Source organism: Nymphalis io, chromosome 15 (assembly GCF_905147045.1).
Source record: "Nymphalis io chromosome 15, ilAglIoxx1.1, whole genome shotgun sequence".
Taxonomy (NCBI): Eukaryota; Metazoa; Arthropoda; class Insecta; order Lepidoptera; family Nymphalidae; genus Nymphalis; species Nymphalis io.
The window spans coordinates 6,080,585-6,224,763 of NC_065902.1; the positions used below are offsets into that span (position 1 = coordinate 6,080,585).

The 144,179-nt window shown below is 32.5% G+C and overlaps 6 protein-coding genes and 1 long non-coding RNA gene across 10 annotated transcripts; 2 read left to right on the top strand and 5 right to left on the bottom strand.

Moving 5' to 3' along the window:
• Positions 1-611: 611 nt before the first annotated feature.
• On the bottom strand, positions 612-4,823 carry LOC126774027 (coiled-coil-helix-coiled-coil-helix domain-containing protein 10, mitochondrial-like). Its single transcript, XM_050495325.1, has 4 exons — positions 4,726-4,823; positions 1,320-1,455; positions 767-983; positions 612-684 (listed from the first exon to the last, which is right to left on the bottom strand). The coding sequence occupies exons 1-4, from the start codon at positions 4,749-4,751 to the stop codon at positions 674-676; spliced, it is 390 nt and encodes a 129-aa protein (XP_050351282.1). The 5' UTR covers positions 4,752-4,823; the 3' UTR covers positions 612-673.
• Positions 2,351-4,472, bottom strand: LOC126774026 (coiled-coil-helix-coiled-coil-helix domain-containing protein 10, mitochondrial). The gene is made up of 3 exons (XM_050495324.1): positions 4,291-4,472; positions 4,074-4,212; positions 2,351-2,935 (listed from the first exon to the last, which is right to left on the bottom strand). Exons 1-3 carry the CDS (start codon positions 4,338-4,340, stop codon positions 2,696-2,698), a joined length of 429 nt encoding a protein of 142 aa, XP_050351281.1. The 5' UTR covers positions 4,341-4,472; the 3' UTR covers positions 2,351-2,695.
• A 501-nt stretch (positions 4,824-5,324) lies between the features above and the next one.
• On the top strand, positions 5,325-75,619 carry LOC126774001 (transducin beta-like protein 2). 2 transcript variants are annotated; one of them, XM_050495286.1, is made up of 6 exons: positions 5,325-5,637; positions 9,191-9,388; positions 43,059-43,282; positions 60,083-60,455; positions 66,081-66,266; positions 74,239-75,619. In XM_050495286.1, exons 1-6 carry the CDS (start codon positions 5,487-5,489, stop codon positions 74,451-74,453), a joined length of 1,347 nt encoding a protein of 448 aa, XP_050351243.1. In that variant the 5' UTR covers positions 5,325-5,486; the 3' UTR covers positions 74,454-75,619. The 2 variants fall into 2 exon arrangements, with proteins under 2 accessions (XP_050351243.1, XP_050351242.1); XM_050495285.1 differs by lacking the exons at positions 43,059-43,282; positions 60,083-60,455; positions 66,081-66,266; positions 74,239-75,619 and adding an exon at positions 34,460-35,793 and having other exon boundaries at positions 5,351-5,637.
• Positions 59,891-60,360, bottom strand: LOC126774034 (uncharacterized). The gene is made up of 2 exons (XR_007669783.1): positions 60,212-60,360; positions 59,891-60,141 (listed from the first exon to the last, which is right to left on the bottom strand). It is a non-coding gene; the product is annotated as an uncharacterized LOC126774034 (long non-coding RNA).
• Positions 75,620-79,285: 3,666 nt separating the features above from the next.
• Positions 79,286-87,505, bottom strand: LOC126773991 (tripartite motif-containing protein 2-like). Of its 2 annotated transcripts, none has more exons than XM_050495272.1 (12): positions 87,122-87,505; positions 85,255-85,364; positions 83,915-84,552; positions 83,598-83,838; positions 83,280-83,442; positions 82,950-83,126; positions 82,408-82,511; positions 81,885-81,970; positions 81,332-81,490; positions 81,114-81,246; positions 80,773-81,026; positions 79,286-80,696 (listed from the first exon to the last, which is right to left on the bottom strand). In XM_050495272.1, the coding sequence occupies exons 2-11, from the start codon at positions 85,343-85,345 to the stop codon at positions 80,776-80,778; spliced, it is 2,043 nt and encodes a 680-aa protein (XP_050351229.1). In that variant the 5' UTR covers positions 85,346-85,364; positions 87,122-87,505; the 3' UTR covers positions 79,286-80,696; positions 80,773-80,775. The 2 variants fall into 2 exon arrangements, with proteins under 2 accessions (XP_050351229.1, XP_050351228.1); XM_050495271.1 differs by having other exon boundaries at positions 87,040-87,505.
• Positions 87,506-87,890: 385 nt separating this feature from the next.
• On the top strand, positions 87,891-93,347 carry LOC126774003 (cytochrome P450 CYP12A2-like). Its single transcript, XM_050495290.1, has 9 exons — positions 87,891-88,047; positions 90,765-90,868; positions 90,946-91,082; positions 91,143-91,255; positions 91,595-91,711; positions 91,796-92,074; positions 92,412-92,571; positions 92,686-92,898; positions 92,981-93,347. The coding sequence occupies exons 1-9, from the start codon at positions 88,001-88,003 to the stop codon at positions 93,305-93,307; spliced, it is 1,497 nt and encodes a 498-aa protein (XP_050351247.1). The 5' UTR covers positions 87,891-88,000; the 3' UTR covers positions 93,308-93,347.
• Positions 93,348-93,410: 63 nt separating this feature from the next.
• On the bottom strand, positions 93,411-95,923 carry LOC126774013 (methyltransferase-like protein). Of its 2 annotated transcripts, none has more exons than XM_050495306.1 (4): positions 95,780-95,923; positions 95,260-95,412; positions 94,380-94,799; positions 93,411-93,726 (listed from the first exon to the last, which is right to left on the bottom strand). In XM_050495306.1, exons 1-4 carry the CDS (start codon positions 95,851-95,853, stop codon positions 93,411-93,413), a joined length of 963 nt encoding a protein of 320 aa, XP_050351263.1. In that variant the 5' UTR covers positions 95,854-95,923. The 2 variants fall into 2 exon arrangements, with proteins under 2 accessions (XP_050351263.1, XP_050351262.1); XM_050495305.1 differs by having other exon boundaries at positions 95,626-95,861.
• Between the last annotated feature and the right edge of the window lie 48,256 nt (positions 95,924-144,179).

The following is a 144,179-nucleotide window of genomic DNA, read 5'->3' on the forward strand; positions in this document are numbered from 1 at the left end:
ACTTACCATCAGGTGGCCCATATGCTCGTCCGCCTTCCTATTCTATAAAAAAAAAAAAAAACTACAACTGCTAGGCTAAAGCCTGCGCTTCTTTTGAAAGTAGCTTGCGAGCTTATTCCTTCAAGTTTTTCCAATTCCTGTTGGTGGTTTATACAACACACATGTGGCAGATTTTAATACTTGTCGCCGACTAAGATAATTGTAAATACAACAACATAAGATTTGTGTCTTAAGACGCATTCAGTGGCATGCAGTTTTCAAAATCGAAATTTAACAAAATCATACACGCCTCCGAATTGCGGTAACCAAAGATGACGTCACACGTTTAAGTACTGGATTAAATGTTTTAGCAGTTTGTTGTTGCAGTCTTATTTGTCTGAGTATGTTTGAAGGTGGCTAGACTCTACATGTATAAATAGTTTCGTCCGCGCGTGAGGAGGGGGACAGGTGTTAGGTCCTCTACTCCCTTTTCTGTACCCCTGACAACGCGTATGCAATTTTCATGGTGATCGGTTGATTATTTAAGTTGTGAAAGCGTAAAAAACTCCCTTTCGTTTTTTATAACGTACATTAGTTGGGACAATGAAATGTATTATTAATAAAACGCCACATTTTATGTCACTTTGTTTATTGTCAGATAAACTTAATTGGGTGGATTTATATTACGGATGCCTCAAGGTAAACCTTAAATGATAATAATTTATGATTAAAAAAAATATTATTAGTCTAAAGAATAAAATATTTAATCTAATCGTAAGCTACTAACGATTTCTGCGTTTGCATTCTCTGAGAGCCTCATTAAAAGCTTCGCACTCTTGTAAATTGTCACGGCTTGAAGCACACTGCAAGAATTGGGCTATTTCATATGCACATGGTCCGCTAGGCTCTGTACCCAGTTGGTAATTACTTGGTAAGGAACGTTCGACCTCTTCTCGTCGACGACCGGTAAATAAGCTCGAAATAGCTTCTCCTGCTAAGTGTCCCTAAAATCGTAAGATAAAATAAGTTTAAGGCCTGTCGGAGTGGATCACCGGTTATCCAAATAGTCTACCACCAAATATTAATACGTTTTATTGCTGTGACCCGATGTTAAAGAAGGGTTAGCGTACTGTTATTACAGGAACAAAAATGAGTGTAACTTGTAAGAAATGGTTTATATACAACAAATGGTTAATAACAAACTGGGCAAACGAGACTATTTGGTCGCCAAGGTAAAAATATTAAAAAAAAACAGTCTTCTGATATTGGTTGAAACGATTCACGTGCCAAAAAAACAATTATGTATTATATTTATTAAATTTAAATATAAAAGTAGTAACCATGGTGGTGCCGACAGTGACGCCACCTGCCACGGCTGCTGCATCTCTAAAGACCGACCGACGTGGCGTTGGCGTTACAAATACTCTAGGAGGATGCGCTGGCGCATGTTGTTCTGCTCTAGAGTACCTAGAGCGACTGAACAAACGATTAAAATATTAATGCAAATACATAAGTTTATAATTGACGTAATTGTTTTACAATTCATATTGATATGTTTTTATTACTGACATTTTAGTAATTTAACGTCACTAAAGTAGGCAAACGAGTGAGACTTAATTAGAATTCAATAAAATTATATAAGAAAACTACAAGGCAAAAAAATATAACTTTTAGCCATGAAGTCATATCCTATACAGAGATTAAATTTTTGCGTTTCCCTAAGACAGATTTAGCGCGAAGATACAATTTCACGCTAATACTGCCAATATGGAGTATATTGGCAGTATTAGCGTACTTCGCAGAGTTGTATGCCTTTTTAAATGTGCTGGTAGTTAAATCACGAGACTTCTTTGCGTCAGCCAAGGCGTAACGCCGTTATGCAGAAGCGATCAAATCAAAGGTGAGAATGGCAGCTGATGGGCACTGCAGAGTACGAAACTGTTCAGCACAACGAACACGTTAATCCCGCGCTGATTTATTAGGTAGCAGAAAAAAATTAATTATATAATGCAAAAATAAGGCGAAGGTTTCTTTTGGTTTTGTATTATTTAATAAGCTGATGTCAAAAAAACTTGTGATAGATATTTTAGGAACAAAAACCATATATTTACGTAAACAAACTTAATATAAACTTCGCTCATTAAAATTACTTCTAATTGTTTTTTAAAATTTGAATTAAGAGGAATTGCTATATATGTTAATTAACATATATATTATTTAAGAGTTTTTTGATGAGCATTATTACTGAATAGTCACTTTACATATATTAGGAATTTATAATGTACACTTGTAAAGACGACGTATTTGTTTATAGGGAATGCATATATTTTATATAAAATTATTACATTTCAAAAAATGAAAATAAAACGAATTATGGTTTCTACTCTATTTTATTTATAATTTAAAAGTAAGTAACAATATTAAAATAATAAATGGGATACTCCTTGATCTACATTGTCAATTTAATAAAAATATAATAACTAAAATTTAGTAAAAACAATAAGAATTGTTACTCCAACAAAAATTACATATTATAATAATTACTAGGTAGGTGCCTCAAATTAATATTAAAATGGAACATCTTAAGTTTGAGGTAGACTTTAAAACAGATGTATGTTTTGACCCAGTTTTTACAAAACCAGGCAAGAGGATTATGAAAAACAAAAACCATTGTTTTTTTTTTAAGATTTTTCTATGAGGCACCTAATGCATTCAATTAAATATGATTGGTGATTTTGCATTGACGAAGAGCCTCATTGAACCCTTCACACAGGGAGAGATCATGTTGCTGCTGAGCACATTCAATGAATTGCTTTATTTCCCAAGCGCAAGGGCCCGACGGTTGCTGTTGTTGGGCATAATTAGCCTGAGCAGGTGCTGCTTGCTGCTGCTGTGCTGGCTCACTGCTGCTACCTCCGCTAAACATACCAGTTATAGCACTACCAGCTACGTGACCCTGAAAGTTAAACAATTAGGTAGTAAGTTTAAGCTGCCTGGAAATAAAAACATGCAACCAATCAAAAATTTCAGTTGCAACCTGGAGTCTGGAAGTGTGTCCCATAACTCAGAAAGCACTAAGAGCCCTGCACGGCTGCATATATCCTGCACAGTTGGTTAGTCTCACTTAAGATTGGCCGTTGTGGCCAAAATCGGTCAAGAGGGCATCATATGTATACATTTATATCCAAATGAGTCTGTTCCAGATTATGGGCCTGAGTCATGGTTTCTTTGCAAATTATCACATCAATTAGTGTAAGAAGAATAAACCAACAATGACAGTGTTACTTTAATATTTTATATGTTTATACTTAATAGTGATTTCTATATGAGTACTTTAAAAAATACCAAAGACTATGTTTAACAAACGCTTTGGTGATACCAAAGCGGTTGTTAAAAATAGTCAATTGCCAACTATAACTAACAAGAAAATGTTTACCTTATTTAAACATAAGGAAATCTATACAAAATTAATCAGCATTTTTTAAATTTAGAAAGTTTAGTTGATCATGTTTATTAATATTGATTTTAAAGTTTAACTTAATAAAAAACATTTATAATAAACATTTATTAACTAAAATAATACATATTGAAATTGAAGCTTTTTTTTTCATTTAATTGTTCTCATAATAATAAGACATCATTCATATTCATAATTTACATTTATAAGCTATAAAAAAACTACATTCAAAAATGTTCTAATTGTTATAATTGAAAGTTTATTTCCCGTAATAAAAACTCATCTCAATAATGATGCTTCAAAGTTTCGACATCAATGTAAAACAAAAGCTAAAGCTTGTTTCTTTTGTTAGGTACTAGTAAATATTTACGATTGAGAACGCAATCCAATAAATATGATAAATAAATAACAAAAAATTACGCAAATCATGTTTACATGCAGTAATGCCAATGTCAAAATGACATCAAAACACGTGCCTACTATTGGAATATCGCCAAATAAAGAATAATAGTAAATTCATATATAGGCATTCCTGGAAATTGTCACCATATATTGCGCAATAACTACGCGTTAAATATGACTCCAATATGAATAATAAATAAAAATCGTAGAAGGGATTACATAACACAGTACGTACCACTGCAGATCCTACAGCAACACCTCCAGCAGTGGCTGCCATTTGGCTAAACATAGAAGGCTGCTGAGGCTGAGCCATAGCTGGAGCTGGTGTTGATGGAGGAGCATGAGCTGGTACACGGCTTGGTGGTGGCGCAGCTCTGAAAAAATATTAGAGGTTATATCACACAATTGTTTAATTATAAAAATAATACTATTAACCTTTAACAAATATTTACCTTCGCTGTGGCGCCGGCGGTGGGCTTGCAGAACGTCCTCGACGAGGCATTTTTAAATAATAATCACTTTAAACAATTACAATTTTTTTGTAAATTAGAACGTTGTCGATATCTCGAACTTCCACTGATAACTGAATCTTTTTTATGACAGTGACAGATTATCAATAAGAATGACTTCGCTATAGAGTTCTAGAAACTATAGAATGTTTAAATTTAGAATCGTCGATCTTTGTCACTTTCTTATAAAAGTGTAAGGGACAGCAAATATTTGTTCCAAGCTTACCAACACCGAAAGCTTAAAATAATTGAATGTGATCTATTCTATAATTAATAAGGTTTATAATGTCTTTGTCTTAATTATATATAAAATTCTTAAATACAATTTTTTGAGCTAAATATAATTTAAATATATTACTTTATATGCAATTTAATTACCTGCTGTTTTTACTGCGACCGGGCATGCTTATATATTTATTACTAATTTAATTTAAATTCATGTTGGATTTTGCAACTTTTGTCACTAAAGGTGTAATTTGTCAAGTAAATTTATTTAAAAAAAAACATTGGTCAGCCAGCATATATGTATTTAAATATTATTTAAAATATAACCGTATAGATGTTTAAATATCTTCAGTATAGAGGCTTAAACAAATATCTTACTATCTAGTGTAGCTAAATCAAAAATACATTTAATGTATATAAAAAATAAAGAAACTCCAAAACTCATTCTGTTCTTAGAATATTTTTTACATTATATCAGAAAGGCGCAAATTTGTTATTAATACATTTATTGCATAGTTTTTACTTAACATAATAATTAACAATAATCTAAAGACCAAATTTGGATTTCATCATTAATGTTATGGTTATTAATATAATAAAGCTAACCAAAATTATCAGTTACTGTTGTATTTTAATTTAAGTTTTTTTCATTTTTAGTATGCGTAAACCCAACCGCAGTGAATTTAAGGTTGGCGCGAGTTTGTTGCACGCTAGTGACACTTGCGTAAGAAGCATGGTATTATTTTCATTCAATCAAATCAATTCAGTCATCCGGTTCACTCTTCACTCTATTCAGTCATCTGTCAAGACAGTTCACGAATCACGTTCAGTTAATTTCCTACCGCGTGACTACTACCGTCTCTATTTGAAATTTTAGAATTATCGGCATATTTCAATATATTTTTTCAGTGAAAATGGGATTTATGGAAGCCGGTCAAAATATGAATGTATTTATTTTGGCTGGAATTACTGTTGTCTTGTGTGTAATTTTACACTTTATTTACAAGACCATCTTCGGCAATACGAGGAGTGAAGTACAAAATCATGAAGCGGAGAACGTAAAAGGTAGAATAAAAATATTCTTTCAACTTTTAAAATGTAATAAATAGTGTTTATATTTTCTAACAAATAACCACTAGTAGGATGTGTTTATCGTTTTATAAAACACGAGGAATTTAGCCGCAAAAAACTATGAGCTCGTGTGGAACTAGCGGTTAAGTTCACGCGTGATACTGTTACAATAATTCCGCTTTCAAAAATGATTCATGTTTTATTTTACAAATATTATTATATTATAATTTAAGTTAGCCTTTACTGCTAGGACTATAAAACAATATATTTTGAATGGGCAACATATTATTTTTAAAATTATTTATCTAGCATTATATCAGTATTATGTTGAATAAATGTAAAAGTTCTCAATGTAGGATAACGTCTAATATTATAATACAAGTTATTCTGTCGAATATTTATGTAATTTTTAAAATAAACATACACTCATAATGTTAACAAAGTTGCATTATTGAGTTTATATCAATGACAAAAAACAACTGCACAAATAGTGTATTAATGGCATATATAAGTAATAAAACAAACCAAATAATATAAATACAAATAGAAGTTCAGTTGAGCATTGTGAGAAATGCATAAAGTGCATTAAACTTAATAAGTGGTTGTAGTTAACATATATTAAATTTTATTCATTAAATAAAATATTACCTGTGTATTAAAAGATAAGATTTTATCTAATTTTATTTAATAATTATTCTTTTCATTCTTCTAGTTCAGCTACCATCACTACATCTTTTTCAGATTGATTCTAAATTTAAAATTTTTTTAAAAATTAGAATGTAATTTAAAATGCATGAACAAAGTGCTAATTCTACTTAATTATAGACTTAGATTAAAGTATTTATTAAATAAGTTTTTGTTTAAAAAACTGTTTACATAAGTAGTTGTGTGCAAAAATATTTAGAAGTTAAAATTTAAATAAAAAAAAACAACTACAGTGTAAGTTTTTAATGACAAATAGATTTTATTTAAATATCATTTGTTCAGATCATATATAACATTTTATTTCTAAAATTGTTATATGCTATGTGCTTCCATGGCATATAAACCATATATTTTATCTTAGTAATTTCTAAGAAAAATAAATAAAAAAACACACTTAAATTTAAGCAAATTAACAGAAATTACAATTACCAATTTTAATTATAAATATGACTAGTGTATAAGTATATAATAATAATACATAAATATATAAAAATAAGATTCCAATTGGATTATATTATAATAAGTTCGGGTGAAATAATTGGACTGTAAAGGAGTATGATTAAAGTGATATAAATTTTTATTAATATTTTAATAAAATTTTACTCTATCTTATTTCATCACAGATATTAACTCATAATATAAATATATATATCTTAAAAAAAATGTGTCAAGAAATTATAATTATAGACATTTTCAATGAACTGCTTTAAATATTTTTTAATATAATAAATATATATCGTAACTTGCATACAAATAGTATGATCGATCATGTTACTGCGCGTCAAGCGATATCTTCGAGCATGCTCCGTTAGTAGGGATCTTTCCGCGCAAATACAATGTTCGCTCGCTACAAGCACGCCATTTCTGCATTGCATTCTGTGACGTCTATTTTCCTCCTTTTGTTCCCGTCAAATGATATAGGTAATACTTTTGCTAGCGCCGTTTATTGTTGTGATTATAAATCGAACTAAGAACTAATATTATTTAAGCTAGGTGTGTCCATTATCAAAATAAAAACACGACTTGTCAGATTTTTTTTTTATAAAATTAGTAATTATAACAAAAAGAAGAATCACTCCGGATAGTACTTTAGAGATTTCTCTACAAATCAAAAATGATAGCTGACATTAAATATCAAAAACGAACCGGCAGATAAGTTAACGGTAGTGAAGTGAAAGTAAATTTGAAACAGTCGACAGCGCCGCTAAACCACAAACATAACAGTGAAACGGAGAGAGGCATTTTTCTTTTTAGCACTTTTATAAGATAACTACATATGTACAAAACTAGTTTTGTGTTAGGAGAGAGGGGGGGGGGTCTTGATAGAAATATACAAAATATCCTTTCTTGGGGTTACAGCTTGCTTCATAACAAAACTCATCAAAATCTATCGTTGGCTTAGCCGTGAAAGCGTGAACAACTGACAAGTACTAGTATAGAAATTCGTCTCCCTATTCATGCAGTCTTGGCAGAGTGGTCGTGGTCATGGATCGTCTAATAGGTTAGTTGCGATTTTTGGGAAACGGCTAGTAGCTTTTTCCATCTCTATAGTACAGAAATACTTTAGAATAAATAAAGTAGACCGTATCTTTAAACTATAATCGTAAATATCAATTGGCAATTATTAAATGTGCATGACAATAATTAATGTTAGAAAGTTTTTTACCAAGCATGATTTTCCATTATCGAACTTCATTTCAATCATAATTACGGTCCTGATTTTACTCGAATAGCGGACGGTAATATTTTAAATCGAACCGCAAAATTCGCCATTTCAAATTGTGTGGACCACTAACATAATTTTTTATAAGGTGTAATTCAAAACAAGACTGTATTGAATTAATACACAATGTTCTGTTTTTGTTCGACTTTATTACATGAATGAAATACAAAACTATAACAAAGAACTTACAATAATTGTGTAGCAAAATAAGAGGCTTATGGCTAAATAGCTGTATCTACCAGAAAATTTCAAAACGCAGTCGGGGTACAGATATCAACTGATGAATATATACGAAGTTGTGTTTAATTTAATACTCTTTTCTTTCGTTCTGTCATCATTGATTTGACAGTCGAAAGAAGAAGACACCGACTTTTGCTCTAACGCAATTTGGCTTAAATCCCTCATGTAACGCATGTGGGACTCAATGACACCCAGAATACCAATAAACTCAGCGGTTCTTCGTGTCTTGTTGGGCTCCTCGGTATCGCTTGTGGCACCCCAAACTAATAATATTAATATTATACATTAAATAAGGATTATGTCATATACAAGTTAATAATCTTAAGTACGAATAATTACGCGGGATATCAAAATAATTAATAACTACGGAACTCTGGTCACCTGATCGTTGTTCTTTGAATAGTTTCAGTTGCTGGAAAAGTTGAAAGGCTTTACAATGAATATAATACCTTTACAAAGTATGGACGGTACGATAATTATAGTGATAAAAACATCTGTCTGTGAAAAGTCAGAATGATAAATCACGCAACGAACACTTATGTATTGTATATGTGCATTATGAATAACAATTGTAATATACCAGTAATAATCACGTAATGTAATAAACATTACGTTAGTCTTGTTATCAATTTAACGTAAAACTAATTACGCCTTAAAGGAAACGTATTTATGATATGTGAATAAATTTATGTATGAATATACGCTATTTTAAATTTTAATGCAATCTATTATTTTGACAAGTATTTAATGACTTGTTAAATTCTTTTAATTGCGAATGATTAATCAGATGATTAATTCGATTAACGATCGTTAATTATAATTTATAATCATAATCATAGACGTTTCAATATTTTACGAAAATATTATTATTAATTACAGAAGCTTCGACTGAGACAACACAAGATTCCGCCGTAACCGAATCCCGTGCCGGTGGGAAGAATAAGAAACGTTCACAATGGAAAGGGAAGACTGATTTCAGCCATCCTTGGCTACTTAAGAATCTCAAAGGGCACCCTGGAACTGTTCTTCTTATGGATTTCTCTGCAAATGGAAAGTTCATGGCCGCTACATGTGATGGTAAGTTACAAAATATTTAACACATACAAACACGGTGGCGGTCACTAACTCATCAATACTCGTAGTAGCGTAACGATGGCCCTTCAAACAGGAGGTAACTAACTCTTCGATGTAATATTTTATCTTAACTTCCGCGAACGTTCTGTGCGATTAGATACTCTCAAACAAATCTCTCGTTACATTTATTTGAACATTGATAATTATGAGTTTGTTTAACGGGCCAACGTAAGCGCGATACTTTCAGATAATAGGAAAAAAATAATTTTTATATTACATAGTAATTATTATTTCCTTCTGAACTTAGTGACAATTATCACAAGAAATTTGATTTAAGCGAACGTAACGCGATAGGAAGTTACTAAGGTAACCATTGTTGAGGTAATAAAATCAGATATCATTAGATAATAAGACGGTTGATCGAACGCTTTCCGATAGTCGGCGATACGCTTGACTTGTGTTGCCCTGGTGTATGTTACGTTAACTAACTTCCTACCGCTGAGCGAATCTGAATAAATAGAAAACTGTTTTAAACTATAATGTTAAGTTATGCAAAAAATTAAATTACAAAATCGCTATTAATATTGTTATTATATAAGGACTTAAGTTTTTCATTAAGCGCTTATTGCTGTATCGATAATATGATATATCAATATTTAAAGGAAAGTAACTTTTGACGAGCGGTAAGCGCTTAACGAACACTTTCTCGTGCAGTTGTCGACTTGAGCTTTTATGTTTACTTCAAGAGAGACTATCTAGATTCGATAATAATCTATAAGAAAAATAATTACGATAACTTCACGGGAAAGTGATCACTATTAACCTAACAGTCAGCTTGTTAATGTTATTCAGTTACTGTTGTGTGTAGTTTAGAGGTCCCTCGGTCGTCATTCAAAGACCAATGGCTTGACATATTTCTTAGTATTCAAACAATAAACAAATAATTCGAGTTTTAAGTAATAAAAAGCGACAGGAAATATTTCTTGTAATAAAATAAAAACGTTATGATTTTTACGATCACATTTAATAAATTTATAAAAAAAAACAACCATTTAAAGCGATATTCAATTGTCAGTTTAAGGAATACCATAAAGTCCTATCAGTTTCTGGTTACAAAAACAATATTCAAAATGCAAATATTTTTGAGTTAATCTAATTGCAACCAAAAATGAATTGCATGTATCTCTTTAATAAACATAAATCATTAATATGAAAGACAAAATTTATGAAATTCGTATTAACCCATATAGGGTTAATACGAAAGTTATTTTTTTTAATATTTAAGGACATTCAACATAACTTATTATATATATATGTTATTATATTTGGAAACAAAATAACTCTTCAAACAAGTATATAGACTGCATAATTTATATACTAATGCGACATATTAAGTGAGGCAAAAAATAATAAAACTTCGTCAAGTTTATTCACCTCACTCTTGAGTGCAAACGTTTTTTTTTTCTTAAATGTTTGAATACGATACGACTCTTAAGTCTGTCGTCGCACATTGATCCTAATCTATACGATATGCAACCTCCTACGTCATATTTATTTGTATTATTTATCACTAGTCCATCATTCATCATGTTTATTCAGGATGGGAGCTGATTTTTGCTTTTCCAATCCTTTTCCGTACTCTTCTTCATAAAGTGAATCCATAATTTTCAGTTTGCCTCTTGCCTTGTATTAGTATAACGGACTGTTAGCAATCATAAAATCTTAATGCAAATAATTATGTGTAAAATTTAAATAATATGTGTTCGTATCACGCGTACACAATAAGTTGTCGTCTATCGAGATGAATCTAATGAACAACTGTACCGTTACCCGTGTGAGCTCATCGCTCTTAGACTGGAAATTTGAGTAGGTATTTCGTGAATAAATTTGTTTTAATATAAATCTATACATAAAAATATAATTCATGACGCTTCCTATGTTCTATTTTAAACTATTATTATCAGAAAAAGTACGTAGTTTTTATTGCATTCAATTCGTATATAGATTTGTAGATTATCTCTGTAACCTACTGGGGTGACAAATGGCAATTTAGTACTAAAACAAAGAAACACTTTGAAATATTACAAATACCCCCGTTTTTATTGATCGTTGATGGTTGTTTTACATTTTATTATTTGTTAAAAGCTCAAAGTAAAAATAAGCAAGAAAACTTTAAAATTTAATACTTAAACTTAACGGGAATTTAAATTTTAAGACCACAGTTTTAATATAATAAGCCGATAAAAGCCGTTGAATCAGTCATTGTAATCAACTATGTCAACTAAATTAATTTAGTGTTACTAAGATATTTGCTAAATTTTTAACACCGTAAAGAAAGAGAAACCAATATTTTTAACATTTATACTTCTGTCAATTTAGTTTAAATTTCGAGACTGACAGAATCAGTACCAAACCTTCTAAGATAATGTCCGCACAACAATGAATTATAACGTTTTGTTCTGTTAATATAATTACATTAGTGAAATTTAGAACAAATTCATGTGGTCGTGAAATATGATGTTCCCGCTCTAGTTGCGTTGCAGCTGTGACGTATACTGATAATCCTCAAACCGGAATGATCGCCGTGATACCATGGGGTCGCTCACCTCGCCCAAACGTCTGCGACCCTGTTCCAACGCTGGCCGCTTTAGCAATAAAACTAGGTCGAAATTGAATACATCATTAAACATCAAGTTGTATATAATTTTTCAGAGAATTTATAACTAATAATAATTGATGTATAATGTGTTTTATATTTGAAAAAAATAACGAGGTCCTGGGTTAAAGACCGAATAAATACTTTTCGCTTATTAGTACCGTTACATGGATTACGATTATCGACATTTAAGGAATGTCGGTGTGATTTTATTCAAACGCTATATTTGCAATTCAAATATGTGTGAATGAGAGTTCAATATAAAATTGCGGGCTTGTTAAATTTACATATTGTCTTTTATCGATAAAGCAATATTTTGTTGAAATCATGTAGTCGTTAAGGTATAAAGTGTTGATATGGTTGGCCGGAGTCGAGGACGCTTGCCCTAGGTCTCGTCACGGTCACGATGCGTCACGCCTCATCGCGTCGTGCTGTATGTTCGTGGTGATGGTACTCGTGACTCGTAGACTTACTGCAATTTAACGAGCTGTGGTACCATCAACGAGTACTAAACACGATTGTATTATATAATATAATATTATTAATATCATTGCAATAATTATATGGATCCTAACAAAGAGCTTACAACCAGAGATTTGAGATTTAGGTAATAAAATAAATGAGTGAACAAATTCTGGAATTTGTATATCCACTCTTATAGGAGGATAATTTCAAACGCTCCAACGCACCCTGCGTTGGAGCAACTTTAAAAAATATAGCTAATTATCTTCAACAATTGAGAAAGCAGCTATGGCATATATATCGATTATAAATAATAAAAACAGTCTAGTTTTTATTATTTATTATCGAGGAATAATATGTATCAAAATATTGTCTAGATTACACATTTGCAAATTGCAAGTTATAAAATGTTTACTGTGATACGACTTACTAATTGATTATTTGAATATATCACAGAAGCTTAATGTAAATAAAATCATCGTTGGATCTTTTCCGCAAATGCAGGATGTCATAAAATGTTCAAATCATGATCAGATTTTCAATGAAGACGTCGGACGTCTGGTGTTATTATTGTAATGTGACATACGAACAGATAAAAGATAACTTAATAAGAAATCAGATATAAATACGCCATAATCACATTAACATTTGTACAAATATAGTTTTAAGACAATCGTTGACATCGAGTCTGTTGATAAATACTTAGTCATATTACTTTATTTACACATTTGTCGGAAAACCTTCTTTTGTTAGTGAATTTTGTTTCCTGTAACGAGGGATTGATATTATTTCAATTGACTCGGGAATCTTTCCGGTGTCTGACATTATTTTTGTAACAGGAAAGGTGATTCATTATATGAATCAGCCAATATCCGGAACGCAATATTAAACAGGCATTTATCCGAATTCCTATCTTGTATGACGTAGGAAGGCACTTTAAAAAAAAAATAAGGACAATTGGAATTACTGGAAAACATGTACCTATGTATAATATTAATATTATTTTATTTACAATTTGACTTAGAATACCGACTAAATACTAGTCTAACACGGATATCTGTTTATAAATATTTCTGTTAAAACAATACTTGTCTCATTCTTACAATTGCAAAACCATAAGAGTAAACAGCATCGCCAAATGTTATTTACTTACCCCAAAATAACATTTATATTTACTGATTGCTCTGCTTTGAACTAGTGTGAAATTAGATAACGACAGAGTTATGAAGGCATTTTTATAAATTTATATACTCTGAAGTAAATCTAATAATTCATTAATTAATTGTAACTTTGCTATGGTTTCTAATATTTACATTTAAAAAAAGAGGACAAACATGTGCATGGTGATAATTTGATTATCTAATCTTATTAACTATTTCAAGTACTCTTTGCAACTTAAAAGCTCTTGAAAATTTATTTAGTTTGGATAGTGCAGCTTTGATATTGATTACAAGCAGTAATATTAATTTATTGGTATTAATAATTAGGAATATTTATTTAAATATTTCTTAATTTTTCATATTAATTCTAGTACAGATAATAATTATTTACGTATTTTGTATTTGAAAAGCGTTTCAGATAGTATAACCCGAATAGCTAGAGGTTGTTTTAATGTTCGCTACTAACATGGAAAGCCGGTCATCGAAGAATACAATAGCTCATTAAATGATCTAGTATTCGAGCGACCCTGTTGTCGAGACACGCAAAAGTAGCATCGCTAAGCATACAAAGCAATACTTACCTACTACAATTGCTTTGTAAATTATAAAGATTTTGTATTGAGGTAACAGTTGATATCGCTTACATTATGTCTTCACATAAAATCTTGAAGGGTATTTTATATAACCTCAATAAGTTTTATGTTATTTTGATATGAATTTTACAATAATTTTAGACTTAATAAAATAATAGCAGCGTAGCAACAGGTCACGTTTTGTATATTGTTCTTTAATAGTTTACGAACACAATCGGTGCTTATTAGACTCTTTAAGTACGGATATGATTGTAACTCTCCAGTATTCAATGTATTTCAGGTAATTTAGTTTATTTTGTGAAGGAAAATTTTGTTGCCTTTACGGAACTTATATGCATGATATAAAAGTGAGATCGTGTTGGAATGATTTTTGTAATGAAAGTTCTTTTTTATATACAAATTGTTTAGTATATTAATAAGTGACTTAATCGTTTGAATCATTACTGGTCAAACCTGGACAAGTACTACAGTTTTCATGTACTTAAATCTGATACTTGGCTATCAAGGAAAATATGTGTCCCATGAAATTTTGTGTGGTGGAATAGGCTCCTTCATCAAGAGGAGAGCAGGCCTTTGCCTAACAGTATTTATTTATGTAACAAGTTGCTATTTTACGTACTTTATGTAGTAAAAAGGCAAATTAGACTTAGTAAGTGTAATTTACTATATTCCGCTTTTGTTGTGTAATTGATAAATTTTAAAATTTGAAGGACTTCATTAAATACGTTCAAGCATGTGGGTTTATGTCGTATTGCAAAAAAAAAAACTTAGCATAATATGGCAATTCTATCGCGCCCATTAGAAGTCATATGAATTATGCAACGATTATTACAACAGGAAGTATTGATATAAATGATATTGATATTCATTCATTTTATCTAAAATTATGAATCTTGAACGTTATCGATGTAGTAATGTTTCGTCACGTGATAACGAAATACTTGGGAATAACACGCACGAAGGTGTGACTAAATAATGTATAGTAATGTAATTACAAACTGCTTATCATGAATACGTTTGTACTTTCACGATTCGGTAAATGATTAAATTGTTTATAGACGGTTCGTAGTATAGTTATTAGTTTCATACTTTGTTCTTTATCATTGATTTGTGGAAATAATCGTTTCAATAAGATTATGTCATCATTTTTAATTATTATGTTTTTTATAATTAATTGTCACCGGTGTAATAGTTTATTTAATAATTCTATGTGATGACATGGTAAAAAGGAAACCGTATAAGCTACGAGGAAATTTCCGCATTCGCTAGGCGGAAATTAAAAAATATAGTTAAAGATTAATTTAAAAATGTGACATTGGTCCTGTTTCACGAAATAATCGATTCCTATTTACGTATTCTCTTCTAAACAGTAAAATTCGTCAAGTCGTTCGAGCATGATAAGGTGACGAAACGACGAAATACTTTCGCATTTCAAATATAATAAATACCATGCCAACCATTACTCGACTGTTAACTTCAACTTTACTATCTACTACAATACAAGAATAAAATTATGATTTCGATACCTATGTTAGATTTGACTGAAATCATATTATAATTATTTTTCCTGTTGAACATTATGTAAAGTTGTAAATACAATTTTTGCATTGAATTAATTTAAAAATTATCATGTAACTGAATTACATGATAATTGTTTACCTATATATTTAAGTTTATATAACTATTTACTCACGTCTGTGTTTTGTTTGAACATTGAATGTTTGTTGGTAATATCGCCATTATTTGTACTCATATTAAATATTATGTATTATTTTAAAATCTACATATAATTACAGTAATTAAATCTCAATGTACTAAAGATTATTTATGTAAAAAATTGAAGACTGCAAGAGACGATTCTTTATTTAATTAAATATACAAGTAGTACACGGTAATCATGTTGATTATATCGTTTACGAATTAGTAAAAAACCTTCAAGTCTTCTATGTCAGTATCGAGATTATGTATGGAAGATTCTCAGATGGAATTACAAATTATATAATGTTTGTTATATAATTTACATGTCGTATCCTTCACATATCGTTTACTTTTTATCAGAATCGTATTGATCTATAAATTAATAAGTTGACATTGATAAAATGTAATAATTTTTTATACATTCGGACAGGAACGGAAATTTAAAATTATATCATTCAATAGTTTATTAGGTCGTAGGGTAGATCGCCAGTTGCTCTTTAGCGGTAGAATATCTTATGAACTTACAATGCCAATGTCTATGGGCGTTGGTGACCACTTACCATCATGTGGCCCATATTCTCGTCCACCTTCCTATTCTATAAAAAAATAGTAAGCCAGTTTAATTACCAGTACAAGGGACATCACATCTTCGTTCCCAAGGTTGGCGGGGCATTGGCGATGTAAGGAATGATTAATATTTCTTACATCGCTAATGTTTATGGGCGATGGCGACGTTTGCCTGTCCGCCTACCTTTAACATAAAAAATAAACTTTTTCATAGATGTACCTACGCAAATAATGGTTGTCTTTCGTCGAAAATAAGAGGCAAATATTACGTAATATCTCTGTCCTGATGTCCTGACTCTGTACGGGTGAAACGCAAATATAGTTATACAATCCCTTTAAAGTTGAAATATCCTATGTTAATTTTTAATTCAATTTGACCTATAGATTCGGAGATTTCGTGAAGAGTCGTCATTGCGAGGTATATGGTCATAGTAATTATGATTATTAAGGTCAATGTCGCGTGTCACTTTCTGACATTTTTGACTTTCTGACGACCGTTTTCTGCGGTGAGTTTCGAGTTTGTTCTTTCAGAATAATCCTACAGAGCAGAGAAATGTGTGCTTAACTGAACACTCGATAAACAACTTTTATAAGTTAAGCCCGTAGTGCTTAATGCCGAATTAATGTTATTATAAAAATATTCGAAATACATTAAAATTAATTTTAAATATCACATACAAATTAAATTTTTGACATCAACATTTTCATGATTAATTTTGGGTATATAATGAATTAATTTTGGGTATTAGAACGCACTGGTGGATTGATTATAATAAAACAAGCATAACGTGGTTATAACGTGGTTATAGCTGTAGTAACTTACATAATATGCCGTAGGTCAAGATATGCCTTTATCTTGAAAATGTGAAAGGTTAACAAAAGAAAACAAACAGATGTAGGTATATATTTTACACCAAGTTAAGCATTTTGTTAGTTAAGTTTTGTCACTTCGAGAGAACACCTCTGGGTATAGCATTAAACATACCTTGTATTATTGGGTTACAAGCCAAAACAATTTCAGACACATGTATCGAAATATTGTTAATATTTCTTACAATTCGAATATTTATAGGCAGTGGAACCACTTAACATCAGGTAACCCACTTGCGTGTCTGCCTACCCAATACAATAAAAATAAATTTTAAAATTCAGAATAATTCGCAGAAATTTACAGTAAGAAACGGTTTACACATCATACAATATCATTGTCTGGGCGAGATACCTACTTGCTAACAGGTAGCCAAGGAGGTTGGTAAAATAAAAAAGGTAGGAAAAGAATCTCAACACAATCACGGGTACAGATTTAGCTACATTAAAATGATTCACACTTATACGCGTCATGAACTTGTGATCAGTATATTTGGCAATTATATACCGTTGGCTAGCTAAATTATGTAGGTTTAATTCGCGTATATCATTTTGGTGGATACAATAATCATGCAAATGAAGACAGTAACGTATAGTTGGTCACATCGACTACTAAAACCTCACGATTACCACGAAACTGTCTAAGAAGTATAGATATTATTAAAATACCAATAAATTTAAAGCATAATATATGTATGAAGTTTCTCCTATTAAGCTGTAACTTCAACTTGACGGTACAGTAGTTACCGTAAACGATCCCGTGACGTTCCACGTTGACGGGGACGGTACGTAAGATTTGTTTTAATGGATACTTTGCCTATCGGCCACACAGGCGCTGACATAAAGAAGTATTTTCTAGCAATAAAATTACAGAACTTCAACACCATATACTCGACCGATCGTCGAAAAATTGATTGATATACAGAAATTAATGCCAACTATATGTACATAGTATAAAAAAAATATAGTTTTTACTTATAAAAATAACTGCCAAAAATTCCATTGTATATAACAATAGAGTATGAAATAATTATAATGTATATCTGTATCAGATCTAGTGTGTTCGTATGAGATCAGCGATGACGCAGGCTTCTTTAAGGTCAACGTCATCATATTGTAACTTATAATAATATCTTGGTATCATTAAAAAAAACAAAACTGTGGTATTTTTTTTTAAAGAATAAATGCGTTTTATAGCTGGACGACATTACAATATTTTTTAAGTGCAGTGTGATAGTCCAGCGCCATATATTCGCATAAGTGTAAACACGTTGAGGTAATAAGAATGGTCTCTAATAAATAAATAAATAATAAAGCACGGATGAGCAAATAGAAAACCTGACGGTCAGTGGTAACATCTACTGTTATTGTCAGAAGTAGTAATAATAATAATGTCCTCCAGAGCGATTTCAGTCTAGGCGGCCAATTTCAAGAGAGGTTAGCTAACTACGCAGGAGATATTATAGTGCACAAGTGTGTGCACAAACACAGGTGCACTCTCTATTCCCTAACTTTCATAATCCGATGGGACGGCAATCCGATACGACGGCAATCCGATACGACGGCAATCCGATACGACTGGACAGAGTTCAGGCGCAGGACCAACGGCTTTATGTGCTTTCCGAGGCACGGGAGTGTACATACTTCATCTTCCAGACTCCTGGCTGCTACTGAGAATTTTCTGACCAAATAAATCCAATAACTTTTTATTGGTCCGACCGGGGAATTAAACCAGGACCTCCGCGTCTGCGACCTTACATCAAGCCACTAAACCAACGAGGCAGAAGTAGTAGTATAGCGTTCTATACTACGTGACTGTTTTTGTGTTTTTTTCCGTTTATATCATTTACCCAAATAGAATTATGGCTTAGTTGTATGTACAACAATCGACGAGTAATGCCCGTTTCTTATATTTAACGAATTATAGCGCATCAATAAACGATTGTTTTTTGTTACGAGCCACTAAAGTCGTTCCTACAAGTTGATACGCCACATACATGCGTCTTTAAAATGTATTAAACATTTCATATGAAGGCTTTTGTATTACATCTCGTAGATAATTCTTTTCGTAAGTAAAACGGATTGTTTCTTGAATATACTAACAATCCTATCAAGCCCTACAACAAGTTACAAAGCCTTAAATCCAGTTACGATCACCTATCACCAGTTATGTGTATCATTAGCTAATGTTATTCAGTGTCTCGTCATGTCTGGCGTCGGATTAACAATTATAACAATGACAGTAGTACGTATAAGAGAACGCGTCAATGAGATCAGCGATGACGGCGCCAGCATCTTAAGGTCATCGTGCTGGCTAGAGTTTCTCGTGTGTTATATATTCTTATATGTTTTATTTTTAAACTTGCTCCATCTTAAAACATTTTCGTTTCGTTGCACCTTCCATTATTTATTCAATACCTTTTGTTTCATTTTTCTTCATTATATTTAATATATTACAGCCGAATATAATATTGTATACATTTAAATAGGTAGGTAAATGTTATTTAAATAATGCAATTGTTTAATTTATTAAGAATTTTCAAAATATTTCACTTAAATTTAAATATTAAATTGATTCAAATTGTATATAAATAATGTATATATCTAATTGAAATCAAATGATAAGGAAATAGTCCCCATCGGAATCTTCATTTGTATGTATTGACTGGCGGATTGTGACCTTCCATTGTTTACTCTGTAAATAGGCGTGTTAAATTGTTAACACATTGATACGCTAATTTGGCGCGCACGGCTGCTATTTCCGCGCCTACGTTAGAAAATCGAAAGGGATAGGAGATATTCCCAAAATTGTTAACTTCGCGGATATTTAATTAAACTTCGATTAAAAACTTACGAAACAGTTATCAAATACTTGTTCATGTAAAGTCGGAACGACATATTTATTATAGACACAAATGAAGGATTGAAGTTACTGCACAAAGTATTATTTGTGTCCAAACTTCAAAAGACGCCGTAATTTGCTGGTGGTAGAGCTTTCTGCAAGCTCGTCTGGGTAGGTACCACCCACTCATCGGATATTCTACCGCAAAACATTAGTACTTGGTATTGTTGTGTTCCGGTTTGATGGGTGAGTGAGCCAGCGTAATTACAGACACAAGGGACATAATATCTTAGTTCCCAAGGTTGGTGGCGCATTGGTGATGTAAACGATGGTTAACATTTCTTACAATGCCAATTTCTATGGGCGTTGGTGACCACTTACCATCAGGTGGCCTATATGATCGCCCGCCTTCCTAATTACCTATAATACCCTATAAAAAAATTAATTACATGTATATTTCATAGATTAAGGTTGTAATGTCGCTAATGTCCGAATGAATTAAGATAAAAAAAAAACGTGCCAAATTATTGCGTATTATTTACTAGCGTTACATGTATTTCAATGGCGTCGTTCGCCTTAATAAGATCCGAACTGCCAGCACTTACCAGGAACGAATGTTATTACTATACAGCTTGTATTGTCCCATCGATAAAAGTGTAAGCACACCGTCAAAACTATGTGAGTATGTTTAAATATTTTTGTTTATGAAATTATATATGTTTATGATTCTGTTTGTCTCATGATATAATCCAGTCGTCGGATAGAGTGATATAATGTATGCGCCGGGCGCCCCGGACTACTTTCTCTCGAATTCGGCCGCGAAAGTTGTCTCGTTACACACTTTCTACAGTTCAGTGCATTTACGACGCTCAGATGTTCGCTTATTGTTTTCTACCAAATTTATATCTGATAATGATATTAATATGTTAGTTAAAAAATCTATTCAGTAGTAATTATCGAAAGCCAGATTTTATTTGTAACAAATAACCTTATCATTCTGATATGATATATTTTTTATCAAAATTCTCGCTAATTCTTACACTAGCGATAATTTACTTGCACTTCTTGGAGATGATTTAGTTATATATGAGGTTGTTTTCAATAGTTTTATTACCATAAAAATATAAAGTTTTTCGATGCAATTGTTCAAATATTATTTATATATTTAAAAATAATTCATGTTTCGTAACGTAAACGTAACGATTTTTATTTGATTGTGAATTATAAAAGTAAATATATATATAAAGCAATTATATTGATGTATAAGCAGGATACTTTATCGCATTTTGTTCAACAATGCATTTATCATTATTACTGTTATTTATGAACCATTTAAACCATTTATTTTGCTACACACATACATTACATAGATTATACAGAAGAAAAATAATTAAATTTAAAGAATACAGTGTAGGTAGCAAGGGGTTCATCTCAGTATAAGCTGTGCTAATGCACAGCACTGATTTTCAGATGGCCCCTGACTATTGGGTAAACATAAACAAATGCGCGCACACGAAAATAAATAAATGAAATTATAAGAACAAAAAACTAAAACTAAAAAGCCCTTATCCTTGAGAAAAAAAAACATATTACACAAAAAGAAAAACATCACAAGGAACGTAGACATAAGATAGACAGACAGACAGACAGACTTTATTAACTATTTTTATAAACAAACGATTCTGAATATAACGAAGATTCGTTATATTTGTTTTAGCTGTTGCGTTCATTTGTGTTCCATTATCAAACATAGGACAATATTACACAACAGTTTTTTTATTCTTAGCTGATTATATCAACGTTTGATTGCGTTAGAACTTGGAAGGAAAAATTGACGAGACGTGAGAGCTTTTATTTATTTGTTAAAATAAGATAAAAATATTTTTCTGCAAAAATATACGTAAGTATACGAGATTATGTTGACGATAAAAATAATGGTACTGTTGATGTTCCTTGATTTTCATGCAAAATTACTAAAGGTTCATAGGAAATATATAATATAAAAATATAGAATATATATAAAAATTGTCAGGCAGGACTTTGTTGTTATAAGAATAATGGCTTTATATATTTTGTAAGGTTTTAATTGTACCTTTGTAATAAAAATATATATAAAATGAATGAGTCGTATATACCACAAACCTAACCACAGTGGGATACGATACTCAGTTCGAGTTCAGAATATACATATAGTATACCAGCTGTGCTCGCGAGTTCACCCGCGAGGAATCAGTTCGACACTATTAGAGTACATAGATACATAAAACAGCTCGGTAGCGTTTTTTTCTTCCTAGCTTTATAAATATATATTAGTGGTAACTATTTCAGTCTGAAATCTTGCTCTACTGAAAAACTATGTAACTCCTGGATGAAATAGCTTTCTGATGATGAAATAATAAAATCAGTTCAATAGTTCATTGATAGCAAACAAACAAATCTGTCTTCTTATATAGTATAGACTAGTACAGATTTATGAAAATGGAACATGACAAGCTAAGATAATAATACGCGAAACATATATCTAAATACTACAATAGACGATGTAATCTTTATAGTCTATTAATACAACGATAAGAGAGGTAAGTCCTATTTGTCGACTCGAACATTTGTGTCTGTTATTTAATTGCTATTGAATAATCCTGCTAATATCCTTTCTACGTTAAGTTGTTTGGAAAGCTCGGTGAAATGCGTAATCCGAGTGTAAACCGAACGGGTCGGACCACTTTCACTCTTGAAACGTTGACTTTTAGCCAACAAATTCAATTATTTATCAACCGATCCTTGCGTTTCTATTAATTTGTAAACAACGATTAACTTTAGCAACACAAAGTACAACCGTATTGTATTGCTGCCGCAACTGCTGGTTTGAAACTGTAGTTATAATTCATCTCGTGCTCGGTGTTGAAGGAAAACATCGGGAAGAACCTTGTATGTGTCGGATGAAAATCTTAAACATGTGTAGCCACCAAATTGAATTAGAGTAGCTTGGTTCAGTAAGGTGTGGACCTTTTTAAATAAGAGAGGAGGCCGGAGCCGAAGGAGTGGTACATTTACAGCTTTTAAACTTTACTTTAACCTTAATATTATAATGTCGCCTCCTGGTGGTGAAGGTAAACATCGTGATGTGACCCACATGAGTTGAATTATATTTAGCTGGCCAAAGCCAATTAGAGCAGCATGGTGGTATCTCCAATGCATTTTGTTAGTAATAATATAACTGAACGTATGTATAACGATCAATGATCTCGAAACTTTGATTTGTTTGGAAATTTAAAAATATTATTTTTATCACATTGCGTTATTACACTATCGATATCAGTAGATATAAATTATTTGCTAAATACTTTTAGTAAATCGCAAAAAAATAGTCAAATTTAAAATTTCATATTATAAATCGTACAACATTGTCATTGAGCAATATTGATTAGATTTATTTATTCAATATGATTTCCCCGAAGCCTGTATTTGTTACAACTAATAATTAAATTATAATAATATTTGTTTATCAATATTTATATACCAATTATAAATTTATCAATTTTGTGTTTGACAAATAATAACAGAAGCGTAAGTGAAATCATATCCAATTCTTTAATAACATCGAATTACACTTAACCATGTAAGGCGATTTACAAATGACTAATCAAGCTACTTATAAATATACAAACACGTGGTGTTAAAACGCATGCTGTCCGACCACGTGGTCAGCGTGTTTTGTTTTGTATCACGCTTCGTTTTGTTAGGAGTGACGTTTTATCAAGCCACACTACCCAGCCAAACATACGTCGTAACGATATTTATAATTGTCTCGAATAACATTTTTATAAATACATAAATGCATTACATTTTCTATATTTATGTTTTTATTAAGAAGGAAATTAAATGTTTTCAATTTCATTCGGTAAATAAGTGTCAATGACCGGATAGAATATTGAAGGAATTAATTAAGAAAAATTGTGTCATATAGCTACAAATTTAAATTGTTTTAATTATGATATACTGAATGAAACCATGATTTTATCATTTATTTTTATTTAATATTGTCGTACATATTTTAAAAACAATGGTATTGCGAATGAATAGTAGTGCCATCTAGTAGGATTTAAGTGAACGCAAGCTAGCTTTGTCAAGTGTTCAATGCATAATGATACAGATGGCGCTACGTTGTACATCTCTTATTGCAGTCGGACAGTGTTGGACGAATTGTTAAAATAAAATTAATTGTTATTAATATAGATAAACCATTAGAGAATATAGATGATTAAAGAATAAAGTGATTTAAAAAAAATGAAAATATAACACTGATACATAGATTACATTTTTGTTCTCATAACTGGTTCATGAAAAAAAAAATTGTCATATAATCAATTCCGCAACCATAGAAAAAACACACATAAAAATAAATTGTGAAGATTTAAAAAAAACGACGATTACAGTCAAGGGCGCGTAAGAATCAGGAAAAGAGTAAACGTCGAGGTCTTTTCTGTCCAAACAGACGCAGCGTCACCCTGCACGGAAGATGCGATTATCGCAACCTCGCTTTCCGTCTAGAATATTCTGTAATTCTGTTTTAATATCGGACCTTCGTGTCACTTTTCAATTAGATATGCCAGACATACACGCGACATTATTATGTAGTTATATTACAATTTCAACACCTGGGGGAATACGATTTAAAATATGACAATAAACATGTCATATCAACATATTTATTCTTATATTTAATTGTAAGTAAATAAACTTACAATTAAATATGAATAAATAATAGGTAATATGATAAAGTACAGGTTATTTAAGATTTTCGATTCGTTATTTCAATAGTCTATGAAAACATATATGTATCTGTTTATGTAATATAACAAATATGTATTTGTTTACACTATATAATTTGCTACATATAAACAAAAATATTATATACAAGTCGTTAAATTTACTTTCTACGCCGCCGTCCGCGCCCGCGTCGTGCCGTAATGTTACTTTCACATTGCGAAATATTCCATAACGAGAAGCGATTTAAATAATAAAAATAATATTGGCGCCAAATCAAAACATCTTTACGACGTAAAGATTTTTGTTTTTTAATTTGTGTTATTGTTTTCGAAAATTAACTTTTGTTCATTTTTTTTAAATATTGTTTTCTTATAATATATTTAATCATCAAACCGTATGACGACTGTTTTATTTATTATTGTTTATTATGATCATCGACTGCTTGGACCGTCAAAAATACACATGACAAACGAACATCTTGTATTATTTTACTATTTAAATACACGCTTATTAACAATGGTGGTGGTTGTTTGTAAATAATATTGTATTAACATTTATGTAATTATTATTATTTTATATTTTTTATATGTGAAATTCGATTTGGCTTGTGTATTCATAGAGCGAGACGACTGAGTTTTGAATTCAATCAATTATTTTGTTTTTAAATTATTGTAGCGCGTAGATATAGACAAAGGACTTGTGAACCATTTAAAACTCCCTTCGCGGTGTCATTTAAAAAATCCGTTTAAAAATCTATTTATTTCAATGTCATTGTCGAACTAAAAAATAGGCTTTTTGCGGTCTCTACGCGTGACCTTACTTAAGTAAATAGAATACGTTCACCGTTTGTTTACATAAAATAATTTACTTACAGTACAGTAACAGCCTGTTAATGTCCCACTACTGGGCTAAGGCCTCCTCTCCCTTTTGAGGAGAAGGTTTGGAGCTTATTCCACCACGCTGCTCCAATGCGGGTTGGTAGAATACACACGTGGCAGAATTTCAATGAAATTAGAGACATGCAGGTTTTCTCACGATGTTTTCCTTCACCGTTAAGCACGAGATGAATTATAAACACAAATTAAGCACATGAAAAATCAGTGGTGCTTGCCCGGGTTTGAACCCACGATCATCGGTAAAGATTCACGCGTTCTTACCACTAGGCCATCTCGGCTAAATTTACTTAAACACGACAATTATTATTTAACTTACGTATTAAATTTAAGTTACCTTATTTTTTGGCATAAAATATTCGAAATAAAAACGCTTTGATATGATATAAACTCTGTCAGTTTGAGATACATAATTATTTATATTATTTAATTAATAACAATTATATAAAATCAAGATTCACCTTTTAGTTAGTTTGATTTCTCTTAAGTCGGAAGTTTCCTATTACACGTTATTAACACAATCTTGTTCATCGCTTACAATTATTATGTCAAGTATATTTTTAATTTTAAAATTTAATTTATAACGTACTGAAAGAATGCAAAAAAAAATTGAAACGTGAAAGTTATTGAATTTGGTTGTTTGTTACTCAATCACTCTCGAAGAACTGGGTCGACAAATGCATTCTTTATGTTCGTATCTTTAGCCGGTTTGTCTTGGTTTAAAGGCTTTGTGCAAGCTCGTCTGGGTAGGTACCACCCACTGATTAGATATTCTACCGCAAAACAGCAGTACTTGGTATTGTTGTGTTCCGGTTTGAAGGGTGAGTGAGCCAGTGTAATTAATTACAAGCACATGGGACATAACATCTTAGTTACTAAGGTTGGTGGCGCATTGGCGATGTAAGCGATGGTTAACATTTCCTACAATGCCAATGGCTATGGGGATTGGAGACCACTTACCATTAAGTGGCCCATATGCTCGTCCGCCTACCCATACTATAAAAAAATCTTTGGTCAAAACAATTTGATACTATTTGGATTATAATAAATTTGATTATGCCGTAAAAGAAGAAGGATATATTTTTAAATGGTGCTATTTATTTAAGCGCGCGGGTAACTGCTATTGCAAAAAATGTTGACCGAACTGTTACATTTTAAACAGTTTAATGTGACACTTATGCAGATAATGACTATTCGCGCCCATTGTTGTGTCAATCTAATTAAATGATTAGACCTTTGTTTAATTTGCCTTTGCACACCGTTATATCCGCATAGCGTCATTAATTGTTAATCCACCGGAAGCCTAAAACAGTGAAAATCATAACTTTCGACTGTTTAACCCAAATCTTATGACACATAATACCTTATAATTATGACTAATTAAAATATTGAGTCATGAGTAATTTGAGATGCGAGAGTCTTTGTGACCAACGTAACAAAGCCAGATATTACTGATTATTAACAATTATCATTAAATATATATAATAATTGTATAATATGACTGGAGAAGTCTTCATGATTTTTTTTTTGGACATAGTTTAAACAATGTAATAGATAGATTTTAGTGGAATCCGAATCCAGGTTTGGAACACTAGTTTTGTTTTTTTTTATATATATTTCCGGGAGGGCAAATGACTACTCCACCTGATGGTAAGTCCAAACGCGACGACGTTTTGGGTAATATTGGATTTGTTGAATTAAAACTGTATTCCTATAAGTACGGTACTAAGTAATATTTTTTTTAAATAATTTTATTATATATCAAGTATTTAATTTTAATATTATTATAATTCCGCAGCTACAATGAATTATTTTCTGTGATTGTTTTCGTAGCTACCAATAAAAAATATATAGGTACCTAAATTGTAACAATTGAAACAAGAACTTTACTAAACTTCTTATTAAAATTAGCTTAAATTTTTTGTATAACAAAATAAGAATGCAATTGATTGTATTTTAATTTTTTTTTCTGCTATTATAATAGAAAGTCGAAGGTTACCATCTAAGAGAACAATCATATCAGTTACCCTTTAAAATTTCTAAACAGTTTATCATTCGAAATCCAAAGTTAAAAAAAAGCTCACAAAAAAAATCTACTAGTGAAGCTTGGAAATAATCATTGAGTAACGTAATCCTAAAAATAAGAAAATGTTCGCCACAGAGCCAATTATTGCAAATCTAATATACAAAGCCGTAGATGCCATATCCACGAAGACGGAATAATAGCGTTTAACGCGATCAAAATTGAACGAAACAGCTATTTATTACATAAAATGATATTTTAGATAATAATTATCACATGTATCAGAATAGTAAATATTATTCTCTTTAAAGAAGCATTAACGTATTCTCATGCATAGATACTTATATAATAAATGTTTTTAAATTTAGTACTTTAAGTAATAAATGCGTAACAATAATTGCTTCACTCTGATAATTACTACATGCAAACGTTTTTGTATGTTTATATTTAGACACCGATAATCGTAATAGCTTACACGTTTACGTTACGTTTATGAAGCTTGTTACTCGTTTTTTTTTTCTACAAACGAATCTGGGACAGGCTCCTTACGAATGATAAAACCGACTTACATAGTCATATTCCAGTACAATTTCTGAACAGATATCGTTCGAGAATTTCTCAGATCATATTTCACTCCTTCGTTATAAATTGCAAGTATTCGCATTTTGTGTCAATAATACGAAATTGTGTTAGTACGAATGTGATTGCTACACACATTCAAAGAGAATTTATGTAGTTAAACTGCAGGTTTTCCTGCAAGACCTTCAGCCTTTTACATGAATGACTATTGCTTAACGTACATACAAACACCGCAACCCAGTGTTTCCGATTAGAAACTGGCGACTTAAACGGTTAAGCAACAGCGCCGTTTGACGTCGCCTTCTATTCATATACAAGCCATTCTTACGAATACGTTATACGGTGTACATATTGTTAGGCGACAAACAGTTCAAGGCTTACAAAATATGTAAATTCACAACCAAACAGTAAAACTCAAGAGTTAACCAATGTTTGTAAAGTTTACATATATAAGTGTTTATTTTAATGAATCAAAAATATTGCATATTTGTTATAAAATCAGTAATTTAATTATATTTCCAATGTTAAGACATTTATAAGCGTTGATGTCTGATGAAATTCCTCGTATTTTCCTTACAACGCAGACGTAACTTGGTTTTATCTCACGATGAGTGCCCTGGTAACGGCAAATCATCCTCATGCCCTTCAAAGTACCTACGTCAATTTTTTCAAATATTTTACCGCTTACATTGATTTAATTTCATTAGCAATTGTTATTCAATAATATTATATTATATTATATATATTAGTCACAAATTACTCAGTTCATATAAAATAATAATGTTCCATAAGTTTATTTTGTTGTGTAAAAAAACCATAATAAATATATTGAAATAGATCTAGCAGGTGGTATTGAACTCTATGATGAATTAGCTCATAGAACTTTACATACATACATATAACAACAATATTGTCAGCCGGTATCGGGGCCAATGACCGACATGCTAGCGTTAAATGGTTACTTCAGTAGTCTAAAATCACCGGTCGTATACCACTGATATACATTATATGAGTTCCGTTATTTCAAGAGAGCGATATAATGCGTGACAATGTCGGACTAAATGATACTATGACTGGGTACATATTCAATACTCAGACGAACGTGTCACGCGGTGTTTTAGTAAGATTCGCGGAACGGCAGAGGAAGTTTCGCGTAATATTCACGGAAAATGTTGATACGATCATCTAGACACATAGACGCTATCAAGGCACATAATCGCTAAAAAGTGTACTTAATAAATGTGAAAAGAATATGATTAACTAGGATTTTAAATAGAGGTCGCTGTTTTTTTATTACTACGTCTTGTTTTATGAAAAATCATTGCAATTAATATATCAGCCAGATAGCATTTATTTTCGTTTGTTTTGCATATCGGATGTTATTTTATGAACAACATAACGTCTAGAGATGCAATGACGTTCTTGCAACTTGGCGACCTGCCGAGATCGGGGAATACGTTGCGATTCGGACAATCCATTCTAGTTGGTGGCTTTGTTCCTTTCCTTTGCTAATCACCTCTATTTTTAAAATCTTTCATAACGTGACATAAGTATTGGCTGATTCAACAATTTTCATGGACATTTGTGCCAGTAACTGATGTATTATATTTTGTAATAATTAAATTTAATTACCACTATATTATAGCATAAAGTTTAATATACATAACCGTATTATATTGATAACTGCACATGAAAAATTTCCGGGTAAATAAAAAATAATAAAAACGACTAACTTTTTGAACTCACGCAATCATGTTATGATAAGAGAAAAATTATAAACATTAAAAGTAGAATTTCTCATCGGTCAAAGTTACGGAGATTCATATGTAGGTAAAACAGTTTCTTACTGCGTAGTATTTAAAAGATAAGCGGTCAATGCAGGCAACGATATCTCGCCATTGCAAATGGGTCTGTCTGGCATTTAGTATCTACAAGCCGGTGATGTTTCATTGACTATGTGACGAATGTCTTGATCGAAGAATTGAAGTTATACTCACGTTTACAAACAAAGGCTACACATGACTCATACAGTCCGAATTGCAAATTGATTTGTTTTTAAAATAATATAATTATGCCGTGTGAACATCGCTCCTGTACTATTTGTTGCTATTTTTAATTTATCGCTCTAAAAATAAATGCAATGTAAATGTAAATTAAAAAATAATTCACATATCAAAAGATATGTTTTTTATCGATTTCAAAATGTCATTACTAATCTAAGTGTATTTTACAACGCTAGCAAAGACATGACCGACTTTGGTTTGATAAGGAAGTCGATCTAACTCGGCGATATAGAGTATATCGTATACATTATAATGCGCCCTATTGTGTTTCCTTATCAGAACAATGTAAATATATAATGTATGTTACATAAATATAAAACTATAAACTTCTCTGTAACTTCCTCAGATTGACAAAGAACGTTTAGTGCTTATTCGGGTCTCGTAGGCTTCGTAGAGTTCAGACATGCGGAGTTCAGTCGTGTGAACGTGCGGCGAAAACGTTATTTATCCGGTTGTTTGTAACTCGCTTTACCTACTAAGTCAGATTTATGATTTACCTTTACCATATTTTTTTATTATACCTTATTACATGACATTTATTATATATTCATTACATATTATTACAGCGTAGCTCGCCCCGAAATTAAACTTTAGTACTAATTGATATATATATTTTTTTAATTTGTAGACTAATTTTATTTAGACGTAAATATTTGATAAACATTCATAACCAAACAAACTTTCCCATTTATAGTATGGATTAGTAAGATATTGTGTTATTTTACACATAGATTGATTCTTATCACATTTAGCAATTTTATAGTATTTAAACAAATAGGGCATTGATATTAATTTTGAAATTGCAAGCGACAATTATATTAATCAAATTATTATTATATTAATCAAATTTAATCGGTTCTACGTATTTATTATTTGTTAAGCAACAAAGCATCAAAACTATGTGGCTGTGGCCCATCCGATATAAAATTATTAATACCAATCCGTTTGTTATTTTATTTTTTAATTAATAAATTATATAATTAGCACATCCGTTTTCCCTCAGTATTTTTTTATTAATCTTAACAGTCAATACGTTGAAACATTATAACCTATAATGTAAAAACCTATAGACAATCAATTTTACATAATTTTATATTTTTTATATAAAACTTATTTAACCCTCGCCGATCGTTCCAATACAAGATATTGGTTAGCAATACCGTTGTTAGTCATTTCACTGCTTCGAAATAATGTGGGAGACTTAATCGTCATAGCAACGAGTGTTCCTTGACCTACTTGGTGTCGCGAAACATGATGCTGGTCAGTTTTGCGACTGGGCCAATGATGGTCAACTTTCACCAAAAATTATCAAAATTATAAACACTAAACTGGAAATTATCAATTGTGAACTGAGTAACGTGACCTTTGATATTGAATTATTTCAATCAAACGCAGTTATAATATACAAAGTAGGCGCATGTATGTTGTATGCATTTTAAATTAATAATCAGATTTTTATGAATCAATATAAATAACATATATCCGATTTCCGCTTTGTTTTTAATATTGTTGATTTCCATCGTTCCGGTATTACTATTTGCTAGCCGTGGCCTACTGACCGCGTTTGTGTGAACATCTGAGTTCGTTTTTTTATTTATACAGCGAAATTATTTACGACTTATTTATATTTTTTATTTTGTTAATTATCATTACGTAGAAACCAAACGAGTATTAATTTGTTAATATGATTTGATTTTAATGATTAATTTGCTAATGGTTAAGGAATAAAGTCTCGTCGTTTACAAATGAATATTCATTAGTCATAGTAATCAGCTTTGTTTTATACATAATTACTCATAAATCGTATGGGCCCTTATTAAAAACTGTTGATGACTCAGAGTTAAAATAGTTAATAATAATTAACGTATATTTTACCAACAGGAAATTTGTATTCAGAAAACGAAATATATTATAGCTATGCGTTAATTAGATTTATTTGAAATTTTGAAATACTTAACACTTAATGATTAAGAATTCAGTTATACTGAAATGAAATGAGTAGAATTCAATTTAATATTTTAACTTGATGGATGGAAATGCGGGTGGCATTAATATTCGCGATTTGTCAGTTTATTAAAAATAATTGTTGATGAAAAGTAGCATAAACAAAAAATAAACAAATACTTCAGCGAAAACACATCAAAGTTTTATTTTTGTTTATCACATACGCGCGGGAAGTAAACGTCAACATTACGTTGACCGAATATATTATCTCATTTTAAGATGAACCGTGTAACAAAATACATTAAAATTAATTTCTTTTGGTCGTGACATTTTAGTTTTTAGTTCGCATTCTTAAGCAAATAAAGAAGATTTTTTAAAGATTTATGTCGTCTAGATAGGCGATTGGCCCCACCATGTCATGTATAGGATACCGTTCGGCGACTCGATGCGTGCTCTGACATCGATTCGAAGGTTATCGCCGGAGTCACCGACCAGCGCCGCGCCTACACGCGCTTCTGTATACAAACAATCACCTCACACATGCACGCGCCGTTGATGAAGCGAATTGGACGCTACGTGCCGACACGGGGCAACTCTCATTGACTGTATCTTGACGAATACACACTGCGAATCTGATTTAGCGTGTAACTTACCTACGAAACACGGTTCATTGAACACTTGACTTGCACATAATTGAATAAAATCCTTGGCTGGCGTTCGATGAACTCGAAAAAGGGACTCATACGAGATCGTTTGCCTTCCTATAGCCTCGTTGGTATTTAACGGATGTAACACTAGATAATTAAATATATCGGTGTTTATCACTTCATGACTGCACTAATTACTTTTACCAAGTAAACAAATATTTTTCGTTATGATTTTCAACAATAAAAATATATTTATCTTACACCATTATCAACATTTACTAAGAATAAATCATTAGAGTTTTGTAGTCATTAACTTTTAAATAATTCAAGGTATTTCGCATTATGGCTAAATTTGGTTATATTCATCAGTTTCTACGAAACCTTTTTGAGCCTTGATTTTCGATAAGTCTTCCTTTGTTAATGCAATAAATGCTGCAGTTTCAACATAATTTCTTATTTAGACATATTTTCAAAAGCGGGTGCTTTGTCTTTCCTTAAACAATACTTCGGTAAAATGTTGATAGTCCGAAATCGTTCAGTAAAATATTTTTATGGTTCAGAGCAACGTCCGTCCTTTTGTCCAATGTCGGCCAACGAACAAGAAAGGAGTAGCTATTTATATATTTAAAGAAAAATATTATTTCCTTGGCGACTTAATGAAAATAAATATGTTTATTACGCTTATTACAAATATATTTATTTATGTACCATAGAGACTTTACTATTAGTAGTGTTCCGAATTATTAAAACTATAAAAATTCTGATGTGTGTTTCCATACGATGATATTATTTGCTTACTCATCTCATTTTATAACATTATTACAAGGCTCTAGGTCAAGGTAAATAAATACTAGTAATATGTATTTATTCAATATTATTATGCTCAGAAAACCAACAACATATATATTTTACGATACAAATAATTTTGTAATACGTATTATCTCGATAAGCTTTCAAATCTGCAGAAACGAGGTATATTATATTTAACAATAAGGTATTAAGTTATCGCATTCTAGCTAATTGCTTATACTTACTTATCTTTTCACATTAAGTAATGTTTTATTATTGTTTAGAAAAATGAGAATAGGCCGGCCGGTCGATTAGCATGTCCCGTTAACTAACGAGCTCTACCTGCGTGACGTATAAAACGTGGGTTGCCCCACCAGAGCTCCATTACTATAGCGCCCGTGCGCGCGATAGGACGTATTTACCGATTCCGCTTCCGCGCTCGTTTTCTCGACTCTATGTGTACACAAGCCGATCAAGAAACATGCAATTTTGTACTCATTGGTACGATTGGTTTTATCAAGAGACCAACGAGACGATGGATCCTGCCAGCGCTGCAGCACATCGGCGCAGTCCGCGTGATCGACGCCGCCCCCCGTCCGCGCCGCCGACGCCGTCGACGCCGCAAAGGATCTCCACCGAAGAACTAGCAGAAGCTCTCCGCCCACATCTGCTCTCACATAAGCGGATGTGGGCTCTGGGCTATCCTCTGGAAATAGAGCCCATCTCCTGTAAAGCTGTGGTGTACATAAATCCACCGCCTCGACCTAAGCCTATACAATTTACTACTTTTGATGTCAACGCACCGGAGTTTATACCCGGTGGCTCTCAATATGACAGTGGACGTGGATCATGGGGATCGACCCCTCGTTCTGAAAGTGACGAAGAAGCGGATGCAGTGGAACATTTGTGTGTGCGTTGTGATAAACTGTTTCGTATGACTCGCGAAGGTGAATATGTTGTCGAAGAATCTTGTGGATATCACTGGGGTCGCGTCAGTGTAGACGCTCGGCATACATGCTGTAACGCGCCGTTGGGTTCCAAGGGTTGCAGCACGTCTCGATTTCACGTGTGGAGTGGTACTAAGCCTGGTATGAATGGACCCCTCGAAGGATATGTGCGTGCTCGGTCACCTCGCGGTGGCGTGTACGCTGTTGACACGGAAATGTGTTATACAACTGCAGGACTCGAATTGGCTAGTGTAGCAATAATAGCAGCTGACGGACGACTTGTATACAGATCGCTAGTGAAACCTAGTTCACCTGTTGTCGACCACAACACCCGCTTCTCAGGCATCAGGCCGCGCGACTTGGCGCGCGCGACTAAGACGCTAAGAGATGTACAGAATGATATATTAGGATTTGTTGGAAGCGATACGATTTTGGTTGGCCATGCATTAGATAACGACTTAAGAGCATTGAAATTATTGCATAGTGCAGTGGTGGACACTTGTGCAATGTATCCCCATTCACGAGGTTTCCCTTTAAGACGATCTTTACGTGCTCTCTCTGAAGAACTGCTTGGACGAAGTGTACAGCGAAGCAGCTCGGGCCATTCGCCGTTGGAGGACGCTCGCGCAGCAATGGACCTGGTTCTGCTCAAAGTCAATGAAGAACGCGCACAACGAAATCGTGTTTTAAATCAGTTGCCAATTTTGCAACCTTACGATCCCTTAATTTATTCCCTAAATTTCGAGTCATGAATGTTATACGAAATGTTCTATGAAAATATACTGTCAATTTGTTTGTTATATGGACGACTCTCAAGTAATTCAACCTATTACGTTGACGGAGCGCGCGTACTGTGTATGTGCCTTCGAATTGCGAAATGGCAATAAACGTAATATTTTTTTACTATATTCTGTCGTTTTCTTTATCCCTAAAATAGTATAACAACCTACTAAAAAATCTATGACACGAGAGTTTTTAAATGAAATAAATGAGGAGTTCATGTTATTTGTTTGCAACGGTAAAATACTAAAGAAAGTATGTCATGATTAATGCAAACCTCATACGAGTTTATGTCTCAGTCATATGATAGAACACTTTCACTGCGCTGGATTTCACTGCTACATAACTAGCGATTGTTAACGTTTATCGTTTGCAGCGTAGGGTAAGTGGGATTGACAATTATTAATTTAACATTCATTGCTTATAGATTAATATCCTATATAGAGAAAAAATATCGATACGAAATTAATCAAAGAACAAAAAACAACAACAATTATATGTAAATAGGTATTTCTAAGCAAATAACGTAATAATCCGCAGCATTAAAGTGCCTACTATTAAATGTCTGGGTCAAAAAGTAGTAGAGGAAAATGGCGTCACGTAATATAATTTAAGATTACGTATATAAACATCGTTATCAATATCACGACTTTAAGAATTCTATTATTAATCATATGTTCGATCTTTACCTTGCCAAGTGACTAAGCGCTCATTTCATTGAAACAGTATTATTTTTTTATATTCTCATCTGAGTCAGCTAAATGGTTTGTGGCTTTTAAGTAGGACGTCTCAGTCGACCGTTCATCCTCGTATAATATTACAAGTAATTTCGTCACATCGCTCAGTTACACTTTAAATAACCGCACATAACGAATACAATGTTAGATTTTAAGGCAACTCTTGTGTAATTATACAATATTAACGAACGACGCGTATACGAACGAGCAGACTTATATAATCCGCTTACATAAACTAATGATGAAATGTAAATAGATGAGCAAACCTAATGACTTCTATACGCTCCCATTTATTATCATATCAGTCCTTTTAATTATAATAAAAAAATCTTAATGATCAAGGGCAGAATCATTATTTTATAGAAACCCAATTTACAATATGAATGGATTGATATTTAAAGAACCACCTCAAAGAGAGTATTGCCCTTGCGACCGGACGTCTTTAAGCGTATCTTGTTTACGTTTCGTGTGTCCAAAATAGTTTGTTTTATCTTCTTTGTGCTCAATTTTCTATGATAATGAGATTTAGCACAGGGTAATGATGTCTAACAAACGTAATCATATATATCATTAACAATAATCATTGAGGGCGAATTATTTGTGTATTTCCTCGATAGATAACGCATTATGGCTTTGGTAACTATTACTGAAGAATTCTCATTCATATTACTAATCGACACGAATAAATTTTCGTTATAAATAATAATAATAATATCCTGGAACATTTTTCACACGGCCATCTGATCCCAAATTAAGCTTGTGCTATGGAAACCAGACAACTGATATACTACATATACTACTTTTCCTTTGTAAATACATACTTATATAGATAATTACACCCAGACTCAGGACAAACAGACATGTTCATGCACACAAATGGCTGTCCTGGGTGGGAATCGAACCCACAACCTTTAATTTCAATTCAATAAATGATTATATATTTCTGATTATCTCATTAAATTTAAAGAATTCCACGAGTCCTATGATGTATATAAACAAGAATGATTCCAATATCAAATATCGTAATTGTTAGTCATTCATATTTCTAAGAAAGAGAATGCTACTATGCTGCTGTCACGTCACCGGTTGCAGTACACCGAATGTCCAACATTAAAGTAAGTATCAAGTGCCTAGGTTACAACTACGAGTGGCATCAATGCATACTATTATGTTACGAGGTTTTCAATGTACATACATTAATATGTATGTACATTGATGTTATTATATAACATCTTATGTTAAATTATCATTAATAATTATTCATAATTTAAGCTTAGGTCGACGATTCAGTATTAAAAGACATGTTTAATATAAATGTTTATTCACAGTTTACTTATTATTATTAGTAGCGAGTGGTTGAAATGTGTTTTTTTTTTGTCTAAATTAAACTTTTCTACTTTTCAAATAAGGTAAATTAAATTTCCCTCTTTTTATAATCAAAAATATAAAGACAACGAAATAAAAATATGTTTTAAAAGAATACATTAAAAAAATGTAAACCACATTTTACGAAAAAAAAAAATACGTTGAATTAAAAAAACAATAACAAGGCTTTCGACAACTTTTGAGTTTCTCAACATATTATTGTTATTTCAGCTTAATATGGCTTGTCGTTGAATTGTTAACACTAAGAGGCGATTTGACCATGGCGCTTGCACAGCTCGCCTCCGCGTCGATACTCTTTCACAATAACTTGCACAAAGTAAGGTTCCGTTTCGTCATCGCACTTCGACACGCCCACGATCCCCACCAAGACACCATGACACGATATCGCACATAAAGTTTACCCACATGAGTGTACTCTGTGATGCTGAAAATCGAATCTTCAGAATTGACATAGACTTCAGAAATGACAAAAATCAACGTAATCTTTATGATATGTTGATACATTTAAAAAAAAGAGCTATGTGTAACAATGTATCATTCATTTGCATTAATTTTTAAGTCTTTACTACTTGCATTTATGTTTTATATAAACAAATTTAGGTAGTTTTAGCTAAGGCTCATCTACAATACGAAGAGACCTTGAATTCGTTACAAGCGTTTCTGACATGGACGAGTTTTTGTTGTGGGTTGTGTTTTTAAAATCGGCAGTCTTTCTGTGTGAATTGACTTTGGCAATGATTTAAACATTGTAATATGTATCCGAGTAACGAATCAATCGATGGTCGATGAGGCTTTGTTGCTATATACTTACGTGGCACTTCCTAGTACCCTTGAAAAGGTCAATGAACTAAATGAATTAAATGCGCAGCTCTACTCATATTTAGCCATATATTATGAATATTTGGTATGAAAAAAAAAGACAGGAATCGTTATATCTAAAATAACTGTAATTTTTTGTTATTCGAATTAGAAGTTCGAACGCTTGTCGCAACTGGGTCAAACTCTCCAATAGTGTCGCTTTCTGAATATAAAGATACGTTTATATATATGCGTATATATTTACTGACCTATTAAACTAGTATAATTATATTATTTAAAACAAATAATACATGTACACAATTATAAATCAATAATTGGTATTGTAAACTGTTAGACGTTATATCAATCAATGTTAATTAATAATTAATTGGGATCAGAAAAGTTTTTGTATCTTTAAAAATGCAAATTATTATCGAATTAATAATTGTATGTATGTATAATTCCAACCGGTGCCTCGTCTGAACCATGACCATGAATTTTTTATTCATGTTGGATAATAACGAACTTTTTGTGCGTTTAGTGTAAATAAAAACTATCATAATCTTCGTTGTGGACTCAAATTAACTGATTACATTTATGTAGCTAAGTAATAAGGCTGATTTAAATGCCACTTTCTAATAGAACGTCGACGATCATTTTGTTTACTTTTTTAAAAACTACAGCTTGACTTGACTATTTGATTTTTAAATGAAACCGTTTATAGCTCATGTAGTAGAATGCCTTCGTCGTTTAAATTTATAAATAATTACTTGTATTAAGCCGAAATCGCTAATAGATTTTTAATTAATCGTAGATTTTAGTAAAAATAAATAATGGTATATTAATTAGTTGTATATTTTATTTTACGTGATATCCATTATTTTAAAAGTATTTTCTAATATATGTCAGTTGTATTGACCTAAAAAAATAAAATCATTGTATTAGAATACATTACAATGGTAAAAATTATTTGTATTCGCATTATCCGAGCTCTTTTAAATGCATAAAACGTTACGTCATATCTCACCCTTGGGCCTTGATCTGTGCCTTGATAAAACAAATGCATACATGTTAAGTTAACTGAAAAAAGTTTTTATTGTAATTATTTATATTTATATTATGTTGTTTTATATTTCGATATAATTCAAAATGGAATAATAAAGTTTTAATCTTAATTTATGTATCGTTCTTCGCGTTCGAGACGTAGAGCGCGTATTTTTCTGTAAGTTCCGTATTTTTTATGTCTATGTATTCGGATCCCGGTTATCTCTATATCAATTGTCATAACGATAGGTTAAGTAGTTTAGGCCGTGATAAGATAATAAATAGACATTTATTTTCGCATTTATAATTTAGTAAATGTGACTGATTTAGTTAGTCTTGGAGCTAACGTAGGTATATGCCCGTAGATCCGGAGGTCTTAGGCTCAAACTCTGGGTGAGCCAATAAAAAGTTATTGTTTTATTCTGTCGAAAAAAAATCTCCCTTTTAGCCCCAAATGTGGACTTTAGCAATGATCACACTCCCTTGTCTATGAAAATATGTAAAGATGTTCTTTGAACTATCTCCGTTCGTGTGGGATTACCCTCCCATCGGATTATCAGAGTGAGAGAATAGATATTGTATTTATGTGTGTGTGCACTGTAATATGCCCTGCGCAGTATTTTTAGAGATCATTGTCATCATATCAAACTGCCAATGATAAATATATCAAATCGTAAAATGTTACGGACATTATTTTCCTCTTTACTATCCTTAACCTAATCTAACAATTATAACTAATATTTTATAAATGAAATATTTTTCGTTTGTATTTATTACGAAAATGATAAAATTATACAATTAATATAATCTATATAATATATTATCAATATTATATAATACAAAATCAAATATAATAATCTACCATCAAGCTTATTTTTGCTTCATTTCGAAATTTCCATAGGTTGATATTTATATGTTGTAGGTATACTGTGTAATCAATTGTTTTACATCCAAACTTTGGTAGAATAATGTATTTCACCACACGACAGTTATAAGATGTTTTCTCTTAAAATAAAACATACTATTTGCACATCAAAATATGCACGAAAATAAGTTAAAATCCGATTGAAACTATTAAGTTATATATAGATAACAGATCTATATGTAACAAATATTTGTTGATTGTATATGTTTTGTTTTTTTTTAAAACATTTTTTATAGCTTAATATTATTATTGCTTTAGTTTTTTATACATGTACAAGGTGTAAAACCTACCGTCATCGTATTGGACTATATGGTCTATAAAGCCACCAAAGACAAGTGTCTCCGACAATCAATTGATTCAGTTTAAATCTTCTGTAAAGGCCATGTTTTTTTTTAAATGACGTAGACATAACATGGGCGTTAATTTGTGTATGTATGGGCGTAATAACAAATCAAATAAAATAAAAATTGTTTTATTTAAATAGACATTTACTAGTACTTATAAATCGTCAAGCGCTAGCATTGGTAATGTGGGCTCTACCAGCCCTGGATTTATTCCTAGACTTACAAGGTAGGCATAGTAAGTTTAAAAATTTTACATGTCTAATGGAAAATCATTAACTTTTAGTTTCATAACTGTAACTATCTAGATGAGATATATTAATTTTTCGTTTTCCTTATATAGAAATTGCTGTTTGGTAAAGTTATTTTGATCAGTGATCGGTATTAACAATAATTATATCCTGGGACATTTTTCACACACGGCTATCTGACCCAAATTAAGCTTATACAAAGCTTGTGCTATGGAAACCGGACAACTGATATACTACATATACTATTTTTTTTTTGGAAATACATACTTATATAGATAATTACACCCAGACTCAGGACAAACAGACATGTTCATGCACACAAATGTCTGTCCCGGGTGGCAATCGAACCCACAACCTTCAGCGTGAAAGGCAAGTATCTACCAACCACGCCAACCGGCTCGTCATATTAAAAATATATAGAAGACAATGTAAGTTGTCTGAGTGAGGTTAGCAAGGGCAGAGTTTGTTGTTCATTCACTGAAATATTTATTAAAAATAAATTAGTGTAAATGGATTGCATTTGTACTCGTGATTAGTTAACGGGAACTGTTAGCGATAATTAATTAATTGGTAATATTAATTAAGTGGCTCGTTAGTTGTTTCACTAAATTCCTTCGAAATAATTGCTAATCAACTTAATTACATTATTCCTTTGTCGTTGGTTATTTTGGAAAATAAATTTAAACAAATCGGACAATATTTTCCCTTGTATAATTTCGTGACATTGATAAATATCACTAGAATGCTATATGATTTATCAACAAGTGAAAATGAAATTGATATGCGACCAACGTCGTAAGATTTATATATTATCACAATTATGAATTCTAGACGGTTTTGAAGTGAACCGGTTCATCAATGCATACGAAATTCCCTTGACTCTAGTTCAAGCGATAACTTAATCGCGGGCACGCATGACGTACTATATTAATAATATGGATTACGATTTCCAGTAGTTGGCATTACACGCTCTATCGGTGAGTTACCGTCACTGGTCCACGACTTTACGTTTAAGCGCGTTTGAAATTGCGCTCATAACAGCCTGAAATCCAAAGGCCTTGATACAGTGACTCAGTTTCGATATCTCAGTGCTCTGATGACCTTTTACCGGTTCCCGCATTGCTGAACGCTTACCTAGATTTCTCAGTCTATACTTGCACATTGCCTAAAACAAGCATATCGGGTCTTAAGACATTTAAGTAAAATTTTTTTTGTTTCTCCGAAAATAATGATAATATTCTAAAGATTTTTATGACACTACCTATCTTTAAAGATTTCAAAAGTATTAGGACCATTGCAGTATTGATAATATTCAAAAGATTTCAGAGAAGAGGTAAAATCGAAACAAAAGACGGATATTGTTAGGTCTATACAATAGTGAAGCATTTTAAGTTTGAAACAATTGTTTGCTAAAGCCATATAATATATTTCGGCTCGTACTTTTTTACAATTACAAATACATTTGTATTTTGTTGCACCGTTTTACATTATTGTTATGGGTTATAAATTAGTGCCATCAATGTGTGGGCGACAGGTCTCTGCATACGATATCGCGTGAGTCAAAATGAGGTTGGCAATGAAACGACTAACAGTCATGGCCAGCGATGCCATGGCATTGGGAAACCAACATGAAAAGCTTGTGTATTTCACCTTCTGACGTGTGACTTCCGAGTGGCGTCACACAAATATCTTAATATTATTGTATGTTATAGGGAAAATACTCAATGCCCTTCGAGGAAAATATTACTCGGAAGTAAAATTATATTTCTTAATTTAATCAATAAACACATTAGGGACGATACAAGTTAAACCATATAAATAAAAGGCCTTATTATATTAGAGTAGTCGTTAAATTTAAAAAGATATTTAATACGATGCTCACATTTAGTAACAATAAATTTTGCCCACCAGATGGCTCTGTGATCGTATGGGACATCCGCGATCTGAACGTGAAGGAGCACAAGACGTTGAGGGTGAACATCGACTTCGATTACGCATCTCATATAGCCTGGAGTCCAGATTCCAAGGCCTTCGTCGTTCACACCGTGCGGGATAATAACATCGTTGTGTACAAGATTGAGAAGAAAAAAGACGGAACCATAGGATCCGCGACGCCTGTTATTACATTCGATAAGGTAAATAGTTTTATTCTTATAAATCTTCAAAGAAGGAGCAATTTAAATAAAATTATTCATTGATTTGTGAAACACAATTCGTCCGTCGCACGCACAAAATAAACAAAAAAACGATGTGCTGTGTGATACAACATTGCAGGGATATACAACAACTAATTTTGAAATCTTTTTCAGCTAAAAAAGTATAACAAAAATCTATTTAGTTATGGACACCAATAGTTATATTACATATATACTACAATTTTAGATATCGTCCTAATAGACATTTCTGTAACATAATTAAATAAATTAAACTTAAATATTTATTATCTTCACCCGGATCTGTTCCCGTATTGTAACGATATTATTTCATGTAAAGGTCCTTTATCAACGATTTGAGCTATAAAACATTATTGAAGCTTTTAGAAGTTTTGATTTTTTCCAAAAAAACGCGCTGTGGGAAGTACATTTTGCCTTTCTGACCTTTGAATTATATATAATAACTAAATATGTCAAGCGCTAAAGATAATTGATATCAACACTGTAATAGAAAACAACTGATATGAAGTAAAAGCTCCGGTCGGAACTTTCTAGAAAATTACTTAATGAAATTGTAGAAACCGCATCGAATTATATTAATGTTCAATTTAAAAGAGTACATTGGTTTTATCGTGCCATATTGTTAAGAATTTACAATCAAATGTATTATTTCAGTACTCTCATATGGTTTAGCGACTAATTTTAAATCCATTTGTTAAAAAAGCGTTACTATACTAATTAACAGCATTAATGGAATAATTCGATCATAATGGCAAAAATAAATTCACCTAGCTAGATAATTACTAGAAGTACAGAAATAATTAGTCTTAGATTCTGAATGGCCGTAATTATAGGGAAGTTGTAATATGTTTTAAATATATAATGTTCATATACATAATGTTCTATAGAACAAGGCTTTGTTGAGTCAGATTTTCTATAAAAGGACATTAAACCTTTACACAAACAACAAATGGAAATTAGACGTTAAAACGAGGCTTCCACAGGAAAGACGATCGGATGAGCTTGTTAATTATATATTTAGTAAATATTTTCCGCCAGAATTTTTTTCGTTGCGGTCATCGGTCGTATGAAACTATTTAATATTTATTGTATGCAACTACATTTTCTTGGCATACTTTTACTTTCAGTTTCACTTTGTATAGATACGTATTTCAACGGTTGTCATCGACGACACGCAACACTTGTCCAAGATAACATTAAAGATACTTAATATTTTAATATATATATTTATAATAAATTTTGCACATAGAAATCACTATATTTTTATAGTTGTTATGTCCAATTTATTTCCTCAATTTTACACCGAAGCATAAGATTCAATTTGCATAATGATTCAAATCTTAATAAGCTTGTTGTTCATATTTAGAAGCAGATCTACGCGGAAGCTTAAAAAAAACTCAACCTGGCAATATTATTAAAATAATCGAAATTTATTTTAAAATGTATGCATATATGTTACATAAACTAAATAAATAGCATAAGAACGGAAGCATGCATACGTAATTTTATCTATGTGACGTATGAAATCATTCGTGTCTTGATATTAGAGGATAAGATCATATCAATATACTACTCGTATTGTTTTTACTTAAGCGTTTTCGTTAAGTATAACTCGGTTTATATTATACGGTTTATTGAATAACTGACATGGTCTATTACATTAGTTCACGTGTTGGTAAAAGAATCGTTTTATGGTTCGTGAGACAATTCACTTGTTACAAATCGTTCTTGTATTTATATTTTTATAACTGCTTATGCCTAAATGTTCGGCAGTTGGAAGTTTTACAATATTTCCTTTCGAAATTCAAAATTACCATACAATTACACAGATAACAATAATTTCTGTTCATTTTAATTTTATTGCGTTGTGTAAACAGAGCTCAAATGTATTCTCGTTTAAGTGTTATTGATAATGTTACCTCTCTCATTTTAGTTGGTGATGTTCACTGACCTTAAGATGGGTTGAATTTTCATATTTAATTTATAAAATTATTTACTTCTGGGTTGCATTCGTATAAATGATATAAATGGAATAATATGTAAATGCGTTTATATGTGTTAAGAGCATCGTTGGCGACGTAAAAGCAAAACAAATTAACGATCCTGCTTAATATTATCTCAATCATATAAATAGAGATTAACAAATCAAATGACAACACATTGCTACGAATTATTTTTATAACAAGGTATTAAGAAATAGTATTCTTTAAGTAATTATGATCTTATGTACTATTTAAGTGTACAAAAATATTTTTCTTTACACTGTTGATGCTATCATTGAACATACATTCGTATATTAAAAGTTAAAAAGATAAAGAATACAAATAATATTTTGAAATTGTAAATGAAATATAGCCCCAATAACACACACATAAACACACGCAGAGAGATGCTTTTTTCATTAGAACTGTAAATAAAAATCGATTCCATAGTGTATTTCCGACAATAATGATCGTTTGGCCCTGAGTCGCAAAATCGGCGTCTTTGATCGCAGTGACGTGAAATACATATTAAATATAGACTGGCTGAAAATAGGTGGGCGTCATAATGTAAACCCACGTATAGATCGTTGGCCTCAGCTGAAAAATCAGCGCAAATACCACAAGTCTCATTTATGTTAAGAACTTTGAAACTTCTACTTCTCTTTCGTCTTTTTTTATTTTAATTAATAGCAATACATAATATGCTATTTTTATTTAACAATCAAACCTATTATACCTATAATAAGAAAATAATATATTATTTTAAATAAGACGATAATATAATGAGGATAATAAATTATATATAACTTACATGTTATATTATATAAAAAAAATAGAATATAATGTACAAACCTAATAACTGGAATGCAAATTCTTGATTTACTTAGCAGTTTTCCATGTTTATGGCGTTCAAGTAGACTTACCTGGTTTTGTTATTTTAACGGAACAAAAAGGAATTTCGTTACTATCGACGTTTGTACCTGCTCTGTTAGAAATTTCTGGAAGTAGTTGTGATAATGCTAAGACAATTGACGCTAGCTTCTCGTGAATAGCGAAGGGTCCTTTTGTTGGATTATATGATTTGCAACATGCGGACCGTCTACAGAGAACTGTGTACCTGATACGTTAGAGAAAAGAATGGTGCGGGCAAGCATCTTTTGCAAGTAGTAAATTTTTACGTCTTCTATATACCAATTAATCTTGCTTAACTTTTCGTACAAAGAATCGAAATTACAATACAAAAAGTAATGATGCTAACATTCATGATAAATAATTTAAAGTTCTAATATTTAGACAAATATTTGGTTATATTCTTTGTATTTAACTATCGAGTAGATGTTGGTAGAAAGGTAAGAAACGTGTCAATCATATTATTAATATTCCTACAATAACTGAATAAATAAAGTTACTGTTACAATTAATTCGTTATTAGCTGACAATTTTACAATGTCCTTACGAACATTACCTTTACGTGAGGCAATGAAGTCAAGTTCATTAAATTTGTATTCATTGATACTAAATTACAATTCTTATCTATGGGCATTTGAAATTAATTAAAAATGTAACCTTATAGTTTTTCTTACGAATATAATGATATACCGACTTTTGTTAAAATAATTCATTTGTCATTGAGAGCGAAACCAAAAAAACGTAAGACTAAAAATAAATTCAATTGAAGTGAGCCGAGATGGTCCAGTGAAACATTTTAACCGAGGATCGCGGGTTCGAATTTGGTCAAACATCAAAGGCTTTTCAAGTGCTTAATTCGTGCTTATTATTATTAATCTCGTGATCGAATGTGAATTCTGACGCCTGTGTAGCAAGCGTGATGTCATATACTTCAAATCTTCTCCTTAGGAGAGGAGTAGACTGTGGCATTATTGGTTACTTATGAAATCAATCAAATAATGATTTCTATAGCTAACGTTTAATGACTCGTCGTCAATATCAGTACGTGTCCGTCGCAACCTTGAAAAGTCTGTCGTAACCCTAATCGCTTGTCTTTCGGAGGATTACGAAAGATGTAACAATCGCAGTGCAATTATCAGTTATTGTTATCGTTCTTGAAAGTGATAATGTAAATCTGATAATGATAAGGTTCCGGAAGGTGTGGTGCTAATGTTTGTAAATACTTAGATAAACTTTCGTGTCGTAGCCTCGTGTGGTTCCAGGAAGTCGGTAGATGAACTTCAAAGCGGCTGATGAACCCGAAATAATAAGTAATGTTCACGCTTTTATCAATCGCATGTTCTGGTATGAACAATGCTGTTTAAATACATATTGAAATGGATACAACAAAACTATCTCATCTTGTTTTAATAATGATAGATAATCATAGCACCCTTATATACATTTTATGAATAATTTTATATACTAGTGTTCGAAATTCGACCTTGAATTTGCATGTTGCAAACATATTTTTTTCTACTCTTATTTTTTTAAAATTGATAACATTAAAGCAATACAAATAGACAAACAGAGGAGAAAAGGTACTGTAATGTTTTGTCTTTGCCTATATGTATATATATATTACAAGCAACTAAAGACATAAATACAAAATATTTGAATAAATTGAAAAGTATAGACAATATTATTTGACCTATTTTAAAACTGAGCTTTGCCAATCGGTAAAATGTGAAAAAGTCAATCTTCGATAAAATACCTACATATCATGCAATGGTCACTTATATATATCTACAACTATAATTAAACTGCTCGTGGTAGGAATACATAAAAATGACTATTTTTTTTAAATTTCATGATGTAGAACCTCTTTGTTTTAACTGTTGAACCATATTCTATGGAAGAAAATGAAAACTTAAGAGCTATTGATCTGACATTGCTAGAACTTTCAGTTAATATTTCATTATTCACGTCAATTGCTGAAGAAAACCTTGAATAAAATCAATGTCAGTTATCAAAGACGTTTTTTGTGTATCTCCACTGTTATATGTTCGTATTGCTAGTATGAATAAATTTTAAATAGTTTTAAAGGCTCATTTAGCCGTTAAATTAGTCGAGACTAAATTGTTATGAGTGGTCACGGAGTAGCGTATAAGGGTCAACATACAAATTGCAATGTTGTAGATAACCGCTCGCAGACTGCACGGATGTTCTTGTTAAGGTGAGTCATTGTTGCTGTTACTATTTTCATGGTTATTACGTCCTTTGTCTTTTACAGCTGATAAACTTTGAAAATACTTATCAATTCAATGCACAATGTAACTAAGGTATATGTAACTAAGGGTTAGTTAAATTACTTTACATGGAACAGAACCATCTGTTTCGTAAACTCGAGTAATTCACATTAAACCTCGAATGGTTTTTGCTTCTATTTTGAATATTATTATTTTTAATGTTCGTATATTTTAATATAATGTTTATTTTGTACATGGATATTATACGACATCGATGCAATTGTACTTAAGTAAATAAATACTTTATTGTTCACTATTGGTAATAAAAAAACCATAAACAATTATATATGCACGTATAGCGTACTTCTTAATTTTATGTCATATATAAATACTGAAATAATACTAGTTTCGAAATTATTAGTTAAAAAATTACGTTAAATATTATGTACGCGTCGAGCTTAAAAGTCTTTAAAAGTTCAAGTGCCTTTTTATATTAAATTTTGTATCGTGGCCTTACTCGAGTAGAACAATGTAAAAGGACAATAAAATTACACTAAACAATTGAACCCGTCTCGGTATACTTATCATAATGCGCGCGGCATTGCTTTCAAGTTTTAAAAAAGAAATATTTTGCGAAATATTCATTATATTTATTTATTTCACTAAGGTAATATAATAATAAAACTAATACCCCAATAAAAACTACGACTTTGATGTCAGCAGAATATTTATTTATTCATCGTTATAATTGTATGTTGTATAAAAATGTTTACGATTATGACTTGTCGAAATTGTTAGTTTCATTTTAACTATGGACAATGGGTATAGACAATAGATATCCATCCGTCAGGTAAAAACGTGCGGAAAATTATGAGAGAAACAAAGGTCGGTACGGCCAGCTGTCTGCGCCTTCGTCATTACTACAGACGGCAGACTGGTTCTGGCCGCACTGACGTTATTTCTCTTTCTAGCGAATGGTCAGTTGGTCACGTTATGGCTTAGTCCATTGTCCAAAACCTAAATGACTCAACCTAATCGCCTTTAAAGATAGAACTTGTTAATTGAAGACGCTGACGGTTAATATTCAAAGTTCGATCACGTAACGTTTTTCAAGCTTTTACCTAACCTAATTTGTGGGTAAAATCTTGTAACAGAATCTTAAAGTACTTTCATTACATATAGTTGGACAGACAGGCAAACGGACCACCTGATAGTAAGTGGTGGCTACCACCGTAGACGTTGACACTAAGAATTATTAACGATTACTTATACCGCCAATGCAGCACGCAGTTTCCCTGTGTCTTCAGTTAAAATTTTGCACTCCTTTGTCCTAATGCTATTGACAATACTATTATTAAACGTTTCTAAACGTTTAATAATACGTCATTACTAAACGTTTATTTTTTTTATTTAAAGTATTTTTTTATATTAAATTCTTGAATTTCTCTATTGCTATGAATGCAACATTATTTTTTTCGTAACAGTTTCCAGTAGAATCGCGTTCAAATGTAATGCATGCATCTTAATCAGAACTCACTTTTGATTGGCGTAGTAAGCCTTAATAATGTTTAATTACATTGTGTTCATACGTATAGTGATAAGAGGCATTGTATTCGCAATTCGCACATAATCATTTGTATTTCCAACACTAATAACAACGACTTTTCGCATTTTGCAACAAGTTCCTTGGGTTTTTGTGTAATATTGGGTTTTTTTTTCTTTTCTTTATTTAAAATTATTTATATTTTACATCTTTTTTATGAAAAAAAAAATATATTTCTTATCTGTTATTCAACCTCATTATGTGATCTTAAACCTTATCGTTCGTTTTAATAGTTTGTAAGATCTGTGTTTCGAATAATTACATTCATGCATTATTAAAATGTTTAATATTTTGCGTTTTAATTAAGGAACTTATGATGTAAATATTATGATTATGATTGATTTTTAGTACTAAAAGTAACAGAGTTTATAATTCAAAATAAAAATGTGTACATTTTTTTACTGAATCTAGTGAATATAGAATTTATCAATATTTTATTGAGGTATCGGAAGCATTTTGTGTAAGTGTATCCGGGTAGCTACCACTCAACACTCTGCATATATTGTACATCCAAACAGCAATAATTTGTAACGCTGTGTTCCGGTTAAACGTGTAATTGTGCTTATTGCGGGCTGGTACACGTGGTAGATTTTCATCTGATACATGCAGGCTTACTCGCGATTCTTTCCTTTACCGTCGAGCACGTCATAAATTAAAAACACAAATTAAGCAGATGAAAATTCAGTTGATCTTGTCCGAGTTGGAACTCGGAATCATCGGTTAGCTTTGGGATGCACGTCTTCTAACCACTGGGTCATCATGGTTCTTTTAAAACATGAAGGATATAACAATTATAAAATTAAATTAACAGTGAATTAATTTTACAATTTTAGTTCCTTTAGTAGACAGACGGTGGTAATTTCCAATATTAAATAAAAATGCTTTAAAAAGTTTATTAGTTGGCATGAAAGCAAAATAAACGAGCTACGTGGACGTAGTTGCGTAATTGGTGCGTATCATTAACATTGTGTTGCAAAAATGTAATTACTAATTATAAAAGAGTAATAGTTTTTGTAAAGGAATCTCAAAGAACTAATTAAGTCATACTCATTTTACTTTACATTAGACTCTTACTACAATAATAATTCTTTAAAAAAATATTAAGATATAATTAACATGTTGATTTTAGTTTGTAAAGAGATATCTTGCACATATACATAAATACAAAGCCGTGAATCTTTTTAATTATCCATTCTTAAAATTAGAAATGTTAAAGCTGACTAAATAGCGATTTTTACTTTAATCCGATAACAAAGCACTACCACGCAGCTTCGCTTTTGAAGTGTGCAATAATAGTAGAGTACTTTATAGCAAATGATCTAGTGGATCTTATCTTAACACGTACTAAGTATTTCAAGTACTTATGTTTACGATTTATCTTGTGTGAGACAAAACGCATTGAGGATGTTCATTTGTTTAAGAAACTGTACCTAATATAACAGCACCAAGAGTCGAAATGGCTCAGTGGTTAGAACAGGTGAATCTTAACCGTATATTGTGGATACAAATCACATGCGTATCAACTCTTTTAGTGTAAGCTCATACACATTAATTTACACTAAAAGAGCAGGGCTGCAGTGGATAATCACAAGATTTACTTTACTCAAAATAGTAGTTTCTCGATACTCTAATCTGAATCTAAATAATATCTGGGCAAATCATTACTTAAACAATATAAAAAGCATCATTTTCCTCAATAATTTGTTTTAGAGAGGTAACTTCAATTTTATCACAGTTACATTGTTATAGGAATTGATTGCATGGTAGTATTCTGAAACCGCCTGTCGTTACGTTACCGAGCATTTGAAACAGCACACCAAAAAACGATTACGTAAGCGAAAACGTACATTTAAAATCACATTAAGTGACGGTAATAATGTTATACGGTTAAGACATAGTGTCTATGTTCGCTATTTATAAAAATCTAACTGTTCCGTGAGGTTTTTATTATTTTTCTCTTAAAGAAATATTCTCGTAAGAAATAAATATGAAAAAATATATATTGATAGGCGTCATTTCCATGTAATTTAGAATAAAAACAAGAGTAACTGCTTTATTTGTTGTTTGTTCTTAGCTCTATACAATCTACGTTCCAAACGGCTGGTTGCTTTACTTTCAATTTAATGTACACCGTAACATGCGGATTTAAAAGTACTTGTAGTTGAATAAAGTATACTTTGATTGTGAGAAAATAAATATCAACATGAAATTCCACATCTCAGCAAAGATACCGTGTCTTACGCGAAGCTCATTCGATATCGCTTCATTGCAAACTGGTGAATATGCAGATTTCGTCTTAGTGTTTCAGTTAATAAGATTATGTTCCTTGTGGCCGAAATACGGTCTGGATGACTATTATTGGTGGTAGCCGGGTTATAAGAATTTACTTTTGATCTCAGATACCATTTCGACTTCCAAGAAATAACATAAGTAGTTATTTTATATGTAGGCGGAAGGGCAAATGGGCGACCTGATGGTAAGTAGTTACCACCGGCCATAGACTTTGGCGATGTAAGGAATATTAATTGTTTCTTACATCGCCAATGCGCCACCAACTTTGGGAACTAAGATGTTATGCCCCTAGCGCTAGAATAACTGATGGGTGGGTACCCATTGGTACCCACCAGACAGGCTTGCACAAAGCCCTACTACTTAGAATCACGTGTCTCAATACCACCCATATAAATTATTTATTTTATCTTATGTTCTATAATTTATATAAATTGATTATGTTTTATGGCTTTAAATTTTTTTTATAAGAAATGAATATAACCTTTTCATAATAAATGTTTATTACTTTGATTTGTTCAGTTCCTTGTTCATAACTTTATAAAGTTTTCGGTCGCGAATGTGTAATTAAGAAGTTTAATTTAATTTCAATGTGTATAAGATAAGTCTTTAACATCTTTTATGAAGTTAAATGATGCCAAAAATTTTATTATATATTTTGAGAGAAATATATTATGATGAGTGGCGTTGCGTTATACGGATAAACTGTAGAGCTATTAAACTGTAAGAAATAAATTTGGCGCTACACGATGCTCGGCTTTATTATTATTACGCTATTTTGATGCGTCTATAAACGTCATAATTATTAGATTGAATTTTTAACTACCTCGTTGGTCTTGTGGCTCGATGTTAGGCCGCAGAGCCGGAGGTCCTGGTTTCAATTCCCAGGTCAGGCCAATAAAAAGTTTTTGGGTTTTTTTGTCAGAAAATTCTCAGTAGCAGCCCGGAGTCTGGAAGTTGGAAGTGTGTACACTCCCGTGCCTCGGAAAGCACCTAAAGCCGTTGGTACTGCGCCTGAACTCTTTCCGGTCGTGTCGGATTGCCGTCCCACCGGATTATGAGAGTTAGGGAATAGAGTGCACCTGTGTTTGCGCATACACTTGTGCACTATAATATCTCCTGCGTAGTTGGCTAATCTCTCTTGAGATTGGCCGCCGTGGCCGAAATCGGTCTGGAGGACAATATTATTATTATTATTAATTATTAGAATAGAATAGAATATGCTTTATTGTACACCAAAAGAGTTACAGAACCATTTTAAACACAAACACAAAAAAAAAATCATAATTATTATATTGTATCGCATATTATTTTTTGTTAAGTTTGTTCATAAAGGAAAGCTCGGATGATTCTAACATTGCACTGGTGTATCATGTTATCTAAGATTCTTTACCTTTTTTGCTTGTAAATTTACATGATCGTTAAGGCTATTGTTTATGTTATTATTCACAGATACATATAAGAAGTATTGTTGTCTTATCTTAAGTAATTCCAAGAAATAGGACTTACTTCGTAGTACATAATGAAGTTTTTGTTATTGTCTTTACTCAAATTTCATTTCTTGCAATTTATTATTTGTGTAGACTTTTTATTTAGGGTCAAAAAACTTTGGTAAACCCTAATATTTTTTCGAGATAAAAAGTATTCTTCTATTGTGGTACAAAAACAAAGAATAATATCTATTGTATTTAGTATTCTTAAGCGCACATCCGAACATAAGTAAAGTTTTTTTTGTTTGGAGGGCACCTTCATAGGGATTGACGTATCTGACGTCATCGCGATGCTAAACTTAAAATCTGATATGTTATGTTCCTTGTGTTTGATACATCCTTCACACCGAAATATAGCATATAACACGAAGTTCGCTTGATGTTCGAATTGTTGATGAGTGGGTGGTATCTACATACGTGCTTGTTCTACGTCCACCGCCACGTAAGTATTACATAACTGTATCAGTAATTTCCCTCCGTGCTTGTTCAATAAATTTTTATTCCATGCAAAGACAAGGACACTGCCCGATAAGAGTTCGGCCACGTAGTTTATTGATTATATATACAAACCTTATTGTTTGTATATACTTCACCTTTAACTTATTACACTTTAAAAACCCACGCAAACAGCCCTTGCCCTTATTCATAAATTATTTTTTACCGCCTTATAATTTTTATATCTGTACAAATATTACGTTTGCTGTATTACAAAACAATTGATACACACTCACTTTTAATCATATATTTTATTGCAATATGTTATTGTATACTATTGCTTAGGTCATGATCATTATGTTTATTTCTTAATAATAAAAGTGTTATGGAAAAGCTAAGTGTCATGACACAAATACCAGTTGAACTACTGCTAACTCCCTAGGTTGGCCTCAATGTTCGTATATATCTAGATAATATCTTAAACTGAAATCAATTATATTTATATATTTTTTGATGTAATATACAATTAATTAGTAAACTCTAAGCGTATTACAATGTACAAAGAATTTGTTTGTTTGTTGACTATTAAATAATAAATGATTATTGAATACGATATGAGAGACGCGATCACAAGATTTCGCTACATAGTAACACGGAGGCGCGCTACTTTCAAGATTGTCTCAGTTTAGTTCCCATTATTGTTCAAACGACACTGCTATCTTTTTTTTAAAATAAACACAATGCGTAATAAAAGTATAATGGTAAATAAATTGAACGCGATCGTAATATGTCTTTCAATTTCTAATTAATTTCTACTCAAACTCGCGATTGCTTACTTTAGATCAACAAAAACTTTTTTTTTAAAGTTATGACAAGAAATTATTGTTTGGTTTTTAAAAGAACAATTTAGTCATAGAAAGCAAAAGTGTTTATATATATATTTTTAATTGAAACAATTAGTAGAATATCAATAATATCTAAATAGAATAACAATAATAAAAAATATGCTATTAGTTTACGTCTTCCCTTGTCGTATATTATAATAGGTTTTCTATTTTGATACAATTATACATTGATTTCAATTTTTTGTAGTATAAAAACGCAACTAACAAATACGTATGTAGCAGTCATTCGCAATAACGATTTTCCAACCGAGACCATAATTCTCTAAACTATTCATATATGTTTCAAATTTATTCTCATTCATTCACTCAACTGTATTACCATTTCCGACCTATATCTTCAGCAACATCTATTTGCGTCATCCAGGTCACGACTTAGAACTTTTGCGTTGTGATAAACGCTCTAGAACATGCAACCTAAATATACAATAACAATGCGGGCAGATGTGATATTGCAATATAGACATTAATTGTAAGCCACTATTAATATCGATTTCAGTATCATACGTAATTAGGTCATAATGATACCGCTATGTTTCCCGATTACGACAGTAAATGATTAAAAAGTATTACGAATACTATACTATTCAACGAATGTTTTGAATTATATAACAGATATCGTTATATCGAATAAAAACGGTTGAAATTCAAAATGTTCTTAGTACATATTGCGTTAATAGTTTTAATGTCTTTATATAGAATAAACATTGTAGTCTACTATTGACGTTATTGTGTATGTGGTACGTGTAAGTTTTAAGTGTAATTTTGAAGTGACTTAGAAATCAAGTGTATATTGTAGTTTCAATGACAAAAAACGTTATCTACCTCCAAGGTTACTTGAATACATTAAGATCTGTACACTGAACACAAAGGAGTTACTTCCTGAAAATCTTTCCGCGTCGTCTTCAACTTTCCACCATGAAAATGAGCTTTAAACTATCTTTAGAATGATTAAATACGATTTTAGATTTTAAATTATTATGAATATGAGTCGTTTCGGTTTGCGCGTTGGTTAGATTTTGTGACAATGTGCTCGTGGAGTTATGGAGTGAAGAGTGCTGAGTGCTGACTAGCTCGTCAGACAGCCATTATGTTTGTTATCACTGATGCGACCTTCCTCTGGAACAATGGCAGTATTGTACCTACCTACCGACTACCGTACCTTGTATTGTGTAGATATACGCTCGGATCGTCGCACGCGCAGCCTCGAGTATATATTTTTAGCTGCAGGAAGGTTCGACGGTCATATTTCCTCGAGAGCGTGCCTACATAAAACATGATGCTGATTGTATATATGCATATGTATGGCTCGATCTGTTTTGTTAACGTTATATCAGCATTTATTCATATTTTCATTGTACACACTGAGTCTTAACTTACAAATTCAATGTATCGTTCTTGTTACAAAGTATACAAATAATATTAAAACAATTAAAAGAAAATGCATATTATTGACGATTCAAAGGCTAAATTTATTAATTTTTATGCAAGATGTACAAAATGTAATTGTAAATAATAATACATGTAAATATATAAAACACAAGTATAAATTCATAGGGAGAGTGAGATAAGGTGCAATAGAGATTGGCGGCGGCCGAGTTTATTTCAGGGCGACTTCATTACGATTGTTTCTGTAAAAAACACCAGTCTGTGCTCGTCAAACATATTATAATGACTGGCATTATCAAAATAAATAACAACCAGTTCGCTATGTGTTCGAATCTTAATTTGAAAATTATTACACTCATTGATGTTATTTAAAATAAATTCCTAAAAGCATAATTGTAGTGGCAATCGGCTAGTATGGCACATAAAATTAGTGAATTATATGATTGTCACAAAACGATTAAATTTTTACGCTTATTGTACTTAAATAATACTATAATGAGAGCCGAGATAGCAGTGCAAAGAACACTTGTATCTTAATACAAGAACGCGGGTCAAAACTGGGCAAGTACAGTTTTCATTTGTTAATGTGAGCTTATAATCAATCAATCAATCAATCAACAGCCAATCATTGTCCACTGCTGAACATAGGCCTCTCCCAAGGTGCGCCAAAGCTCCCTGTCCTCCGCCTTCCGCATCCAGTTGGTGCCCGCCACCTTCTTAAGGTCATCGGTCCACCTGGCTGGAGGGCGCCCTACGCTGCGCATGCCGATTCGCGGTCTCCACTCTAGGACTCGTCTGCTCCAATGGCCATCGGTCCTACGACATACGTGACCAGCCCACTGCCACTTCAGCCTGCTAATTTTGCAAGCTATGTCGGTGACTCCGGTTCTTCTCCGGATAATCTCATTTCTGATCTTATCCTTCAAAGATACTCCGAGCATAGCTCGCTCCATAGCACGCTGAGCGACTTTGAATTTGTGGACTAGTCCCGCAGTTAGTGTCCACGTTTCGGCACCGTATGTCATGGCAGGTAAGACGCATTGGTTGAAGACTTTCGTCTTCAAACATTGCGGTATAGACGACTTGAGGACTTGACGAAGGTTGCCAAATGCTGGCCATCCCAAGCGAATTCTTTGATCGGCTTTTCGAGCGCATTTTTCAGAAGAGAGGAAGCTTTAGTCCAGTTGTGGAACATTAACGGATAAATTTCTTCTAATAACATAAATAAACAAAAATAATAGTTCAAGACTTCATAATGTTTTTGTGTATATTTTTAACTTAGAATTATATTGTTTTTCTTTGCCAGCTATATGCAAAATAAATGCGAAAATTATTATGGTAAACAAGAAGAACAAACATCGCACAATCGTAGGAACGACGTGGCGAGTTTTCGAATGAATTTCAAGTTTTTACAATTCAATAAATTTGCATGTTTAGCTAAAGATATGGTTATTATTACTTTGGTATCGCATACCAATTATCCTTTGCAATACGACGGAATAAATTATTCGATCTTAGAACTTCGGTATTTTGTTTGTCCCAGAGTGCATTACCCTCTGATCTCGAAGCTAATCTAAAAGGCGGTGAGCTGGCGACATCGTCACGGCTGCGTGTTTACTTAGACAGAAACAATTCTTGACAAACGTGATATTTCCTTAGTGTAACTTATGCGTAATATGTTTTTATACGTAAGACTTATTGATATGGCCTGCGTTATTTGTCTCAAGATGTTTTGAGAGCATTTATTACGCATGCGTTAGGTGATTAAAAATAAATTATCAATAACTTATATATTCGTCATATTATGTATGTATCTCTAGCAACGCAATTTAACTACGCATAATAAAATTAAAAATTGGTGTCACAATTGAAACCTAATATTATCCAGCTGAAATTAAAGAATCGCCTCTTATTTGTAAAAAAAAAAAAAAGCCGAGATGGCCTAGTGGTAAGAACGCGTGAATCTTAACCGATGATCGTGGGTTCAAACCCGGGCAAGCACCACTGAATTTTCATGTGCTTAATTTGTGTTTATAATTCATCTCGTGCTTAACGGTGAAGGAAAACATCGTGAGGAAACCTGCATGTGTCTAATTTCATTGAAATTCTGCCACATGTGTATTCTACCAACCCGCATTGGAGCAGCGTGGTGGAATAAGCTCCAAACCTTCTCCTCAAAAGGGAGAGGAGGCCTTAGCCCAGCAGTGGGACATTAATAGGCTGTTACTCTTATTTGTACTAGTTATACTGTACAGCTTAAAATTTACGCTAGTTATTCTTTATAATAAAATAAAGAAATATTTTTGATTTAATTGGGTCAGAAGCCTTCTCGAACGTACACAGAACATCTCGCCAATCATAATCGAATGATTGGTTTAGGAATGCACAGAGAACAATCAATCCATTTAATATCTTATTTAAGTTAATCTCTTACGCTATACTTATCCAAAAGTATGACTATTAAATTATACAAAAATAATGCGTCTTATTAATTTTTTTGATGGAGAGTCAGAAATATTCTAATTACAAATAAATTCACATTTAAAGTAGTTAAGTAGAAGAAAAAAGTTTGGATGTAATTTTTTTTCAACTGATTTATTGGAACAGTAGCAAAATGCTTTTTAGAACAAATCAAGTTAATTCAATACGTAATTCATTATTTAAATTTAACCTCAAAAAGGTATTTTGAACTGCGAATTAATATTCTTTAATTAAATAATTTGAAAATTACTTTACAGCCTATACAATTAATTAATTTGTAATACAGTCTCCGACACTTTTAGTGTTTAAAACTAGCTGACGAAAGTTTGTATAAAATTTACTTCAGGCCCACGCTTACGCAACATTCGACCGATATTACTGAATTTGGGGTAAACAAAAATTAATAATTATAAAGACATAAATACATATGTAGAAGGTAATCTCTACTGAACTGACGCTAGATGTTATTCCCCTAATGTAAAGCAACGCAATAACATCGGTTATATAATATGTTATATATTGCTTCTTATTTGAACTATCTATAGCTTATATGTATTATGTAAACGGAGTCGAAGAAATGGTGAATCTTGATGACCTTGATAATAATGGCTTATTATAATATCCTATTGATTTTAAAATACCATATATATGGAGTTTTTATATTTCTTATAGAAGTCAAGTAGGTTGATACCCTTCGACAAGACGGAGTGGGTACCGCTGGTTTTTTAGTGGGTATTCCGGCGCCTTCAATGCCGGCGAGCCCCACATAACCACCCCCCCACCTCATGTGGGGGAAACGCGTAAATGCGTTTTTCCAGCGAAAAAAAAAAGAAAAAAAAAGTAGGTTGATAAATATCCGTGTTTCGGTGTCCTTAAAGTTCAATTTCTGTGTTTTTTATTTATTTCATGTTGTAACTATAACGAAAACTTTCAAATTGATAAAATGCAGTCTGTATTAGATTTTCCCAAAGCAATAGTTTTTAGTTATATCATTGCATGTTGCCATTATCCTTAATGTAATAATTCACAAAGCGTGTTTTCACTGTTTTCCAGGCTCACGTGGATGATGTAATCGGTTTCGGGATTTCCAGCAATGGTAAATTCTTGATGTCCTGTACGTCGAAAACGGACATGATTATTTGGGATCTAAAAGGACAACAACTCAACCGGCTCGATACTTACCTTATGAATACACACACAGCTAAAATATCACCATGCGGCCGTTTCGTAGTCGCTACAGGTTTTTCGCCAGACGTCAAAGTAATGGAGGTCTGTTTCACACGGACCGGCGAATTCAAACAGGTGTCAAAAGCGTACGAGCTGACGGGACACACGTCCGGTGTTTATGACGTGGCGTTCGCAGTAGATACGTCGCACATCGCGACCATATCGAAAGACGGCACGTGGAAACTCTACCACACGAGAAGTAAGTACCGCATGATTAATATATTGTTATCATTTGCACTTCACACTGCGCCATAATTAACAGACGTTTTCAAACTATGTTCTATGACGAGACTGCTACGTTGTAGATTCATTTATACACGGTTTGTTATTGTTTATAATTTTTACTATGAATGTGTTATGTTTACTCAAAAGCGCAAATGTTCCGGTATTAACTTTGAACACGTGAGTCGGCTGAAAAATAAATGAATGGTTTCAAAACATTAATATAATAAATTCCAATTATATTACGTTGTTGGTTTAAATTTTTATTCATTTATTATATATAGGGATTATTTATTTACAACAGATATATAACCATTTCCAACATCGCCAATGCACCACCAACCTTGGGAACTAAGAAGTTATGTCCGTTGTACCTGAAAATACACTGCGTCACTCACCCTTTAAACCGGAACACAACAATTTTATATATTAGTATATATAGTGTTTATTGATAGAATAACTGAGTGATGCCTACCCAGACATACAATAAGTATTCATATATTCATATCTCAAATACTAGTTATATTATTGTTATTTACGTAAACACCTCAGTTTTCAATGTACTTACTTTGTTTTTTTTTGTACATACGGGAATTATTGAATAGAAAACAAAACCGGTTATATATCTACATATGTACCTGTAGTGGACTAAAACTATATATGTAGGTATATAAGATGGTTCCGAAATAATGATTTTGGTTGTATCAGTATTACCTTTAATTCGTTCACTATAGTATATCTATATAATATCTGTAGAAATCGAGCAACAGCTGCTGAGAACAACACATACTGACTAGGGTTGCCAACCCTATTAATATGCTTTATAAATTATACCGTTGTTTTAAAATTATATTATGTAGCAACTTTTAATGATTTAAAATAAAGCTAAATTAATGATAAGTAAACAACTATGATTATAATTCATCTCGTGTTTGACGGTGAAGGAAAACATCGCGAGGAAACCTGCATGTGTCTAATTTCACTGAAATTCTGCCACATGTGTTTTCTACCAACACGCATTGGAGCAGCGTGGTGGAATAAGCTCCAAACCTTCTCCTCAAAAAGGAGAGGAGGCCTTAGCCCAGCAGTTGTTACTGTAAACAAAATTCAGAAATTTGAATAAAAAGTAGTACATTGCAAAAAAATATTCTCTATGATACCATAAAAATACTTTTTTTTACAATTTACATATATTTATTTATTATTTGCTCAATCTTTTGTAGATATGTACATAAATAAAATATGTAACGTATTAACCTGGGAGTTACATCGTTTTCTAATTATATTAGTTAGTTAGCAACCCTATACGTAACGTGCGTTAACCCGACCGTTTCCAGAAAAAAAAACTCCGTCGACGTGAACTGGTTGCATCTCTCCTCTTTAATGCCCACAGCCGTGTAATATGCCATGAAATTCCTCCGCATTGATGCCAATAATATGTGTTGTTGCATCATGCAAATTGGTTTTGCAAATAATCATTAAAATTGCGAAAATTTACCTTTCATTTCAATTTCTTTATATTACAAAATACGTCTTTAATCTATCTTTTGATGTGTGTCAAGGCTTTGTGCAAGCAAGTGAGTGATAACTACCCAGTAGTTATCACTAACTCATCAGATATTCTACCGCAAAATAGCAATACTTACTATTGTTGCGTTCCGGTTCGAAGGGTGACTAAGCCAGTGTAACTACACAACCTAAATAACATCTTAGTTCCCAAGGTTGGTGGCGCTTTGGCGATGTATGTGTTGGTTAATATTTCATCGCCAATGTATTTGGGCATTGGTGACCACTTACTATCAGGCGTACTATTTGCCCGTCCTCCTACCAATAACTAAAAAAACTTGACTTCTTTTACATCTTGAATATGTAATTATTGTATGAGATTCCTCTTTTTCTGCGGACGTTCATTTGTAACCGGTTAAATATCGTTTCCTTATTCGTATTTTTGTAATTGCATTCTGATGATTGCATCGTATGCGTTATTACTATGAAATTATAACCAAATATGAAATTAAAATATTATTGCCGTGTTTTTTTTCGTTAATTGCACATAGTGGTTTCTAAAGATCATGACCTGTGAGTAACGAGCGTCAATAAGTATACTATAAAAATAAATACTTTAAAATATTTAGTGTAGGGTAAATAAATAGTTCAAATTAAAGTATTAATTTAAAAATATCAATTTTTCCTATTTTTATTTTATATCGTACTAATAGACACAAAACTTTCATGTAATTATGAAAAATACAGCAGTTTGTTGTTCTGTATTTCGATAGATTGTGTTTATACTAAGGCTTTGGTTTTGCTTGTTCATTTTAAATAGAAAACATATTTTATTAAACTGATTCATAACGGAAAGATCGTCGTTGCTAACAGGATAATTGACGAATATTTATGTTAAATGTTTTCCATTAACTGGAAATCATTGTATTATGTGCGACGTAGTATGACGTCAGCGACGGGTCTCTCCCATTGCGAAAACGTAACAACCGTATTTATGAAATAAGAATACTTTACTTTATACTTTTTTGTACACCACTGTATCTATATCCGTACTCAGATGGGGACAGCAAACCTAACACTATCGATTTTATCGGATTATCGTCCAATAGAGAGTGCGCTTGTGTTTGCATACAATTGTGCACTTGAATCCGCGCTATTGGTAAGCGGTCACCACTGCCCATAGACATTGGCGATGTAAGAAATATGAATAGTTCATAAGGAACATCGCCAATGCGCCACCAACCTTGGGAATTAGATGTTATGTCCCTTGTGTAGTTTCACTGGCTCATTAACAGTTTAAATTATTTTATTTTTACATATTTAATGATAGATTATAAATGATTTTATAAATCAAGATAAACCTTGAAATACGGAGACAGACAGACATCGTCTTATTTTTTTACTATTTGATCTATACTCATTATAAATGTAAATATTGTAGTGCCCTTTTAAATATAAATTATAGCTGTATAATTTTTAATATATAAATAAAGTATTCTATATTTAAATAGTTAAAATTTACTTTAAAACAACATCTGTTAAAATATTTAAAAAAAATAATTAAACTTTTCGATAACGCAATAATAAACATTTAGAAACTGTTTAATTAAATTGAAATTTCTCAATTATTGTCTATACTATAAGTAGGATGTTGCTTTAAAGGATGCTCTATAGGATGTTGTTAATATAGAAATCGTTATCCAATGATATTATTTTTTAGTATTTTTAATAAAATAGACAATATTTTTTTTTATATTAAAAATAGTATATATATATATATATATATATATATATATATATATATATAAATACGACTTTAATTAGTATATTATAATGTGGCAATCTTAGTTACGTGTATATTGTTTTTACATGAAATTGATCCAGATATACAATTTTATTTATAGAACTCCAAACGTTGAAAAAAAGTCTAGTAATGTTAAAAGTAAAAATCAAAAAACGTACATGAAAATTCATTGTTGCTTTCCCGGGCTTGAACCCGCAATCCTCGGTTAAGATTTACGTGTCCAAACCACTGCGTCATTTCGACTCACTGGAATGTACTTACTTCTAATACCTTCCAATGCGGAAGGTACTAAAAGTAAATTTCTTATTAAAAAAAGTAATAAATCTACAAAATATGTATGTACTTTTCTATTTTCTTTACAATCGTCAAAAGAAGTATTTTCTCGTAAATGAAATATCTGCGCGTTTAACATCTTAACTTAGTAAAAAAAAAACCGATCTCAATATATAGTATGTACTTATTTTTCTGAAACCATTCATGCTCTTCACATTGCGTATAAGTTTCTGGCGTAGTCTCGTCAACATAAAATAGATGGAGTGCAAGAGGTACCGAATAATTGAATGAAAAAAATTAAAGAGACATTGCAGTTTTTTTTTTTTTTTTATAGAATAGGAAGGTGGACGAGCATATGGGCCACCTGATGGTAAGTGGTCACCAAACGCCCTTAGACATTGGCATTGTAAGAAATGTCAACCATCGCTTATAGCCAATGCGCCACCAACCTTGGGAACTAAGATTTTATGTCCCTTGTGCCTGTAATTACACTGGCTCACTCACCCTTCAAACCGGAACACAACAATATCAACCTGAAGTTAGTTGTTTAAATGAAAAAAACGTCTATTTAATGTTCACTACGCTCTTTTGGGGCTTACTTATACTAGTTTTATATTAATACGTCTTTTTAAAGTTAGAAAGAAATACTCGTGACCAATCTATTCAATTGTTATAAAATAAAGCGTTATATATGTATGTATACGTGTATGTTCTTTGTTTAAATAAAAAAAAAAAACAAACTTAATGGTATTAAATATCAATACAATTGTAGTTGGTAAATAATTCAGCTAATTTATTTCATACCAAGCATATACATATCGATGAAAGTGATGAAAGTTAAATTATAATCTGGGTAAATTAAAAAATAAATAAAACTTTTCCATTAAAAGAATTGCTATGAAAACAATCCCAAGAGAATCGTTGTTTGATCACGCTGTAGCACAATATACTTACTCACATATGAGGTTTCAGGATCACTTAAAATTGTAACAAATGTGACAAAGTTTATTTGAAAGTGTGCAAGTACCGTTAGAAGCGCTGTAATTGCCAACCGAAATTTTAATGACGCAAATATTCTTAGTCATCAAAATATTTATTAAATAACAAAAAAATAAACCGCTAATGTCCTACTTAGACTGGTTTAAACTGGTTTTAAGCTTAGATTATTCGTTTCAATAAATGAGTACTTACTACATGAGTCTTTAACAATTTAATCAATGCTTACGTGTAACGATGTGATTAATTCTATAATATCTACTACTTATAATAGTTTCTGCTCTCAGCTTCGCTCGCGAGTTAGGCAGGCAGGTGTTAGGCTTAAAAGAGCAGCCTATGTCCTTCCTTGAAGTTCAAGCTTGCTTCATATCAAATTTCATCAAAATCGTTTCAGTGTTGAAAGCGGAACAGATAGACATATAGTATAGATTATAAAAGTGGAGTCTTAATTCTTTAACTACTGATTTTCTTGTCGGCTTTTCTCCGTTGTATCTACATTTGGAAGCTTTACATTCAATTTAAAACTGTAACATGACGATTGAAAAGTTTTTATAACAAACGACTTATAACGAATATTTTGTATGTACAAATCTTAAGCCACGTAATCATTATATTGAAATGATTAAACAGAACCGCTGTCAATAAGAATTCCTATTACAAGATGCGTAAGGTATTTCTAACCTATGCGTGTTACGAGGTTACAAGCGTACCATTATTCCACTGTGACACAAACCTTCATAGCAGAACATGACATTATAAAGAAAAGCATCTTAGCTTAAATTATTTCCATTTGCAACCTTACTAAACATCAGATTTAAATTAAAAATAACTAGTTTGCAAAAAACGTCAAGGGCTGGCTACCATCAAATTTCCATATAAACCAAAGCAACAGCTTAGTTATTGGGAGGTATTTATTTTAAGATCCCAAGTTTTAAGGGTTAAACCCTAGGTCGGACTTAACGGTTTTTCTAAATGATTATTTAAAAAAAAATATTTATTAATTTTATTATTATATTGTTTCAGTTGAATATGCCCGCGGGGAATCCCCACATGTCCTAGAGACGGGCACATATACACAGACGGCTAATCCTCCGAAGATAGCACTCTCACCGAACGCAGAAGTACTAGCGGTCTCTTCGGACTCAAATGTCGAGTTCTACGACACTTACACCGGCAATCTCTATGACACCGTCGAGAATGTTTACACAGGTTAGTTTTCAAATTAATTATATCTAGGGAAAAAATGTACGAGATGATCCCCTTAAGAGAGAATAATCGAAGTTTATACAATATTCAAAAAAAAAAAAAATTAAACTTGTAGAGATGTAAAAACTTTTAATTATCACCAATTTATGAATTAACCTTTTATTATACTCAAAAAGGTTTATTTATTGATCTTGTGTTATTATATATCACAATGATGAAACTCCTCCCCTTTCAGCTTACGTAACTTTTGGTACCTGTTTACGTCTAGTTCCTGCAAACACTTTTGTGTTTTAGTCGATCGTCCAAGTAAACGAAATATTTAGCTATTAGTTAAGGTTCGCACTTAACCTCTACATCTTAATCTGCGATAGGACATGAATATAGTAGAATATACAATTAAAAAAAAAAAAAACAATTTATAAGTTCATGAATATTATATTCAGTTAATATCGATGTTACGTCAAGTTATTTGTTTGTTTGTTTAGAACCGTTACAATTTTCGACACAAATTCTATATCATAACAATGCGTGTTACATTAATAATACAATTGTATTCAAAATAAAACCTTTGGAAACAAATCAAACAACTACAATATTAACTTCACGATATTATTGTTTTAAAAAATAGCAAAGGAAATACATATTACTTTTATACAATAATTATTGAAGCGATCTCTTCACTTCCCGGAAGCGAATGTATTATATAGGTAATATTATATGTTACCGAATCACCCACTTGTTTATTGGATTCTCTTTTATATATTTAGACAAAGACAAAACACTTCGGTATCTTTTTACCGAATTTTCTTTTCTCTTCTTTGTCGTTGTGAATTCTCTTTTTTGTCGTGATACAATTGACGAGTTAAAACTCGCGTTATCAATAAAATCATTTTAAAATAAGAATAGAAATAATATAGTTCGAAACGTGAAAATTTATAAATGTTTTCTTTTAATTTTCAATAATGATTATCGTCTTGAATTTCGATCACCGAGCGATAACTAGTCTATAGTATGAACTAAAATAGTACGCTGTTCGTGACTCCAGAATACCAAACATATATAGTTTGATATAATATAGATTATGAAAGCTGATTTATTTGTATTAAAATTTTTGTTACAAGAACATTTATTCCTGAAAAAAGGTATGAGCATATCGCAACGTTTTACATTGATTTATCGTATCATGTAATACGACTTATAGTGTACTGTAGTGTACTTGCTTATAGTGTGCATCTGGCTTAATGAATCATCATTAAAACAAACATGACACGGAATAAGGATCTGTCTCAATAGATCCTGGATCATAGTCGTGACCCGCGCACTTGTCGACTTACATTCGTGTTTATTATCACGAAAAACTGTAACACGGAGGTGGATCATAAATATTGCATTTTTTATATATAAATGTTGACTTATTTATTAGACAGATATATTATTTCATACATAACTTGTATATAACATGTATATATATAATGACGAGCCGGTTGGCTTGGTTGGTGGATGCTTGCCTTTCACGCCGAAGGTTGTGGATTCGATTCCCACCCAGGACAGATATTTGTGTGCATGAACATGTCTGTTTGTCCTGAGTCTGGGTGTAATTATATATATATACTATATAAGTATGTATTTACAAAAGAAAATAGTATATGAAGTATATCAGTTGTCTGGTTTCCATAGTACAAGCTTTGTACAAGCTTAATTTAGGATCAGATGGCCGTGTGTGGAAAATATCCCAGGATATAGATATATATATATATCTTGTAGATGTTGTAGGTCCTATCCTAATTCAAAACTTGTCTTCCAAGTTTAAAACTACGATATGAAAATAAACGGTCTATAATTCCTAAAGCAGTGATATTTTAGGCAGATAATTAATTGCGAAATATATTGTAATTAGATGGATGGCAAAACGGAATTGTATTAATGCCTTGAAAATTATGCGTTGATATTATATTTTATTAAAATGTGAATAAATTATAATATTTTATACCTCGATTTCATAAATTACAAATAAATTGATTGAATAGTCAACATAACCTGACGTATCTGCACTATATTTATATTTCTTACGTATACATATAAACTCGTCAAGAGATTTTCGTGTAGAACTCTGTGATAATAAAGTCCATTCCATTATTCATGCAGACAATTAAAACTCATTTGTTAATACGTTTTAAATATAATACACTAATAAATGATTTATAAATTTTTAAACAACGAAACATTATCGTTATAAAGTAAAGTAACAGCTTATAAACGAGGAGGTCTCCCTTTTGAGGAGAATGTTTGGAGCTTATTCCACGCTGCTCCAATGCGGGTCGGTAGAATACACATGTGGCAGAATTTAAGTGAAATTAGACACGTATAGGATTCCTCACATTGTTTCCTTCACCGTCAAGCACTAAATGAATTATTAACACAAATTAAGCACATGAAACTTCAGTGGTGCTTGCCAGGGTTTTACTCACGATCATTGGTTAAGATTCACGCATTCTAAACTCTAGGCCATCTCGGCTAAATAATCGGTATAAAGTATCTAATGTTAATTTAGCAAACTTTTGTTTATATTTCGTACAATTTATAATGAAATTGTTTTTTTTTCTTTATTATATAACTTTGTTGTTATTTAGAAAAGGAAAACTTTGAGGAAATTTCTCAGTTCAACGAGCAGTCGAATGGCTTCCTTAAATGTCATTTATTACGAGGTTAGACTCATGACGCAATATTAATTTTATCGGGATCCTTTTTATAAAGTTTTCATCAAGTCCATTGTAAACCTCTATTTAATTTCCATCCGTAATTACCATATTTAGTCTAAAATTTTGAACAAAACAATATATTATGTATAATATTAAAATTTGTTGATAAATACATGTCATTTTTATATATATTTTTAAGCTGATTTATTATTACAATGTACAAACACGTAATACCTTAATATTCGTTATTCGTTATCTGTTATAATTACGTGTAGTACTACTAATTAGCGTAGTTATAATTAGCCAGCGGGTGTCGCGACAGCTTGTAATACAAGTGTTTTCAAGTCATCTCTGTCTTTCTTGTCTTCCGCGAATGTGACGTCAAACATATTTGTTAATCTTAACTGTGACAAGATGGGCCGACGATTTAAAAAAGGTGGCAGGTTCGGGATGGATGCGGACTGCCCAAGATCGGGATGGTTGCGTTCTATGGGGGAGGCTTTCGTCCAGCAGTGGACGGCAAAAGGCTGAAAAAAAAAAAAAAAACATAACTCAATCGTTCATGTCAGTAGATTTTTACACAAAAAATAATATTTTATGCTTTAAATATCAAACTTCAATTATTATTAGTTTCTAAAACGAATGCGACAGACTTTTTTTAATATTACACTAACAAATAATTTATTAACGCGAGTCGATTTAGCCCAATAGCTAGAACACGTGAATCTTAACCGTAGTTTGGTTCCAACCTTGTCCACTGAATTTTAATGTGCTTTATATTATAATTCATCTCATACTGTATTAAATTCTGCCACCAGATTTTTCTTCAGCCCCAAGAGATATTTGCCGGTATATGGCTGTTATTTATGTTACTCAAAATTTCAATATAAAGATGAATTCCGTCCTCATTATGATTTTGGCCGAGATGGCCGAGATGGCCTAGTGGTTAGAACGCGTAAATCTTAACCGATGATCGTGGGTTCAAACCCGGGTAAGCACCACTGAATTTCATGTGCTTAATTTGTGATTATAATTCATCTCGTGCTTGACGGTGAAGATAAAACATCGTGAGGAAACCTGCATGTGTCTAATTTCATTGAAATTATGTCACATGTGTATTCTACCAACCCGCATTAGAGCAGCGTGGTGGAATAAGCTCTAAACCTTCTCCTCAAAAAGGGAGAGGAGGCCTTAGCCCAGCAGTGGGACATTAACAGGCTGTTACTGTATGATTTTCACCACACTATTATTTTCTGTTATACGAGATCAATTGAAATTGTTCGTAATCTAAACGAGAACTTGTCCATGTAACGATACCCAGTAATTATCATTCATTAATTAAAATACATGACGTAATACGCATTTATACGATGAATAAATGGGAATGTAAATAATTCAATAGAGCTTGTGTCGAAGTCATTCAAGTTACGAATATTTTTAACTCGTCTCGAGGCTGTTGGAAACTGAATTATTGAACGACGACGTCCTTATTGATCGAGTGTATATACAGCGGTAGACTGCTGTTGTCAGGTATGCAATGAAAAAAGTATCTTATGTGATGTAAACATTATACATATTATGTACATACGCTTTTTATTGTATTATTATTGCGCGATACTGAAAATTTATCAACTTGCCTGTAGTTTGAACTTTTTTTATTGTTTGATTTTTTTTTTTATGAAATCGCCCGAATAAACTTAAAGAAAATATAATGAAATAAAATAAAGAAAAGACAATTTCTAGCTTTAATATCATTTGAATGATTTCATAATGGTTATTGTAAAATAAATTAGGATTAAAAAATATATCTATATAATGAGATCATTTGCTAAACGTTCCTTGACACACTAGCATAATACGTGATACTGGGTTAAATATATTAGAAACTGGGTTTATCTCGCTTCTTCGCCCGCATCGATTTAGATAATCGCTTACTGACATCGATTTGAACTGTTTCAAATTCAATTGATGTTATTATCTTTGATTTATATAAATTAAGCGATTTAAAAATAAAATTTATTTTCTGTCGTATGTATGTGTATTTGTAATTTTATATCTATATACTAATATTAGAAATGCGAAATGCTTCCACGGTTAAGCCACTGTACCGATTTTGATGAAATTTGGTATGAAGCAAGCTTGAACTCTAAGGAAAGACACACAAATTTTACCTTATACCGACCTCCCTTCGTTAACAGGCAGAAAACTAGTATTGTATATATGTCTGTTTATACTTATACTAATTTAGCATAGTAATAACATAAGAAGACTAGCTATAAGACAATCTTTTGAAAATACTTTTGCAACAATTATTTCTAAATGTTTTTTATACCTTTGTGTTCTGTAAAGCATGTTTCTATTGTATCGTATGATTTTTAGTGACGCGTTTTCAGCAGTGCGTTAACCGCATCGCAAGAACCGTACATTTATGCCGCGGAAAATTAGCGTTTGTGAATGGTTAATACTGTAGCACGCCCTGCTCAACAAGCTCCTATTAAAGTTCGAACAACAGTATCTACTAACTAGTATTTATCTGTTATTCTAATTATGTATCTTTTCGTGCAATGCTATTCAATGGACGGGCAAACGAGCCACTCGATGGTAAGTGGTCACAACCGGCATAGACATGGGTGATGTAAGAAATATTAATCATTTCCTACATCGTCTATGCGCCACCGACTGACCTTGGGTACTCTGGCTCACTCACCCTTCAAACCGGAACGCAACAATATTAAGTATTGCTTTTTACAGGTAGGATATCGGGTGAGTGGGTGGTACCTACTCAGACGAGCTTGCACAAAGCCGTAGCACCCAGTGAATTCATTCATTGCTGATAAGTAAATGATACTTGACATTAATATAAATTGAAGCATAACTTTATGTAACCGGTTTTTATAGATGCTATTAATTAATTCTCGAGTTGTTTGAAAAACTCGGATTTAGCTTTGTTTTCCTTTTAGAATGAAAATTAAAAAAAAATAAAAATAAAGGAGATTTCAAAACATATATAAATTTTAGCTCTGCAATACATTTTCATATAAACTTTAACTATGTAAAATCTCACACTCCTCATTCCTCATGTTTTCACATCGAATATTTGTATAAAGACACAGGTTTACTAATAAACACTGCTTAACGTGACTAGTTACACACCGATTGGTCTCTTTCTGTCATTAGTAATTTGACATTAGGAAGAAGAATACAAAGCATTTTGTAACTATATAGCCGTTTAAACGTTTACTAGGATAATTAATACTATTATCATTTATGTCTGTGTGTGTTTCTATATTATTTTAATCATTGTGTGTAGGTGTCTATTAATGAAAGGTGTAACCATTTGCTAATGATATAATTAATATAATATATAAAATCGGTGTGTGGATTTGTTTCTCCCCAGATTCATAAAACGACGACTGTCCATAAGTCGACAGTTGTCGTTTTATAATAGACAATATACTGTCTTAATAGAGACAATAATTTACAAAAGTTATGCATAATCCATAGACTGATTTTCCATACATAAAATATATCTAAAAAAATATACCTGTTTTCAAATATATATCCGTGTGCGAAATTTCGCAACGATTAGTTAAGGCGTTAAGACGTGAAAGCAGGACAAATAAACATACTTTCACATTTATTAAGCAAGGAGACGTTATTGAATTATTTGTTTACGTATAATTTTATTAATCATTTTGAATATATTTGTATAGAAATCCAACCTTTACAAATCCGTTTGTAAATCCGGTGGTCTATGTTTTTCCAGGATTATTTTCGAAATAGCTTAACTGATTTTGTTGCGTTTTTCGCAGTGAGACAAATAACTTGCACATAGTACTCTAGACAATAATTTATTTTAGGCTACTATATATTACGGTATTATTTAAAAACGTTATCATTATTTTCAACGTAGTCGCTGGTAACAACTAGTTTTAAAAACAATTTTAAATGATTATTTACTAACTATATTAATATCATAATGTAATACGTGTTATTTGTAATGCTTCTTAGATAATTGCTTTATACACAACAAAGAGACAAGGGTAGTGACGTCATATTGATAACAGTCTCAATCGATTGCGTATTATTTATAGTAGTAGTCCAAAAATAGCTGCTAGGTAAAGGTCTAAAGGTTAATTTCGGGGCGTATTTCAATAGACCGCTGCACTGCGGGGTGCTGGTTGTAGGTGGAAGGACGTCCTACGCTGGTTAACAGGTTTAAGGCAGCAGATGAATTATTTACTTAAATGAAATAAGAAAAAATTTAACTTTTTTTTACAGTTGTAGTGGAATAGGCGTTTGTCTTCCATCTCACCTGATGGAAAGCGTAGATGAAGACGAAGGTGGTACACGCCCATCCAAAAGAAACTTGTAAAAAAACTTTAAACTTGCCCGGTTTTAATCCGCGATCTTAAAATTAATGAGTTCTAGACACTATCTCGGCTTTCGTATTCAATTTAACAATGTCAACATTATTAATAAAATACTTAAAGGAACTAATAACAAAGTTGTCATTATTTTAATGTATTATAAAAACGCTACGAATAGTGTTTTTGCTCTTATAACTGGTATTTTATATATAATTAGTTTAATTATTCTAATATGTTTTTCGTAGATTTATTTTTAGATTAAATTGTTATTTTAAAATATCGCACATCCCGTTCACGTGGAACAAGTTACTAGTTTTACGTTACGTTCAATATAATTCGAATTAAAAAACAAAATTCATTTGCTGATTTGCGAGTCTCATTTTATTTTATCAAATGATAGAATTTTGATTCTTAATAAGGGATTGTAATGCATTTATATCAAATAAACATTTGGAATTTTTACATTAGATTTCGAAAAACAAAACAGTTTTCATGTGACTTGAAATTTTTTGTAACCAATTGAATACTTCTAATCGTTATTAATAAAAAAATATATATATCAGAAATTATTAGTAAGTAACAGCCTGTTAATGTCCCACTGCTAGGCTAAGGCCTCCTCTCCCTTTTGAGGAGAAGGTTTAGAGCTTATTCCACCACGCTGCTCCAATGCGGATTGGTAGGAATACACATGTGGCATAATTTCAATGAAATTAGACATATGCAGGTTACACGATGTTTTCCTTCACCGTGAAGGAAATTATTATATGATTACAAATACATTAATGAACAATAGAAATAAATACATATTTTATGTCAAGGAATCTTCATCTAACCTTGCGACATTATGCAAATGTCTTTGTTTTATGTCGAAGAAAAAAAACATTAATATATTCTATTAATTTCCAGGTTTGATAAACTACATGTACTTTGATCCGGCTGGGAAATACTTGTACGTCTGCGGCGACCGCGCAGTCCGGATACTCCACAATGTCTGCGGGTACTACACGACCATCAACAGCTGCACAAGGCTCCTCGGCTCCAAACAGACTTCCGCCACTGTCGAACGACTCAATAACACCATACGAGACTGCAAAGCTACCCTCGCTAAATTTGGCAAGTAAATTATAAATTATATTCGAAGTACGTAATATTAGTGTTCTTTAATATCAACGATGTAACCAAACTGTTTTGAACGATTTTCTTAAGTATTTTCAAAATTCACTTTAACATTGAAAAATGGAAAGGGATATAACAAATAATACAGCATTTTTGCTCCTAATTAATTATAAGATTGTCTATTGCATTTATTTTTTATAAATTTTATTTTATTTAGAATTTATGAAAGCACTTACTAAATAAATATGTTTAACTATTTAATATGTATTTTAAGACATCTTTACGACAAAACTAATCGTTTTTGTTAGTATGTAGCGATTATCAATTGAATAATGACGGTCCAAAATTTTCAATGTGATGAATTTCAAATTAACAAATATAATTCTAAAAAAATAAATTAAAAATTATTTTAAAATAACTATTCTCTCCCAGTGGATCCACAAAGAACTGAAAAGAGCTCTGTTTTATTAAAAACAGAGTTTAAGCGAAGTGGACTTTTTAAAATGTATTTCTAATTAAGTAAATGGAAGTCATTAAGTATATGTAATTATAATTAAGATTTTATCTTTACTGTTCCATTATATAAACAGTTAAAACAATTATAAAGTAATGTCATTGATAATATTTGAATTCAATATAAAAATACGAAGTAGCAAAGTAGAATTTGTAAATGATTTAATATTTTCGTTGATTTTTATTACTAATATTAGATATAAATTATATTACGTAATATGTGATTTATAAAATTGTGTTTTTATTATAAAGTAGTGTACATGTATGAAGTAGTAAAAATTATATTTGTATATTACGTAATATATTGTATTTCATGTTAAGGACTCATTGACCGAGCATTTACTATGAAATATTATTTAAAGGTCATCTTTTAAATTGGTGTCAAGAAAGTTTCTTTAATCCCTATATTTAAATATAGTAATATATAATAACATTATTGCATTATGTCACAGTTAAAAGTTTCATATAATTTAGTGCAAAATATTAGATAGAAATTAATAAAAGCCTAAATACCTTCTGTCTGTACCTATTTTAAGTAAGTTTTGTATGTTAACTATCTTGAAACTGTGTTAAATTATTATATGTATGAAATTCGTGTAGATATAAATATCTTTTAACTGCTGTAGCTTGAGTTCTTAGTGTCACTCTTTATTATAGTTCAATAATTATATATATATTTTTTTATTTTAGAACTTGGAAATATTTTAAATAAATATAAATTAATTATATTTTGTACTGGTCTATAAACTGTTCCTAAATGTTATTAAAATGTATGTATAACACAATAAAATGCGGATTATATTTAAATGAGAAAATAAACATGAATATCAATTTCTAATATTTTATTTTACATTACACATTGATCTGTATTTATGTACTTGCATTCTTATATTTATGTAAAAAAAAGTATCTAACAATTATTTTTAAAGCCGGGCTGGCTGTAGTTGGTCGTCGTATTTATTTCGACTTGCGATATCGTTAAGCAAACCATTTACAAAATCAATAGTTATTAGACAGGCGTTACACTCAATAGGTGTTGGTTATTAATACATCACCAGAAAACAAAAATTGCAATCTCTTAACATTTTACTTTCTTGTTGGATAGCTCGACAACGATTAACGATAGATTAATTTAAATTGCAAAGTTTAAATATTCTGAACTGAATTTCAATTCAAAATCAAATTTCAAACCAGTTCATGATGATTTTTATCCTCGCAATAATTCACTTACGTTCTCGTTAAATGATCTCTAAATCAACTAATGCCAACATTTATTTCCAACTTTAGTTGATGTACAATGTACACAATCAGGAGAAATTAAATAAAACATATCGACAAGATTTAAACTTTTATTTGCATAAAGTGACATAATCGATTTTACACTGAGATACTCTGTGGTTATAATTTAAGTACAGTTTCACAGCTTTTGATAAATATAATTTAGCTTCATGAATTACATATATGTAACATTTTAGATATTCAATTCCATTACAATTTGTCCGAAAAAATAGTTTTTAATGTTAAAATAGATCTTTCCAATTTTTTTAAATGAAACATGGATGTGTCACTTTAGTTTGTTTCGCACGCAACAATATTTCATTCTCAATATATTTATTTGATCACAAATTTATTTTGTACCAATGGCGGATGTCGTATTAAGTAGTTTTAGTAGGTCTTACGGTGTTTTGTGTTACGTATAAATTCTCATAACACTAGAGGCAGTGATTTGTGAATGATTTGTGACAAGTTACAAAATGTAAATCGCTATAGACAATAATATAACACAATGGAACAAACGCTAACAAACTTCAAAATCACAAGGAACAAAATTAAACTGTTTGCTTAGAGATAAGATAACGATCATTTGCTAAAAGATATTAAGCTGGTAACCACAATAACTGTTCGCTACATATTGTATTTTTAAAGGTTTTGCTAAATATTCAATAAAAGGAACCAGTATAAGAGTTATATAAAAAATTAGAAGTTTTACACCAGAGAGTGCTTTCAAATATTCCTATTCATAAGTAATGCAACTTAATATTATGTTGAAAAAAAGACACAAACTTAAACATCAGTTTAATTAATGTGGTTTTTTGATATTTAAATATTTGAAAAAAAAAACATGATATACATTTTATTGATAGTTGAGAATTATTTCTTCATACATTGTATCTAAGATGTAATGCACCGAGACGTTTGACAAATGACATTATTGTGAAACGTCTTTTTACAGTTGATACATTAAACGCTTGCCAGTATGACTTATATTATGCATGATGAACTCTATACAAATTAATTATCATGTATTACTTGTATTATGAGATAATTTATAACAAATAATTTACATACAACATAATAATTTCTAGAGCTTCACCGAAACACAAATTTTTACAATAGACACCACAAATTGAATGATATAGTCATTCGTTACAAAAAATATTCGAGTTAATAGTATTAGTGAGAGATCTTTATATTTCTTAAAAAATTCGGCAACTTTAAAGTAGTTATATTCCAGTAAATAATTTTTGATGAGGGAAATGTGTTATAATATAAGTTCATAATTTTTAGAACTAAATGTTAGAATAATTTAGTATTTAACAACAAGTATATATATAGTGAAGAGCTTATTATTATATTAATTGAGGTATAATCAACTAGTGTGCTTTAAACAATATTAAACAATGCTTCATTTCATTTTTTTATCAAAACTTCAAAATTATAAAATCAGTTTCAAAATCATAATTAGAAAAGTTGACGATTTGTACTTTATTTTTCTTTTTCTGTATTTGAAATATTTTTTTTTAAACAAAATAATACTTTTTATTCAGAATAAGCACGCTTTTTGAATATACACTTGACATAAAAATGTCAACCAGTCGTCTTACGAAATAGAGAAAACAAATTTATGCTTTCACAATATCTAATATTATTTTTAAATGCAGGTTAATTCGTAAGTCGTACATCTAATATCTAGCAAAATGGAAGCTTCTTATGTGATATGATGTTATTCTTCACATTGAGCAAATATATTTTATTAAGTGCATTGAGACCGCTAGCAACACGCTTATTAAGAGCTTATAACTTTAAACTTGTCATTTTTTTTAAGAAAAAAAATGTAAGCCTCCACTAGCCTCAAAGCCTTTGCACACTATCAAATAAGTTTACAGATAAGACAAATAAAATGTTAAAGTTAGTTTTAAGCCTCTAGCGATATTTATTGATAGTGTGCACAAGGCCTACGGCTGAATGTTTAGTTCTCTTTGATACGATTTAAAACGCCGTGAAGATTTTTAAATCAACGCGAGAAATTTAAACAATAAATTCAACATTATATTTATTTTATTTACTGATAATTTATCAGTATAGTATGAATCAAAAACAATTCGTTTGAATTATTTGAATTATTTTCCTATTTTTTTAAATGATTTTATATGCACCTTATCAATATGCTTCTGCAATGTAATAATTAGCTTCATCTTATCCAGAACTGTATAATTTTAATTAATCTAAAAAGTTTTGTGAATGCATTTTTGAGTTATCTATTTCAGACTGAGTATTTTTAAATTCATTATGATATTTGTATAGATGACTATAGACTTATATTATAAAAGTAATTAAGGTGCCAATTCTGAATTACGTTCTTCAAAAATAAATTCGTTCGATATTAATGAGTAGAATTATTATATAAGAGCGAAATCACAACTCTGGCTGGTTAAGGTATTTGTAAGGTAAGGCTCACTCCGGAGCGGGAACGGAAGAAGATGCCGCTGCAGATCCGCTCCGCCGAAAAAGACCGGAGAAAACGCGTAAGGGTCCGTTCACACAGACCGGCTCGGAGAGGAGAGCAGATTTTTATCACGTTGGAAACAGTGTTTTGAGTGATTGTAGTAAAGTTTATTTTTGCATTTGCACCTTTTTTGTCATTAAAAATGCCTGAACGCGCTTCGTGTGAAGTAATAAAAGGAGCCGACCGGCTCCGCTTGCGTGCTCTTTCTCGCTCGCACCCGCTTTCAGATCTCTTCCAGCCGGTCGATGTGAAATAGTTGGCGGCTCCGCTCCGGCCAATTCCAAGCGTATACGACCCGGTCTGTGTGAAAAGAAAAAAGCAGGCCGATGCTCTCCGAGCCGGTCTGTGTGAACGGACCCTAATGCGTATTTCCAGCGTTAAAAAAAAAGGTTAAGCTCACTCACAATATAGTAGAGTAAGCTAATTCATCAGCATAAGTATGTTGGAAAGGCAACTATCTCTTTTCTTGGAGGGTGCGGTTGCAAATTGGACCGACCGAATAATTTGGATAACAATCGCATAGTAATATTAGATATATTACTAGAGCGAAATTTTACAAAAATTTTAATAGATGTTTTTAACCTTTTTTTTTTTGTAAGTGGTTGCTCATGGCATGTTTTCTCGCTCTAATATAATTTCTCAACTCGTCAATGTCGTTTGGCGATATTTCATTTGCGTTGTCAATTTCACATTCGAATTCACCGTTGGGTGTGCTTTTTCAATAATTTGGCAAATATCTTAGCTCTTTTAATGGTGTAGCGCGTTCGCGAATTTGCATTTATGATTCGAACACGGCAATGTGTAAAGGATATTTTAATGCCAAACAGCAATACTTGAGTGTGTCGTTCTTCTATTCCAGCTAGACGGGCGAATACGCCGTTATTATTACAGGCACAAATATGACAAACTATGTATGATTTCTACCCATTTGTCAAATAAGACAATCATTTGTATGGAACGGTACACGAACGATTTTGGTATTTCAAGTTATTCGCACAAAAGACCAATATATCTTCTTAAGAAAAGAGAAGGTAGCTGTGGGACCACAGTGGGACTTTTTACTTGTAAACTAAATATTTCTTACAAACAAAGCGATAAAACAACGGAAACACGCTACACCAAGCTTTATATATCTCAAAATGTTTGCCAATTAATTTTGTATAAAAGGCGGACGTTATATATTAAATATAAACGTAACATTTAAACATAATTCAGATATTGGTCCACTTAATAATATTGTCTCGAACATGTTTACACTAACGTTGAATAACGATATGACAGCCACGATTTCTCACATGCAATGATTACGTATTCACGCGTTACTAAATATTGTCATGAGTTTCTTTATAGCGATATATGGCAAACAGTGATTACTAAGTTTTTATTGCTTGTTTCATTATTAACATAGTCGTATTTCGATGTTAAGGATTGTAAATCGATTGCGGCCGATCTTTAATACATATTTACGTACATTTAGTACGATGTTTATTGCGTGGATTAATTTAGACTCTGTATGTCAAACAGATATATAAATCGCGGTCGTAAAAATAAGATCGCAAATAAAAACTCGTAACATGAACAAATAAATAAAGTTCACATAAAGTACATTACTAATGCGTTCACCGAACAGCGCCAAGTTAACAAAGTACGCCGCAAAATAAATCAGTCGCGAAAAGAAATAACGACATCGAATACCGACGTCAATAAAAAAAAAAAAAAACTAAAAATAATATAACTAAGGACACTTAATGAAATAAATACTGTAAGTACTACGAATATCGTATTAATAGCGCCGACTCGCGGCTCTAATGACTTTGGTACGAGTACCTCCCTCGTAGTCCGAGATTATGGCCAAGTTCGATTCTCAGTTACAATATTGGACTAGCATGAAATTCGTTTACGATTCGCCTCCGGGCGGCTCACTTCTCTTCGTCGTTCGACGGCTCACCTGGAAAAATAACACTTTATTAGTCAAGCCCCGCCCGCCGTTCAGCCGTAGTGTGGAGACGGGGACGCGCACTCACCGCTCACCAGTACGTGTGCAGGCGCAGGCAGTCGCCGGCGAGGTCGGCGAGCAGCGCGCGGCGGCCGGGCAGCAGCGCGAGGCCGGCCACGCGGCGCGGGCGGCGCTCGGCCAGCTCGCACGCGGCCAGCACGCGGCCCGCGCCGCGCGCCTCCAGCACCACGAGCGCCGGCCGCCCGCGCACGGAGCGCGCGCACACGATGTGCCAGCCGCTGTCCGTGTACTCCAGCGCGATGCCGCCGTATCCTCCGCGACCTCGACACGGAGTAACGATTATATTACTTTTTTCGATACGAGATACCGCTCGAAGGAAGGGAAGACCGCTAATTTTCACTCGTCTACCTTTAGGTATGGGCGCCAGGGTAGTTTGCAAGTTTCCTTCCGAATCGTACACTCGCACCGCCACGTCCGCCACCACGATCATGTCCTCCGTCAGCGCCAGGCCGCCCACGAGGCCCAAATCGCCGTTACCGACCTGTAAATAGATATTGGGAACATACGACGTGCGTTACCGTTGACAAAATATATGATCGTGTAGTAGTGCAGTGCGGTCCGCTCACCTCCCGCTCGATGTTCCCGTGCGTGTCGAACACGAACACGGCGCGCGCGCCGTTGTCGGCGACGGCGAGGCGGCGCGACGGCGCGTGCGCGGCGACGCACACGGGCTCCACGAGCCGCTCCGAGCGGATGGTGCGCACCGTGCCGCCCGAGCTGTTGATCTGCCGGAAAGACTCGTTAAATACCAGGCTTTTTCGAGTATTACTCGAGAAGCCTGGTGCTTTGTTTATAGATTTAGCACTCGTTTCACGATTATAGCACATTGCAGTAACTATTAAAATACACGTTACATAAAGAAATGCCGGGAAACTATTTTTTCTTATATTTAATTTAAACCATAACCAACATGTTGTACTATAAGCCAAAATATGTCTATTGTAACGAATGGCGTGTATTTTACTCCACCCTCGTGTGATGATACAGTGGACAAATTGAGAAATGTTATTTAAAACAAAATCTAATTTAAGTAAGGGTATTATTAGACGATGTCACAAGTAAAGGCACATTATATGATAATACTTAATCACACTAGATAAAACAATAAATTTCTCTCACCTCCGTGAGTGTTCTTGTTCGCCAGTTAACGACAACGACGCCTTCAGACGTTACCGCTATCCCTGTACAACTTCGTCCCGCCAACCCTGCAACGTATAATTCATGATACAACACTAATTAATTTATTGCTCTTATTTATAACTTATTCCACCAGCGGTTTAACTCCTTTTTCAGGAAGGGGGGATGGTGGGATGGGGGGTCGTTGTGCAGATTTTAAAATATTCTATTTTTTTTCTTCATCCCTGAGAACGTTTATGCAATATTTCATGATGATCGGTTGAGTTGTTAAAACGTGAAAGCGTCACAAAGAAATAAACAAACTCACTTCATAACATTTGTTAGGGTTGTCATTTCGCATTTATAATATTCGTTATTGTTGCCATCCATGCCATTATGTGTAGAAACTGGGACACATTATTGCTGTTTGATGTTAGAAAAACTGAGTCGAGAGAGTGGTAGCGGAGTGGTAGTGTAGCCCACCAGGAAATTTATTACAATTAAATAAATAGTTAAAAGTATTTACCGTCATTCACAATATGTGTTTTGAAAGCAAACGTCTCATCATCTAACACTTTTACTCTGGAGTTTCCAGCATCGAGAACATAAATTTCGCGACGTTTCGGACATCTGGAAAAAATAAAAGTAATAATCACAGCATTTTAATAAAAATATTTTTTTTTTTTACAATTAAGTCCAGAATATAATATAGCATATATATATATATATATATATATATATATATATATATATATATATATATATATAATGCAATATAATATATATATAAATTTATAAAATAATAAATTTATAAAGGCGAAAAACTATTTAAAATTATTGCATAGATTATACAATAAATTATGATAATAAAACGCTTTTAATTTACTTTTAAGAAATAAATTGATTTTTAATGTCTTGTAACCAAGTTTATGGGTCAGAGAGTTTATCCCAAAACCGGCAGCGATATCGAAAAAAAATATAAAGGGACACTTATACATATGAATACAGTTTGCGTTTGCTCATTATGGAATGATATTTCATCACATATGAATTTCATTATTCGCGTACCTGGCGACGGCGACGGGCTGGCTGAGCTGCTCCTTGGCCGAGCCGCGCGCGCCCCACACGCGCAGCGGCGCGGCGGCCGGCAGCACGGCGGCGCGCAGCGGGGAGTCGCGCACGCCGCGCGAGAACACCAGCACGCGCACCGCCACCGCGCCCGCCGCCCACGGCCGCATCGAGATCCTGCCGGACGGGCGAGCGCTCTTACGGGACTCATATATCTCAATATTTTAGGTTTCCCTCTTCTCCGGGCACGAGATAAATTTTATTATAGACTGAACAAATGACTATTCACTAGATGCTACGTCATATCACTATGGCAGCCGGTGGCAGTACCGGTAGAGGCCGGAGTCCAGGTCGGTGACGGTGCAGGGCAGCGGCGCGTCGTCCAGGCTGGCGGCGGCGGTGACGGGGTCGCCGCCCGTGCTGCGCGCCTCGCCGTGGTAGTCCACCGTGCGCAGCACCACTACCAGCTCCAACCCGCACACGCACGCCGACTCTGCGGTCAGGTCGAAAATACTCCAATAAAAACAGGAAATCTTTCACGATGTAGCCAAGACACGCAATTTTTTTATTTAATAGTATTCTACGAGCTTTCTCACATGCTACATTTGTTATATATTACTTATTTTTCGGTTAAAATTATATACTTGCCTAACTGCAGAGTACATAAGCCAGGGAAAGTAGTGCTGGTCCTAACTCTGCCTAACTCCGCTAAAGCCTCTGCAAATCTCTGCTGCGCGTCGTTGTGCGCGAAGTCCACCGCCAAGAATGCGTTCTCCCTGGGCTCGGCGAGCGCGGCCGCGTCCCCGAGCCGGGCTCCGAGGGCCGCAGCCCGACTGCTCACTTCTCTCACTTCAACTTGCTGTTGGAGACCTGAGCATTCAGCTTCAACCTGAAGACGATAAATTATTTTTTTGTCACTAATTAAAATTAATCAATGTTTGATGACAAATCAATTAGTAACTTACTTTTGCTTTTTCAGCATCAATCAATTTCAATTGTTCTTCAAGCAGCTTTCTTTTATGGGTAGCTGCGGCCGCTGCAGCTGATTTAAGTTCACTGTGACGTTTATCTAATGCGGCTCTTAATTCTGCGAAATGTCTATCTATCGCTTCATCAGCTGCTGACGCCGCCGCCTCTAATCTTCTCAACTCACTCGCTACGGCATCCCTCGCCGAACCGAGCTTACTCAGGCACTCATTGGCTCTATATAACAATATCTCGGACATTCTTTTTAACGCTATAGAAAACGGCACCACGGTATGATCACAGGGAGTATCACTATGGGGTCCGTCTGCACAATGCCTACAGAAAACACAGTCGCATGTCTCACAAAAGAGTAATTCTCTACCGGGATGTGAACTGCACTGGGGTATGACTTCTCTTCTCTGTCTAGCCATTAGATCTAGTAACTGGTTCACGAGAAACGATGGAGGCAGCGCTGCTACTCCGCCACGGGGTATGGTGATTAATTCCCGACATATCGGACATCTAAAACTTCCAGCGTCTCTAGTTTGCGAGGCAGCTATTCGAGTGAGACAATGCAAGCAGACGGTATGTGAACACGGCAAAAGCTTTGGGGTATGCTCGCCTCCATCATAAGTGCCTGTAAATAAAAATATCAAGTATTAATTATATTAATATTATTCTTAGCAAATCAAAGCTTTAGTATATTTTTTTTTAAATAATATAACCAATATTACGATTGCGCGAGAGTGCAATCGAAGATATTATGCGCAGGAGAACGTGGTGAACTTTGCCAGTATTCAATCAAAATGAAATAACTTCGTATAACTATTTAATTTATCTAATAAATGTAGCTCTAATTGTCAAGTTCTTAAGAAGGCTAAGTACAAACATTCTTTAGCGAACTCCACTTAAAGTTATTTATAGATGAATTAAATAATTACCATTTGATTTTAATCAGTTTTCGAAAAATGTGCATTTCATTGACCAAATTTAGAAATGATTTAAAAGAGTTTACTTGCTATATTCACACTACGTGAGAAAAACTAAAAGTTAATGTGATCATTAAATTACTTTTAAGTAAACAAATATTATAGTAGACATTATTATTTTTGTCAATTTGCAAGTCAGTAGTTAGTAATTAGTCATATATTCTTAAAAATAAAAATTTCACATTTAGGCACTCTTGATCTGAATTGCTTATTAAACTTTCGGCTTCTGCTTCTACCAAAAATTTACCTTCGGCCGGACAGTATGGTTCATCCACATATAATATTGCTTCTATGTAGGTGATACGTGCCATTTAACAAACAATGATGTGCTTAATAAAAGGTGTACTAACATAAACAAGTGCCGCAAGTGAGGAAGCTCTCGTTAAAATCCTCATAGTTGATGGACACCGTCTCGACGAGCGTGGAGCTCATGCTCGCCATCCCGACGCCCAGCCGTGAACTGTACCATAATATTAAAATAAAATGCAATATCAAGCTACCACTATAGACAATAAAGCCATTGTGAGCAAACATTCGTCAAACATTGTTGTTAAAAAAATTACAACAGATAACATTTTATGTACAGTAACAGGCTGTTAATGTCCCACTGCTGAGCTAAGGCCTCCTCTCCCTTTTAAGGAGAAGGTTTGGAGCTTATTCCACCACGCTGCTCCAATGCGGGTTGGTAGAATACACATGTGGCAGAATTTCAATGAAATTAGACACATGCAGGTTTCCTCACGATGTTTTCCTTCACCGTTAAGCACGAGATGAATTATAAACACAAATTAAACACATGAAAATTCAGTGGTGCTTGCCCGGGTTGGAACCCACGATCATCGGTTAAGATTCACGCGTTCTTACCACTGGCCCATCTCGGCTTTTATGTAAATTGAACATATAAAAATAGATATTTTTTATGAATAAATGTAAAAGTTTAAATGTGCACATGAAAAGCAACACCAAAGTTAATACAGGTTTACAAAGTTATTTCTGTCAATAATGGGTTACAAGCTCAATATTAAACGGAAATATGATAAAACAAGGAAAATATATTCCAATTGTGAACATAAAACAACAATTTAGATTTTAACTGTAAAATAGAATACAGTTATGAGTTTAATTTAATAATAAAAAAGCAGACATAGTAAAAACATGAATAATTAATTATATGATTGTTTTTATGCTAATGTTTTTTGATACATGTGTGACCAAATTACACTACACATATTCTTACACAATCATGTATTGTTTTAAAACAGTCTCTATTAAATGAAGAATATAATCTTATATGTAATATATAAAAATACAATAAATGTATAAAAATGTAATAATGGATATAAATTGTACTGATAATATTATGTAAAAACATTAGTTTATTTAACAAAATGTAATTAAGTAAGTAATGAAGTTAATTTTGTAATTATAATTAATGTAACCTATTTACTCTAAATATGTGATAATATGCACAGAGCTCTGTAATTCGTGAATCACCAATCGTGGCAGATTGCTCTTGATTTATTTCATTGGCTTCAATTGAATGATGTTTGTCATAAATATCATGTGAACATGGAATTGTCTAAATAAAATTATATCTGTCCCATTTCCTTGACTTTAACATTGATGAATACAACGAGTTACTACATTGGCTTTATATTTATTATTAAGTTAAGCAATGTACAACATATTATATATATTCATACAACACTGATGATCTACTTTTTTTTTTAATCAAAAGTACATAGTGTTACAGATTTTATAGACTGAATTATCTATGTTTATTCATAATAAATGAATAGGAAAATTACTTTAAACTACACCAACATCCTGGAGTAGCATGAATCTGGTGTGTATCACCCTCTAGTTTATATTTAGAATATCTAATTTTATAACAGAACCGAAATTATATTTGTGTGAACTAATGAGTTTTGGTTATTTACCAACATTTTGTGTTAATAAATGTAAATAATTCACACATTAATAACTTTATAATTTAGGATAGATTACTAAAAAATAAAATAAGTATAATTTAAAAGAAGCAGGAAAATTATTAGATATTAATGAACAAAGGAAATATCGAATTTTAGATGAAATTAAAAACAGTTGTAGAGAAAAGATAAAAGAAAAATACTCACAGGAAAGAACAACAATACATGGACGTAAATTCCAGGCACACTTCAGTTAAGTTATCTCATCATTTATTAGATGAAAGCTCACCTTAAATAGCGCTCTTTTTACATTTAATAAAACCGTACGTTTATTGTGAAGCGGTTTTGTAAATACATATTCGTTTATCACGTTAGGAAACCGAAAATAATAACTTCCTATAGAAGACCAGCGTAAGCGCTATTATATTATAAGATCTCGTTAAATTAAAATCGGCTGCTATGTATAAAATAACATACATATAGTTGAATACTCTTTCGTAATCGATCGATAATATAGAAAAACTATTTTCATGACAAAGAGAGATATAACACTATAACTTTCTGTAATTGTAAAACATATTTAAGTTTGATTTGTATCACCGAAAATAAATCAGGGCATAACTATCACGTTTCAACCATTTTAACATTTGAATTAGTTTTGTTTCCAAATATTTATCAAAACTATTTTTGTGTCAACCATTATTCTAATGTTAACGTCAACTGTCATCACAGATAAAAAAATACATCTCTAAGTCTTAAAAGTACCACACTTTTAAAATAAGTTTCATGCATTATAAAAAAAAACGGAATAAATAATATAATTTTAATATTTTATGCCTGTGCAATTTATACATTAAAATAAATAGTAGTATAATAATCAGTAATAATAATTGAATATTATTAACAGTATTGTCGTAAATTAATAAAATCCTAAGTAAATAACATTTAAAATTATTAAACAGTATTTCACTTATTTGATTTGTCAGAGTAAAATCATTTGAAATAGCACTTTATGTTATCTAAACTTTTCAAGTTCTTGATAATGTTGGTCTTGATATCTCAAGGTCAAATTCATAGACGAAATTGTATTATTTTAGTATATTAGGTCGCCGGTTGCTTACTCAAGTTGTTTTGATTGTATAAAATAAGGTTAAATATAAGTGAAATTATGTTTACACGTAATTCGTTAACTATAAAGCGATTTAATGCTTATCGGTATGTTTCTTTTTATATTATATAAAGTATTAATCAAAACCTAGTCATCGTGTACCAAGTAACGCTTTATTTTAATTTTAAATATGGATAACAATAATATATGTTGTGATTTTAAACAAATAGGTAGTCATATAAATTATGATATTTAAGTTAAAAAAAATAATGTTATTCATTAAGTCAGTTAGTTTTATTATTTTGATAACATAATATCTAATAAGACAGTGCAAAAATCTTAAATTTATTATTTTCAAATTTTATGAAAAAATAATTAAACTTATGATTTTTTCTAAGTGTTCACCTGCAGCGAAAGCTTTTAGTTGGTACCCAAAGGTGCGCAAGATAAAAGTGATGAGTTAATACAATAAGTTAAATAAAAATTAAAGGTACAGCCGTAAAGTAAAATTAAAGTAACAGCATGTAAATGTCCCATTGCTGGACTAAGAATTCCTCTCCTTTTTGTGGAGAAGTTTTGGAGCCTATTTTACCACGCTGCACCAATGCGGTTTGATAAGACACAGTTTCTGTTAGGAATATGTCAAACTTTTGCTTAAAAATTAGTAATTATCTATCATCTTAATGTCTTTGATTAGTTAAATACTATAAAGAATAAATATATGTTAAAAAGATCTGAATATAGTATATAGATCTAAAAGAACATTTAGAGAAGTTGTAGTCCTTAAATTTAAACTTGCAGTCGTTGTAAGATCAGCCATTTGTTTCTTGCGTTTATTTTATTTGGGGTCAGTATGACAGACTTTTACGGGTGCCTGCTATATGTCAATCCTTAGTGGGAATTCTTTTGCCAGTGTATAGTTTCTTTACCACTGTACTTGTAGTTTCTATTCGGTTCATCCGAAACCCAAGTGTTGATATGGTATTTATGGCCCTATTCTGCGTATAGCCGGCAGGCTATGCTTAATGTATGATCAGAATTTTCACATTTATGTGTTTATATTAAAACCTCTTTAAGATAGATCGACAAACGTGTAGGATTTCTGTATATAGTTAAAAGATGATTTTTTGCGTTACGGTTAAAAGGGTGAGCAAGCCAGTGTACCTAAAGGCACAGGGAATGTAAAGAATGGTTAATATTTCTTACATCGCCAATGTCTATGGGCGGTGGTTTCAACCATGATTCATGGTGAGCATTACAATCCCCCAAATACACCAATTCTGCGTTAGAAAACTGCTCTTGCGCAGCATCTGCCACCCGACTAAGATGGTCAAATAATCGGCTTGTCTCCAAGTCACCATTGTGGGATCTGTAGAGGCACACGTAGACTCGACTCTGACGAACCAATTCCACACGTACCACCAACATGAAGAAGGAGGGGTCCCCCAAGCAGCGCAATCGGTGACAACAAACATCCTCCCTGACGAACAAGCATACTCCGGCTTTCGCTTTGAAAGATTCTCCAAGCATGTAGCTGGGATAGTTAAGGTAGCTGGTGTCGGCAGGGCGGAGTATTTGCGTCTCCGTGAGAAACAACATTGCTGGCCGTGCTGTCTCGAGATGGTGGTGGACAGCGTTGAGGTTAGGGTGGAGTCCTCGGATGTTAGAGAACTCGACCTCAAACAGCGTGGGTATGGTGGAGGTGTGCACCGCTGAACGACCGTTATTTCTTAGTTGCGCTACCATTTGGAAAAATAAGGAAAAGAGACGTGAAGCGAGCGACGTATTGCCACGATAGGGATGGGCAAAGTATGGAGGCGTGTTTCCCCAAATGGTTGCCAAAAGGGAAAATATACTGATCCGCCGGACGGAAGGGTCCCCGAACCCCGCCGGAAGTGGCCGCCGGGACCCCACCTTCCGGTCACCAACCGGCACGATGGTCCACCCCGAGATTATGCGTGGCCTGGTGGGGCAGCCTCGCGAGCTGGTTAGGCACGGTGGGGCCCCTGTACTATGCCACGGGCGGCCAGCGGAACAGCCGTTTCTTCAGGTCTCCCTGTCCGGCAGGTCAATACAGTTTCCCCCGGTTTGGTTCAACAGCCGTCTCCACTAGACCAACACCCATCGCGGCAATACTCGCTCGGGCACTGGCTGTACGCTGGCTGACTTCGAAACGCGGCTGCAAGTCACTTCACGAGTTTTTCACCATGCGTACGGTGGTAACAAGCCAGGCGGATGTTAGCATCCTACCACCAGATGAGCAGATGGTCCCTTAGTCGCCTCTTACGACACCCATGGGAAAGAGAGGGGCAGTGAAATGTATTCTTTCTCCGTCACTGCACGGATGCAAAATATTAATTATGAGTGTACACTCCAGCAGTACTACACGTTGCGGCTTTACCCACGAAAAGTATACAGAATTATATTAGTACCTTTTAAGCGCGTCACATGTGTTTAATCACAAATGCGATTATATATATTTGTCTTGGTGTAGAAGATTTAAGGGGAGAGACGACTTTCCTCAACATTACAAATCTACGATACTACTAAGACAAATTTAATTTAATTTAAGCAAAATTGAAAGAATTTTAGTTCTCTGCTTTTGCATTACAAAATGAAGGTATCTTTTAGATTTCAAGTAACTATATATTTCCATTTAAGCAATGTAGATAGTCCAGACATTGCCTGTCCAGAAATAGGCAATTTTATATTCCGTGGTTATAATAATTTGATCGCGAAAATTGTATTCGTGCGAAGTCGGGACAAGTCTAGTGTTTTAATATTTCTATTACATAAGTTTGTACATTCGTATTTTTTTTTTTAGATTATCATCAACGTTTAATATTGATATTAAACCTTTCGAAGCGATACCAGGCTTATCTTCAATACCTCTTCTGGGTCCTGTACATCATTTTCTTCCAGGAATAGGTCTTTACTTATATATATTTATATTTTTTCAAGCATTAATAAAACCTTTACAACTTGTTTCTTATGAAAAATTACAGGATCAATTGGTTTACGTGCAAACTTCTATGATCTATCAAAAGTTCTGTATGAGAAATATGGATCTATAGTTAAGTTAGATGGCATTTTCTCTAGAGCAAGCATGGTCATCCTGTATGAACCGGAGCATTTTGATCAGGTACAAATAATATATCGGAGATTATTTAAATATAAACACTTTAATAAACAACATTTTTAGGTGTACCGATCTGAAGATATATTGCCATCTAGACCAGGATTCGATACGCTTTTGTATTACAGGACTCAATTAAGAAAATCTGTAAGCAATGGTATATACGGCTTAACGGTTGCGTAAGTGTCGTTGATTAAGGTTATTGTTAATTTATAATTCTTTAATCCATTTAATATTACCTAATAAAGTACAAGTTATTGACCAATTGATATTAGAAGATAGGTTAATGCCCTTTCATTAGCCGTAAAATAAATCATAGAATATAGTATTCTACGACTTAATTTTATTAAGTTTCAATTTAGCACGAAAGTTTCGGAAAAACACATCGGATTCCGCTTTATTGCCCAATTCCAATATAATTTCCTTACTTAAATAATTATTTCCATTTATGAAACATTATTTATGAAATTTGCATTTATGTTTGAAAGCTTAAAAATTGTACTAAAATTTGATCGTAGAGAAGGCTCTCAATGGCGGGATTTTCGTACCAAAGTTAATCCAGCTCTATTGAAACCAAAACTGGTAAAATTGTATGCACCAGCGTTAGAGGAAATTGCTGAAGATATGGTTGCAAGGTATGACGTGCTGCGCTGTTTTTGAAATAATTGTTGATTATTTATTTATGTTGTGAGTATCTATTTAAACATATTTTTTTTTAGATTAAAAAGATTACAAGAAAAGGAAAATTATTTAAAGCAGAACTTAGACTTCGAAATGACGAAATGGTCATTAGAATCCGTGGCTGTTGTTGGTTTAGGGACGAGGCTTGGATCCTTGGAAGAGAATTTAACCAACGATCACCCTGCGCGAATTCTCATACAGTGTGCACAAGATATATTAGAACTTTCGTGGAAATTAGAATTTTTTCCAAGTCTTTGGCGATATTATCCAACACGAAATTTCAAGAAAATGATTAAAACATTAGATTTGCAATGGGAGTAAGTATTTGTTTAGATTTTTAACTTAACTTAGTTTAAACATTATCAAATTAGTTAAATTCGGTAAAATGACATTAGTCAAATTCGGTACAATTTCGATGATAATTTAAGATGTGATTTCAACCATTGTAAATTTCAGATAAATAATCACGCAACATGCCAAAAAATAATTTATTATCATCCAATTTGTTCGAAATCATAGTAAAGAGGTGGACTGTGTAGTATTTAAAATATTATGATCACGGTTTATCGGTTTTGGTTGATAACCAAATGTTCTGTTAAAGTCGTTCCGGTTACCTTTTAACGTACTTTAAACGTTATCTATACAATTTTCCAGAGCTAGTGTTAAATTTATAGAAAAAGCTAAAAGAAAAATAAATGAAAGAGGTCACGATGTTCCAGAAGAAGATAAAAGTGTAATAGAGAAATTGTTGGCTGTAGATGATAAGGTTGCTATCATGATGGCAAATGAAATGCTGCTCGCTGGAATCGATACAGTAAATCATTTTTGTCTTTACTTATTATATTTTAGAGAAATGTAAAGCTAACAGTATGAAGTTTTATAAATATTTAAGTGATTTTGGAAGCCATACTGCTGTAATTATTTTTAGGTGGCGTTTACAACACTTTGCCTTCTATACAATTTAGCGACGAATCCGAAAGCTCAAGAAAAAATAAGGGAAGAAATCACATCACCAGAACAAAGTAATCGGTATCTCAGAGCATGTCTCAAAGAGTCGCTGAGATTATTTCCTGTCTTGCCGGCGAACTTAAGACGTACGACCAAAGAGCACATTGTTGGGGGATACTCTATTCCCAAAGGAGTACGAAATAACCATTATTACCAAGTTTTTTATATTAAATATGAATTTAACTTTATTTTACATTTTTTGTTATTAATTCCAGATAGATGTTATAGCACCAAACGAATTTCTCTCTAGGATGGAAAAGAATTATCCTCGTGCAATAGAATTTATACCCGAAAGATGGTTGGTGGAGAAATCAGATCCTCTCTATTATGGCAATTGCCATCCCATGATAACACTTCCTTTTGGTTTTGGAGTAAGATCGTGCATTGGAAGAAGAATTGCAGAAATGGAAATCGAAATATTTATAAAGAAATTATTGAGTGATGTTAAAGTAACTTGGGACGGCCCACCAGTTCAAGTTGTTACAAAAGTGATGAATTCTTTGAAAAAACCATACTTTTTCAAATTCCAACCAGTCTCTTAAAATCATGAGATTAAAATATGTTTTAACTGTTTTCGTATAATTTAAGGCAACTTCTTATTTAATTATATTTATTTCAATGTAAAAAACGTAATAATATTAATACTTAATTGTAAGGTTTACGATATTTAGCTTGGATCCAGACTCTGTACATTGTCAACATCTTCCCTCTATTCACTTGAAGTCTTCTATCTATTAGGTTTTGCTCTTCTATAAATCCAACATTTTTGAATAGACTTGAAATTTCTTCTTGTGTAAAAAAATAAACCATTGTGTTATCTCCTCTAGCGTAAAAGTTATCTGATATACACCGGCCTTTCTTGAATCTTAGTTGTGCTAAGTCGTATCTACCATAGTCTCGGAAGACAACCAAGCCACCTGGTCTCAGATATTTATATATGTGTTCAATAACATTTGTCATCCTGAAAGGTTAAACAGTGATAATTCAATATGGAATGAATGAAGGAAAACAACATTGTTGCAAAATGCAAATGTTAGATGTTCCTAGTAGATGCTACGGTACTAAAATTGTGAATAAATTCAAAAATATTAAATTATTTATTATGTATCAAATACATGCAAAATTAAAACTAAATTTTCATGTCCTTATCTTGGGTATATTTTTATTCATCTCATGCTTGCTGGACCACATTATGAGGAAACGTGCATGTTTTGGATGAACATCTACGAGTGGAGTGTATCCAACCCGAATTGGAGCACCATGGTGAAATAAGTTCTGTCACTACCATCTAAGCAAACTTCTCATCAAAAAGGACACAGGCTCAGGCTCAGCTGAGGGACATTTACCTTTATTTTTTAAATTAAGAGAATTTATGAGAAGAGACGCAGGTTTATTAATGAAAGATTTTGAATTTATGTTGAATGGTGGTAGAGCATGGTGTTTATATTTCTTCTGAAATTGCACCACATGCATTAGTTATTACTGCCAAAAAAAATGTGTTCATTTGCTCTATTGTGGTATGAAGAGTAGAGAGCCAGTGCAGGCAATTATTGTCATGTTGTCAAAAACCGTTGTTGAATAAAAAATAGAAAACTAAATCTTATGTTTACTTACTTTGAAGGATCTATAGCTGATAACACAAAAATTAAAACAATAATATCCAAAGAGTTCTCTGCAAATGGAACCTGCCAATTAGTAGAAGTGGCATCCAAAACAAAAACATCACATCTCTTTGTGTCATACAGTTCATTCTGTTTCATAATTTCTATTGCCTTTGATGAAAAATCACAACCGTAAATAAACAAGTTTGGATCCTGGCTATATTGTAGTATTGGAAAAATGGTATTGCCTACACCACATCCAATTTCAAAAATACAACGTTTAGAATGAGGTGTTTCTTCATTTTTGTGTTTGGTGATATCTGGGGCCGATTGATTACTTTCACCTTCTGGAAATACTCTGATGGGAGCTGAATTGTAGTCAGGTGCTAGCTCCGGAAACTCAGTAAACAGCCAATGACGATCTTTAAAAAATCTGCAATGTTAATGAAGAAGATTTTTATAGATTTAAAATGTTTGATATACATTTTTTTTTATTTTGCTTAGGAAAGCAGTCACTCAATGCGATCATTTGGATGGTAAGAAATAACAACTTATTATACTGACCATCAACTGTTGGATTATAGATGTTATGTTCCTTGTCTTCCTTAATGTTCCAACAGTCTCCATACAAAGCATTACTTTTTTACAGTAGAATAATGAGTGGTACATGGGTAAGACACAAATGGTCTATTCTAAAGCATTTCAAGCAAGCAAATTCTAAAGCACAAGGTTGTTGTTGGGGTAGTAGGTTGTGATTTTAATATTAAATAAAAATAAATTAAGGACAAACATAAAAAGACTTCTGCCAAATTGAACAACTACAATTTATTTTTATTTTAAATAATCTTTTCAATTAATAAATTTATCTTAATAATTATTATCAATGTTGTTACCTGTTTTGGTGTACATCATAAAATGCATCCCAATGTTTATCAGCATTTTCTTCAAAGTCTTTAAGTCGATCCTCAGAAAATGTGACCATTGAATTTAGCTCAACTTTCTCGGCTGCTGCTTTTTCTTGGTCAGCATTCCACTGGACATTGTCCCTATAATGTAAAAAAATACATTCAACTACTGAATAAAATAGGTGAATAGTTTGATAACTGAATAGTAAAAAATATTTAAAGATATGCATTTACAAATAGTAATGAATTTTTTTTGAATTATCGTGAATATTAATCTAAAACAAAGAGGTACATTACTATTTATATATACCTTTTTTTTTCACAGAATATTAATTAAAAAATTATAATATGTACCAAGCATTAAAAAGATACAGTAGTTTTCTATCAGTAAGGTTTCGATTGCCACCGGGTGGTTTTTTCCTATGTCTCGTTAGTTCCAAGTCCGAAACATTTTTGTCTGGAAACTTAATATTTTTACAATATCTAATAGAAATATTAAACACTGTACCAAGCATTGTGTTTGAAGACCTCGTCCACATTTTCTAGCAATCTATTTCCAAATTGTGGTCTCTTATCTTCCATTAAAGCTTATAGCGAATATTAAAATAATATTAACTACTATTAACCAAATATATAACCTATAAATCCTAAAACACAGTAAACACACGAATCTGTCATTACCTGATAGCTGTCAACAAATTGTCAGTGTCAGTGCAATAAATTCATGACATTAAACGTAAGTTGTTTAACAATATATTGTACCTAGGTAGGTCTATAGGTATAGAGTTTTATCTTAAGTTTGATTTTGCAAGATATTACATAATACACAATATGACTGAATATCGCTTAATGAATTCTTAAAACCAGTTGGAAATGTCCATTATTTAAATTTGACATTCAAATTGTTTAATTCAGAAGTTTACCTACAAGTTTGATAAGCTATTTTACTTGAGCCTTTTCCATTTATAAACATTGAATACGCTCCAGCGAACTTAATCAAATATTTACTTTTTACTGGGTAAATTAAGATTTTTATGTGAAGTAGGAAGATACAAATATATTTGATGAATAAACAGGTACATAATTATTTTTATGCAATATATATTTTTAAATTATTATTGAAAAGTACATCTTTATTTTAAATACTTAAATAGTTTTATTTATTGAACATTTATAAAATAGTTAATATTATATTTATTTTTGCGATGTTTTAATTATTATATAATATGACTTAAGTAAAAAAATAGTTTTAGCTCTTGTAAGATTAAGAATCTTGATGAAAAATTTTGAAAACTGTTATTAGTTTTAATGATAGAAATGTTAGTTAATATTCCGAACTACCATCCACTCACCCGGTGACACTGTCAATGCCATATGAGCCAACAGCAACAAGTCATTTCGAAAAAAAAGGTCTACTAATTATAATATGTTGAAAAGAAATAGTTCTCTTGTTCACTTTATGATTTCCTCTCGTAAATTCAAACTTAATATACTAATTCAGACAATTTAAATAAATTAAAGGCAAGTTTAAGCAAGCAAGGTCCTGTTTTCATTTCATTTTGTTATCGAATTCGATGTTATTGCCCCATAAACGACGTTTGATGCTGCTCTATGATCAAAGCAAACATCATAAAAACGATTCTTCGGGTCATTAACGATTTCCCGCAAACGAAATATCTGTGCGTTGAAATTTATATTGTCTCTGAAATAATAAAACTTTAGCATCATACGAACATAAATATTTACGCAACGGTAGTAAACAAATAATTAAAATGTATAGTTTCGAATTTGTAATTAGTTTTTTCTGTACGATTGAATAATGCACTGAATAATAAATAACTGAAACTAACGAGGTTTAGTTTACGTTAAATATAACATTTAGGCTACAATACTACCACACATAGAACACCTACCGATGTAAAAATTAAGTATTATAAGAAGAAGCATATATGTTACTGGAGCGCAATCTGAAGACTCAAAAACGTTCCAAATGCAAGGTTTTTAACATTTTGCTATTAGTGTTATTTTTGTTACGAGTGACAGATCCAGTCATAGATTATAAAGTGCAGATGCGACATCGTAGGTAAAAAAGAAGAAATTAATACAAAATAAATCTGGTTTTAATTATCATTTCTATAAAAATACAATAATCCATTAATGTTGCAAATTACCTTACTTAATAAAAAACCCGTTTCTTTCAAGTACAAGATACAATATTTTATTCAAGAAAACATTTTACTTACCCGCTGACATTTATTTAGCGGGTACCTAAAAATACATTAGTAGGATATTTAATTGACGTAATTTAGCACCAAGTTGTGCTAAAAAAATTTAAATTATTTGTTGAATAACTGAGTTTTGGGAACAAATATTTCTTAAGTTTTCTTTTCCTCAAACTACAATACTACTTACTAAATACAAGTATGCATAAAAACTTTTTGTAGGACTAGTATTCTTAGGGTTGTATCTTTGTCAATTTTCTTCGAACACAATAAAGTCGTCTATTGAAGTTTTATTTGGCCATTAAATCAATTGGAAAAGATCTTGTGGTCTAGACTCTACTATATTTACAGCAACGCAGTAAAATTTACTGGTATTCGCTTATTTCTCAGCCTTTATATAAATGCTAACTTTAACTTAAATTATTTGCTTAATTGCACAAGGAAGTAATAAAAGGTACAAGAATGGGGTAGAGGATATTTTATCATGTTAATATATCTGTTAGTATGTTACACCTAAAGGCTAAAATTGTATACATATTGCTCTAAATTAACCTTTTTTAAGTTTAAATATGGAATAATGTAATTACATAATATAATTGTGCTGGATATATAATACTCACATGTATATATATATATATATATATATATATATATATATATATATATATATATGCGTATGCATATATGCATATGTATATACTTACTATTTGTAATGGGATAGAACCCGTGACCTAAAAGACCAGTTAACATTATTAGTTCTCGTACAATACATAATTATTTTATTTTATTTTTTTAATTAATGAGTTGTTTGTTTAAATATAATTACTAGTCTAAAGATAAATACAAATAATATTGTCGTATTATCGAGATGCCTTTTCATTTCAAAGGAAGCCTTCATGCAAGTCGGGTTATGAACATTTGAATTTATCAACTTAGCCTGTGGTGTAGCGAGCGAGCAGGTATCATGTGACAGTTCTGAAATCGACTGCATAACTTTCACGTAGCTCTAAAGTTAAAGTTAGTAGGTTTGCGAGCAAGTTATAGAGGTATGTACCTACTCCCGCTCACAAGTTATGTCATTATGTGCATAATCGATTGCTTTTATGCTGCATTAAGAACTAATTTCATCTGTGACTTTGTCTTTGAATTTATTTAATTGACGTGATTTTTTTGTTTTTTTTTTAAATATAAAAAAAAGGATAAAGCAGAGTAAAGTTGCCTTATTATCAAGTCCGTACCTTTAAGCCCAGGCTTTATTACCAGACCCAAAAGTAAAAACAAAACAAATATATATCACATCAATCCAACCTTACATCCAACTTGTAGTATATATAAACATGCAAATTCTTTTCGCAATAGTACTGGAGAAAAATGATACGACAGAAGCAAAAATAGACTTATCTTTTCATTTTACAGAGCAGATAAAAAATAATTGTTATATACATAAAAAACTAAGCCGAAAACACATATATGTGTTATCAAAAAAAATAACTAAGAAAAAAAGTCGTCATTTTACACAATTAAATTTAATGCTAAAAACCATCATAATACACATTTTTCGAAAAGAACTGGTTAGAAAAAAATTGTTACACTTTATTGTAATATTTTTATATTAATTAATTTTTATAACAAAATATATATAAGGTACACCCTGAGTTATACTAGCACATTCAATCAACACTAACTCCACGATGTATTATATTTAATCCGGTATAGAATGATACGGATTGTGAAGTGTATTAACGATTTTTGTACATAAGCTTCTTTTATTTATTTATTATGATTGATGTAAAAAATGTTCAATTTTAGAAATGCATCCCTTGTTTTTAGTAAGAAATGTACTGACTTTTGAAGTGGAATTAACGATAACAAATAAAATGCAAGTGTAAAAAACTTGGAAAATATAATATATGTGTATAAATATTTATATTATTTTTATTATTATTAATAATCTGTAAATTGTAAACTTGTAATATATCACATTATAAAAACAAGAAATAATAAATATTTGATTATTTAGTTATATTACATATCGTTGTAAAATAATATTTATCTCTTTACTTAATATACGTATAAATAGATATAGCACTTCATATACATGTAAAAAAGCCGAGATGGCCTAGTGGTAAGAACGCGTGAATCTTAACCGATGATCGTGGGTTCAAACCCGGGCAAGCACCTCTGAATTTTCATGTGCTTAATTTGTGTTTATAATTCATCTCGTGCTTAACGGTGAAGGAAAACATCGTGAGGAAACCTGCATGTGTCTAATTTCATTGAAATTCTGCCACATGTGAATTCTACCAACCCGCATTGGAGCAGCGTGGTAGAATAAGCTCCAAAACCTTCTCCTCAAAAGGGAGAGGAGGCCTTAGCCCAGCAGTGGGACATTAACAGGCTGTTACTGTACTGTTACTGTTACTGTATACATGTAAAAAGATTACGCAAATTTTTTATTAAAACAATCAAAATATAATGTGAATGTAGATTATGTAGTTCTTATTTTATAAGAAAATAAATTACTAAAGTGAAAAATAATATTGTGGTTCTTGACGATTTAAGCAGACGTAGAAAAAGGAAAAGGCATTATAAACGTTAGATGGAGTAAACCTATAATACGAGCCGGCTATTTCTAAACTAGACACCCTGCTAGGCTCCATTAGAGGACGGTGCGGGTTGGGGTTGCGGGAGGCGGGGATCTACAAACAATCCTCGCGGATATTGAACGGCGATGCGTTCGGAAATGCCTGCACCGCCGCCGGCTGCGTGCAACGGAACGTTCACGTCCCATCGCGGGAACAAACGTGTGAAGATATGTCCTCATTTTCATCTCGTTTGTATTCAGATATGCCGAAAGGACAATGAAATACCTTCCCCGTTTATAAGCGACTACCGTCATTTATAACTTGAGGATGGATTATAAATCTTATAAGGTCCGTGAAAACCTTTAAAATAAAATTTGGTAAAAAATACATTGTGCCATAAATAATTTAATTCTAACCTAACAGCAAAGCGTTGAGTACTGGTACTTAACGTTTAAAGTGATTATTGTTATATTCTTTCTATAAACGTGGCGCGTTTAAGCTTTTTTTTTATTTTTAATTATATTTTTACGATGTTGCAGATCTGAAATACCTTTTTGTAAAATGAATCTTTCTTCTTGCGAGGGTCTATTCAAATTCCCCTGGCACTCGCCCGCTGCATCATTCAAACGCAATTAGCTCTTATATCTATTTCATAAAAATATATTATAAAATGTGCTAACGTTTTTAAATATTAAATAAGAAATTGTCATTGCATTATTATTAAATTAGTTTTTATTATTTACAAGCAATATAAGTTATTAATGAACGATTCATGACGAATTTTTATTAATGTTTTATTTAACTTGTTGTTTTGTTTGGGTCAAATCTAGCAAGCTAAATAAAAAACCATTTATCCTACGGACCTAAAATTTAACTTGTTGGTTAAGTTCCGATGACAGTGCGTTTTTATAGTAAGCAAGACCCGATTTTACGCCCAGGTTTAGCTCCAGGGGTCGTTCCTCAAAGGTTAACAACAGTATAAACTCAAAATGTTGTGTTAATCTTTATTTTTAATAGCCCGTGCTAAGTTTTACCATGGCATGACTGCTCACTTGACACCTACGGTTGGCTTCCGCGGACCGAACTCCTTAACGCTTAATAGCACAGATACGATATTTTGTATACGAATTCAATTGTGAGAACCTATTACAAGTGCTACCATGACGAGTTAACAGCTCAATGACCAGGAGCACCGACACGATATATTGTTTCTTATACACCCGAATCCCTATAACTATCAGAAAAAATATAGTTACGGCTCTGTCGCAAGATGTTTTTTGTATGACTTGAGAAATTTCTACTGAGAACTACTTGTGTCACGATATATGTATTCTTGCGACAAGATTTTATATAATATTAAATATGTATAATGTAAAAAAATCTTTAATTTTCTTCGAAGTTTATTTTCTCGTTTTTAGAACATTTAAATAAAAGTTTGTTTTATAAACATTTTAAAAATTAAATGTCTGCACTTTACTGCACTGTCATGATTTATATTATATAAATTTTGGTTTCGACTGCGATCATACCACAAACAGTCAGCTTGTGACCACGATACTCGTACATCTACATATAGCATATGTCGAATATATTATATTATTGCATACAATAAAATAAACTCCATCAAGCATATTAAAATCGTCTTTTATAAGATTAAATTTAAAAATATAAATTTACCTAATCGAGTTCAAATTCTACTGAAAAGAAGTCACTCTTTTCCACCAATTGAATTGCATAGGTATGTAATGAATAATGATTAAATATTTATATCTAAGAATACACGGTTTTTATCATCTATATAATATTTTATTGCTATATATTTGAAAAACACATACATAAATATAAAAAATACATAAACTATTTCTTTTATTAAAACCGTCCGATACAATTTTCAAGTCCTTTAATATTCCAGCCTTGGTACAGATATAAAATGCATGACGGGACTTCATGGAGCTTGTAATGAAGTTGTAGCTATGTGCTCTATTACTTACGACATAGATATTAGGTTAGGTGTGGAGCCATCTGTTGCGGTCAAGTGTGCTTCTGAAGTGGGATGAGCCTCCATCCTTCATGGACCCAATAAAACGATACGTACAGTATAATACACGAGCTTTTACAAAGTAGAAGCAGAAAAGATTGTATTATGTGCTTTAGATGATAATAAATTTACAAGAAAAATGAAAAGTACCGGAGTTAACTTTATTTGACTAACTTGTAATACTAAACAAATCAGATATATTATATTCTAGTTACAGTATTAAAATACTATGAAGTAGAATATAAAACTTTTATTAATAGAGATAATAAGCTATTTAAATAAAAAAAGATAATTAAAATAAAACTAAAACCTGTAGATGTTGTTTATTTGTTCCAATTGTTTATTTTTATAAATATTTCCATTTAAACAACTTATAAGGAGGGACAGACATTAGTTACTCTATGTCTTTATCTGTACTCATGAGAGCGTATATGCAAAATTTCATGATGATCGGTTGAGTAGGTCCGTAAAAGCGTAACAAAAATCAATCTCACTTTCATATTTATGGTTAGGATTCAAGTTGCTAACAATTATTTTTTTATTAAAAGTTTACATATTTATCTTACAAATTACCCCAATGTAATTTGCACAAAAATATTTATTGCATGCCATTAAAACGTCTCTTAACGTTATTTGTAAGCTCAAAAGCGGTGCTAGGTTGATTTCCAAAGATTAGTGGGTCCCTTGTGCAAATGTAACTGCGTCCAGACATGGTATTTTGGCTAAGGTCCAACGTTATAGCTTAGTTATATGCTACAGGCCTACAGCTTCATATTAGACTGAACCTACATTGCGAATACTTGAAACCTAGTCAGAGGAACGTTAATATACAAATTCATTGTTATATACAAGTCATTTATATTCAGCCTGCCAACAGTAATATCTGTCTATGAAATCATCAAAATATTGTCGACTCATTTATCTTAGAAATCTATTTAATATTTATAGTCTGGCCTCAAAGAGAATAATTATGTATGTTCCTATTGTTATTTATTTAAAAAAAAGTAACACATATACCTATACTTTTATTTACTACTAGTTACATGTTGCAATCTTTGAAAAAAATATGTTTATTATATTAGACTTCAAGTTGATAAGTTTTTAGAGCAAATCAAAACGATGTTGCCATAAACAATTCAATTGTTCGTAATTGTGTTTAACAAAATATAATCGCCACTTATAATTACCATTTCATACAAAAGACAAACAGAACAATTGTTTCATTAGGCATAATTAATAATTTGTATAATTAAGACGATTACGCAAGAGTTGGTAGCAATTAGCGTCGGAGGGTGCTCCTCACAAGAGCCATCTGGCGGGTCTCCAGCAGCTCTCTTTAACACGAGGAGATTCACTCGTTCGCCGATTTTACAATGATGATTTCACTTGAAAGAAATAAAATTGGGACGTCGTTCTCACGGTGCTTGGTGGCGCATCTTTTGTTATTTTCAGCCCGATAAAGTTTTAGTATATTTCTACATAAAAGGTACATTTTGTTCGAGTTTGGTGTAAAAGATGGTCTTAAGATTACTTAGGTGGCTTGTTGTTACAGAAACTTATGTTTTAGAATGTTTTATCTTAAACTATGGCTAGCACCAGGAAGTTAACGCTTTTTTTTCTCGCAGTGTAAACCTTCAGAAAGGTACCCGGGTCCTATGGGGGTGGAACCGGGTTATGTGGGATTCTTACCCACCAAAACCACTGCGATGGCCGTCCTCAGCACGGATCGGAGAGGCTGCAGGATCGTGTTGATATAACGCATCCGCAGCCTCTCCCGTGCTTTGCTCCACTCGTGGCTCGGCGGAGCTCTCATCAGGGGAACGCTTTATTAACTAAGCTCTGTTGTTTTATTTAATTTCGAGTGATAAATTATATCATAAATGTTTTTAATTTCTCTATATCCTTAAATATGTTATTCGGTGGCTAAAGTTTTGATTTATGGGCGACATAAAAAACTATATATTTAACACTAGAAATTTAAACTGGTGAGATGGATAATTAGGGGTAACTTAATACATTAACTTAAACAGTTTGTTATTTTATAAATAATGTTTTTATACATCAACAATTTCGTATAATATATGCTTATATGATCATATAAATGTTATTTATGTTAATGGTAATTATAAATTTGTATCGAGGCTACAAAGGCTGCGGGATATTGACAAATATTTTGGATATGCCTAATCATGTTATTGAATCTGGCGTAGCTCCAGCGTAGCCGGTCGTAGCGAACATCGCCAGAGCTTCAATTGTACGCAATATTCCGTTTATGAACATTTTTTTAAAATATTTGTCAGACACTTTCTTGGAATCAAATAATAACTAGTTTCTCTTTAATATTTGATCTAAAGTTTTAGCAAGTATAACGACTATAAACATTTTATCAATACCAAAATCTAGTTGCACTATTTTTATGGAATTAATAGAACATTATTTTTTATTCTTTGCACAAATCTTATCTATATTTTATCCTTTATGAAACTCTTAAATTGGCGTGAAGTATTTATTTTTCCACATTGAGAGCTTGGAACAAAATGGCATATTTAGGTAGAGGTTTGGTTCCTGATTAGAACAACACAGCGGCAAAAGGCGATGCACCGTTTTCGAGAAAACTATTGGATACTAAAGTTTACCAGTCTAATTGCGACTTTTACATCAACTTTTATAAGAACTTCTTCGTAAACTTTTAAAAAAAGAAAATTTAAAATGCTTATACAAAAAGGTTCTGAATATTTAATTTATTTTAATAACGAAATTCCCGAGTAACGGTGCTTCATCCACATAGGCGTACTTAAAAATATGCAGTGTTTATATTTACACACAGTAATTATGACTTGCATGTTATTCATTGTATTTTTATTATTTAGTTATAAAAAAAAGTTAATCAAGTGTACGGACACTTAGTCTATGTAGACTAAATAAGAAAAAGTAACATTAAGTAACATATACAAAAATATAAAACGATAATTTTTATGCGCCAAGTTTAAAAGCTATTGAACCAACGTTGATATATCTTCACTCTTATGATAAACATAAATCTGAATACAATGTTAGGAAACAGAACAATATTGAAAAACAGTCAACACGATTGGAATAATTATTAGAAGCGTATACGGAAGCGCTTATTCATTATGCGACTATGTTAAATTATTTTCTGATATTTTGTTTGGGTGTAAAAAGAGCATGAGCAAGTATATTTTTTAAATATGTTGTAATATATTTTTTAAATGGGCTTCGTCCATAGTTATAGGCAAGTGCAAGAAGACTACTCTTGTTTAAGTATTAATTCTCCACCAATAATGGGATTTTAAAGGTCATAATATCCCTTCTGTATGAATGCTGGCTCACTTACCTCTCAAACTAGAACATAGCAATTTATTTTTTGCGGCAGCCCGTCTAAAACTGTATGTAGAAGGTGGCGGTAGGTGAAAAAGGACATGAATTATCAAGCGTGGTAACATATTGGCTATTTAAATATTGCCAAATAGCTATACACGACTACCCAAAAAAGAGTGTACTATTTTCAGGGTTCATGTATGTGATGTGTATATATGTGAGTTTCTTAATTCCACGATGACTCTGAGAAAATGTTAATGAAATTTTAGGTAAGAATAATAACCGTATTATATTTACTTGTATTACATTATACAACAATAGTGTTGTATAATGTATACTTAACGTAAGTACCGTTAACATAGCTTCTTTAAGGATGACCTGAAAAAGGGATCTCTCAATTTCGACCTCATTTTAAAGGCAATACTTAAATATAATCAGCAACATGTGGCTATTGTCTATGGCCAGGCCACAGCCGAGTGCGTACGGAGTGAACCGCAGTGGTGAAGTGGGCAAGCGTGCAGAGATCGAGTGTCTGGCGAATTTCCAAACTGTTCCGTCGCCCTCTAAACTGCCGCTGTGTATCGATTTGACTCACTGAAACTATAATTTTTGGTAACAACGTGTGGAGATGGCGCAAACAACGCGAACTATTCTTGCTGTTCGTCGTGTGAGGTTTAGTTTAACGACTGTTACTGCTGTTGAGATTTGAAGTGCAGTTTTGAATTTTCAAAGACAGTCAACTTTTCGAAATTTTTCAATGGCCTTTTGAAATTTAATGGTTATTACTTTTACCCTTACTAACTATGACGTTTCTTTTTATTCTATAGATGACAAGCTATAAGACTATAAGAGAACATACATACATACATATATACATACTTATTATTACTGAAATAAAATGTAGACTGTAGGTACTTCTGGATTAAGCACCTTACTAATGATGAAATAATTACAATAAAATAAACAAAAATGTGTAGAGCTCATAATTTTCTGCATAAATGTATCTTTGACGAGCCGGTTGGCGTGGTTGGTAGAATTGCCTTTCACGCCGAAGGTTGTGGGTTCGATTCCCACCCAGGACAGACATTTGTGTGCATGAACATGTCTGTTTGTCCTGAGTCTGGGTGTAATTATCTATATGTATTTACAAAAAGAAAAGTAGTATATGTAGTATATCAGTTGTCTGGTTTCCATAGCACAAGCTTTGTACTTAATTTGGGATCAGATGGCCGTGTGTGAAAAATATCCCAGAAACATTATAATTATTATTATAATTTTATTTTCTGCATACATATAATAATGTTCATATGAAATTGTTATATCTACAATAGCATCTATAATTTCTCTTTCCAAAATGAATTTCGAAATAAAGATTTTCTGGAAATATCATGCATATATATATATATATATATATATATGCATATGAGGTCAGTATACGTACCTATTTCTTATATTAATTATATTAATAGGTAAATGTGCAAGGAATGCTCCTGCTGAAACAATAATATTATAATTCCTTAAAATGGCGAACTCTAAACGGCAAGCAACACTTGACTCGTACGTAATAAAATTATTTTCTTAGACAATAGAAAAGCGAAGACAGAAATAAATTTTACAGAACGTGAGTATCCGAAGCTTTACCTGTAGTGGGCGAAGCATAACTTCAAGCTAAGTTCACAATAACACCACGTAACTCTAAAAAATAATATTTACTTGAAAATAAAACAGTTTTAATTTTGACACGAACATAATTTAAGCATAGTTTACTTATTATATAAAGTAAACAGTATACATAAAGAGTAATTTTAATACTTTTAATATATAATTAAGCAATTTATAGAATACATTTTTTTTTCAATTTTCAATTTAATAGAAAATATCATTTGTCTGTTTCTTTCCTAAATGTATTTAACTTAATCACTTTTATTGTAAATTATATCATTCAACAGAATGATATAATTAAAACAAATTCAATAACAATTGAATTTGTTTTAAGGATTTTTTAAATTTTTTATTTATCGGTTGTATATAGTTTAAACTTAAGTGGTTTTGTGTTGGTCTCCGGATATTTACGTTTTCAAATGGTTCCCCTAATTAATTAATTATTTTTCACTCTAATTTACTGAGAATGCTTTAGATAGAAAATTTAAAGAATTCTCAGTGAAGTATTTAATTTGTAATGTGCTCTTAACAAATAATTAAAGTTTTAAATTACTTGTTTTTCTCTACATTACAGTACTGAAATATTTTCAGTGTGAACTAGGCGTAACTGCGAAACAGAGGTGCGGTTAAAAGCAGCGATATAATTTTGCAAAGGAATAGCGCTTTGTGCCTTTTATTATCCTGTATTGTATTGATGTATTAAAATTTTATTGGAGTTTTCATATTTGATTCATTTTTAAATTTTCTATTACAATATATTAGAGGAGTAACATATTTCTTAAATTGTTTTACAATAACTGTTATACTTTTAATCAGGTATTTGTATCAGTGTTTTGTTCATTGTATCTTTGTTACTTGAATTTATAATTCTTTAGTTATTTTAATAGACCTTTTTATTTACCAGACGACACTAGTAGGGCTTAGGTTACCTACGTGGATACTACCCACAAACCGGTTGTTTTACCGCTAAACAGCAACACTTGGTATTATATAATAATAATATCTTGGGACATTATTCACACACGATCGCAAATTAAGCAGAGCTTGTACTATGGAAACCAAACAACTGATATACTACATATATTACTTTTCTTTTGAAATACATACTCATATAGATAAATACACTCAGACTCAGGATATTCAGACATGTTCATGCACACAAATGTCTGTCCTGGGTGACAGACATTTGTGGATGGTTTGACATCCACTTACCACAAATTATACCGCCAAACAGCAAGACTAGGTGTATCGTTGTGTTCTAGTTGGAAGAGTGAGTAAGCCAGACTAAATACAGGCACAAGGCACATAACATCTTAGTTTGTTGGCGCAATGGTGATGTGAGGGATGGTATATATTTCTGTCAGTGTCAATGTCTATAGGCAGTGGTGACCACTTAGCATCAGGTTCATTTGCTTTCCTACATAAATTAAAGCAAAAGTTTAATTAACTTTATAGACTCCAAAACGCTTTAGTTTGAGTACAGAAATAGAGAACGTGCACACTTGTGTACTATGATACATTTACAAATGTATATCGTACATTGTGGTAGGTGAATCTATCTTGGCTTTGCTAATTTCCGTTGAAACAAAAACAGAGATGATATTAACTTAAGTAAGGAAAGTATTTGACCATACCATAAGTAATCTATACTAATATTATAAATGTGAAAGTAACTTTGTCTGTCTGTTTCGCTTTCACTGTTAAACCGCTGAATCGAATTTGATGAAATTTGTTATGAAGCATGCTTGAGGCAGGAAGGACATAGGCTTTTTGTACTTACACCCCCTAAGTCCCTTATTCCGAAAACTAGTATTACACAAATGTCAATTATCATTATCAATTTGAGGATTTACTTATTTCATATTGTTAAATCTTTTTTTACACGCTATGAGTAACTAGTTACCGCACGCAAGCTTTTCACTCTCGTTAATTAAATTTAAGTAAATATTTTTTATTTCATCACCAGCCGAAAGACGTCCACTGCTGGACAAAGGCCTCCCCCAAGGATTTCCACGTTGGCCGATCTTGCGCTGCCCGCATCCAACGGCTTCCCACGACTCGTTCTAAGTCGTCGGGCCACCTTGTAGGGGGCCTGCCCACGCTGCGTCTTCCGGTTCGTGGTCGCCACTCGAGAACCTTTCTGCCCCAGCGGCCATCGGTTCTGCGAGCAATGTGCCCCGCCCACTGCCACTTCAATTTAGCAATTCTTCGGGCTATGTCGGTTACTTTGGTTTGCCTGCGGATTTCATCGTTTCTGATTCGATCTCGCAGATAAACTCCGAGCATAGCCCTCTCCATTGCCCTTTGAGTGACCTTGAGCCTTCTTATGAGGCCCATTGTGAGCGACTACGTCTCTGATCCATAAGTCATCACTGGCAACACACACTGGTCGAAGACTTTCGACTTGAGACACTGCGGTATTTGGGATGAGAAGATATCGTGTAGCTTCCCGAACGCTGCCCAGCCGAGTTGAATTCGACGATTGACCTCTTTCTCGAAGTTGGACCTACCTAGTTGGATGGTCTGACCTAGGTAGACATAGTTGTCTACAACTTCGAGTGCAGAATTTCCAACCTTGACTTGAGTGGGTGCAACATGGATGTTCGACATGATTTTCGTCTTGTCCATGTTCATTTTTAGACCCACTTGTTGGGAAACCCTGCTGAGGTCATCGAGCATAGTGCCGAGGTCTTCCAAGGTCTCGGCCATAATTACGATGTCATCGGCAAATCGAAGATGAGTGATGTACTCGCCGTTGATATTGATGCCAAGTCCGTTCCAGTCCAGAAGCTTGAAAACATCTTCCAATGCAGCGGTAAACAGTTTCGGAGATATCACGTCTCCCTGTCTTACGCCTCTCTGCAGTTGGATAGGTTTTGAGTTCCGATCCTGGAGTCGGATCGACATGGTGGCGTTCTCGTACAAGCACTTTAACACCCTGATATACCGATAATCAATTTGGCACCTTTGAAGAGAATTCAGCACGGCCCAGGTTTCGATCGAATCAAAGGCTTTCTCATAGTCCACAAACGCTAAGCAAAGTGGCTGGTTATACTCCTCAGTCTTCTGTATAACTTGCCGCAGCGTATGTATGTGGTCTATGGTGCTAAAGCCTTTCCGGAATCCGGCTTGTTCGGGTGGCTGGAAGTCGTCAAGCCTTTGCTCGAGACGATTCGTAATGACTCTCGAAAACAACTTGTAAACATGACTCAGCAGTGAGATGGGCCTGTAATTCTTCAGAAGGGTTTTATCACCCTTCTTAAAGAAAAGTACCACCACACTTCTGTGCCATGCTTTTGGCGTTTGACCTTTGGCAATGACGGAGTTAAAAAGCCTCTGAAGAGCCCTGACAATCGGAGTACCACCCGCCTTCAGAAGCTCGGCTGTAATACCATCATCACCAGGTGCCTTGTTGTTTTTGAGTTGTCCGAGAGCCATTCTAATCTCGAAAAGACTGACGTCCTGAAAATCTTCAGTGTAGTGTCGGGTTAGTCTTGCTCTGTGATCTGCAGCATGACTACTGACAGGTGATTGAGCTGTCGTGTACAGCTGACCGAAGAACTTCTCGACCTCTTCCAACAGCTCAGATCTTGACGTGACTATTCTGCCATCCTCAGTTTTCAGCCTTGTCAGTTGACTCTGACCAACAGATAGATCTCTGGCGAACACTTTAGAGCCTTTGTTCCGCTCGATGGCCTCTTTAATGCGCATTGTATTAAATTGGCGAGTGTCGCAAGTTAGAGACTTTGAAATCTGTCTGTTGATCAGCCGATAGCCGACAGCATCAGCTGGGGACGTCAGAATCATTTTCCGTCTTTCCTCCATAAGCCGTAGGGTAGAGGCAGAGATCTTTTTGGTTCCTTTTGTACGGCTGGTCTTGAAGGTCTTAGACCCAGCCGTACGGACAGTTTCCACAAGCCTGTCGTTGTATGTGTCCACTTCCTCGCAGTCTGCTAGGCAATCGAATCGGTTTTGGAGTTCGAGCTGAAAGGCTTCGGGATTTCGGATTTGAAGAGGTGATTGATGGTCGGAGCATAGACTTCATCAGTCGGGACCTCTGGAGTTTAACATTGATATTTAACGAGCCTCTTACGAGTCTGTGATCGCTCCCAGTTTTGACTGCATTGATCACGGAGACGTCATTAAATATTTGTCTTCTCGTCGACAAGATGAAGTCTATCTCATTCTTGGTTTTCCCATCAGGGCTCACCCAGGTCCATTTACGCTGACCTCGCTTCTTGAAAAAGGAGTTCATCATAAAGAGTCCCTCCTTCTCCATAAAGTCGGCCAACATCTGGCCCCGAGGGTTGCGGTCTCCAATTCCATGAGGTCCCACCTTTGACTCATCACCGAATCGTTTGCCCAGCTTCGCGTTAAAGTCCCCCATTACAACAGTGAAATGAATGAAAAAAAAAAAAAAAAAAAAAAAAATCTTGTTGGTATGTATGGTTTTAGATAAATCCTCATACATGACCTCAACCTCTTCGTCGGAGTGTGTCGAAGTCGGCGCGTATACCTGTATGACCTTCAAAGAATACTGCTTGGTGATTCTGAGTATAAGGTACGCCACCCTAGCCGACACGCTCTCGATTTTCACAACGTTGTTAACGAGGTACTTGTGGACTATGAACCCGACACCACCTTGAGACAGTTGATCGCCCTCTCGGAAATAAAGAAGGTTACCGGATTTCAGGATCATCGTATCCTCCCCCTGTCTTCGGACTTCGGATAATCCGACGATATTCCAGTGTAACCTGCTCAATTCTTCCTCCAGTTCGATGATCTTCTCGTCGGTCCGCAGTGTACGCGTGTTATATGTTGCCAGGGCCAGAGGTCGTCGGTGTTGATAACACGAAATCTGCCGGGGATTCTTAGCACCCCCTGCCCCGCCGTTACCACAGCTGTTACCAAGGCTAGGAATAGCAGGGCTGCCGGGGACTAGGGGCCGTGGTTTAGTTGCGCGAATCATGAGGGGGTATGCCATAATCGCCACGCTTGGCAGACGGGTTGGCGATCGCAGTAAGTTAGTCATAGTACTCAGAGAGACGCTGCTGCCCGTTCTCTGGTGTATATTCCCTCGGGTCGACTTCTACGCCCCCCACGGGATGAGATGGGGTGGTGATATTCGTCACCGTCACCACACGGCAAATACTTTTTATTTACACACAATTAACCATTTCTATGTCAATTTATTTTCAATATCTGTAACTTTGGACGCGAATATAACATTTCCATTACTTGTAACTATATTACTAATATTGTTATATATATGCTATATGTTATAGAATATTATAGATTACGGTAATACTTGTTATAGGTCTACTTCTGAAGAAAAGATTAGCGAAGGTGACGAAATGGGATTCATTCACCGTGTAGCTCTCCCCCCTACGGATAAACATGTTACCAAACACAAGAAGGTTTCCTCGCTCAAGTTTCCTTTACCGCTGAATACGAAATGAATTGTAAACACTATTATAGAACATTACACACTCGGTTGTGCCTGATTTTGATATTTAATTAGAGCCGAGATGGCGCAGCGGTTAAAATACATCTATTTGAACCGAAAATTGCTAGTTCAAACTTCGGCAAGCACCACGGAATTATCATGTGATTAATTCGTGTTGACAGTTATTCTTGTACTCAGCGTTGAAATAAAAGCATGTGCTCGCCAAATCGCACTACAGTGGCGTTGTGTAATAAGTTCCAAAAACCTTTTCCCCAAAAATAGAGGCCTTAGCCCAGCAGTGGGACACTTACAAGCTGTTTCTTATATTTTATTGGCAGATTCAATCATCTGAATCATCTATGGCTTTCAAAGATACGTCAACCAATTACACTTAGTTCAATTTCGGTAAAAGTTTGTTAATCATGAAATAAAAGTGGCAACGTCATGTTATCGAGATTGTCGCCTGTACACCATGGTGACAGGGTTTTAGTTTACTTTGAACTTCTTTTAGGAATATTTGCAATCTCTTTGATCAAACATTCTATAAACATATATATAAGTGTGTAAATCAAAACTGGGGGACTAGATTTTAAGTTCAAAAATAACTATTATTATTTTCCGATATAATCGTTCTTTATGACAAATTATCCAGAAACCTGGAATTTAATACCATTAAATGACAAAATAAAACACATTATTTACGTATCTAGTATAAAAATATTGTTCGACTAAATTACCAACAAACGTGTTTTGAGAACAACATTTTCATATGAATATGTTATGTGTCGCCGTACAAAGATTATTACCGTCTTTGAAATTTCATACATCTTTTTTAATAAATTTTAATACTTTCTATCGACATTAAAGACGGGAGAGTAGGTACGCGCCTACGTGTACTCTGTACATGGTAATAATACATCATGTGGCTAAGCACACAAGAGGACCGCAGTATGTATGCACGGCTATCCACCGGCTATAACTTGAGTAGCCAACTTTGTCGGCCAGCGGTAAAACTTAGTTTTTCATTTAATTTGGCCGAAACGAGTGCAGCTTACAATATTTTCAACGCTCGCAACTTTCGACTCGAGTTTTCGTTATAAATTTCATAGTTAGTGGCAAAGTGTAATGTACCTTACCTGGGCCACCTCGAAACCACCCTGCTTTTAATATATTTAGTGATTTTAGAGCTTAAAACTATAGTATTCGATTTGAATACAGAATGTATTTTTAACAAGATTTACTGTCTCGCGCTTTGAGAAATTTAAAATGTATGTCGCTTCAAGTGACTTGGAAGCAGAAGTCGAGATAGCGAACGGTTTCCTACAAACAAGCTTAATGCTGTGAAGCGTGAGCGCACGCCTCAATACTGACGTCTGCATTCGGCGTGCGTATGCAGTTCCTATGTGGAATGTCTCGCAAAGCCTTTTTAGTACTCTACTCTGGCTGAGGCTCGTTCCGGCAGACGATAAGGACTGATCTGCGGAAGACAGCGGTGCAGCGTGCAGCAGACGCGATCGATACTGCAACGGGCCCCACCTCTCGTCCTCCCCGTGCCTCCTCCCAACCCGGCGGCTGAAACTTTCGCGATAAGTACGGAACTAGCGCGTGGCGTACGCAATGCAATATTGTTAGCCGGTTACGAGTCTGAAACAGCGGATATTAAGGCTACAGCGACTCTGCCGTCCTGTTTTTACATTGTCCCTGAGTTTTAAATGAATAGTTAAAACTCAGGCAGTTATGTTGCATTGCACTAATTATCTTAGCTTGAATACTTGTTACGCTAATTATATGCAAACAGAAAACCATACCAGGTGTTCTAAAAAGATTGGTAGTAAATTTGAACAAGATGATAATTTTGTTTAATTTTTTTTTATTAAAAAAATAAATTTTACAACATAGCATACAAGGCTTATTTGAATGGTCATGGATTAAAGGTTTATTAGCGATCTCAGCGGTTTTTTTTTATAATTGGCCATACAATGTATATTTAATAATTTACTTTGAAATAGGAATTATAAAAACAATTTTATGTATTCTGTTAATTTATACATTTTAAAAAGTGGAATGAAGTCAATCCCAAAAGTAGGCTTATTTTTCGGAAAATTGATCATACGTGGTAAGTTTTAACGAAGTCAAGGACTGCTGCCAAACTACGCTTAATGTTATGTGGAGGCATTTAAAAGTCGTGTGCAGAAAAAGTTATAAAGTAATAAAATATTTCGTTCTAACATTAAGAAGGGAAAATATTATATTATTTTTTTATTTAAAATAGTTTGGCCAGTTTGTGATAGTATGGGATTATTTCTTTTCAGTTTTATTATTTCTTGAAATCTGTTTATATTTTATTATAATTATAATTTAATTGCACTACCGGTTTCACTAGGGTAATATAAAATATAACATATTTATGTGATATTAACGTGACACTTGCATCGTTCCTCATATTTATTTGCTGGTGTTCCAAAAAGTATGACATTTGGAGATGGAGTTGAAGACTGAAAGATTAATAATTATCAGATATTACTGGTGGTAGGGCTTTGTACAAGCTCGTCTGGTTAGGTAACACCTACTCATGAGATATTCTACCGCAAACCAACAATACTTGATATTGTTGTGTTCCGGTTTGAAGGGAGAGTGACCCAGTGTAATTACAGGCACAAGGGACATAAAATCTTAGTTCCCAAGGTTGGTGGCGCATTGACTATGTAAGCGATGGTTGACATTTCTTACAATGCCAATGTCTAAGGGCGTTTGGTGACCACTTACCATCAGGTGGCCCATATGCTCGTCCACCTTCCTATTCTATAAAATATTCTACCGCAAAACAGCAGTACTTAGTATTGTTGTGTTCGGGTTTAGTTAGTGTAATTACAGGCACAAGTCAAATAACATCTTAGTTCCCAAGGTTGGTGGCGCATTGGCGATGTAAGCGATGGTTAACTTTTTCTACAACGTCAATATCTATAGGCGTTGGCGACCACTTACCATCAAGTGGACCACATGCTCGTACGGCTACCTATTCTATATAAAAAAACACTAATAATCCGATGAGATGGCAATCCGACACGACCGTAAAGAGTTCAGGCGCAGGACCAAAGGCTTTACGTGCTTACCGAGGCACGGGAGTGTACCCACTTCGAACTCCCATTCTCCGGGCTGCTACTGACACAAAAACTCAATAACTTTTTATTGGCCCGACCTGGGATTTGAACCCAAGACCTCCGGTTCTACGGCCTTATATGTAGCTTCTAGACTAACGAGGCAGTCAAAGGCAGTTTTGGGGCTTAGTACCCTAACTTTAACCAAATTTTAGGTATAATATAGCTGTGTGTTAATAGGCAGTCATTTAGTTTATTTATTTTTATATGTATAGATTACTTGTGGGCATTATTCTTATATTTTTTGCACAAGTCTGCTATGCTTCAAATCTGCTAGTAAGTCTGTAGTTACGTATTTATTAAAACGCGAATATAACAAGTAAGATGTATACGGTGCAGCAAGAAGTTTGTAAGAAAGTTACTAGTGGTTGACGGCTAAGTTTTCGAGTTACGGCCCCGCCTTACATACAACTGTTTGCAGCTTACCATCTGGGACAGGGTTTTTTATTTGACACTTAACCGTTTTGTGAAATTCTCTGAAGGTAGGTTGTTTATGAATTAATCTTAACTGCCTAGTACTATAGTACCAGCCAGTTAATGGTTCACTGTTAAGCAAATACCTCCTTTCCAAATTTGGAGATTATTCCACCTCGCTACACTCCGGGTTAGTATTTATAGTACTCATACACATATCATTTTCTGCAATATGAACTTTTTAAATATTAAACACTATTTATATTTATTTATAACAATTGCTCATTTAATATTATAAGATAAATAACATAATTTTTGCATAGTAATAAAACACAACAACGCTTCTATTTTAATTAAATATAGATAATTATAAATTGTACTTTTGTATTGTGATAATTTGTAATTGTACAGATAAGTAACTTACATACATATATTAATAAAATAATATATATGTTTTGTAATTTGGCAATGCCTCTAAAGTGTTGGCTCAATTTTTGTATTTAAATTAGGTTTTGTTTTTTAAGTTTTTCTAAATAACTAGATAAAATCGTGAAAAAACAGTTACATTAGAATTAATTAATTAACAGTAATATTAGTTTTTACCATACCAGTAACATTAGAATGTAACAAACTGATATGTGTCTGTTTTTCAATGTAAATGTTTTCCAATTTAGTTATAACAAGCTGGTTGCTTGAAAATTTAAAGTTGGTGTAATGATCATAATATTTACTAAAAATCAAAGTAACATCATATAATATGCCACTATATCGAAGTAAAGTACCCAAAATACTGGTAGCCATTTCCTAACAAATTGACCGAAGTACGAGTATCTGGCGACTTTGAGTTTCCAGTCGACTCGATGAGTCATTTTTAAATGGTCTGTAATAATGCCCCAGCGATTAGTTCGTTTTTCTCCTACTTTGAATGGAAAAAATTACATCGGCGTTTGAAGTGTTCTGCACTGGACTCCGCGGCACTCGCCTTTGATGCGAGCAAAAGCGAAAATAATGAAGCCAGTCAATACACGTAGATTCCCAGACGAATGCCTAATTTTTTGTATCAACATTGTCATGCCTTTATTATAAAAAAATATTTTAGTTAAATTTATGAGTTTATCAAATCACGTAAAAACACTTTATAATAATTATTACGCAATTGTGTAATATTGCAATTGTCATTATGACAAAATGGATTTTATTTTGTTGACAGCAAAGGTATTATTAAAGTAAGTAACAAAAGCACACTTGTATTATTAAATCGGCAATTACTCTTGAAAACGCGGTATTCAAGTGAAGTAATATTTGTAGAAACATCAGATGGGCGCAATTACACCGCTCACTACACGTTAATGCTGCACTTAAAAACGTTTTAGTGTACCTTAGTTTGCGATGGTTTCAGTTTTTTCACGTAAACAAACAACGAAACGAATAAACTAAAGTATTGACGAGATTTAATTTTTGTTATAAACGTTATTGTAGACTTTTATATTTACTTTAATTTTGGATAAACTAAATCCTCGGACTTCACGTTGATACTATTTTAATATATAAGAGAAAATATTATGGTGCCTCTAATTTTAGCCTACTTCTATTTTTAAAGTAAATAAATCAATTGCAATTTTATTGCTAATACCGCGAACATCACTGGCAGTTTTCAGAATTATCTGAAAATGTTCTAATTATAGTACTTTACATATTATTAAAAAAAGATAAAATTTACAATTATTTTCATTGGACATCTGGAAAATTTTAAATGTACAAAGAATTAAAATGTATCACTAGTAGGGTGTTTTATAATCTTGTGCTCGGCTTTGAAGAAAAACTTCGTGAGGAAACCTATGCCACATGTGCGTCCATCACCCGCATTGGAGCAGCGTGATGGAATAAGCTTCAAGCCATCACGAGCCATTTGTGGGATATTTACAAGCTGTTATTACTAAGTACTATAGCCTAAAGTTTGGGTGATAATCTTTTTATAAATTTTTATAAATATTATGCTTATTATTATTAAAATAATTCTATTAAAAGTAAAATATATTTCAATGAAACTTAGTCGTTAATAAATACGAATTACGTTATTATAAAATAATAATAATAATACAATACATTTTTATGAAATAACGAATTGTATTATTATAATGATATGTTATATTTTATTTTAAAAGTTACAGTAATAACAATACCTCGTATTATTGACAAGTGTGTCAATACTGTCTCGATGTTCAACTGCGCTCTTTAGTTAACGAGGGAACAACATGCATAGCGTTTTTTAATATTACTTTTTATTAATATACGAATCGGTCGGATTTAATCTTTTGTCGTGCACATATTTTATTCTATGTACCTTTTTTATCTATGTATGTGTGATCTTAAATTATTTTTTTATTTTTGTTAAGCACAACACCTTTTGTTAAACATCAAATAATAATTGCAATTAAATGATATCTATTGATTTAATTAAGATTTATTTTAAGCCAAAGTCTTAATGCTTTAAATGTACTAGTTATATACAATATTGAATAATGAGATCAAATAGTATTTAGTACTAGACAAAATAATTACTCTGAAGTTTTATGTGAGTGCTATTTATATTAGATTAGTAAAAATAGTGACAATTCGTACCGAATCCGTTAAACCAGGAAAAGAACGATCAATGAGCGATCGTGATTTCTTTGACGAGATGTTAATAAATGGGACGCTTACATCTTATAATTGGGAAAAATTGTCGCGTCGCTTCTCAGTTACAGATGGGAATAAATCTTTATGTAGAGGAGATAGCCGGGTTGGTAGCGTTCTTGGTTACTTATTCCGATCACGCGTCCACTCTGTCCTCTGAATATAAGGAATATAAGGCAGCGTGGCTCATTTATTGCACGTCGCCTTGCGCTAAGGATGCTCTAACTAAATAATTAATGGTCAACGTCATTGCTTGCAAATTTTAATTGTCTCATGAGGATACGAATATAGTATGTGACACAGACGCGTTTTATATTAGCATAATAATTGCAAAAGTTTGGCGGTGAAATGTCGTAAGATAATGTGTGTGAAGAAATCTAGTGATACATATACGTCCATAGTAATAAACGTTCACATTTATTGATAATTCTAACGAGAATGTAAAATAAGGAAAATTGAGATTCTATACAATTTAGATATAGTAACATCAGCCAATATTAGTTGACTTTAAAAGCAAATTTTAACAATATTCCTGTATTCTGGACATGTTAGATTTGTTATTTAACAAAACCTTTGATGGCTTTTCTCTATACGACTTGGGGATTTTGGCTACGGGATCGTTTTGACATAACACGTTATATAGCATCATCGACATAGCATCCCTCGAGCACGAAATATTAGAATCTAATAAAATTAAAATTTTTAAATGTGATAATTATCTTAGTATCATGCATACTTTAGCTTAGCGTAAAATAAAATACAAATAAAAAATTAGAAAGTTTTTGGGATATCGTTTAAATAGATTTCATGAATCTTGTCTTTATTATTAAAGAGCAAAAGGAGCGTGACTAAGGTTGTACAATTATAATCAAAGATAAGAGTTTGTAAAGAGGGTTGAATTAATTAAAGCCATTAAAAACGGGTTTAAATATTTTTTAAATATCTAAATATTCAGCAAGATAACGGATACCGATTAATCGTTGGGTTGCATAATAATGATTGACAAAAATCATATTTCATTATACGAAACAAAAGTCTTCTATTCATATATTTTATTTACTATTTTAGGCTGTGTTTGTAAACTTTTTTAGTTATTATTTTTAAATTATATTATGAACTGCTGTTAATTTTCGAAAAAGGAATTAATCGGACAAAGGGTGGGATACTGTTCAAAATAGTGATCAAACATTTCCAACAAATTCGTATTACTTAATTAAAGAGTAAATAAAATTCACACTAGGCGTGTGAAGTTAATCTGAATATCATTACGGAGTCGCACAGCGAAATCGTGGCATATAATGAGGTCCCTCAAGCATTTATTGCTCCGTCTACTTTCATCCGAGAATGTGGCAATTACGCCTTTCCAAACCAAACAAATCACTTTAAATGCACTTCGTTTACTGCAATGCGTATAATATGATAAATACCGAATAAATTCATCCATTTAGAACTCGCCAGCGTGCCTGGAACATTTTGAATTTGAAGAATAGCTGCTAAATTATCTAGGATAATTGTGTTTCCACAATTTAAATTAAAAAATATATGCGAATATTTTTTAATAAAAAGTAATGTAACAGGACTTAAATGTTTTACTAATGGATAAAGTCCTCCACCTCTCTTAAGAAGAAGATTTGGACCTTATTCCATCACTGCACCTTTGCGGTTGGTGAATTTATATATTTACATATATGTTCCAGAATTTCTTCCGCGAATATAAGTTTTTCCAGAAAGTTTTCCTTTAACTCGAACACGAGATGAATTATAAACATAAATTAAGTAAATTAAACCTTAGGCAATAGCTGGATTATGAATCATGATTTTCGGTCAAGTTCCTTGTGACATATACTTTAGGCTCTTTAATATAAGCAACTAGTTTTCACCAGCTAGTTAGACCACCTGTGAGAGGGGCAACAAAGGGAGTTCAAAAAGCATAGTGCTACCCTGTATGCCCTTTTCTGCAACAATGTATATGCAATAATTTATAGGGATCGGTTGAGTAGTTAAGACGTGAAAGAGTAACAAAAAACAAACTTATTTTTGCATTTATAATATTAGTTAGAATTCGGATTTTATATTTATACATCTGATAGTATTCAAATGTTGACTGAATAAAATCAAACCAATCGTCGGGTTCTTATTAATCGTTTAAGTTTCCTAACAAATAGTGAGGAAAATGGAATATATATTACCCAAAGTAATATATTCCTAAGTTAGAAATTGAACTAAGTTTACTTACTTAGAACCTAAGGAGACTGAACAGGAATATTTAGAGGAGATTTTAAGTTAGTCAGAGTAAGTTTCGTGGTGACCTTCGTGTAACTTATATCCATATGGACTTGTTTATTTGATTGGATGCATTCTTCGTTTAGAAAATATAATCAATGGAGGATCATAGTAAAACATAAGTATGTATTATCATCTTTATATTTCGTTGTTAAATTATCATTTTTGCGTAGAAGCTGCGAGCGCATTTTGTGATTATATATCGTAGGTGGATACACTATTTAAAAAATTAATATACCATTAATAGCAAATACAAGCGTTAGAGTAAAATATATTAGAAAAGAAAATTAGTGGTTCAAAAAACATAACATAACATTATCGATTAAACTTGTATGTGTCGGATGAAATTCTACCATCATCAACCCGCATTGGAGCAGCGTTGTGGAATAGCTCCATATTTTTTTACTAAGAAGAGAGTAGTGGGCTGTTGTTTTTTACTTTACTTATGATGTGGCCGGCGACCTAATACGATGACAGCGCACTTTTCATAAATGTGGTGCAAATTGGGTCTCAATGCATAGCACAACCAATTCTTAAGATAAGTACATGAAAACAGCTTTTCAAATTATAATACCAAACTAATAAATCAAAATCCTTAATCTTTACCCAAACTAATACACACATACATACATACATACTACACGCTTACATGATTATAAAAATAATAAAAGTCCAATTCGACTGAAAGATTTAATAAATTGCAATAAATCGGCAGAACGTTATCATGCTATATTTAAAATAAGGGGTAACATTTCGTATTCCAAGCGCATATGGCATACTTCGTGAAAATGAGACTGAGCTCACTTGCATGACTTCGAAAATAAGTAAAATGAAAATATTATTTTGAAATTTTAGTTCAATAATTTAAGAATAATATTTTAGAAAATAAAATGATAATGGTCGTATTAATTATACAAGTGCTCTAATAATAAAAACATATCACAAGTGTTAACATGTAACTTTTAATTATAATAGCCGAACCGGGCGCATTCTTATGAGTTCGAGCTATTTGACACAAACGTTACGGTTGTGACTTTTGAGGGAATAAATAAAAAAAGATAATTACATATCCATACAAATATAACTTTTATAAAATAAGTAAAAATCTGTATTCAATATGAATCGAAATGAAAATTAATTCAATCTGATGGATAAGCTATATTGGACAAAAACGAAACTTTTTTTTAAATACAAAATGTAGCTAAAATATTTTTTTTTTAATATTTTTAATTTTTTTTTTTAATATTATATACAAATATTATATACAGACAAATAACTGATAACATATGTATATTCAAATATTAATAGCTGCAGTAAAAATATTATTTATCTATTTATATCACTTTCGTTAAAAATAACTGCACCGGCCATCGCATGTAAAATTATTTTATCTTTGGAAATTTTTCGATAAGTTTTTATACGGGCATGTCGCGAAATAAAGTAATTAAGCGTAAAGTTTCTCGAGCGAATGCAGCTGCAAAATAAAATATAAACATAGGTAAGTTATAGAACTTTTTTACCAAAGAAAAATCATTAAAATATTCTAACTACACGGCTCCGCCAACTTCCGTAAATGTATCATGTTTTATTTTTATCGTGACGAGCTGTTGTCCCTGCTTGCTATGCATAGTTTTAGATAAGTTTGCATGATGTAGTAGTGCCTTATTTCACCGCGTATTCGACTTCAGCGTTTTCATATTTATAGCACGCAGAATAAAATGTTACTGCTTGTCTTCGATGGTTGATAAAAATGCAAACCGTAGCCGCAGGCTCCTTCGATCCTACGAGTACGCTCGCTGAATATGTGTATCGTGTGGACGGAGACAAGATTACACTAACATCGAGTATACCGATAAACAATTTACTTAACTTTAATATAACTTAATAATAAATTTCTCAACGAAATGTTCACGAACAGCTATTTTAGAAGGTCAATCACCGAGTCTATGCTGTAGTATGCGAGAAGAGTAGCGGCAGATCTCACCTGACCGTTAAGCGTTCGCAGGTAAACATTGTGACGTGGCCTGACCACGTGCAAAACATGTGATACTTTGCTATTTGCTCTATGCCCCTTTTTCATCTTTTTTTTTTTATAAATGGATAGTAAATAGATCAAGCGTGATGCTCTAAAACTGATATACCATTTTAATGATTTTTACCCAGTTTTATTTTATCGAATTTACAGTGAGGAAGCGCAGTTGCCGAGTTGAACCGGTGGGCGGGATCCAGACAGTATTGATTTTGTTCATTCGTTTCTGTCTATCGGGTATTTGAATTGCACGAGCGAGCAGGAGGGTGATAGCGGTAGGAGGATGGTTTCTAGTATAGAGTTTCCGCGTAAAACAGTCTTCAATTACAGAACGGCCTAACTGAGGTATGAATGAAATCGTGGTGCGATCCTGAAACGACGGTCGCTGTCGACGCGTCCGTTTCCGGTAAATCCGCTCTACAACTTCGTGCACTTAGTTTTATTTAAAACTACATTTACTGCCTTTTACCTTTACAACTAGCTGGTACGGCTTTACGTGAACGATAAATAGAACAACACGAGTAGTAAGCTGGAGTTTCTGAAATTTGTAGTACTATGCGTAGTAAATAAAAATATACATGAGTAGTGTATCGTATTATGATAACAATGTTTCGACTTCCTGATAGGGTCGACTTATAAATATTATTTTTCACAATTATAACAACATTATTTTTCATTTAAAATAAATACATATTCAAATAAAATTACTCGTGAAATTATGGTAGACGTGAAAAGAAGGAAATTGGAATCTGAATCATAATGATAATAAATAAAAGTGAGGAGCATTGCATAGCATTGAGTAAAATTAAAATGCTATAATAGATTCCCCTTTAATATATTTGCGAGTTCTCGAAGATTCCGTCCTCTTTAAAAGTTTGTGAGATATTTTCACAAATATTGGTGTGAAGGGAAGGCGGGTCGCGCCCCGGGGAGGCTGCAAACTTCACATCCAATGCGTCTGTATTCACAGCTTGTAAAAATATTCCTTCTAGCGTTTTTCTTTTCGACGATAATGTTTTTGTCGATAGTTCGAGATCATGATATGAGAATTTGCAACTAACAAATGTTCACTTTTAACGAGATGAAAAAAGTATGAAATGCTAGTTCTTTTTGGTACAAAACCAAAAAGAACTAGCATTTCATACTTTTTCATATTTCATATTTCTTTCCTTATATTGAAAAAGTAACAGTATTTTAACAATAAGAAAACTTATATGAAAATTGACCTTTGAATAAATGTGTTATTTTGTATCCGAAGAGAAAAGTCAGTATGTAAAATTCTATAAAAGTAATCCATTAGATGCTAATAGCACGTCGGCGGATAACAAAGTGCTCATTCAGATCAATTCAATCGTTCCATGGCTTTTACCTCGCCATTGCATTGCGGGTAATTAGCAGTAACAAAAACCTTTATTTCATTTCGATTACGGAGCTATCTATAGTACATCTAACTAAACGTACTTATATAGTAATAAGATTTTTTCTATATATCTGTGCAATAAAAACTATTTTCGGGTCATTAAACTTTATATTTTTGATGGCTTGTATTGTACTTTAATAAAATCATCAAAAAGGATTAGAAATTGTTCAAATTTTTATATATTTTATAAACACACAAACAAACAAAACGTTTAGATGTATTTTGATTAATTGCATTATAGTACTTTAGGTAGATTAAAATTTTATGTATGATTTTGAAATTATTTTCTTTTTTAACATACTTAAAAAGATATAAGGTTTTATTTGACGCGTAAATGTGTTTTCTTGATAAGAATTAAGATTTATTAAGCAGATTTTTTTTTTAAAATTATCGCAATAGAAAATATGTACTGCTATTGCAATAAGCTACTAGGAAGCCTCCTCTATATCATGTAATGTTTTGACGGAATTGAAAACTAACAAACTACAGGCTTCATTTTTCTCGAGTGTTTATCCATTTGTATAGTGATGACTTCCGATATTGAAATATTTTTATCAATATTCAAGTATATAGTGTTTAAATACAGGACATATAAGTATTTATGGGGAAAACGGGAATTGAAATCGGCGACGCGTGGCAAGCATTGGTGAGTTTGTAAACATTTCAGTCGGCGCTGCCGTTGGTACTAGGTGTTTTATGTTTACTTGTATCTATTCAGCAAAGTTACGTCTGGTAAATTGCTAAACTATGGGTTCGACGACCTGTCTAGCTGAATTCATCTAAAAGGATCCTTTCTAAGCTATTATTCAAAACCTTGTCTAAGTTCGATTTCGACATTTTACGTTTTTACTTCTAGATAGTTTCTACTGAATAACGCAGGAATATAAGATTGACTCCGTTAAATAAATTAATAGAAGTCGTTATATATGTATATAGATTATATATCATTATATAAGCAACCCTTATATTTGTATTCTTTATATTTTATGTTTATTTAAAGTATATTCCGTTATTGATAATATAAAAAAAAATAAGTAAAACTGCAATTCCATTTGTATGTTACGAGCTTTGTTGTAGTTTGAATGAAACTATTATACGTTAATGTTTAAACATTATACCAAATATATGTTTTTTAATTGCTTAATTGGTTTACAAATATAAATTGCCTTCAAAAGTTTTTTTTGTGTTGCCAGTTTTAGCAAAACAAAAAAACGTTTTAAGCCCCACAAAGAAAGAAATATGGGAATAAACGTTTTTACATCTACACCTAATTGCGAGGAGTGATGAATTTCCATTCTAAATTTATTGTAATTCAGAACATTTACGTCTAATTTGTGCGCAGACAAAAGAAGGTGGTCGCAATTAGTGAAATGGCCAGTAGGAACAAACGCGGTTCCAACAAAAGATTGTTCTTCCACTGTGACGAGGGTTCGCTTTCTTTTCTTCCAAATGAGCAAACTACAGTCGCTAGTGGGGAAGATTTGTTGTTTAAGAATGAAGGGCGACGAGTGTGTGCATTGTTCTTTCCACGGCGTTTGGAAAGCACTTATATGCCGTTGTTCTAATCATGATAACGTAAGGGGAGGCCGCTTAATTTTCATCGCAGTTATTGCTGTTATGACAGGGTCGTGCAGGAATAGAATGGGAATAAAACTCAAGTGGTATCTATGAGTATGCACATATACAGACTATTCATTATGGCTATAAAATATTGCGTGGTAAAAATAATTATTATTATGGTACAGTTATGATTAATTGTATCGCATTTTGATAGCATTTATTATATTTCTTAGATTAAGTATTCTTCGTCTACTTCGCCAGACGAAAGAATAAGAAGCATATTTTTTTAAGATTAAGCTTATTCAAATAAAAATATATATAAAAAGTAGACCAACCACTTATATTCTCTATATATTCGATGCTAATTAATTTTCCTTATTCAAAGTGTTTCATGTCATAGTCATGAAGCAAAACTCAGATTTTTAGTTGAGGATAAAGGCCTCCAATTATGGATATAATATTTGATACGAGATTGTTATATTATTTTTTTCCGAAGAGACAGAAAACTTGTAATGCCAGTTATTAAAGAAGTTCTGTTTAAATGGCAATTAAAGCTTAAATGTCTAGACTCCCGACAGACTGATGAATTATCTCCAACGTTCAAAGAACTTAAGTACTACTTGTACTTATGTTAAATATGATTACAAACTGTACGAGTATCCTGATTTTTTCTTGGCAATTTATTTTTCGAAAGTAAGATTTTCATCGCAATAGACGTGCTACCCTTAACGCGGTACTTTTTGTATTCTGTGCAGTGAAGTTTTAATTGCGAACTACAATAATTTTAACTAGTAATTGCATGTTAATTTAAATATATTTTTAAATTATTTTACTATTCATTTCATTCGTTGTTATTCATTATACTACTAGCACTTTTATTTTTAGAAAACGTTTAAATGAAGTTTTAAATATGTTATTTATTTTGATTACAATTAATACCGCATGACAAATATATTGCTTATACTATAACTAAAGTTTGTTTTTTTCTTCTATTTTTTATTTCTTAATATTGATACTGTGATTTAACTATAAAACAAGATACGCGTACTTTATCTTTTCTCAGATCTACGATTCAGTACACTTAGCAAGATCTTTAAAAATGTATTAAAATCAAATGTAAAACTACATTACATACATAAGTGGTAACTGTCATAATGTATATGTGACAATGCTACTACAATTTACAAATTCACAAAAGTTCCTGTTCAATAAACAGCAGGGGCTTACAAAGGGTCATTTGACAATGAACACTAGTGTTAAGCTCATTAAAAATATTTTTGAAGCCTTGTTGGAGAAGTCTAGCATCTGAGGGCTTCGATTGAGTTTAACACGAAACACGGTCACTGAAGGCTGCTCTGAATCTTTTGATTCCGTACATGAGCAATCAAATTCAGAAGGTTTATTTAAGTGGCTAAAATATCTCCAAAAGCTAAAAGAGCTCCAGTGTATGTAGGGGGGGCTCCTCGGGGACCTATTTTTAGTCTATTTCTCTTCTTCGTTTAAATAAATGATGTGCTTTATGTGATAGGTAATGGCAAGGTATATATCTATATATCACGATGTATATATATCACACACGATATATATATATCACGATAGAAACGATGTCCTATTTGATTTAGTACATTGGTTGAGTGTAAAAAAATCCTGTAAGTAATAAAAAAAAAAATTTTTATTATTATATAATTCAAACGTCAAAGTGTGTGATAACGAATGGTGTCCTAACTGTCGAAACACTACCACTGCAATTAAGTATTGTCGATGATAAACTATCACGGTGTTCTGATAAAACCTATAATAACTTAAAAAAATAGATTGTTACCTGATGGGAATTCAACTGGTATATTATATTGAGTTATGGTATTCTACACAAGTAGAAACATTACATAAGTAAGTAATGCAGCTAATATTTACAGACTATTGCAGACGATGACTAGGCGCCACTTAGTATGTGGGATCCCAAAATTAGAATTTCAAAAACATTTTGTATACTATTTTTATACATGTGATTTTTTTTTGTATAACAATGGAATAAATAGTTTAACGAAAATAATTACTCATTTGATTTATACACGATTTTTTCGTATTCTGAAAAAGATGAATGTTGCCAGTCTAACATTATAATATCTGTTGTATATAATCACTGATTGATATAAATATATTGAGTTGTATAAATCAATACACTTGGCGAAGGTTGATTGATGACGATTTTTCCTATTTAATAATCGTTTTCAGTGTTTTATATTTCTGAATGGCGAACTTTTAGCGTGAAAATAAATATACAGGAAAAAGAAACATTAATATCATAATATTATACATAAGTTGTTTTTTGTATTTCCATTCCAGGACGAGTTTGTATGGGCCGGTTGCACATCTCCTTAAAACTGATGACAATTTTTTTTAAAGGTATACGTATAATAATATTATTACTAAAAGAACTGTCTTTTCAAAGTTTTTATAATGTGAAACTCTTCCCCTCTCGTCTTTAATTAAGGAGTACTTAATGGAAATTACTTAAGTGGCTACATGATGGCAAGTATTCATATCTAGATATTGGGAATTTACTTAAATGGAGTTGTTTTTCATTGAGATATGTAATGCTACCTGCATATTTAAGAAATTTTAAAAATCTTTTAACTATATGGTAACTTTTGTCACTTTAATTTCAACATTTACTCGGAAGGAAGTGCCACTTGAAGGGTGCGTATATATTTTCAGTTATTTTGTCATACATATAACTCTATTGGCATGCGGCGCACACCAGTAAAGTTCCCAGTCGGCAATTTTTTTTTGCCATCTTAAACAATTATTGTCATATTTCAGTAAATTCATACCGAACCTTAATTAATAATAATAATAAATTTTTATTTACACCCAAAAGATTATGTACACAATTTGTTTGCAGTATCATCTAAATCTAGGGTTTTTATTTACATTAGCAACACTGGTAGTGAATTAATTGAATTATACGCTTAAATCTTTTGCATTATTCACTCCGTCTATTGGTGAAAACCGTATGAAAATCCATTCGTTACTTTTTGAGTTTATTGTGTTCAGACAAACAGACAAACGAAACGGAGGGACTTTGGTTTATAATATGTACTGATGAGCATTACTTTCCTTTGCACAGTCTTAACACGCTGCGAACCGGGACATTAAACCTAAAGCCTAGCTAAAGAGTTTTGAAATTGACCAGTAATATGAAGTAGTGTTTAAAGTATTAAGATTTAAGGCAATTCGTAAGGCGATACTGTACTGTGGAATATAATATCCGTATTTCTTTGCAAAAAGTTGATATTATTTTTTTGAATAAATTAAAAAATAAATAAACGGATATATAAAAACAATTTTAACGTAAAAACGCTTAACGATTAACCAAAATTGAAAACGAGTTTTAGCGAATACGTTTTCGATTGCACGTAATCTGTATTCATTTTGTTGGTATTTTATGAGATGTAAGAAAAAAATACTGCAATTGAAATGACTATTTTTCTTTTTTATGTTAAAATAATCTTGTATGTACATATGCGTTGCTTAAGAATAGGTATGGAAGGTTAAAGAAATCTAAAATGTTATGTTTGACTTTTAGTATTTTTAAAGACACAACACACACATACATAGGATACAATATTAGTTGTAGCTCTAAAATTATTTTAACTGGATTATTAATCTATTTTAAAACACATATATGGCTATTTTTAACTGAACTTGGATACAATGTGACACACTATCTATCATTTTAAATTCAAAATACTAAAGCTTTAAAAGCGTACGAGCTAACGCCGAGACTGACTTCTGTTTGTAGTCAGTTTGAGTACATAAGAAGGAAATAGTGTCACTATCGTGCACTGCACAGTCTAAAGTGCTCCGAGAACATAGCTGTTACCAAGCTTTACTTTCAAATGATTATTTGCAGAGATGTTTGCGAAGTACAACTTCAAAGGGTGCGAGAATATACATACATTATTATTGTAGGTCTGGGAAAATACTTAATAGTTTTTAAAATAGGCATATGTTCTTTGGTGAAACGAAAATCGAAATCAATGATACCTCGGGTATTGTATATGAATATTTATTTTATTTCGTATGTATTTATGATACTTTTTTTATAATTTATTAACTAATTAAAAATAAAACTTTATTTGTAAAATGAGTGTTTCCTATTTCATCAGTGTAAAATTGTATATAAATAGCAGTTTAATTATATATATGTGGTTTTTAAGGATAATAATGTATGAAGAAAATAATCGTAAAAAATATTAAAAATTTAATTAGTAGTTTTTTGTTTAATAGGAAGTTAGAGCGGAAAGTTGTTGATAGAGTATTGTTAAAAGCTTAGCTTATAGAGTTTAAAACTTTTAAATTGTTTTCTTTTGTTTTGTTTAGCTGTTGCTGATGTTGAAGTGAAAAGAAATTAAAATTCATAAATTGCAACCCACACATTCAAATGTTTTAAAATAAGAATGCAGCATATTGCATATACAATGTGTAATTTTGTTTATAATGAGGGTGTGTGTGTGAATATTACTGTAGACATGACGGAATGTTAATGAAGATATGTCGTTTTTTCACTTTAGTACATGTTTCTCGACTTTCGAATTTGTTTCATATAGTGCATTTCGCGAGCTATCTAACAGGGAATTTTACTCAGGTGCATATAAGTTTGTTGTTTGCGTATAACATATTATCAAAATTTATTATAGTAAAGCATTTTTTATATTAAAGAAAAAGTTAATAAAAAAATATTTTTTTTACAGTTGCATGTCATAGACGTTATAATTTAATTATATATTCACTGCGTTAAAAGGAGGAGTTGAGTCTGCAGTGCACTTGGAACGAATGAAGAGTATTTTTAATAGAAATATGTTATTTGCATCGTTTATTATTCAATTTTACATTAAAAAGTAATTTGACAAGCATTTAGAAGTATTTTCTTTGTAATAGTATCCTTTAATATCAAAAATAATATGTAATTGCAGAAAAATGTGTCTGTAAACCTGATTAAAAGTTCCGCTATAAATCTACATGTGGTGGTAAATCTATGGACGTTGAACGTTCGTTCCAACGTCACCGTGCTTCGGTCCCGGCTGCCGGTAGCCGGCTGTCGACTATTCTCGCGCAGTCGTAAAGATTGCCGACGGTAGCGCCGTGCGGTGGAAACGAGAACATTTTGACAGGCGGTTAAAATGGCCGTGTGAACACGCGATCTGCCACGCTAAATACACTACGCACGGCTTACGCGATTTTATTACTTATTGTAGTCGCACTAAACTATGTTATAGTGGTTTTTCGCTTTTAATATTGGACTGTACGTGTAATCTATTAAAAATGGCTCTCCACCTCGAGACTGTGTTGCAGCGAAAGTTAAACTTCAAGATGACCACGGTAAGTGCATGCCGCCCGCCTAGCCGCCTATCGATCGCCGCCCGCGTGGTCTAAACATATGTTTGCCGCTACGAGAGCGTAGCGCCGTATAATCTACGGCCTCTTTTACGCACTAGCACTGAAATTTATTTCTGTACTGCTCGCCGGTTATTACTATATGACGTAAGATTCTAATTATTGGCGCCTTCTTTATTCCGTGGAACGTGTTTATGCTTAGGTAAATAAACACTTGTAGCGATACGCTACAACGTAGTTGTACTACAGATTAGGATTATTACTTGAATAACCCTTTGAAATTAAAAACACAAATTATTCTTGTTTTTCTTGAATGTATTGTTTATATTATAACTGAAATACTGTTGCATCGTAGGCGTTTTAAGAATCGTAAAACGGTATATAGCAAAGGTTAAAACGCCTCCGCATTTTTGAAAGGTCACATGGCTTAGCTGTATTTACGACTATGACCTTTTGTAATGCAATACGTATCATGCACATATGAACATACATTTATTTGAATTCCGAAAGTTATGATTAAATGAAAAGTCATCAGATAGCTAGTTAAATTTCAAACGATATTGTGAACCGGTGCATAATCAACATTATTTGGTTTGCGTGGTCGTATCTCACGACGGCCGAGTACGCGTGCTCGGCGTAATGTCCTTTTATGGACTATGTGTGACGTGGTCTGCGAAGCATGACACACTGGACCTTTCTGCTAAACTACTGAATTATCAACGAGACATTTATTAACATATTTTTTTTTATCAAAGATGTTTTATTTTCTTCATTGGATTATTATTTATGATTGAAATGATTATTGAAATGATAGTTTATAGGAATAGGTTTATAGGAAGCTACAAATCTACTTGCGTCATCTGCTGGTAAGCATCTAAGTTATGGATTCATGTCAACTAAGTTATAAAAAACATCCATGCTGACATAATTATACGATAACCAGTTTTCTTATATTTATAAGCTGTTACTAAATAATGGAAAATATTTTATTATTATTTTAAATTCGAACAGTAAGACAACAATTTTATATATTTTCTCTTCTTTCGAACCAAATTTTTTACGGAACTTAATTATTTTAACACTTTAATAATACATATGTTTATTATACACTAATTTGGAAATAAAACAGACAATTCACGACAAGATGACGACCGAATGTTAAAAAGAAGTTACCACTGAATTATTGTTTTAATTTATTTTCGGGTTGCTTTCATTAAAATAGTCGATGTCAAATGTTGTTGATGCTGTTAGAAGGCAAATCACTTCATACATGACAGCCTGACTATATGTCCTTCCCTAGTGCCTGTGGTCTCACTGGCTCGATCACAATTAAGCGTATAATCATCTGTATCTTCAGTATCAGTTAAGATGCGTGGTACGTTTTTATGTCGAAAATTGTCTTTATTCTCTCATCGCGAGGAAACTTTGGTGTCAGTCGTCAGAAAAATAGTTTTAACATAAATTATAGTCTTTTTTTTGTAAAGCAGCTTTTTTTTATAGAATAGGAAGGCGGACGATCATATGGGCCACCTGATGGTAAGTGGTCACCAACGCCCATAGACATTGGGATTGTAAGAAATGTTCACCATCGCTTAGATCACGAATGCGTCACCAACCTTGGGAACTAAGATGTTATGTCCCTTGTGCCTGTAATTACACTGGTTCACTCACCCTTCAAACCGGAACACAACAATACCAAGTACTGCTGTTTTGCGGTAGGATATCTGATGAGTGGGTGGTACCTACCAAGACAAGCTTGCACAAAGCTCTACCACCAGTAAAAGAGTGTTCTATTAGACTCTGAATCATTCTCTTTAACAGCAAAAACGAGCTTTATTTAGTATTAGGACATTTACTAGGACAGTATGTTACTAAATGTAACAAATAATATTTATAAGCATGCCTTGCACTGACTAAGGTTTATATATTTCATAACAATATTTAATCATGAGCCGAGGTGGCCCAGTGGTAAGAACGCGTGAATCTTAACCGGTGATCGTCGGTTCAAACCCGGGCAAGCACCACTGAATTTTCATGTGCTTAATTTGTGATTATAATTCATCTCGTGCTTTACGGTGAAGGAAAACATCATAAGGAAACCTGCATGTGTACAATTTCACTGAAATTATGCCACATATGTATTCCATCAACCCGCATTGGAGCAGCGTGCTGGAATATGCTCCAAACCTTCTCTTCAAAAAGGGAGAGGAGGCCTTTAGCCCAGCAATGGGACATTCACAGACTGTTACGGTTACGGTACGGTATTTAATCAGGAAATAATATAAAAATTAATTTAAAAAAAAGTAATTTAAAAACTATAAAAAACTAAATCCCGACGGTCAAAAAGCAATATTTACTTTGATACCGTATTTGGTATGTACATTTGTTGTTTTTATTATTTTTACTTCTGATATTTTAGCTATGTTAGATTAAATACAAATAGGGTTATTTGTTATGACATGCGGATCAAAGAAGAAGGTTCATTTATCAAAATATGATATGTAGCTTAGGAGATACATTGAAGCAGATAAACGGAAATACTGCTAAGTCACAAGTTTTCTCTTCATCAAGCAATTAAAAATATAATTAAGAAATATATGTGTATATATTTTAAGTATATGTATATAAATAGATAAATTTATACAAGTTTTGGTCTCGAAAAACATTTGTAATAGCCAATAATAATGAGTCCAGTGAAACAGACAACTGTTAATGTTGTCTAAAAACAACGGAGTCATGTTTCGCTTATCGCTTAATGAACACACGATTATACAAGTCGAGAGAAGCTGGAAGTCGTCAAAAGTGTTGGACTATTAACGTTCTAGTGAGCGCTTCCAGCATGAAGTGTGAAGTTGGTGGATTAACATGCATTACTTCGCTGCATGCAACCACTTCGGGAGGTAATTTGAAGCGCGTTAGACGAAGTGTACGCGCTCAAGCACTCGTTATAGCACATATATTTAATTTTTACATCAATATTGAAAATATACTATACTTGACATAATATACATTTTTTTGTCTCATAATATACTATAATTTTATATTACTTTAGATTTAGATAAAAAAACGTCAAATATTATAATAGTTATATCAAGATATACTTTAGGTACATTTAATATTCGCGAATATTCTAAATATAGAGTTACTCTAAGCGATATCGCTTCGCGAACGTTAGGTCTAGTGAAGTTCTTTACAGAGTTTATAAATATATACGAAAATGGATGGTATCTCTGTTGGAGATTAATAGACTTGGATAACGCTTGACCGATTACTATGAAAGTTGGCACATGTATGTATTTCTTCATCGATAAGATTTTTATGTTATTCACTTATTATATGTAATACGCTTCAGATGGTTTTGCAGTATTTCCATACTATTCTACTGATATTTATGACAATTTGTATATATACACAGGCGCCACAACGTTTGCCGCACTTCGGTGGTTGTAGTTATAATATAAATTTAAACAAAGCTGACAGTTACGAGTTCCACAAAGTTTTTAAATACGAATCATTGATCTTCTATGAAATTAAAAGATAAAAAGAGAAAGAGTTCCAATAAAAAAAGTTTCTATTCTACGTTGAAAGTCTAATAAACAGTTACTCAACTTTAAAACATACCGAGACACAGTTTATAACACTGACGAGAGGTATAACTTCCGTAACCTTCAGTAATTTCGTTTATTTCAGGTAATTAAGTTTAACGTAAACGTTACGGATAAACGTGACTACGTTTTGATGAAATAATCTCAATGTTGCTCGGATTATGAACCTTGAAGCGAATACAAGATGTCTCATGTTTCTGCTCAAAGCCGTATCGTAATTTAAAAAAAAAACTAATTAACTATGACGTGAATGTGATGTAAGTTGCAACATTTAATAATTACCCTGATAAATAAACGTGTTTCGAATGTAATAAATATACATAATGTAACATGTATTCGTTTTATGCCCTCAACTTCAACCTCGCTTAGGCATTTGAAGTTTTATTGCGAGATATTTTGTTTGTACATATTGTGGTATAAACAAATACTATGTTTCTATCAGCATAGTATCAACCGATTGACTCATCTCTTATTGGATACTTTACAACTTTTTTTCTTATGCATGCATTGGCTAAGAGTTAAGCCAGGGTCTTGAATAAGAACAAAGACATACGAGAGATTACATATAAGTCCCGAATGAATTATCGGGACAAAATAGCGAAAAATTAAATACAAGAAATTGTTTATTTTATTATGTAATTTATTACAAAATATTAAAGTTACAAATAATAATATAATAACTATTTCATATTTCTTAACGTATATTGTGAGTTATTAATTAAAGAGGTATGTAATAATAATAAGGTCCTCCAGACCGTATTCGGCCACGGCGGCCAATCTCAAGAGAGATTAGCCAACTGCGCAGGACATATTATAGTACACAAGTGTGTGCGCAAACACAGATGCACTCTCTATTCTCTAACTCTCATAATCCGATGGGACGGCAATGCGACACGACCGGAAAGAGTTCAGGCGCAGGACTAACGGCTTTACGTGCTTTCCGAGGCACGGGAATGTACATACTTCCAACTTCCAGACTCCATGCTACTACTGAGAATTTTCGACAGAAAAACTCAATAAATTTTTAATGGCCCGACCTAGGATTTGAACACAGAACCTCCAGGTCTGCGGTCTTACATGTAGCCACTAGACCAACGAGGCAGTTATGAGCGATGAGCAAAGTGCTATGTATGTAGCTAACATATTGACATTCAGATAAGATGTATTACAATAATAACAATACACAATTTGAAGCTTATTTCAAAGGCTAAGCTTTTAAAAGAAAGTTTATAGTGTCAAACAAATTCATATTTATATCGTATTCATAAGTAAGACTAGTATACGTATAACTGTGATGTTGTTATATACACATTGAAGGACGTTATTCGAAAAAGGTCAAAAGGCTGCGAAAGTTGAATAATCAGTCGCTCTTTGACTATGTATTTATGCATATCGGGAAACAATATCCAAGCGCATATCCTAACAAGAGATAGTAACCATAAATCAACCCTGGCTTTTCCTTATGAATTCTTAGTTGAGGGATTGAAAAGATTTCTTTCATAACAGTTGTATGTTCGCCCACGCGATTTCCACTACTTGTTTAATTCAAAAGCTTTTTGATCTGGTGGTTCTTATCTCAAAATATTTAAGAGTCATTTTCAGTGGTTCGAATGATGGAAACATTCTTTTTGGTTATGTAGGTTCTTGTTTAAAGTTTACGTCACATTTTTTGTAATGACGTCTTTTGTGTTTTCAGGATTTAATATTTTAATATCCAAGCCTTTTAATTTTCTGTTGTTTATACTTTGTATTAGAAACTTATTTATATACAATTATAAAATCCCTCAGAAAGTTAATTGGTAACTCAAAACATACATCTATATAAGATTTCATTTATCGAACAAAAGAGTTTGTCTGACGTAAAGACGTAAATTGTTTTAAAACATTTTTTTTACCACTTGTAGGTGTGTATCTTTTGAGATGAATAACTTACGTCATTTATATTTATTTAAGCTTTAATTTTGTTTTTAATTCAGCGCTGTATTCGTATATTATGTAAAGCCTAGGGTATTTCTTTCATTCATTCCTTATTTAACTTTAGAAAGTGTAAAGTTGTATCCCGAGAAGTGTGTAGCGAATTTCTCTTATTCTTATTCACAAAACGTATTTCTATAAAACTATTCAAATAAATATTTTACTACCTTCGTTTCAACATTGAATAAGTCTGAATCAAGTTCCAAGAGAACACTAATGAATAAGAATAACATGAATGTCATTTTCAGGTAAATCAGTGTTTTAACAGTGAGTGTTCGGCCTGTAGAAGCCGATTACTTCCTTCGGGACTGCCTCCAGTACTTAGCCACTTGTTTGTTGTTCTTAATGAGCACTGCCAGCCAACTTTGGCCTGTTCCCGCCTCAATTAAGACTGAGAACATGACTGGAGTGTTGTCCCACTGGAACGCTACACTTGACAATCGCTTTACGATGTTCGAGCCTAAAGCCTCACTAAGTAGTCGACTCGTATAAACTGTGAGTAGAGTTTGAAGCTTTCGTATATTGAAATAATTACTTCATTCGAAACTGAAGGCAACACAAAATGTGAAGGCGATTACGCGAGGCTTGTCGTATTTAAGTTTACGAAAATGTACCACGTTTTCAAACGTAAATAAGCACTCCTCATTTACATAATATGTCATAAGTACTTCAAAATTTAATTGGTAATTGTAAATATGGAATTATAATTAAAAATGTAATTAAACCTATTTAATAAAACATAAAATGTATTTTTTTTACATTAAAAAATATTATTAAATATGACGTATAAGGGGTAATATAACGCAGCGCAAATATTATTGAAAATGCTATTAATATTTATTCGATTTCTGTATTGTACGTACCAGTTGTTTTCAATTTCAAGCTACGTTCGTTTTCATAACTGTCGGAGGTCATTCGAAGTGTGAAGAGACGTGCGACCCTTTTTATAAGAATTCATTTAATTGTGCACATTGATGGTTTTGTTTGTCTAGACTGACCACGTCCGGACGACATTTACTTTTTGTGACACTTACAAGTTTAATGGGGTTTCAAACAAAAGTTTAGCATTTAAGAATTCAATACACATTTCTTGAAGAAAGATATTTTTTAATATTTTTGTATAAAGATGTAGTCTTCATGAGTATAAATAAATCTAGGACTAATCGCCAAGTTGGGTGACGAATTTAGAAATCTATTTGAATCCAATAACTTTGTAGTAATTAAAATTTTAGATAGTATAAAAATCCATTTATTTGTTGTATAGTTATTGATAAACCCTGCAATTAATAATGATATATTCATGATCACGGCCGATTAAGCCACTCTCTCCTTAGATTTCATACAAACACTAAATTTGAATATCTAGGCGCTAATAAAGTAAATGATGTGATACTGTTTACAAAACTAAACTATTTTTTTTTAACTCTTTTATATTTTGTTTTACAAGGCCTTTGTAAAACTTTTTATTGGTGGTAAAGCTTTGTGCAAGCTCGTCTGGGTAGGTACCACCCACTCATCAGATATTCTACCGCAAAACAGCATTACTTGGTATTGTTGTGTTCCGGTTTGAAGGGTGAGTGAGCCTGTGTAATTACAGGAACAAGGGACATAACATCTTAGTTCCCAAAGGTGGTGGCGCATTTCTTACAATGCCAATGTCTATGGGCGTTGGTGACCACTTACCATCAGGTGGCCCATCTGCTCGTCCGCCTTCCTATTCTATAAAAAAAAAACTAAAAACCTTTAATAGTGGTTTAAGATATAATCTTGTGTGCTGGGTCATTACCCAGTTTGTTGAAACAACCGTTAGCACAAAGCCGGTGTTTGTCCATTAATATTGTATTGATGGACGAACACAAAATTTTAGAAAGCGTAAACTCTATACACACTTCTTGAAAAATAAATATAATAAATATTCGATTGAATAATAAATCTAGCGACACATTTACATTTGTCAATTGATAATTGAGTCAATTACTGAAGCTTTATATTTTAATATTAAATCGTATGCAACAGAAACACATTTAAAAATGACTGAAATGGACTCAGTTTGCTTATATCTTATATTCTTTATCCAACATTTTTCAATATGAAAATGCGTATTGCAGAATTCTATTTTTAAAATAGATCCGTATTCGAAAAATAGTATCAATTCTAAATGTTAACTCGTGCATGCGTTTCGTAGTATAGTCGTTTATTAATTCATAAAAACCTTAAACTAGACGAGATTACTTTCTCCAGCCTTCACGCCAATCAGTGCAATTTGTGGTAGACTTGTGTGGGCCATTCTGCGAGGTCTTTGCCCCCGTCCACGTGCGAATAGCCGCCGCACCCGTTAACGGTATTCTACGCTCATAATTTCACATTTTCGACGTCTACTTACTAAAGATTCTCGTACAGATTTCTCCCATTTGTTGTTGAATCTCAGGGTATTGATTACAATTTTTTTTTATATTACAAAAAAACGCAGTTTGAATTTTGTTGAAGTAATTGAGCCGCAAAAAAATTTTTTATACCTAGTGATGTCATTATGAAGCATACAAGTATGTTACTGTTTATATAAAATTATCGATTTTGAAAAGATATTTATTTTATGTTACTTTGATTGGAAAATTATAGTATGTTTAGTATATTTGATACTTAATGCCTTTACAAAAATATAGCAGTCTAGTTGAATATTTTAGAACCTTTTTTTATTTTATAATCTCTAGAGCGTCTCTTATATTTACGTATATAATTTATAAACACAAATTTTACTTAAGCACTTAAGTATAAATAGAACAGTATCTAGATGTACAATTGTATCCAATGGTCGGTAAATCATGGTCAGATTTGAGGTTGAACCTTTGCATGCTGCAAAGCAATCGGTGCTTTCGTGATCAGTTGCAAACATATATACCACTCTATAGTAATAGATATTTTATCCTTTTGAATGTGGTTGAGAGAACTATCTGATACAGAAGAATACTTCGACATTCAAAGCAATTTCAAATGCGGGCTTTTACTTGCATCCTACACGAGCGGCGAGCCTCTAGTAAAGAGACCACTTTCCATCCATGTCTATACTTAATACTTTCATTTTAGCGACTTCATTTATTGCTCTTATGATTTTTTTTAGTTTAAAATAATTATATTTATGTATTGGTTTCTTTCGATAACTATGTATGATTTTATTTTTTTTACAATTAATAGGCCAGCGTTTGACCATTGACTTGCCTGATGTTAAGCATCGACACGGTCTAAGATGTAGTACGCTTGCCTATAAGAAACCTGTTTACTCTGGATTTGAAGAGAGTGAATTTGTGAGTTGAATTGGATAATTGTTGACAAGAAAATTTAAAATATTAAGAGCCGAGATGTCTAAGTAAATAAAATAAGTGAAGCTTAACCGAAGCTATCTTCACTTAAAACTTTTGTTACATATGTTACCAGTAATCCACCGAAAGCATGATAATAAAATAAGCTATCTACTTTCCCCCAAAAGAAAGGCCTTTGGTAAGCCATTGAAATCATTCACGGAATTTTACAAGCTTATGATACATCATCGGTATGTATCATGTATATATATAGGTAATTTTTTTTTATATTCGCCGGGAGGGCAAATGACTCTACTCCACCTGATGGTAAGTGGTAGTAGAGTCCAAACGCGACGACGGCCAGTACAGACGGGAAAAACGTTCTGCACTAGCCGCCTTCGCCTTGCCGGCCCGCAAGATGCCTCTTCACGCCTCGTTTGAAGGAACCCGGGTTGTAAGAGGAGGGGAACATGTGAGCTGGTAAGGAATTCCATTTTTTGGAAGTGCGACAAAGAAAGGAGTTGCCAAATTTCTTTGTTCGCGATGGAATTGATGTCACAGTTAGGCGGTGACATTATCTAAAAAACACCTTATGATGTATTTATAAACTGTAAAGATATTTAGATTGTTGGTATATTCATTTTACTCGACCATAGACTATTGTTAGCGTTAACTTACCATATTGAGATATCAATTTAACTCTATGAATTGTTTTACAGATTTTATATGGAACTATTGTGACGTTGCACCATTAATGCGAGATAGTTATGATAATAATATATGAATATTGTTATATAATATGATCACACTCACACATAAAGTTGAATTCAATGTGTTTAGCATTTCAGTTCTTGCCTGTTTGGATGGTGATGACTAAATAATGCATATTTGTGTCATTTACAGACACACATATATATATATATATATATATATAAATTGTACACTTATTGTACATATACGTGCAAAATGTGGCACGCGAGTTGAATTGGATAATTGTTGACAAGAAAATTTAAAAAGGAAACGCAGGTCTGGCATCATTTAGTGTTAAATAATGATTTCAAATGTAGTATTAATATAGTTGTATAACTTGGCGAATATTGCATATATTTCTACAACTAATGAAGGAACTTTAGTGCATGCAAATAAATATATATCAATCCGAAGTCACGACGCATAATGAGTGCAATAAAAAGTAGCTGCGTTGTTCGTACGATGTGCCAACAATATGTGCCTATTTGAATTCGCCTATAAATAGCGATATTAAAAACCGATCGCTCGGCTGTTGAACTGCGAGGCGCCACGAGGAGCGACGCGTATGTCGATTAAGCTGATCAACGAACGAGTTGCAGTACTGTGTTGATAAGAAGCTTTTAACTAATGAACTCAATGATGAATTTTTGGTAGATAACCAAAAAAAATACTCCTTTCTGTTCTAATTTTACTTAATTTTGGACAGATTAGTTGCGTTTTTGCGACTCAAAAATGTATTCTACATAAAAGGTACTGTGTTATTGCATCTCGTAAATGTAACATTTTTTTTCCATATAATTAAATAAAAAGGACCTAAATATGACATATTTTCTCATATTTTACAAACGTTTTTGTTGCATGAAAACCGATAAAAAGTATAACTAATGTCATAAATCTAAAAAAAGCTTAATGAACTAATCTTCTAAATCCTTATTCTTTATATTAAGTTCAAACAAAATCCAATGCAATATACGCAATATATCTAGTTAGAAAATCTGATAATCAATAATCTGGATATTTCCTTAATGTAGATACACTGATCTTGTTGTGATAATATTTGTCTTTGTCTATTGCATTTAATATCAACAACTCATATAATAACAGTCTTATGCATATAATATAGAAGGCAAGCACACTGCATAAAATGAGAGCGTTTATGGTTACAAAAGTACAGGAATAATGCAACAGTTGTATAGCTTGAATACTTAGAAAAAAATAACATTCACATTTTAAGTCCTTTTTGTTTCTATATAAAATATGTTATCTACATATAATCTTGCATTTCACAACAGTAAAGAAATACACTTAAATTTAAGACACGAGTATATTAGTTAGCTACTATAGAATATTTATTTATATAAAAAATGCTCTCGTATTTATATAAATTAAATCATATTAAGCTGAAAAACGAAGAATTATTAATTAATTAAATTGTTCTATTTCTTGATGGTACGGCTTTGTGCAAGCCCGTCTGGATAGGTATCATTAATTTATTAGATGTCCTTGATATTTATCTATAATCTTAATTCCTAAGGTTGGTGGTGCATTGGCGTTGTAAGGAATGGGAAATAATTCTTACAGCGCCAGTGTCTATGGGCGGTGGTGACCACTTACCATCAGGAAACCATTGTCCGGCCACCTAATAATTTATAAAAAATAATACAATTTTATCATTTTTTTTTATTATTTTAATTATTATAATGTAATTTTTGGATTATAATCCCAAGCTTATCCGTTATAGTAAGTCTATTGGAAAAGCTTGTAATTCGATGCCGGCGTTGTTGACGGACGGATCGTTTTTCACTGTCTTCAGTTACAGTAAGATTTTAAACAGCATTTTCCATTATAGTAAGTAAATATTTTCTTTTAGCTAAATTAGATTTAGCTGAGAAAGATTAATAATAATTGAGTTAGATGATGAATAATCTTTGAAAGTTAACTTTTTAGGTATTTGATTTTAGTTTAGTTTAGTCTTAGTTTGAACTGCAGTATTCATAAATGATTCTAAATTAAAATTATATCCTTCTCAAATTATTTAAAAAAATATAATAACATAACAAATAATATGATTGTATTTCTATTATTATACTAATAATGTAAATGATATTATTATTACAAATGCTAAACTTTGAAATTCAGTTTAATTGAAGATTAAAGTATAATCATTTTATATAACAATTATATCTGTTCATATTTACCCTTTTAGCACTAGGCTACAGAATTATATTACACAAGTGTATGTCGAAAAAAGCTAAGATGGCTTAGTGATTAGAACGCGTGAATCTTAACCGATGATCGTGGGTTCAAACCCGGGCAAGCACCACTGAATTTTCATGTGCTTAATTTGTGATTATAATTCATCTCGTGCTTGACGGTGAAGGAAAACATCGTGAGGAAACTTGCATGTGTCTAATTTCATTGAAATTATGTCAGATGTGTAGTCTACCAACCCGCATTGGAGCAGCGTGGTGAAATAAGCTCTAAACCTTCTCCTCAAAAAGGCAGAGGAGGCCTTAGCCCAGCAGTGGGACATTAACAGGCTGTTACTCGTACTCGTTACTCGTTACTCGTATGTCTAATACAGACGCAATCTTTTTTCCTGGGTATTGAACCCTGGACCTTCGGGTCTGCCGCTTTACATCAAGCCACTAGACCAACGTGGCAGTTAAACTAGACTACTAGACCAGGTGCAGGTGCGTGAAAGACTTCCAGTTGTCCTCATGATCATTCACCATAAAACCATGAGTTGTTGAAATCGAATAAACTAAAAGCTGTAGTAACTGATTAAATAAGTAATATACAGATATATAGATTGTTATTTAATAATGTACAGTTTAATTGAGAACCTTTCAACGTTGTACACTCGGTTTAATCACCGGCTACTCCCTCGTGGCCGGCAAGCTCTAAAACAATCTACAAGACGTTAATACAACAAATACGAAACATAATCGAATTTCATTGCGATTATTATATTAAATATTTCAAAAATATTTATTATTTAATTTTTGTCTCATTAAGAAACATATAAAATAAATAACTTAATTATTTATG

What these genes read in the sequence shown, in the direction of transcription:
- LOC126774026 (XM_050495324.1), bottom strand. Translation starts at nt 4,340, where the DNA reads ATGCCTCGTCGAGGACGTTCTGCAAGCCCACCGCCGGCGCCACAGCGA. An exon ending in CCGCCGGCGCCACAGCGAAG is followed by an intron (nt 4,213 to 4,290) that starts GTAAATATTTGT and finishes ATATTTTTTCAG; the next exon opens with AGCTGCGCCACCACCAAGCC. An exon ending in TTGCTGTAGGATCTGCAGTG is followed by an intron (nt 2,936 to 4,073) that starts GTACGTACTGTG and finishes TTTAACTTTCAG; the next exon opens with GGTCACGTAGCTGGTAGTGC.
- LOC126774027 (XM_050495325.1), bottom strand. Translation starts at nt 4,751, where the DNA reads ATGCCCGGTCGCAGTAAAAACAGCAG. An exon ending in GGTCGCAGTAAAAACAGCAG is followed by an intron (nt 1,456 to 4,725) that starts GTAATTAAATTG and finishes TCGTTTGTTCAG; the next exon opens with TCGCTCTAGGTACTCTAGAG. An exon ending in TCACTGTCGGCACCACCATG is followed by an intron (nt 984 to 1,319) that starts GTTACTACTTTT and finishes TTACGATTTTAG; the next exon opens with GGACACTTAGCAGGAGAAGC.
- LOC126774001 (XM_050495285.1), top strand. Translation starts at nt 5,487, where the DNA reads ATGGGATTTATGGAAGCCGGTCAAAATATGAATGTATTTATTTTGGCT. An exon ending in TGAAGCGGAGAACGTAAAAG is followed by an intron (nt 5,638 to 9,190) that starts GTAGAATAAAAA and finishes TATTAATTACAG; the next exon opens with AAGCTTCGACTGAGACAACA. An exon ending in CATGGCCGCTACATGTGATG is followed by an intron (nt 9,389 to 34,459) that starts GTAAGTTACAAA and finishes GGTTTTATCAAG; the next exon opens with AGACCAACGAGACGATGGAT.
- LOC126773991 (XM_050495271.1), bottom strand. Translation starts at nt 87,059, where the DNA reads ATGTATTGTTGTTCTTTCCT. An exon ending in ATGTATTGTTGTTCTTTCCT is followed by an intron (nt 85,365 to 87,039) that starts GTGAGTATTTTT and finishes ATTATGGTACAG; the next exon opens with TTCACGGCTGGGCGTCGGGA. An exon ending in TTGATGCTGAAAAAGCAAAA is followed by an intron (nt 83,839 to 83,914) that starts GTAAGTTACTAA and finishes TATCGTCTTCAG; the next exon opens with GTTGAAGCTGAATGCTCAGG.
- LOC126774003 (XM_050495290.1), top strand. Translation starts at nt 88,001, where the DNA reads ATGTTTACACGTAATTCGTTAACTATAAAGCGATTTAATGCTTATCG. An exon ending in AAGCGATTTAATGCTTATCG is followed by an intron (nt 88,048 to 90,764) that starts GTATGTTTCTTT and finishes TTTTTTTTTTAG; the next exon opens with ATTATCATCAACGTTTAATA. An exon ending in GCTGAAGATATGGTTGCAAG is followed by an intron (nt 91,712 to 91,795) that starts GTATGACGTGCT and finishes ATTTTTTTTTAG; the next exon opens with ATTAAAAAGATTACAAGAAA.
- LOC126774013 (XM_050495305.1), bottom strand. Translation starts at nt 95,810, where the DNA reads ATGTGGACGAGGTCTTCAAACACAATGCTTGGTACAGTGTTTAATATT. An exon ending in CTGTATCTTTTTAATGCTTG is followed by an intron (nt 95,413 to 95,625) that starts GTACATATTATA and finishes TTTACATTATAG; the next exon opens with GGACAATGTCCAGTGGAATG. An exon ending in TCAGCTATAGATCCTTCAAA is followed by an intron (nt 93,727 to 94,379) that starts GTAAGTAAACAT and finishes TTAACCTTTCAG; the next exon opens with GATGACAAATGTTATTGAAC.